This window comes from Megalops cyprinoides, chromosome 5 (assembly GCF_013368585.1).
Source record: "Megalops cyprinoides isolate fMegCyp1 chromosome 5, fMegCyp1.pri, whole genome shotgun sequence".
NCBI classification, from domain to species: domain Eukaryota; kingdom Metazoa; phylum Chordata; class Actinopteri; order Elopiformes; family Megalopidae; genus Megalops; species Megalops cyprinoides.
Genome location: NC_050587.1, coordinates 24,233,117 through 24,377,295, shown reverse-complemented (window position 1 = coordinate 24,377,295; position 144,179 = coordinate 24,233,117). Strand labels below are relative to the sequence as shown.

Below are 144,179 nucleotides of genomic sequence, written 5' to 3'. Positions count from 1 at the left end.
CATGACAACAACATTCCAAAAAGAGCCACATATCAAGTGTCAAAACTACCACATATAGCTACCACCAAAAATAACATAAGGAGAACAAGAGATCTCACTAGGGTAAGGGAAATGAGGTACAGTCTGAAGGGGTGGATCCTTGATCTGTGACGGACATTGTCAGTTTTGATCACAATAAGAAGCTTATTTCACCACATGGGGGCCAAGATGAACAGACATGGATGACCTGGATGCGAGGGGGAGGGAGGGTTGTAGGTTTGTGTCTGAAGTTTTGGTTGGTAAAAGGCAGTACCAGTGTTTCCCGTGTTGTGGCGCTAACTACCTTATGAATGCCCTGTCTTTGACCTCTCCCCTTCATGCATATTCATAACGTGACAGCAAATCAGACCACTTGTAGTTTCAACTGCGGAAGTGCTAGACTTTCCAAAGTTAAAGACGTGAATTTGAATTTGAATTTTAAGTAAATAGAGTACCTGTTGTCATAATAAATTTACCTGAGCACTATCAGCTTTGTCCAAATGAAAGGTGTTCCTATCACTCAAAAACCCAGATCGAATGACACCCAGGGAATTGTAGGGTTGGGTGTCAGGAAATCAGTCAGTACCTTTGCACTTTGACCATTCGACAAAATAGTCACTGAGGCACACATTTAAAGGTACTGAGTCTGTCTGTACAGAATGCAACATTTCAGTTCAAATCCGACCTTACAAGTTCCAATCTCCATGTTCAAATGTTAAATTGTAATGTGGGGGTGAAGTATTTATGATTTTTCACGTTATGTCCTTATGATACACCTTTGTGCTATAGCAGTTTAAAAAAATGATTGCTCCTGATCCATGGATTTCACATTGGATCTAATACAAGCCATGTATTTCTTTACAAGCGCAGATTTTTCCTTTTTTTTTAATTAAAAAAAAACTTGTTTGGCATTGCTGATGAAATACCATTCAATTGGTTTCAATATTTTTAAAAAGTGAACTCAAAGTGTGTGTTGAAGGTGTTCCCAAATATGTTCAGCAGTACTGAGACACATGTGGAGGTTTCACAGGAAGAAAAAAACAAAAGCACTCAATTTACTTTAAACAAAGCTTTCTTTGAACCAGCAGTAGGCCTCCATTAACACACCATAAAGGATGTTGATTAAGGAGCTGTTTTCTTATTTCAGGGAGAAAAATCCCTGCCAAAACTCATTTCATTCCTTATTTTCCCTGTAATTGTATACATAGGACGAACCAAACGTTAACACATGTGCACATTCATACAAAGAACGTCCTCCAGTCATCCATTACCACCTCATAAACTGAGATATTATAACTGACTAGAGATGTGCACAGCAAAATGAGCAAATGGAACACAGCAGGAAATGCCTTCTTTTCCTCTTCAAGAATCTGTCTAATAAAGTATTCTCTCTACAAGGCCTTATGAAACTGTAAATATATGTCAAAATATATTGAAATATGTCCAAAATATACTCATTTTGCAATACATTTAATAACTGATATAGATTTTGTAACACATGGCATGTTTTTTTCAGTACAAATGCTGTGGTTCCTTCTGCACAAGATAAAACTATACTATTATTGTTGTTATTATTCGTTAGTCCAGCAGAGGACCGAGGAGTGTGAGATGACAGCAACACATAGGGCACGTAAGCTCTTACAGTAATTGTCTCTGATTGGGGGCCAAGACATTGAGCCGTCCAAATTTCACTGATTGCCGCAAGCTCTGATCCATGGTGAAAGGGCGATCGGAGGGACAGAGTTATAGTGCGTATCGTCCGTGACACAAATTTTTGTAATACGTGTTGGGCGGTGGTTTTCTGCCTTCAATCTAGACGGCTGACTCCCCGGAGCGATATCCACCTCGAAGCCTCGTAGGAACTCGTATGCGTCGCGAGCAAATGTATTGTGAAATCTGTGCCTGTGGAGATACAATACACCAGCTTCATAATGCGCCGGAGGGGACGTTATTTTGAAGCCTCTCTGAGGGAATGATGGGAGCTGTGGATGACTGCGGATTGGTGCTTGGCTTTTCCCGGTCATCCTCCACATTCAGCCAGTGGGGATCTCAGTCAAACCTGACAGAACGGAACAGATCAGAACAAAACCAAAAAGAAAAAAATAACTGTCATATTTCATTTTAACAGCTCAGGCAAAAGTAGGTATAAAACCAAAGAGGTGTCCTAATAAAATATCTTATGCTTAGATATAGAAAGACATTGTTATTCTTTATAATCTTCTCTCGAGAGGGCAGAATCCCCATAAACATTACTATGTAATCATCAGAGGAAGTCAAATCCATTAATTCCATTAATGGAGGGTAACCTATGTGGCTTAAAAAAAATTTATGGTGAAGAATTGAAAACATATACATTTTTAAGAGCTGATGTAAAATCCAACATGTCATCCACCCACCCACTTGGACTGGCACATTTCCTGGGGCAATTTGATTGATTACTGACAGCCATATAGTTTAAAAACAATGTTTTAATGACATTTGTAGAGCCATCTTCTTTCTAAATCTGTACAAAATCCAACGTAGTGGCTGTACAATGTAGCCTAACAATACAGCATTTTCTGTGAGTGTGCATACCATGGGTTCTTTACAAGCCCACGTTTTGTGAGCTTTTGATGATCCTTTAGTCTTTTATAGTCTTTTATGCAAAAGTGCCAAAAAAGTAACAGAAGGATGCCTACACACCTTCCATTGCTCAGCCCTTCAATAATAATGAATTTGCTAAACACTCCATAACAAGTACCTCTTTGGGAGCTTGGTGTGTTGGCTATCAGCCAACAGTTCTGCGATTCGTTTTCTTCTAGGTCTGGTTCTCTGTAGGGGTCCAAAGACGGGGCGGTATGAGGTTTTCGGTGATGGTTTCCACGTGTCCGTCAGCCAAGTGCTCTAATATAGACGTCAGGATTCCAGCACCACCCACACCCGACCCAAAGGAGGCGACAGTGGGCTGAGGATTCTTTTTTCTTTTTTAATGTGCATAGTAAGATCAAATAGCTTGTTCATAGGTTACCACATTACAGCACTGGGGAGTTTTGATGTAGTTTTCATATGGATGTGTGTTCTGCTGCTGGAGATTTTCAGCGCTCTGTGTGTGTGGCATGTTCAAGTGATGAAAGCTGCCTCAACTACTGCCTGTGTCCTTCATCATTAGAATGCAGATTTTCCCAGACAAAGACATTTTACTGGCTGTTTGATAAGTGTGTGCACCAATCAGAACAGAAAGTACATACTGATTCTTTCAATCAAGAATCAAGAATTATTTCTTCTCGACACCTCTTTTTAGTCCACAGTTTGTGATACTGCTGAGATTAGTTCACAGATCATCCGATCAAATCATTCTGTTCACAAATGTGATCAGTCTCTGGGTTGAGACACAAGTGCAAGAGTGCTCTGTGTGAATTTGACAATTAGTAGATTCTGATTTACTGTTACAGATTAACTACAGATAATAATTACCATCATCAGATTGTTATACATATTACCATGTGTGTTGTTTCAGGGGTGTGTATATTGTCATTTGCTGTGTACTTGTAAGTTTGAAATACTGTACATTAAGCACAAACTGTTAGCAGCTATGATTTTTTTTTGTTTTATCATCACTTGTTTGCATATTTCCTGGTTCATCCTCACACTTTGACCTTGTTATTAAACATGACATGCTTTGTTCTTTTATTCCTGTCACTTTTTAAATGAATGCCATTCTTTCTGCTAAAATTTGTGTCTGACAATAAATATCCTGAGTGAATACAGATTGCAAAAAAAAGAAATTACAGTACAACTTAAGTGTCTCTTGATTTTCCCAATGTTATTTAAACAGAGTTTTAGAACGCATTCCACAGAACTCCTTAATCTGATTCAGATGGGCTGGCTGACTTGGCTACCATGTGAAAATTGAACACATATTGGCTCCACTTACAGCGCAACACTGCAGGCGAAAGGAAGACTTCATCACTGGGTGCTTGGGCCAGGTGCCAGCCCCAATAAAACCCCTCTCTGGGAAAGCAAGCTCGATTTTTATCTGTTGCTGCTGCCAGTGAAAGGTTTCCGTTTCAGTTACGTAACAGTTGAGGCCTGACTTCCTGTAAAATAAGAATGGAAGAATGGCATCCCTGTCAAGGGAGAGGAAGTGGGTGGGGCTGCCTGGTGTTGTCCTGGTAACTGTGAGAGCAGTTTGGGTCATCAGTGAGGGAATCTGAAGCATTCTGGGAAGGCAAATCCTCCCTAGAAAGGTTCAAAGGATAATCAATCAATCAATCAATCAATCAATCAATAAATCAAACAATCAGTCGATTAAATGTATTTGCTTTAGTCAATTTTAATGCATCATATGTTTTCCAGAGGGAACTCAAAATAAAAAAACAGGAAAAGCAGAAAGCCCAGCTCCAGCTGGGAAAAAACTGGGAAATGATTACCTGGCCCCAGAAATAATCAGAAGCTTTTCAATGACTGTCCGCTGGTTTTCTGATTATAGCAGAGAATAAGTCAGGTGGCTGGAGGGATGCCATCAGTGACCTATATCAGGTATGGGGAGGATTGTGCTGGTCTGTCTGTCATGTAATACAAGGTAAATGCTCTAGTTGGCGACCTCTTAGCAGCTGTCAGCCAGGCTGCTCCCTGTGCTCCTGGTGTCCCTTTCCACAGATTATATACAAGAACATGGAGCTTGAGGCAGATGGTTTTGGCATGCCCAATAAACCAACTGGACTTAGCTAGACTTCTCTCACTTTGGGGATGGCCCTGCCATGCATTTACCCAACGCCCTGCTGGCCCAGCTGCCTGTGTCACATGACTTACCCACATCCGTATCCTCTGGCATGGCCCACCCAAACAGTGACGTTTTTAGGAGGCTGGATTTGTCACCAGAGGGATTCGTTTGAAACCCAGGTGGGATGCTGCAGATGTACTCTTCAATGAGGTATTTAATTCCAATGGTTTCAGTAAATATCCAGCTGCATAAATTCAACTCCTAGGGGGAAAGTGTAGAGAAGGGATGAGAACAAGATGAGAGACTTTTCCATGAAGGGAATTCTAGTAACCAGTGGCAATAGTGCGAAGAAATTTGGCAGGAGTCTAGTGTGTGATGACAGATTGAAAGTATAGCGGTGCAGTTTTTGTTACTACTAAATAGGCTATAACCAGAGTTTTCAGTTTTATATGAGCACTAGCAGGAAGCCAGTATACAGAGATGAGGACAGGCGTGACACAGCAGTATCTTAGTTGGTTGTAGACCAGTCAAGCAGCTGCATTTTGAGTCACCTGGAGAGGTCTGATGACCCCAAACAGAGAAGACTTGCATTAGTCTAGTGTGGAGATTACCATGACTTGAGCCAAGAGCTGTGCTGAGCTGGTAGTATGACATGGGCTAAACACACAGACACAAGCACAATCTCCTCCACAATTTCCTGCGGTCTCCATTTTGAGCTGCATTGTCTGACATGCTGTGAGCAAAATCAAGTGAAATAGCTGCTAAATCCACCTCTCAACCCACCAACAATAAAAAAAGACAGATGAAAAAAACACATTTGGAATGAAATGTTGCATGAATTCACTCCGTCTGTGCCCTCCCTAACCCCAACCCCCCCTCCCCCAACCACCACCAAAAAGAGATGGCTGATCATTTTCGCGTGATTGGCCGAGCTCAGCGTGTGTCAAGGCAGGCACTGAAGTGTCACCTCAAAACAAAGGCCGGCCCGAGATGGTAAGCTAAGCGAATCGGGGCTAATCAGGGCGCCCTTTTTTTACCCTTCCAAAAGCATTATGTCCCTCTCCATTCAGCCTGAAAGACTGGGGGAAAAGGGTTCATTCTGCCATTCAACCTTTACATTTGTCACAATTAGTCCCTTTCCGCTCAGCCTTGTGGTCTCTGTTGTTGTCATTGTTGTGCTTTTTTTTTAAATGTCCCTTGTGAAAATGTCTAAATATAGTCAACATCTGAGTGATTGACTGTGTGATCAGTCGGGGCATATCTATGACATGCCCTAACACCTAAGAAGGAAAAAACAAAGAAGCAGAGAACATTAAAACTGTGTGGGATTTTTATACTAGTGGATGGGACTGGTTTGCATAGGGATTGTCTGAAAATTCTCCTGACGAATCTTCATTTGGAACTTCAGTAAGTTAAGGATCATAGATTGAATACTCTTCCGTGTGTGTGTGTGTGTGTGTGTGTGTGTGTGCTTGATACAAAAAAATTGGGACACAGGAGGCTGTTTGACAGATTTTTATGTTTAAAAAGAACTGAAGGTTTAAATACATCAAATAGGGCAACTGTACAACAACAATAAGAGCTCAGGGGTGAAAACAATGACAGCATCCTCAACCATGAGGTTCCACAAATCCTGGAAACAGCATTCTGTTGGCCACCATCTTCATTGCCTGATTTTGACCTATTTGGTTAAAGACCCCTGACTTACTATACAAAGAAATCATTTCCTCACGTGTTCAATTTCTAAAAATAAAAAGGCAAATAATAGAAACAGCAAAAATGAACATGTGACTGCTTTAGATCGTTTTATAGTATTTAATTCAATGATGCCATGTTTTGTTCTCATGTTTTATTTATTTTATCATTTGCTGGAGCCGTGGTAGAGTCTGTGGAGTCACTCTCTCAAGGCATTCTCCCTCTGTATCAAGCACTGGAGGCTCACAGCATCGATGCACACTAGACCCTGCTGCACTGAGGTAAATACTTTCATCAGTTGTATGTGGTTGTGCAAGAGAGTGTGAGCGGGTGTATGTGTGTGAGAGAGGAAAGGGAGAGTGAGTGAGTGTATGTGCATGTGTGTGTGTGTGCGAGAGAAAGTGTGTATCTGAATGTGTGTGTGTGTGTGTGTGTGTGTGTGTGAGATAGAGAGAGAGAGAGAGAGAGAGAGAAAGAGTATTTCTAGAGAATGATGTTTTCTGTGGAAAAAGGGGAAATATACATAATGCAGCTGTGCAAGTCTAGCATTTCCAGCATGAGACTACATTTCTTCAACAGAAATCACTCTCTAAATATGGTGGGTTACTGTTTCCATGTCCCAAACCAAAGCAACACTGCAGCAGCACTAATCTGTATTCATTCAGGTATCTGTGTCATTGAGGTATCTTCATGTATGTGCAGGAATGCTATCATATAGGAAATCAGGTTTGAAAACAGGTATTAAAGGCAGCATAAAAATAGGTTCAGTGTCATTATTTTCATATTAACAGTTGTTGTGCTACAAGTGTAAAAGGTCTGATGCAGAAATCTACACATTGTCTATTTTGTATATTTTGTGCAGTCAGTAATAGCAAGCTGAGTACACAGAGATGAAAAGGTATTTATCTGATTCAGTCCTCACATTTACAAACATAAAAGCAGTTTTCCTCATTATCAGCATTAAGTGTCTGGAGCTTAAAATCTGTTAAACGTCCTCACGGTAAAGTCAATAAGAATTTGAAAAGGGGCCAGGACAGAGTTTGGTCCTTTGGAAAGTCAATGACCCTCAACGAATCCTCCGTAAGTCCGATCAGACGTTTTCTGCAGGATTTCTTTGCTCACAGAGCCAACCACTGAAACTAATGTGCATGGTAGATTGCAGTTGCAGCAGAGCTTTGTTCTGTGCTGGCTCTGCATGTGCCTCAGTTCTGCATTCTGTGTCGGCTTTGTGATCTATGTCAGTCCTACGTTCTCCACAGGTGCGTGCATGTTCCGTATTGCAAACTAGGCTCTCTGTTCTGCGTGAGGGCAGCGCTTATTGTGGGTAGTTGTTTCCTTGGGTGTCTGCAGTTCTGGAGTGCCAGATAGCTCTTATGCAACTGAAACAGGCGGCTTTGGACCCAAGACGGGCCCCTCGTAAACATCAGTCTGCCAGTCACTGCAGGGATTTTCTGTCTTAGGGAATCGACAGGGGGGGGCACAGTATTACCCCTCAACACCCCCTCTCTGCATACACACATATGCATGCAACATGTACGTACACACATACAAACACAAACACACGCATACTGAACACACAAGCATACACACACACACACACACACACACACACGCACATTATTCAGCCCATAGGAAATTTTCCACAATGTTCCACTGACCTGTAGCGGCAAGAGTGAGGGCTAACATTTGTGTAGTAGTGGACCCTGTGAGTAGTGTTTGAATGTTCATCTGAATGCTCACTGCAGTGCATTTTGACGCACTGATTTCTCATCTTTCCATGTTGATTTAATGTTCATTGAAGGCGCTGAGGATGAATGGCAGCAACGGCAGATTTTGTTCCATTCATTTCCAGATACTCCTGTTTGTCATGTGAGGGAGCTCTGTGTATCTGGGCAGTGAGCTGTGTTGGAAGCCCACTCACATGGTCGTGGTGTGAAGGGGAAAGGAAGCAGCACACGCAGAGAAACCTGGCCCCCAAACACATGGATAAACCGCTAGGACATTTTGAATTTACACACATATGTGGGAAGCACTGGCAGACTGCTCCATTGTGTGTATGTCAGTAGAGATTTTTTTCTTTTTCTGTACCTTGTATATTACCTTTATTTTGAATATGGTAAACAGATGTTTATGCTCCTATGTCATATCTTAATCATGTGAAAACACTCCTGAATAAGGTGGGGATTCTTGGTTACAATGTGAATAAGGCACCTAGCAGTCCTCCGCCTGACATTACCATCATATTTGCATTGTTAAGTTTCTCTTTTTATTCCAACTTTTCAGAAAATCATTCTCATCATCACCATTATCATTGTCATCATCTTCTTCTTCTTCATCATCATCATAGTCATCACCTTTCTTCCTGGTAGATTCACTGTGCTTTGTACACACAAACGCTGGTTTGGAATTATAATCCATGACTGGGTAGGGTCTGGCCATACCAGCCTGTAAACATGGCGAAAACAACAACAACAAGAAAAAACACCCTTCAGTTTTTCAAAAAGTAAGAGCTCTGATTGGCTTACTTCCCCCTCAGATGGACTAAACCTAAAGTCAGTCTGAAACAAGGCTTACTTTAAATCTAAAAATAAGCCTGAAGGAGTCAACCTAAGAGGGAAAAATTCATCTTTTTAAAATCTCTGTCTTTATTTAAATTGAATTGCCTTCTTTTGGTTTAAAATCCAAAGGAATCAAGGTTTGGGGGTATGGGGTGTCAAAACAGGCTGGTGAGGGTGGCCTCGGGGGGGCTCCTGGAATCGTGGCTGTCCAGCCCCCCTGAGGTCAGCACGGAGGTCACGGTGGGGTTGGTGAGGTCTGTGAGGGTAGGGGTTGCCGAGGGGCTCATGGAGGTGTTGGAGATGTCTGAGGGCGGACCGGAGGGCGACCCCCCCTGCAGTGTGGATCCGTCCGACGCCTTGTCCACCCCCGTGTTCTCCTGACGTAGTAGGTTCCGTCGAAATTTGGCCCGGGCGTTCTGGAACCAGACCTGTGAAAACCAATTCAATAGGACATTGTTCCAACCAGAGGAATGTGAAAGGAGAAAGTTTGTGCGTTCACACGTTCACACACACACACACACACACCCTCTCCCCTGCAAGCACACCCACACATACATGCACATACATTATTACATTATATTTGCATAGGAGACACACTTATACAGATCAATTTACATTGCTTACAATTTTATGTTCCATCCATCCACCTAAGTGAAATACCTGGCTGCTTTGCTTTCTGTTTGTGTTCTCTTAGATCTTTACAGAATTTCTGCACAGAAACCCATTTCTTTTTTTCTTTCCCCACAATGATTTGCTGCCAGAACCATTTGTCTGCAAATGATCTGCTATGTTGTGCATTCCCATTTTCCACTCTAAACAGCTGCCATTCTAAACTGGAGTCACTTTCATCTTACATGAAATCTTAACAGCACCATGGTAGATGACAACAGACAATACTGTCACTCATTATAGAGATATCATCATCATCATCCCTTCTTTTTTATCATATAAAAATGTATACATTCATAGAAAAATTTTAAAATCTCTGTTTACATATTTGTACCAGTCTATCAAAATAATTAAGTTAAATGTGTGCACACTTGTGCATCAAATGAGATATTAAATCGGAACCTGCACATTTTTCTGGCACAGTAATAAAGTTATAATAAAGAAATGCAAGTAAGATATCTGTAAATACTGTTGGATCAACAAAACTATGCTGGTTTAGATCTGATAAATATTTATCTAGCGTATGTTTTTGTTTGACTATGAGACGCTACCACACAATGGGAATTGCCTTTTTCTTTTTTTTCATTATGCATCATGTAGTATTCATTGTTGATTAGTCACTTTGACGTGTTTATCAGTTTGAAAATGAGCAGCACCATTGCAATAATGTAGGAAAGGCCAAAATAACCATGATTGCTGGTGTTATAATAATGAAAGTAGCACAACAATATTTTTTGTTAACTTTGACTCATTTTAAATGCAATTGTTTCTTTTTTCAAACACAGTTTGGCAAGGTCATTGAAAACTAACATATTTATTCATTAGACAAAGTTATGGGCAAGAGAATCTAGGCCTTATTACTGCCATACAAGACAGGCACATGGATCAGAGAGCCAGGCTGACAAGCTGTTGTAGGACCCATGAGGTGCTCTCACCTGCAGCACTCGTTTGGTCAGGCCTGTTTTCTGGGCCAGCTGCTTCAGGTCCTTGGCATCGGGGTTGTGGTTGATGGCGAAGTAGGACTTCATGGTCCTCAGCTGATGGTGTTTGAAGGAGGTCCTCATGCGCTTGGACTTCTGGCTGGATCCATAGTGGGAGTCCCGCTCTGGGAGGTCCCTGTCATTCTCATTACAGGTGAGCCCTGGGGGTTGGGGATTATTGGTCAGAACAAAGACAAAGAACTACTACAGTATGGTAAACCTACGGTTTGGTTCCTAATTAGTATATTGCATCCTAATTTGCAGAGCAGACACCTGTATCATGGACAATGGGCACAGTTCACATTTTACCTATAGTTTATTTATACATCAGATATCTAGCCGGATAACTATATTTTTACAGGTTCCCACCCCTGGAATTGACCCTACAACATTCAGGGAGAAAGTCTATCTCTTCTGCCACTGTTTTTCACTGTGGCTCCCAGCTTTAAGTCATTCATCTTCAGTGACCCAACAATACAGCCTCTAGTTTTATAGGGGCAGATGAGGTTCTTTGCTTGAGTGTCAAACCCGAGATTCAAACTTATGGCCCTTAGTCATGAATCTCTGCAATGTAAAACATATCTCAAATGTTCTCAAAGAAGCTTAGCAATTAAAATTGGTTGCTTGTCCAAAATTTCAGTACAGGCAGTAAGCATCCCTCCTGATTGTACGTTGCATATCCCTTTAAATAGAAATAGACTTTCAAAAGTCCATATTTTGAATTTAGTTGAAATAAATAGATTGTATACTGTTTAAGGGCTTTAATGTAGTTTCAGTTTTATAATTTTCAGCTTGTGGGGGTTCAATGTCATGTCATTTCTGTTTTATTTCAGGATGAACATTTCATGTTAAGGTAATGGAAAAACAACACTATTTTCAATTTGTTGTTGGAAATTGGGACCAAAAGCTCTCTGCACTGTAACTGAATTAGCCACATATGTCATCACAATTGGCTTCCAGCTTTCAAACTCGAAAACTTACAGAAAACATTGAAAGCTGGACTATATAATTCCCCAAAATACTTAAATTTCAGCAGACACAGTTCACTCTCTGCAGTGGTGAGATGGTACTGAAAGCATAAGTACTGTCACCATGTTAATTTTTGACTTATTTCCCAGCTGGAAACCAGCGCTGCTCACATTCAAATAGTTTAAAACTCTCAACACGTCTACCAACTCTTTTACACATGGACATATTAACCAGAAGGCCTTGGGAGCTCATATGTGGAATTTTGAGATACAGAAGATGTCACTGTCAATAACTCTGTGTCTGAAGACCAGTCAACGCACTTCAAGTCAACCCGCTCGTGTGGACTCTGTAGCAGTTGCTGGTTCCTGTTTTCCACCACCCCGTGGCTAAAAGGACGTTTGACTGTAACTTTTAAGGTCTCCTGACAGCCAACTGATGTCAAGGGTAGTCCAATATGCCTGGAAGCAGTCTACACAACAGGTTAAATTCAGCATCCGAGGGGGAGGTTGAAATTTCGTATGGCAATCTTCCTGTTAATATTTGTGATAGTAAAACTACCCTGTTAGAAGTAGAAGGAGCAGCAACACTAGTAGTCGTAGCAGTTGTTGTTTCATAAGGGCTTCGACAACAGTAGTTATAACCGCTGTCATAATTCGTTTCTGGACATTTACATTCTGTAATTTGACTTAAAGTAGGCTCATTTGCAGGACAATATGTGCTACGCTCTGGGCACAGTCTAATGAATAAATTAAAAGGAATAAAAAAAACAGCTGTGCGCATTCTAATTTTGCTGGTTACAGAAATGAGGACAAACTGGCAGACTCACACAAACACGATCCTGACTACAGTTTCTTGGCAGCAGCGAAAGTGTTGCTGGAGGCATAACAGCTCTGAAAAATATTTTCTGTGACAACGGCAAATATCACTGATTCAGAATATACAGAATAACACGTTCAATAATTACCCTTAAACGTCCATAACACTAAAACACAGAACAAATGTTTTTCAAGCTTGTCTACTCGCAACGAAACGTACGAACGGGGGACCATAAACACAAATGTGAAATGTGAAAGGAGCACGGCGATTCTATGATCTCATTGTCAAAACGCGACATAGAGTCACTAAATAGGCCTATTGTCCACTTCATAAAGGTCACTTCTGTTAATATTTATTGTAATAAACTGTTTACATAGCAGTTGGGCAAAAGAAAGCATTACGTGTATTACAATAGAAACAAATATCACTTACTTTTGTAACTATAATTTTGTGTTACTGTTATCCGATTATACGATTTATATAGGCCGAAGTGCGATTCATGTTTACTAGGAGGTATTTCCCAATAAATGTGTCAAGTCAACACGTGCCCACAGAGGGCAGCACAGTTCTAAAAGAACGTAGAGTGCAAATGCAACTTCTTACGCCAAAAGAAAGCGAAAAATTGAGCGGAGCAGTTACAACGGACTAACCAAAGACGACTGAACATGTCTAAAGCCGCTGTCTGTCGCGTGTCAGTACAGCAGAGTGTAATAATAATAATAATAATAATAATAATAATAATCATAATAATAACTGATCTAAGATCTTTCATATCTATCGCGATTACAGCTCTGAGTTTACACTCGGGTACAACAAAGGGACCTGTCTCTGGCCGACTAATTAAAGGACTGAAAATTCTATTTTATTGTCACATGCGGTTTATCTGAGACGTTCATTTCTTTGAGTATTTCATTATTATTGTTATTAGTAAGAGTGGTTGTAGTAGGTATTTATACCAAATGTAATAATAATATACGTGTAACTGTACCCAGACTCTGTGAGTCAGACGAAAGTGAAAGGGAGAAGTTGAGAGCTGCCCTTTGCAATTCGTGCCCTCGCATTCCATTCTGTTATATAAAAAGATAAAACTTTCATAACTGGGGGAGGTCATCCTTCGGAAATCTCTCACGAGAACATTTCATTCAGGATTTCGTACAGGTGCGCCCATGTTCCATAAGCTTTCCGACATTGATTTACTGACCTCAAATTACATCGAGCAAGTATTCAACAAGTATGTCTGGGGTGGGGAAGAGGATCCCCCCTCCCACAAAAAAACCGCCTCGCTCTCTCTCGCTTTCCCTCTGGTTAAATCTTTTTGAAGCTCCGGCCTCCCTCTGAGCTGTTTTCCACTTGTCTGCCTCCATCGTCGTCTCGAGCTTTCTGCCTTGACCCTCTGTTCCAGCTGAGTCCTGTTCGGCCAGGGAGGGGTCCAAACTGGGCCATAACGGGGCAGGGGAAGGGGACCGGAGTGTGTTCGACATTATCGCAGGTCTTCAGTACGTTAACTATGATGAGAAACGCATACACGCATACCAGTCCATTCACTAAACAATGCGAGGCAAAACATTAGTATCTTGGGCTATTATCTAATAGTACAGCACGTGTCCTCTGCAACTTTGCGCATGCCTTTCACGTTTTTAAAATGACCAAACTTTTACAACCACTGTCATTATTATCATTAGCAGTAGCAGGAGTGTTTTTTTTATTTTGATTATGAACACTACAACTACTAATGATAACAGTATTAGAATTCAGTTGCATGGAATTGGGAAACTGTGAAGCAGGAAAATGAACTAAAATGAAAAAAAAAATAAAATTACTTGAGGATTATCAGACGATCACTCGGTCAGTTCAGTAGGGTTCTATTAATTCATCTCTTAACCTCCTATCGCTTACAGTCGATGAATTGGTGCAGTCTATTTTAGTCTCCAATGCTGTGGATAATATATGAAGAACTGCAAACATCGTTCGAAAGAATATCGACGATTTACAAAGGCACTGTCCAATGGTTAGCTAATGTTTTTGTGTAAATAGTAGCCTATTCTTACTGTGTGGCACCTGTTATACTACCATTAAATTGTTTCTTCAAATGAGATAATTGATATAAAGATTTTTGTACGATGTGTCAACTATTAATACATTTCCAATAAAAATTAAACTCAATTCACCTTTGAATGCAGTACATACACAGTGCAAATCAGTGGGGAATTATTCGTTGGTGTATTTCATGGCATAATAATGCTATAATAATAATAATGCTATACTTGCTGTATGCACTTTTGTAAGTCGCTTTGGATAAAAGCGTCTGCTAAATAAATAAATGTAAATGTAAATGTAATACATGACCGCGGAAGAGAAAAGATCCTGGACCAGGTGTGCGTTTCCATAAAATAGGCTACAAGACGTTTTGGCATTTTTAGTACCAAATTAGAAATACTTTTCACATTTGGATATATGTTGAAAATGTGGCTTTAATTGAATCAGTCTGTGGCAGTGCGATTGGAACAAATCTGCACTCATCAGTGCATGCTCCGTGATGACGTAAAGATGAAAGTTTCACTCCAAGCTTCACTAGCACGCGCCTTGCTTAACTTTTGCCGTCTCTATTACGGTGACGTTGCACTTAATTAGACCTTAATTAATGCCTTCCAAAACATCTAAATTATTGTTGTGATAAATAATAAGATACACAAATAATGTAACAAAATATCCATTCATTACAGTTAATTACAATTCATTATACTAGCATTGCAGTGAATTATTATGACACATTTGTATCATAACATCCTAACTGAAGTTAAAAAAAAGGCCACGCTTATTCCAATCTGTGCAAAATCTCAAAGATAATGAAGAAAGTGCCTGCCATTTTAACAAAACAATCAATTATCATTGGAGTTGTAGTTTTATAATTTTGGCTTTATACCGTTGTATGTTCTAATATTTGAATCTATTCAATTTTTACCTGAAAGCTGGTGTGGTAAAACTGTTTTTTCAGTCTCATATTTCACCACACCATACAGTCATGATTTCTTGTTCTGCTGAGTTTCTGTTCACAGAATAAGGGTTTCTCAGCTGTTAACTCCCACGTGGGCGTTCCCATCTGCCCTTGTTACAGACGGTGTGTGATGACGAGACACATGGACGGAATTCAATACTCCTTCTTTACGGCTTGGCCTTAGCTTTGAATGACACATGGAAGAGAGTGTTGCTTTTACCTTCTTAGACGACATCGCATCTTGTCCAAGGAGCATGCTTTAAATATACCATTCAGACTTAAGGCCAAAAAGCAGTATAATAAGAGTCCTTCTCCACCCTTCTCCATTTAGAAGACCTCCCGCAATATCCTTGCCCCCGTAGAACATAAAGACAACTCGTGTTTCCTACCTGCGTTGTAAGCTGCCAGGTCTGCTCCTGGTCCAGGACTTTTTCTCTTCCGCGGTCTGCCCTTCTGCACAGTGCTCGCGCCGTTGTAGTAGCCCAGCCCGAGCGCATTAGCCGTTCCTGCACCAAGTCCTCCGCCTTTGTTGGGCGCTATATCCGTGTGGTTGTAATGTGCTTGGTATTCCCCCTGTATTAGCGTTTCAAAGTGTACCCGGCAGTACACCAGACTGTCTTTCATGCCGAAGTGGTCTCCCGTCGTCAGCATTTTGCTGCAGGTGGTGCAGGTGAAACAGTTCAGGTGATACACCAAATCCCTGGCGCGCATCACCATTTCCGACGCTGAAATACCAAGGTGGCACCGGGCACATCTCTGCACGGAGAATCGCCTGTGTGGGGAGAGAGCTGCGTCTCAGTGCACTCAGTTCAAGCGGTCAAGATTTCAGCAATAGCATCCATGAAAAGCGTGCATCTCGAACAAGAAGTTGGACAGGGATAAGTAAATTTTAGCATCACAGCTATTCTGTGTAATCGTAGTAATTATGAGTATAACGCTTTATGGAAACAAGTAGTCGGGTAAGAAGCTAATACCAGATTACCACTGAGTTCATGCATAGTAACTTTTTAATTTTTATACATATATATTTTTTTGTATCCTGTGGCACAAAAAGGAGATGCATCATGAATTATATATAATAGTTTTCACATTTTAGTGAAGCATGTAGATTAAACAGCCTACTTAAAGCGTGTTTCCTTTTTCTACCACTTTCCTTTTTCTGCCTATTATTCTGCATTATTTCTATTTGTTTTGTTAGCGCTAAAGATGTCCGATGTGTTACCTGTAATAGTCTTCCTTGCAATAAATGCTGCCATCTTTACTAAAGCAGGTGAGCTCGGACTCCAGGTTGAGTTTACACTCGCTGCACTTCAGACAGCGCATGTGCCACTGTTTGTCCACTGCGAGCAGGTAGTAGCGGTCGGAGATCTTTCCCCCGCAGCCGGCGCACAGAGCCACACGGTCGCCACTAATGGCGGTCGCGTTCTGTAAAGCAAAATAATGCACTGTGACACACTCCTGAAACAAGAATGTCCTGCGCAATAATTATGCCGATATCTAGTTTGTTTTTTAAAGCATTATTGTATCATTCATGGCATTGTTCTTACATAGGTCGACATAACCTGATATAAATCGGGTTATATATCAATGAAATCTCTTTATTACACTACGAAATGAAAACAGGAAACAAAATACTTTTGAATCAACAATATTTTTTTATTTTCCCAAAGCAGAGCGTTCATTATTAAAAAAAAAAAACATGCTGGACCATGATTTTATTTGTATAACAACAAAAAACAGAACTTTAAAAAAGTTTTGTATTTAAAATAGGCTCAAATCTATTTTATGCAACGAAGCTATTTACTGCAGCCTCGTCTAAAGACTAACATATAAAATGTTTTGACCTCATCATTCTGTGAGTTCAAATGGGCCAACAGGAGAAAACAAATGAAATATAAAATAACCATCTTAAACGCAAAATAGCACAAACCGAAAAGCAGCAGGTTTTAAATGAAATCAAGACGGTTTGATTGCACCCATAAAATGAACGAACGGGGCATAACTGTAGAGAGGGCTCCGTTAACTAAAAACAATGTTAAGGTCAAGAAGTTTTAGAAGTTCTGAAAATTATGATGGAGAAAAATATGTGGTATTTAATGTTCCATATCCAAAATCCACACGTTTGTGTATTAACGAACTCAAGTAGTAGTAAAGTAGACTTAATGCCCATAATGGCATTTGGCTTGCATTTAAACTATAAAAAGGCAGAATAAACTGTTCGCCATAGTTGACAAACCGCACCAACTGCCCAATTATTTCAGAAACGAGTCCAAACACAAGTAATGGCGGAGGTCAAGGTCAGTTTTTTTTTTAATCTTCCACGTCCTCTGGCCCACAATAGCAATAGTTAAACCGTGTGCTGACAGAAAGTGAATAAAACGGGAATTCTAATTACTTTGATATGATTAGTATTGATCGTGATATGGTAAACAGCCGTTAGTCACATTTAGCAGATCGATAGGTATGGCATTTGGTGGACTTAAAATTAAACTTTTTTTGCATAAAATAAACGACAAAAATTGAAATGCAGGCCTGAATGCCGTAATCGAACACTTGGTCAATTTGATAAATTCTTCAATAAATAATTTACGCTTTTTCAGCAAAATACCATGCAACACAACGACTATGACCTATAAATAATGAGGTTACCAGTTTTTATTTAACTGAACGTAATCTAAGTTAATTCAAATTTATTATCGATTAAATAACGATTTCATATGGCTACTAAAACCTATGCGAAAATTTAGCAGTTAGTTAAGTGGCACAGATAGCTTTTAAAATTGACTTTTCATTAATTGCAGCCAATTTACATTTTCTGTTTTAGAACTGGATTACAGTGCATCTGATTATTTGTAGATAAATTATTTTCAGAATTCAAAAATGATTGCAACACGCATCCATGAAATATAGGCTACACCTCTTGTGCAATCGTCTCCCAAGTGTTTCATGTATTTTTTCAGTATTTGGGAAGAAGTTGTGTATGTGTAGTCTTGCTACGAAATTATCATGAATAATTATGTAAACGTACCCCACATGTAGGATGATGTTTAACTCAAATAAATCCTTGCAGCTATGTGTTGATACCTGAAATATTGTGTCTTCATCAGACCAATTCAGTTCATGACTGAAATAAGTACAACAAAAGTATTTCAACGATGACAATTTAATGTATTAAGCCGTTTTTTTTCCGAAACCTTTCCATAACAGAGTAAAATTGGAGTGTGCACAGAACTCCCACGCGCCAGCAGGAAACGTCGCCTCGCTCATGCCTACCGTGTCGGTTTCACCCATGTCTATGGTCGAGCTGATTGCCGCCGAATCTCCCTTTCCTCTCCGGTCCATTTCATCAATGATCCCCTGCATCTCGCCTCCGGGGAGGCTGTGGAAAAGCATCGCTGCCGCTGAGAAGTGGAAATTGCACGTTTTTTCTTCAGATCTGAAACCCAAAGATGCAACTTCCATGAGACGCAAACCTAGCCCATGCATCGGAGTAAAACGTCTTCCTTCCGCGGCACTCCAGAAAGGGATAAAACAACAACAGAGGAAAATATAAGATGGAGAAACACTTATTTTATCTTGCAACTTGCTTCATTTGATAAAAAAATAAAATGAAATAGGCACGACCAATCACAAACATTATGTGAAATAATATTCGTGTTTTATTGTATTCCAAAGGTAATTATATATGCACCCACTCCACGCGGGGTTCAAGTTTCTCTGTCCCCTTGTTAACAAGAAAAATAATATCGAAATGTGCGCACAAGAATTCCTGGAGAGAACACACACGTAACAGAAACTTATGGTCCAGGTGGGGAATTCTGCTACTGTTTCCTCAAAGATCTTCTGTATTGAGGATCTATCCAGAGCCCAATTGTGATTTTTTTAGAAATAAAAAAGTAAACGCTGATCAGCGAATACTGAGCCACTTTAATACCTTCTAAAACACATTGTTTATACCTGCAGCAAATGTTGGTGGTCTTTACTGAAATATTCCCATGAACGGCGGAACGGAGGAATTCAATAAAACAGGTTCTTAGCTCTGAGTTGGCGTTTGCATCTCTTTGTGCCGTCTCTTCTTGACAATCAGCTTGTCACCGCAGGCCGAAAAATGCCACAGTAAACTTATTGTAAACGGAAAGTCTGTTGATGTTGTTTCAAGGCTATATAGCTATATGGCCCAACACTATTTCTGAGAAGAAGAAAAAATATTGAAGGTTGAAAACATATACATTATATCTCTAAATGTCGGTTGTCTTGCTTTCAACTCTCAAGGAGCTGTTATTGTTTAACGAAGTTTTTTCCCCTTCGGTCAACAGAGCTGCTTGTGATTAATTGAGTAGGAGGACCTGTGTATACGTTGATTGTATAATCCCTGTCAAGACTCCACTCGCTGCCTCCCAGTTCTATTCCCAGTCCTCGGTCTCTGTACCCCGGCTACACTCCGCGCCTTTTCTACGGGGAGCACGACGTCACGCGTCCATCAACCCCTTTCATTGGGTGTCCGGCGTCACCATTCTTGTTATAGTAAAGTGCATTGAGGCGTCAGATTTAAAGCCGAAGTCGGGCTTTGCTTCAAGACCGTTTTTTTCGGTCATCATACTTTCCTCACTGAGGGTTAATTGTGTTTTGTGCTTCGCCTCGCCTTGTAGTCCTGTATCCATATCATGGCCCCCTCGAAAAAAATGTAAACCCATAAAGATAATCATTGTGATGATTATTGCTGGAAGAAGCGGCATTAATATCAGTCTAGTATACTGTCGTTATACTGTCGTTGGAGATGTCTATTGGCTTAAAGTGTTTTTTACAGCTACAATACTTTTGAATTTATAAAAGAAACAAGCTTGTGATACTACTTCTGAGTTGCAGATATCCATCAAAAATAATAAACAACAGTTGGAGAAAACCTTTTTATAATGTTGGCTGGGTCATGTGTTGCGGCAGCAATACTGTACAACGTAGTCATAGCAACTGTGCTGTGGCAACGATGGATGTCAGCTCATGTCAACAAACAATGTCAGGATATTAGAATATTGGGCCATAGCAGCAATAATCTCAATATACAGTAACAGCATAGTATTACGCTGACAAAGTGAGAGTTGTTGCAATATCTGGTCTGCGTTTGCTTGTTTTAAATTTCAGGTTTTTTTCTGGTGGAGGTAGTAGGCGTTTGGGATGAGGCACAAGTTTATCTGCAAAGAAATGAGAAACGATGACAGGCGATCCACTGACGTCATGGGCGTTGTAGTGCTTGAAACGCGTTATATCTGATGGGTAGTTGTAGCTGTGGCTCCGGGTCCTTTGGGATATAGAGGGAAAATGACGGAGGTCGCACACGGGACAGTCTGTACCCAAATATGCATATCTATTACTTTGTGTTAACAAACCGTGTCAGACTTTACCCTCACCATACATGAAGAGAGTAGAGGATAGTTGTATACACGACACTTCTTAGAGTTGACAGGAGAAAGCAGAAGCAGTCACTTTGTCGCCATTTGCAACGTTTTTAATACCAACACTGTCCACTTACCCGGACAGGCGCTGTAGCGGGAGTGCTCATACATATGCAAATAAGAAATCACGTTTCTTAAAGGCACATCCCCAAAAGTGTACTGTTAAGCGGTAAAGTTAAGTGTATGGACATGTTCCTAATTCTGCGGTATTGCAACCAATCAAGGTCATCCCTTGCGTAAAAACGCAGTAACCCGGAAATCGATAGTGATACAACTGCGGATATCTGAAGTATTTTCATCAGTCTTTCTAAATGCTCCTTGGAATTGGCCTTTAAGCAGCGAGAAGACAGTTGTTCTAAGATCCTTCAATGATCCTTTCACGAATAGCTAGATGGCTGGCTGGCCATCAATGAACAAATAATATGAAATTTAGCACCACTTTACAGGACATAATGTATACTTTATTATGTACACATTACTCTTTTCATGAATGGGCTACCGTTCAACGATGTACTTGCTCATTACCTATCTAGTTAGCTAATTAACGTTGGCGCTTGTATGTACGTCGCATTTCTTCTGCAACCTAGTATTTCTTATCTAGCCAGTTATGTTTCTGCCTCATAAAAAGGCAATTTGTCTCGTAACTTTTTACTCGCGTTAGCTAGTTAGCTAGGGTGGGGTGAATGTCGTCTGAAGAGTAAAACCTGAAATTTTGATCATCAATAAACAAAAACCAAAATAAATATTGCAAGCTAAATAAAAGTCTCATTACTTTCTAACTTCTGCTTATATTTATAGACTCAGACTTTGAAAAGTTCCTTCGTAGTAAGCAAGGTAAACTGCACCATACGAGAAAAGGCCATCGAAGTCAGAGGATTATGGGACCATGGTACTTTGATGCTGGACATTATTTCGTTCTTTACTCCAAGAATGTTTCAAATCCGCACGCAGTCGGTGAAGGATGTAATCATTTGCGTGTCCTGTTACGGCTGTCGAGAGCAAGGTAGAGGAGACAGAAGAGATGCTGACATATTCCCGCTGTCCCGAAAACACTCACAGAGCCCGGCAGGAACCACATGGTAACTTTTTTTCCGTTCACATTTGCATCTGTCTGCTGTCTCCTAATGTAATAAAAAAGTGCAAGTGTGAACGGAGTGGCGTGTAATATAGACTTTGAAAGATGAGACTATGCTAAATGAAAATATCGCTAAATATAAATATAGTAATGGAATTCGGAAAAGAATGGGCTTGTCGAAAAAAACAAAAGTGAGATTGAACATTAATTACTTTTAAAAATACTTATTAAAGACATTCTATGTATCCTACAGGCAGAAAGTTATTGCATTATTTTTTTATAACTTCACATAAACAACTGAGCTATTATATGTTGTTGGTGATGACAACGAAGTCGTCGCCGATCATTATTAGGCTAGTAGTAGTAGCATAGCGGTAATGTAATTATAAACAACAATAAACTCAGCTGTTCGCAGGAGGCGATTATGTTATGACTGTATATCCACAAATCTGGAATATCACTCAGTGCCATCCATTTCCACACAGGACATGTTAAAATGTAAACATGTAAACACAGACCACGACAGGTGAACAAATCGCGGGTCTTCAGTTAGTTCGCTCACCTTTCTGCAACATCCCCAAGGGTACCGTCTGTCTGTACCCAACACGTGGATCCGACGCACAAAGCGACACCAGCCCCAGTCCAATACCGGCGACTCAACTCCAACAAAAGAAGACAGAACCAGCCACCGTCGACATTGGCAGTGCATAGAATACCTAATTAATCCGTGTAATTAGCACCCACTGTACATAACATTAAACGCATTTACGCCTTATTTCTATGAATCTGTCCCAATAGCTGTTTGGCCGTACTAGTGGACAAGCTTATATTCGTAATATATGGATAGAGACAGAGCCCATGAGTTATAATGAATCATTTTAATGCATTAGTCTGAATTCGGTGGGTGTTACTCTATATGTAATACTATTTACATTCTGTTGTTTGGATTAAAATGTCACGCATAATTGAATAGCTAAAGCTCCTTGGTGAATTATCTGATTGTTTTGGAGGAAAATATGTCATCTCTGTCTTGTGGGAATAGAAAGCAGGGGGCTTGTTGTCTCAAAAATGTAAAATTATGATAATTTGTGTTTTGTCTGTAAGTAGTTTCACTCTTTTTATTTCATTTTGCAATAACAATATTTCGGTAAATTGCATTGATTTGATTACTGGTGGTTTGGGATACACGTCTCTGTGTATCAAAGCAGCAAACAGGCAACCAGTTAGCTCGTGGTATTCTTTTTTCTGTTTTATCTCATTGAATTTCCTGTCCTTGCGCCTGTGCTCATTTTCTCCTTAGTCGTGGATAGCCATGGATGGTTGTGCACAAAATTATTCAAATATCCCCGTGATATCAACGTGACCAAACTTGTCTGTGATGTACATAAATGAACACTTACACTGTACATGACAGAGCCAGAAATAGGCCTTTTACAATTTTTATTTTTATGATTGTTAGTTATAAAACAGTCCGATTAAGAAGAGAAGCAAAATCGGGTTTTCCCTGAATCATGGAAGAGAGTTTCGCAGTGGAGCATTTTTTTTTTTCTTCAGAATGTCTTTTTCTCTTCCAACTTCTTTCAGCTCGTTAACTATTGTGTCCAGTACAGCTCCGGTCCGCATTGCCAGCCCTCCCTCTTAAAAAGGCCTTAATTAGCTCTCTGATCTCACTAGGAAGTAGGGTATTAACTTCACGACTACTTACAATCAACCTCAATCTCAGGGAGATTTTCCTTTTGAAAAACAAAGAAAGATGAAAACTGCCATATCGAATCTTTAAAATTAAGTAGCTTACATATTGAAAACAAATAGAGTATCTTGTTCTAATTTACCTGATATTCTGTTTTGATTTGCTGACAATCTGTGCATGAAAGATGAGTGCCTCCATTAATTTCTAAAATTATCATTAAGTCGAGGTAAAACGCAATAATTCGCAAAATAACTCGTTAGAGTGCACAAACTTCAGCATTTATTTTTTGAAACGAACGAATACGTTGCCAAATGCGATTTAAAATGTATTTATTTTAATCCCCATTCCCCCCCCCCCCCCCCCCCCCCCCCCCCCCCACCACCCACCCCCCAGCTCTTTCTCTCTCTCTCTCTCTCTCTCACACACACACACACACACACACACACACACGCACGCGCGCGCACACACACATTTAGGCCGGATTTGTACATTTAATATATATGACTTTTATCCCATATTTCACACAGAATATACTTTTCCCCATAGCAACTCCAAAATTAAAAATCAGAGACAACTTAATTTTAAAGGTAATATGAGGGGTCGACCAAACAAAATAATTATAATGTGAATACATAGATGAAATCAATTAATTTGCTAAAGACTCAAGCATTTACCCAAAAGAGCATTTATCCATTAATTATGAAACCCTGTGATTCTAATATAGTCTGACTGGGTATCATTCGCGCACTGCGAATTATTACAATAGAATAAATTGTATTTCAATAACTCTGGCTAACATAATTAGCAGATAGATATAATATATGGTCACAGATTGACCACACTTTGGAAAGTTCCCAACACAGAAGTACCGTTCAGATCCAACAATATATGATTAAGTCATATACTACTTTAACTACTAATATTGCTGCTGCTGCTACTGCCACCACCACTAATCATAATAATAAATTTGCTTTCCAGACGCTCTTATCCAGAGCGACTTATTAGTAAACATTACTATTACATTATACCGTATAGTTTACACTGAATTCATTATATAAATAATAGTTTAGCACATAGCTCTGTAGCATATTCAATGACAACAGAGTGCGGTACAGATAAGACACGCCATACATCAAAAACAGAAAGAGGTCTGCTAAGACCCTGAAACGGGATGCAAATGAAATCCCGTGTAATGCCATTAATTGAATAAATGCATATTTATTATCTGCGTCCTACGTCTGGAATATTGTTGGCTTATGCATTAAACATCGCGTTGTCAGGCACGTCTGCAGGCGTTTATGAATTATGATATTGGGAGGATTTGTAGAGAGGTATTAATCGCACGTGTGGATTCTACACCCCCAAATACATTCGCTGTTGTCCCTGGTTACAACACCTGTGGAAAAGCGGGACTTCACCTCTGCGTGTCGTGCGCTAGCCTTAGGGATATCCTCTGCAGTGAAGTAGGCCTGTTTTAGAAAAAATAGGCCTATATGGTGTTTTTACGTCTTCCCGCCACAACAATTTGAAAACTTCCTTTTTAATCATGGCAGGAGTTATCCAGTGTTGACAAAGCATTTAGAGCATCAACAATAGATCAGCCCACCCTGCATTCCCTCTGTTTTTATCATATCATATCGTTATCCCCGTTATCTCTTCAGCCCAGCGAAACCGCAATCTAAGAGCTTAAAACGGGCTCTGATCCACCTTCGCTATGGTAGCCAATAGGTAACGGTGGTGCATCGGGAAAACGCACTTCTTTCCGGATTGTCAGATTCTCCCCCAGCGACAATTCTATAATGCCTTGATCAAATCGTTACACATCGTTTCGTTTGGATCCTGAGATGCGGGTTTTGCACTTCTTGCAAGTCGACCGCTAACCTCTGATTTGAGCAGAAAAGGGAAGAGAAGGTCTTGTTGCTAGTATGAAAAAGTGAAGCATTGGTACAGCAACGTATAGACATGATTCAAATCTATGTGTCAGGGTCAGAACAGCCTATGATAAACACGGGCAAGAGTACATCTAAAAAATGTCCCCTATGGGCTATAGTAATATGTAAATCAGAATCTTCATGTGTTCAGCTCTAGGCCTACTGTCCACAGTGTGCTGAATGAACAATGAAATGAAACCATGACCTCAGAGTCAAGTGTGAATCGACACCAAAAGCTGCACTTTGATGGACCCAAGCTGCTTTTTAACTAATAGTGGGTATCACTGCGTGTGACTCTACCCCTGCTCAAATCTCCTGTTTCGATTCTAGAGCTAGTTGTTCGTATAGGCTACGTACAATTAGGCTAAAAAAAACAAGAACATCCAATCCAAGAACATGGCGTGTCCTTCTCTTTGGAATGTCTCTGACGCTGAAAATGAATAGATTAATAGTTTCACAACCTCATTCAACACATGGGCCCACATTCCCTACACGTGCATGCAGATGGTGTGTGTCTCTGTGTTTATGTGTGCCTGTGTGGTGGTGGGAGGTGGGGGGTTCTGTTGGTGCAAAGACACTGGCATTTCATAAAATAGCTGGGTATGGCTGAGCAGAACACACTAGAGTCATCATAATACCTTCACAAGGTATGAGAGTCAGGTGACAGAGACAGAGACAGAGACAGAGACAGAGAAGGTGATGACACTAAACGAATAAACATAACCGCTGACACAACACCAGCTATGGTGAAGGCACATGCAAAATGACACATATCAGCATCTAAGCCAGTAAATTTTCTTCCAGACGTATGTAGGGTGCATTACAGAGTTTTTATGAATTCCATATTCATTAATACAGCACGATGTTTCGCCGGGGCAAAACAAGTATCTTTCTCAAGTCTCACAGCTGTATGCTGGACTTGAAACTCGAACTTTGTGGATGAAACCTGAAACCTCAGTTCCATAACAACATCGTAACCTTTTATGCCCCTGCTGGCAAATACACCCATCCAATTTAAAACAAATAGCTCTAATCGATCTATTCATCTTTTTTCAGCCGACACGGATTGGAAAATGACTAATTTAGCATCCGAAGCCCCTATGTAGCCTAATGTTTTCCTTTTAATTGCTGTTCCAGGTAAACGAATTCAGGAAATTTAACCAGCTGGCCTTAGGGTTTTAAGGTATGTCATCCACTCCCCAATCGATCATCATTTGGAAGCATGACCATTATAAAAAGCCACAGCGACTGAATTTAAACCCGTAAAGGTAGATCGTTACTCAGTTTGATGTGTTAAGTTGCATTTCTCTTTCTCTCTCTCCTCTGCTAGCCAATATATTTGACTATCGGAAAATTACATTTCCTATCGGAAAGTTTATTATTATTATTATTATTATTAGTAGTAGTAGTAGTATTAGTAGTATTAGTAGAAGTAGTAGTAGTAGCAGTAATATTGTTGTTGTTATCATCATTATCATCATTATTACTATTATTATTATCTTCTCAGATAAAAACCAAATTGCCTGATGGAAATACACAATGGTAATGATTAAACCTGTAATGATGCTATATCATTTTGAAACGCCGAGAAACTAAAAGACCTTCACGGACGCAATCTTTTCAAATAATGGCTTCTTTGTAGTCGACGGAGTGTTGTTTGATATATAGCAGTACTGAAATATTTTCTCTGACAACGATAAATATTGTGATTAATGAGCTGTTCTAAAACCCCTGGGGGTTGTTCAGCGTCTTGCTGCAGCTCTCGGGTGCTCGTTTTTGACACATTACCCTAATATTTCTCTAAATATCAAATGTATCAAACCGCGCTTATTTGCACATGCATCGCAAGTTTCCAGCGAAGTTCATAAAAAATAAATTGCATGTGAACAATAAAATCATTAAATCGTCATCGAGGTAAGTGTAACTAATCTGTTTTGACTAGAGGCAAATTTAACATCAGTAATGAGTCTGCCGTTAGAAAATGACTCATTATAGCACTAATTTAAATGGGATCTGAGTGAAAAATAATATTTGGAGCGATCCGTTAGTCGGACGGAGGACGAAATTGTTTCAGTACTATTTTTTCGGTAATGCTTGTTTAGGCATATCTATCTATCTATCTATCTATCTATCTATCTATCTATCTATCTATCTATCTATCTATCTGTCTGTCTGTCTGTCTGTCTGTATGTCTGTCTATTCATTCATTAATTCATGCCACACTGTGATTAATCCGAATTTTGAGTAAAGATTTTTTTTTCCAAAAACCTATTTTATTATAATACAGTGTTTAAATTTCAGTTACCGGTAAATGTTTGCTGATGAGTACGAACAGTATAATATAATACTTACTGAAAGTCCTTGCTCAACATGGCAACTATAGTAATATTGAAAAAGCAAGCTGAATTCTACACTTGAAATAAACAACGCGCAAAGTGCAATATGTGCACGGCTACACCAAATCGATAAAGTGAGCATGTGATAGTTTCTAAAACTTTTTATTAATCTCATGTAAAGTGGAATCGTTTGGCTTGCCCCATCTGTTTTGGCAAATTACACAATGGTTAACATGTCAGAAACAAAAGGATGGTTTAAATTCCAGTCCATAATGTTTATCTGTTAACATAATAAAGAGTTTCGCTTTTTTATTTCCGTGCAAATCATACACATCAGTATAAACGTGTGTATATGTGTAAAGCTGGCACAGCCGAGTTGACACAGTTCAATCGGATGGGTGTGTGTGTGTGTGGGTGTGTAGGGGGTGTCAACTTTGACATCATTGGACACGTGAAAATCATCTGAAGATAAATAGCGGTTCCATCACTGAAATTATAAACTGCGATAACGACAAATTATCATTATCATTCTTTCATATATAAATCTTAGTTTCCCATTAATCATCTGGATTTATGATATTTATTGCTTTTTCTATGACTCTGCCGAGTTGCATTGTAGAATACACTAATCATCTGTCATGGGCAGAAGACTGTCAGCGCTTAACTGAATCATGCGCCCCTGACACGGTGCCGCGAAGTGCTTTGTGGTGACTGTAGTTATCAGTGCACGAGATCTTCATGTGCTGTGAATGTGCGTTTACAAGGTTAAACTCCAATTCCCACAGTTCACAGTGGTGCTTCTATGATTTCCTCATGGTGACCATGGAGTTTCCTTGGACCGTCTGACGGGGTAACAGGAAAAATAACGCCAGAACCACCGGTTCACAGCACATCTAAAAATATCAGAACCGGGTGTTGTCGAAACAGAAAATGGGTTCTCGGATCAAGTAAGGGCCATTAATTCTTGACTTTTCCTTCCCTCACAAGAGCATGCTGTTCCTGGGAGTTTCAGGAGAGAGTGTAACCGCAAGGCCAGGACTTGTTGCGACCAGTGATGGGACTTGTTAACTGAACGAGTGATAAGTGTTAACTGAACAGATTTTCTAGAAAACGGATGGCAAGAAGCAGTTGTCGTTCGTAACCAGATCTTTTAAATACCTGCACTAGTTGGTTATTTCAGGGGTCCTTGTCTTGGATCGTTAGTACTGAACCTGTTTAAATGTCAAAACTAAAAGATCTGCCTTCTAAACATGGTCCCAATCTGTGGCGGCAGTGTGACATCACTGTTTTTTATTCTAAGTTGTGTACAACTTAATTGCTGTGTGATCTTGTCTGTTTAAAGCTCCGTTTGTGAGCAAGGAAGCACCACAACGACAAAAATTTCATCTTCACCTTCCTGACTGACATGACAGGGAAACAATGTCGCCACTATCGTCGTTACATCTATTCTCCCTGTCTGAACGCATCGCGAGCCAGAATACTGGTGTTTAAGCTAAATGTTAGTTGCCAAAACCAAGAGGTTCCACAACAGCATCTTTGATGCTTGTAGAGGCTACAGTGTGAGAGAGAGGTGCTATATTCCAGTATCTGAAAATAGCAAAACAAAGTAACTGCACACAGCGGGACCTCAACGATGAGCGGATAGTCTCTCTTCGCTCGACTTCCATTGCAACGGATTGCAAAGAATGGGGTTGTAGTTTATCAGTCTTCGAAATTGTACTGAAGTTTCGTTATCGCTTCTATTCGCTCTTTCGTCAGAAAACCGCGCAATTACCCTCACCACATAAAATGTCACAATATTGAAGATTGTCCCAAACGATTTCCATATTATATTGAGTCGTAAGTATTAGCTTTATTGCCACTATAAATAAAAAATGTAATATCGACTATTTCACTGCGGTCAGAGTTCAGGGTACAATTACTGTGTCTTTGACTGTAAAAGTTAAAGGTTCCCAGCACTGTGGAGTGAAACTATGCTTTCAAAGTGAAAACTGATAGCCTTGGTAGTCTGGAGTGTAATTTTCCCCCCTGTGAGACTGACTGAATGCTTTTTCCCCTCATTTTTAAAAATCTCAGTATAATATCAGCATCACTGACTCAATACTGTGGCGATCCTGTGAAACTTTTCATACCTGTACCCTTTGGCTTTAAGGAGCATTTTCTATTCTGCTTCAGTTCTGAGGCTTGTAGCACTGCTGTCACAAAGACAGTGAAGAACCCCTGATCTCTGCATACAGTGACTTTAGTCTGTAGGATTTCTAAAAGATATGTCAAATCCACACACTGTCACAAATAGGGCAATCCCTGCTCCAGCAGAATGAGGGCTGTGTCTGTGCAGACTGGATCAAAGGAGTAGTGCCAACATGTGTCTCTCATTGACAGAATACAGACCACTGAAATAAGACTGATCACTGCGTTCCTGGTCTGTCGAACACTATAACATTGGTCTTGGCCCAAGACCATAAGGACACCCGAGTAATGGGAGCCTATAGATGGCATGATGTGTGTGTGTGTTTAGGTGTATGCATGAATTCTTTGTGAAACCAAGCCAGCCAATAGCTAATTATCCAGATTCACACATTCCTTTTACTGATGTTCACATTTTGAGGGAGGTTGTCAAAATGCAAAGCAATTCTGTTAATTCAAAAGGGTATTATGCAGAAATTGCACATAGACCCAACCCCCTGAAAAGATTGTGAAGAAATTGTGTGAATTATTAATACTAAAAACAGGGCATCACAGCAACTGCAAAGAGCACCTATGTTCAACTCAGTTTTACCCTGCCAAACTCACACTTGTAAAAACAACTGCAATACAAACAGCTGCTCAATTAAGAGAAAAGGGAAAGAAATAAATCAGGGGAAATCGACCCCATGAGCACCAATTCTGAAGAGTCTTAAAAAGACATTTAACAGCCAGTTATGTTCGCTAAACGGTTTGGGCTCTAGTATAAATAAAGAAACCTCCTGGCTTATACGGAGTCCTAGACCTTTTTGAGACTTCATCACTGGAGATACATGCCAGAATAGTCAATAAATCAGTCTAAATGTACTTGTTCTAGCCAGTTGTGGAAAAGCCAGAAATTATTCTGTGGCCCAAGGAAAAGGCCAGTAAGAAGCAGTCCAAGGAAACAGTGGGAGAGAAATCAAACTGAGGGATGGAAACATGAAGGCTAGCAAATGAAAATAACTAACAGCTCACTGTTGACCCCAAAGGCTGTTAGGTGGCCAGAGGGGTGGCTTTCAGAGGGTTTCCAGCAGTAACCTGGGGCTGGGACATCATGGGTTCTTCAGTCCAACCTAGGCCTTGTAGAGATTCATGTAGATGTGGGTGTATTCATGCATGCAGGGTGAGGCTGTATGAGGACACAAGGTGAATGCCACTGATTGTAACCTCTTAGTAGCTGTAGGCAAGGCTTCAAGTGGACTTGTTGGTTGCATGCTTTAAGGAAGAGAGAGAAGAGAAAGAGAAGGAGAAGAGTTGAGCTAAAGATGAGAGACAGTGAAGTATGTAACGGGGCAATGTGACACTTAGTAACCTCAGCAAGTAGAAATGAGAGGCAGGATGGATAGGATGCTTGGCTTTAGCCAGTAATGCTGTTTCTAATCAGCTAATGCTGCCTAAATCTGAGAAAAAGGTCAAACTACTTAGGTCTGTGTGGAGATTGGGGAGCTACAAACTGGCAGAGAACATACTATGCCTTTATTTTATTGAACTCTATCCTGAACATGTTTTTGCATGGCGTTTTCAATAGGGATCTTCCATAAGCAGTGGAATGCTTTTCATTTGATTTTCATTTTTTTTATTTTACCTAAGGGGGGTAGCTGTACTTGTCAGGACATTATTTTTGTACTATTGACAAAAAGTTGGTGTCTACCTGCATTATCTTAGGTTAAGTTATGGTGTTTTTAAACTGCATTAAGATGCAGCTCCAGGCAGAATTTTATAAAGGGATTAACTGCTGATGGGTTATCCTCACTTTAAATGGTAAGTTTATTAATTGCAAAAAAATATGTCAAAAGTAGAATCAGGATTGTTGTCAGTTTAAAGATAAGTTCTCTGTCTTTTTGATTTGGATTGGTTCTGACAGATTTTCTATGTACTGAATAGTTAGTTTGGTGTACATTATGTAGAAGACTCTGTTTCTGTCTTTGTTGAAGAAACAACTTAAGTTGATTTGCTGTCTTCTTTTGAATATTCATGAAAGCGTTGTGACCAAAGACAGAACCTTCACAACCAGCTCTGCTAGGCTTCAATATCATCCCGAGCCTCCTAGATACAGAAGTAGGGAGGATGGAAAGAGCTGATTATCTTTTCAGTAAATAGAATATCTGTAGCAGTGAGTTAAAGACATGGATCTGTCAGGGACAGTGATTTTTTTGGGGTCTGTTGTTTTGCGAAACTTAAAGGATGCAGGAGCGGGCGGGAGTGGGTCAAAAAGACACAGGAGCAGGGGTGGCATAAATCATTAAGGGAGCAGGAGTGTAGACAGCCCTGTGCAGGACTCTAGTGCAGCACACTTCACTTAAGAAAATGCCAGAAAATAATTACTTGATGGTAGATATAAAAACTAATTAAGACTCAGTCTATACAAACCCATGGGAAAACCTCCCCATAAATAAGCAAATCAATTTTGCACTGTGTGTTCTTATGAAGGGTGTGCACCATTGATGGATGATTGATGCCAGTGATTAACACAGTAGTAACTGAGACCCCCTGCTCCTCCCCATGGTAAACTGTCCTGACCTCTGACCTCTGACCTCTGGTGTGTCTTTCAGGGAGAGCCCAGAGTCGACCTTTGAGGTGTATGTGGAAGTCACACAGCCAGGGACGGCAGGTGCAGGTAGGTGATTCATCCGGTGTGTTACTGAACAGTACTGATGCTGAGACATAGAATGAATATCCCTCCATTTTTACCTGTTGCCAAAGCAGCCCCACATGTATTTATAAGAATGATATTTATGAAAATATGTGTAGAGAAATTTACATAAAACCATGCAAGAAAATAATATTAAAAACCCTGGGAACCTCTGTGTAGAGAAGGAGACTTTTAGAGAGACTGGTGACGTTTCACTCTGAGCAGTTGTCGATGCTGAATAAGCATGGTGTAAGAGAGTCATTTCTGCTGTCACAAGAGGAAGCTCCCTTTACAATATCTGATTACTGACAGCTGCACCGATGTCATTCTCAGAAGGGTGTGGAAGCTGCAGCAGTTAACTCTTGAATAACCATAACCAGGGATACCAACTGAAAGGGCTCACAAAGCCATTTGTAACAAATATTAAATCACCTTAGGATAAAAAGGATGGGAAATCTGCTTCCTGAATTGTTGGTTATTATAAGGTTTAACTGTTAAAATAAAAAAAAAACTCCTTCATCCAAACACAATCAGTCTTTTAGCTTGATGGTAACGTTTTAAAGTCCTTCATTTTAATATCAGAATTATGAGGACATTGTACAGCAGATACTGAAACCTGCATGTAGCAGCACTGGCTGCTTCCATCTGATAACATTGCCTTTGCCTTGTGATCCAGTGTTTCAGATGAGCTCTGAAGGCTTTCCAGCCTTCAACACTTTCAAACAATTGAATCAACTATTTCTCCATGCAGTGTAATTTCACCATTTCTGTTATGTAATAACAAGTATCATTATTGAATTTTAAAATTAAAATGTGTGCCCTAAAACCTGTGGAAGAGTATGACTTCATGAACATCATTAACCTCAGACTGGGGTGTTCTGGATTCATTATGACTGACTGCTTCACTGCTTTGAACCAGTCTCAGTGTTCTTTCGATTGGTTCTTAGGAGTCAGTGATTGGCAGCATATTGTTGCATTTCTCATGGCTTGGTTTTAAAATAACTATATTCCATGTAACTACTAAAACGCGCGTTGAAGTTACTGCAGCATTTGTATTTTAACTGGTTAAAGTAGAGGTTAACAAGTTACCACGTCAATCCCAAATACTAAATATACTTATGTCAATATATTTAAGTGCTTACTTATATTTAAGTAAGTTTACCCCAGGGTATCAGAAACTGTGGCCATGTGGGTTCATGTGCTTTGTGTATTATGCTTCATTGTGCTTTTGTAGAAAAAAAACAGTGTCTATCTATGCTCTGTCATAGGCATCCTATTGCAATTCCTGTCATTACCGTGAGGGACATGCTGACTCGGTGCACCGCTGTCTAATACGTTTACGGACCCACGAATAGCTGAGTGAGAACTTGTGAGAGAAACAGAGAACTAGTTTTCAGGAGCCCTAATTAGGGTCTCTTTATGGTATTGTTCAGTTTCAAGCCAGAAAATGATTTATTCTGGGGTGTCTGTAATGATGTGAAATATGTAATTGTTGGATGACCTCTTATGTTCCTGTGTGAGAGGACATCGGCTCTGCATGATATTTCCATGGCTCAGTCATAATGTGGTCATTTTATGAATTGATTCATAGGCAGCGTTTCACAGTTTTCTCACGTAACGTGTTGGTATCTGGGTCTCGTTATGTGTTCTCATTATTACAGTGAATGACTTCCGTGACCTTTACTGTTATTCTCAGTGCAAGTGCCTTTCAATTATTAATGGACGGAACCTTAAACATTTAAAAGTTGGAAGATGATGTGCATCGTAGTAATATTGCAAACTGTGTGCTTTAATGCATTGTTTTTCCTTTTTATGAGTAAGTTGTACAGTAATGGTATGGTCACAACTGAAGAAAACCTGATGATTTTACTTTTCATTTTGAGAAAAATGTTGCTGAAGTCAAATTTCTGTATTTTAAAAGCCAAATGTTCAAAACCAGAAAATGTGTGAGACTACTTCATTTGGAACAGCTTGCATAATCAGCTATGACTTTTCAGTTCATACATATCAATTTGTTTTTGTGGATTAATTCAAACAAGACCCGTCACTGCAAGGCTCTGACTCCAGTATGTTGTGTTTGGAACATGCCAGACACTTGCTGTCCTTCTTTGTGTTATCGAACAACCTGTCCATCAAGACTGTCTGTTCTCTCTGCTTCTGTTCTAGTGCTGTTTGGAGGGAATTTTTTCTAGTTTATTTACTGATTTTTTTTCCATTTCTCCTTTTCTTCCTTTGTGTAAGAGCAATGGCACTCTGTTGATCGCTGTAGTCTTTGTGATCTTGAACCTTTAACCCCCTGGGGAGTGCTGACTGTCAGGTAGAGATACCTTGCTGAAAGTAGGAAAAAGCTCTTGATAAATTGTGTTTCATTTTCCTAAAGCATGCCACAGAGGCTTGGGCTAACTGATGCATGTGTGCACTGTGTGTGTTGTAGTAATAGGGTAGTGCCAGTGCATTTTAATTATGGGTACTACTGTGGCTTATTATTAAAACTGCTTGTGCACGTCAAGGGGCTGCAGTGTTTCAAGTCCTACACCTTCATGTAAATGTGCATGTTTTCAGCACAAGGTCAACAGGCAGTTCTCAGTAGCCTGTGCTGTGCTAGCATCCACAGTCAGTACAGTTTGGCCGTGTGATCAGACTGATTGACAGCTTCACTAGCCCGGGTGCAGCACAGCTCTACATCATACAGCAGCGTATTCTGAATGCTTAAAGCTTGTTTCTTTTCCTAGCGTTGCTCAATGAATATGCCTAGGCCACCCTGCAGTGGAGTCACTCTGTAGGAACACTCCTGCCTGGCGACCTTCCCTGTGGCCCCAGATTACACCAGCCTTGTTCTGTTTGCACTCGGCCTCCTTCAGCCACTTGACAAGGGCACTTATTTGCTCTTGATCGTTTTATTTGGCAGAGAGAGAGAGAATGGGAGGGAGATGGGGTGAGTGGGAGGGAGGGAGATGGGGTGAGAGGGAGGGAGGGAGGGAGGGGGAGAGAGAGAGAGGGAGAGAGGGAAAGAGATGGGGTAAGAGAAACAGAAAAGAGAGGGATATTGAGAGGCGAGAGTGAGAGAGAGCAGAGAGATTGAGCAAGAAAAGGGAGAGGGGAAGAGAGTACATGTGAATGTTTCCATGGAAGCGTAGACTTGGTAATATTTCCCAATTTCTGAACAAGAAATCCAGTTTAACTTGTTTTGTTTGTTTAGCACCCTGCTCCGCTCCCCCAGCCTAAAATTTTTCTCCATGTACATGCAGTTCCCTGTGGCCTGGCTTCATTTGCTGTGGAAAGAAGGGCCAGGGAGGTTCAGGTCTCAGTGGTGAAGGGGCAGACCTTTGCGGCAGTAAGGCTGCTTGAACCTCTGCCCCAATTTTTCCAGCCACCCCTGTCCCTCTTTCTGTACCAGATGACCACAATATGGGCATTGTCTTCCCTGAATGATTGTGGCCACTCTAGCTGCGTAACGAGCTTCTGTCAGCCTTTGGCTGTAGAGCGCTGCTTTTCTGTAGAATGAAAGGGGCTCTAATCCATGTACATACAGGCCTCTGACGGCCGCAGGGGAGGGGTCCTCGAATTAGCCTTTAACCCGCACAAACAAGAACTATGAAAGTTTCAGAATTAGTTTACAAAGGGGTCCTCCCTCAAACAGGCAGGCTGTCCTTTGTGTGCCCGTTTGTAAGAGCCTCAGCAACAGATGCCAAGCTGTACGTTAAGGAGTCGTGCGGGATTAGTGGGCGCAGCACTTTATTACTGAGCTCAGGAGGGAAAAGAAGAATGAAAGAACAAAAGAGAGAAGGAAGTAAAAAGTTTCAGGCTTTTGGTGTTTTATTTTTTTAGAATTTCCAGTGTGACATGCAGTATTGCAGGGTAAATGCCTGAGCTGAGACCCATTTCTGCAGTTCTGTGGTGTTTTTTCTCTTCCTCACTTGCACTTATGTAATACTGTGCATATTAATATGTGGTCACAGCAACACCTGGCATAAAGTGTTATTTACTTGCGTGGCTGAGTAATTTGTGATTTCAGTTAGGCTTTCCCCTGTCTCAGACACTCTGTCCCCTGTGTCAGTTGCTTTTGAACAGTTCCTCAGCTCTCCACTTTGCTGTGGTTGTGCAGGAACTGGCATCTCATCGATACCTAACCAATAGCGGGTGATTACCTGGTGCTAATTGACTGTTCAAAGCTTATTAAACGTTGATGTCCATCATTATCTCACCCAAAAAAGACGTTCGGTACCATTCAGCTAATGTGAGCGTTATGTGTTTGCCCAGTCTTGGGCAAACACATAGTGGGTGGAGCTTCAGTCCACTTTTGCAGTTGGTGAGTTTCGCCCAGTCCGGTGCTGTCCGTCCCCTGACCCTGCCGTGCCCCTTACATAAGGCCCCTCTGAGGCTGGCAGTGGTGTCAGAGCTGCTGTTGGGCCTCAGTGGAAGGAACCCGCTCTCCCCCTTCTGCCTCCCATCGGCTGCTTCCTGTCCTCACCCTCTCCACCTCTCTGTTGCCTGTGGCCTGTATCCACACACTGCTAATAGTGTGCGTGTGTGTGTGTGTGTGTGTGTGTGTGTGTGTGTATTTGTGTGCGCGTGTGTGTGTGTGTGTGTGTGTGTGTACGCGTGCACAAGAATGCACATATTTTACATCTTGGGATATGAATAGCATTCTTTGATGTGCAATATTTCTGCTCGACCTGTGTCGCACACTGACCTTCCTGAATTTATTTTCAGTATTTTATGCCAGCTCTCAGCGAGTTAGATAACACTCCTGTCATTCTGCTAAATACACGCTTCAGATCCTGTCTGCTGCTGCTAATAGGATCATGTACCCTTTTCTGAAACATGGACAGTCAAACACAGATTTACTCATGTCTTGTTTGGTTTTTTTGTTTTTTTGAGGAATGTTTGAGGGATGGATTTTCTCAGTGGAAGCTGCAGATGTGATCTCATGAATATTTCTTTTCTTGATCTCCTTTTGGCACTGGCCATTTTTTGTGCTCCTGTGTTTGTTCTCGCTGTAGTCCTGCTGGACCCAGTTAAATCAGGGGTGTGCGTGGAGAGCGTGCGCTAGCGTGTTTTGATCAGCGTATCCATGTGACTTTTCTCTTTCATGTGCCTGTGTGAGAGTGAAGTCCCCGGCGCTGAGTTTCTTCCTTTAATTACAGTAGCGCTGCTCAGGGGTCTCTCTCTCTCTCTCTCTTCAGTGTGGACCCTCCTCTGTCAGCCCCTCCCTGGTTCAGGCAGCGTCCCCATTAGCTGTGGCCCAACGCTTCAGCACTGTGCAGTCTTACACAGCGCAATTATACAGAGGGAGATCAAAAAGACATGAAAGCCCTGGTTTTGCGGGGTATTTACTGGAAATGCAGATTATTATTGATGGCTGCCTGTTTGGAAATTATTATTTTTGGCTCAAGGTCATCGTTCAGTCTGCATGGGTGTCTGTTTTCATTTCATCTACTCACCCCCCCCACTCACAAACGTCCCTCCCAAGTCTTTTCATCCAGTCTTCAAGAGTCTTTTGGCACGGTGGAGAGACTTTCTTAACCAGAACAGGTTGCTCTTCCAAAAGTCAGCATAAAAATGAAGTCCCTGTGGTTTCTGGGCCAACGCAGCCCTCAGTGTCCCCCATCACATTCGTCGGTGTCCCCTTTCAGTCTTCAAACTTCTGTCAGAGGGACGTTCAGTGGAACTGTGGGGGCATGACGGTCGCCTACACGATATTCGCCTGAACAGGCCAGTGTGGTTACACCCACAGATGCACAGGTGCCACATGTGTGCCTCTCCTAAAAGCAATAGTATAAACTTTTTCCACTAAAAAACTGAGAAAGATGAACACAGAGGGGGAAAATGACATATTGCCATCACTGACCACAGCAAATAATTATGGACCTTCGCTGCTGTGTAGCCAGAACCAAGCTGGCCCATTACATCCGTTTTTCACTGTAGAGCCGGAACCACGCTGGCTCATTATTCCATTTCTCCACCTCCTGTTATTGGACATGTTATTTGTCCTGCCACAATTTCCCTCCATTACCCTGGCTGATTGAGAGGAACACCACAATTACATCCATTACATAAGTTTAGGTCAGGGGCAGTATCAACTGAAACATGTCCATGTGGCATGCAGTTTTGAGGCTTTAATTGTTGTTTTAGAAAAAAGGCTAAATAAAACAGAGGTATAAGATTAAGGATGCCTTTTTTCTGTTTTGGCAAAAAATTCTTTGTCACTCATAAATACAGTGACTGTCTCCACATGACTTCTGGTCTGCCCAGTAAACCCAGTCCACACATACTGTATGTAATGAGTAAAAGAGATCATTTTTTATTAGAACAGTGTAAACTGGGTGGTGGAGCGAGTGGTAGTGGTTGGGGAGCGGGGCCTGGATATAGCCCGTGTTTGGTGTTTGTCTTCTCCCGCTGGGCCGAGTGAAAGACGAGCGGTCCCCCAGGGCCAAAGCTTCTGCGGTCGGTCCCAGAGCAGAAGGAGTGCGCGACTTTGGGGTCCCCCAGCTGCTGTGCCTCCTCCTCGCGTGGACCTGTTACCTGGCAACTGTCACGGTGCGGAGTGGGGGTGAGGTTCGCCGCGGGGCCGAACAAGGATTCCAGGGTTATGTTGCTGCCCCCCCCCCCACCCCCCGCCACTCTGAGTGGGGGAAAGGAAGCACTTGTCAAGTGCAGGATGTTTTCCTGCCGTCTCTAACGTAAAGAGCCATTATTTGTTTTGGTTCAGCCAGTATACTGTTTCAGTGAACAAACATGAAAATTAAGGAGGGTTGTTTTGTGAGTATTGTTATCCAAGTTAGGGATATTCCCTATCCTGTTTATTTTTTCATAAAGAATTGTAAAGATATAAATATATTTTGAGACTTAATGTCTTTGTCACTCTTCAGCTTGATATGTTGGTACTCTTAATGTATGCGTTATTGTTTTTGAAAGCCCTGTGGTCCCTCAGAAAGCTTATATTGAAGTCAGTGGTAAGTTAATAATATCTCAGCTGTAGCTTTGACTTCACTTTCCTGTTGCCCTTGTGTCAGGGTTGCTTAAGTCACAATGGATATGCTGAATGAAGTTTAATTCATTTACCTTTGATGTCTATTCTACTCTTCAAGTCCTCAAAAAACAAGTATAAATGCAAGCTGGTAGTGCTGGGGGGTCTCCCTCCCCCACCTCCTCCTTCTTAATCCCATCTGGCAGCAGTCTTTCAAGGGATATGCTCCCCCCCCACCTCGTTAGCTTCAGCTTCCTGTCCCTGACGATGAGAGAGCAGGACTAGGTGTGCTTCTCAGCTAGTTCACAGAAAAAGGCCATGTGAGTTTATAGGTGTATGTGTGTGCTTGTCTGTCATTCTGTCTGTTCTGGCACTGGTGTGTGTGTGAGAGAGAAAGACAGAGAGAGACAGAGAGAGGTGGGCACCCGTGCGGTCCCCCACAGCATGTCCCTGTACTGTCAGCAGAGGAGGCTGCAGGGCAGTGAGGCTGGGTTCACTCAGCAGAGAGAGTTATGGGGGACAGAGACATAGGGCTTGCTTTAAACCCCATGAAATTGAGCAATGAGATTATGTGGTTTACAGCTCATTTCACAGCACTGCTTTCTGGCCTTTTATGGTGCCTTTGTATTTACTTGTGTGTGATTGTGTGTGCATATCCATCTGTGTGTGTGTGTGTGTGTGTGTGTGTGTGTGTGTGTGTGTGTGTGTGTGTGCGAGCACTCCCACAGAAATATCTTTTTTATGAACCAGTGGCCTAACGCAGAACATGTGTCTGTGTGCTGACAGCTGTATTTCAAGGCAGACGTAAAGTGGGGACAATATTGTGCGCTGAGAAAATTAAATGCTTCCATGGCTGTCAATTCCCCAGTTGCTCTGGTAATGACTTTCTGCAGCTAGCACTGAGAGCACACCCATGGTAGGTGGTTTAAGAAGTGAACACTGGGAAAATATTTGATGATTTTTTTTTTGTTGTTGCTTTCCAGAATTAGCCCTCAACTTGTTCCCAGACTGGAACCCTTGCTCCTGCTGGCCGCATGGTATTAGCCTTACATGTTACATATACGGTGCACATGCACGTGAGATGCCTGATACACATGTGACTGATGCCTCTGGTAAGCAAGCCAGCAGACAGCCCAATTGCTGCCTATCTGCTGCACAGCTGCCTGCTGTAACTGCGCAGATATGCGCATGAGTGTGTCAGCAAGGACATTCCTGCCAGGCAGCCGCAGTGTCACAAAGTGCTTTGCAGCTGCCATGGCAACGAAACAAGCGGCATACGGAACATAATCACTCAGGCCAGAGAGTAAATGGTCACCTCATCATTAGCAATTAAGCATGCGAGGAATTTACAGACTGTTTTATTAATTTAATTTGATTTGTCTATAATTGCTGTAGCATCGACATAATGTGATTAAGGAAGTAAATTAGTGAAGAGTGAAAGAGGGGGACAGACAGACAAAACAAAAAAACAGGTCTGATCCGCATCAGTCTGGTTCACAATCCAAGTGTGAATGCAAAATTTTCCTGCACCTGCACCAAATTTTTCACCAGGTGGTCTAGGGAGAGTAAGCTAGTTTTGGTATAAGTTAGAGATCTAATGCTTTAATGGCTGAAACAAGCCATCTGCTTATGAATGACATGGGGTCTCTAGCTTTGATTGCGCCGGTTGATGTTTCTCAGTTTACATGGACAGCTGAGAAATACAGCTGGGTTAGGGAAAAAAAGCTTTCCTGTCTGTAACAGTCTACTATGGGAAGTAGCCAGAATCATGAGCCATAATTTTGTCAATTTTATGGTAATTTTGTGTCGGTATCTTTAATGAACATCTTTCTTACGGTATCATAAGTGCCATTAGTCACACAGATTGCACCAGAGGGTGCTAAGATTAAAAAAAAAACATTATTACAGTGGCACAGTATTGTAGGCGATGGAGAGGTGGCCCTGGGTAGCTGCATGATATAAGCGGATATGCGCAGACAGTGTGGTGCGAACGTGACTAAACCAAAGTGACAGCGTTTGGTAGTGAGAGTGGGGTGATATGGTCACGGAGACCTCTGAGTTTCTGCCTCATCTCTCCTGCCCACGTCACTGTAATGTGCCTTTTTTCCTCCCCTGTTAAGAGTGCTGGAGGGCCTGCTTGGAAGCTCACGCTGGAATTTCCATCACCTGAGAGAAATATGATCGTCCTTAATTAATTTCTTTTTCTTTGTATGTATAGTTTTATATCGGTATCAATTCGTTCACTGTAGATAGATAGAAATGACAGACAGACAGACTCAGAATATATAGATATTTGAGTTGTGGCTCCTCGCCACTGCAACGACATTACCAATACAGTGATGGTAAGTGGTGTAAGTTTAGAAACCTTTGTGATTTCTGCAGTGCAGGCAATGTACTGAGTCAGTGGCCTTGAGCTAACTGGAGCATTAGCCCGTTTATATTTCTGTCCCCCCCCCCCCCCCCCCCACCCCTGAGGAGGGTACAGTGGTGTGCCGCTGCCTCGGCCGTTCCCCTTCCCGCTTTGGCCTAATGAACAGAACAGCCTCAGCTGCCCCTCGGATCCCCCGCCAGTGTCCCCATAGTCCTCTGATCAAATATTAATGCTCTGAACTCTGCTCTCCTGCTAATCCAAAGCCAATTAATATTATCTGTCAATTATTTACAGTTCCCGAGGTGCGGCGGCAGTTCCCCGAGGGCTACACGGACCAGGTTTGGAATGCATAATTATCTCCCCCTTCTCCTTCTCCCACCACGGCCTTCCCCCCTCACCCTCTTCCCTTTTTTATTATACTTTCAAACTTCCTGTTTGATCTCTGTGAGGTCTTTGTGAGGTTTTGTGTGTGTGTGTGTGTGTGTGTGTGTGTGTGTGTGTGTGTGTGTGTGTGTGTGTGTGTGTGTGTGTATACATGTATGTGTGTGCATGTGTGGGGCCAGTGACTGTTTGGCTCTGAAAGGGCCCATTGCATGAGTGTAGTGTTTGTGCAACTTACTGACTCGTGGTGGTATGACACTAATCCCTTATCTATCAAACACTAACAAAATCCATGTCAGTTCCACTGACAGATGGAAAAACTCATATATATCCTTAACATTGCTTGGCAGCTTTGATTACGTAGATGAGATATTGACAATGTTTATTTTTTCACCTTTGAGTTAGCAGATTGTCCTGCTGAGATCAAAATTCATTTTTTTTTTCCAGTAGTTTGCAGGAGTGTGTGTGGAGGGGAGCTGCTGCCTGGCCTGTGTTCATCGGTCGGTGTTTGAGAGTTGTAAGAGACCTTGTATTTGCCTCCAGGTGTTATGCAGCGTGTTCGGTTTCTCTGTTCCTCTCCCACGCATGCACACTTTATCTAGAAAAAAGCCTTCCTCTGTTGAGTGGTACAGGGACCAGAGGCAGGCGCACTTCCGTAGAGTCACCTCTCTCCGTTTCCTTCAGAGTGATGGAGTGTGGGGAGGAGAGGAGGAAGGGGAGGGGGAGCTAGTGTTTGAATCCGTATTCCCTCTTATTTGAAACGCTCCTCAAACCAGACTGGGACTTAGTAATCATTTTGTTTGTGTGTTGTTCTCTTTTTCTCTCCCTTCTCTCTCTCTCTCGCTCTCTCTCTCCCTCCCTCTTGCAGAGTTGTTTGATGTGGAAGGAAAGCATTTGTGGACATCTGAGTCTGGGGAGGCCTTTGTTCCTTACAGTAAAGAATCTGTCTCAAATTATTTTGTCTGTGTGGCTTTAGGAACAGGGGTAGGGTAGGGTGAGGGAAAGGAGGGGGGTTTGGGGTTGAGGGGATGAGGGGGGAAAAAGTATGTGTATATGTGGGTTCAGACTGGCTATCTGGGAGGTGGTAATAAATGCCGCTGCTTTGGCTTCTCCTGTAGCCACAAAAGCCAGGCCCTCCTTTATAGATGACAGAGTTGGGAGAAAAGGGGCAGAAAAGGAATAGAAGACACTTAGAGTGAAACGAAGAGTATCCTGACGATCACCTGCCCCTTCCCATAATTCTCTCTGCTTTACTTTTCATTAGTTTTTGTCTTTGCCTACAGGTCAATCAATATGAATTACTTTTACATTTTACTAGTTTTTGGAGTGAGCCATTTGAAGCAGAGGAGTGTTTTGTCAGGCGGAAGTAGAGCCATATTAGTGGGAACACACAGACATATACAGAGGGAAAGTGACACACGCAAATATTTGGCATAAAAGAGAGAGGAGAAACGACTGAGTCTCATTATCTCCCCTCGTCCTCTCGACGTCTGCGTGAGGGATGTGATCTGATATGCAGATGAGCCGTTTGATTCAAAGCGATGGCATAACGAGCTGGATCTCTGCGCTTTCCACCTGCCACAAGCTCGTAATTAAAACAAAGCTCGTCTCGCTCGCCCACGGTGGTCTACCTCTCTCTCTCTGTCTCTCTCTCTCTCCAGTCACCGCCGCCCTCTTTGACCCGCAACCAGGCTACAGTCGCACTGACACTCTGAATCACTTAAATTAGGCAGCTGCTGCATATTTCTGTGGCAGGATTAATGTGACGAGGTGCTGGGGTTTTTTTTGTAATGCGCAAATCAGATTTTTTTGAAGTTGCGATCCTTTGATGTGGCTGCGCCGAGCATTATTTTAACTTCCCGGCAAAAAAGGCTGAGTTTAGTCGTTAATGAGGGGATATTCAAATCGGTGACCTCTGAGAAACAGAGAGAGAGAAAGAGACAGAGAATTTAAAAAAAGGAATGGAAGACAGGGGGTTTTGATTTTTCACACACAGACAGAGGGACATCCTCTTTTTTAAGTTGGCACGCTTTAATGGTCTGACTGGACGTGGGATGCAGTGTTCTTCCCAGCTGCGCGAGTTTGTTGTTCGGAGCCTTTGATAGGCTCAGACAGCAGTGCTCTCTGTAGTCTGCTGTGTCATGTGACACCACCGCGCATCACGTGACTCCCTCTTGATTGCAGCCCCTGGCAGCTGTGTAGCATTGAGAGATGCCTCTCACCTGGAAGGGCAGGGAGTTTTTTTTTTTTGTTTTCTGAGGGGACGGTCTAATTGGAGGGCAGATCTTTTTGTTAACAACTATGCTGCGGTGAAGCAATTGGTTTTTGGCACCAGAAACAGGACTGTTACAGCTACAACACGCACAGATATGTAGTTGAATCTCTTACATATTGTTAATAATAATGTTTATTAAACTATCTCTGGTTAAGAAATGACTGCTCGAGTGGGAAACAGCTACAGCAACCCTTCATAACTGTAGCAGCAAACTCAATACAGCACAGGTAAATGTCACTACTGCATACATGGAGTGGCTGCAGGTGTGTTGTTCAAAAGGCGGACCACCGTTACAAAGCATTAAAACTGGCAAGGAAGAACAGCTGCCTGTACATCTGCTGTTATGACTGTGCAGTTCGTTAAGGGAGACAGAAGGCATATACAAGGGGGGGAGGAGAGGAGGAGAGAGAGAAAAAGAGACACAGTGAGATCTCGTACATCATATATAATTTGTATGGAAAGTTCAGATACATTGTATCATACATTTCACATTTGTAATCCTGCTTTGGCAACACTTTGCACTGTGACATCTTGGCAATAAAATAAAATTTTAGTTTTGGGCAGACAGAGGCATTGATAGAAAGTGAAACAGAAGATGAAAGGGTTTATTCAGTGCCCCTGAACCACTCCAAGGTTAGTGTGTCAGCTACATCATTCTGCTTTGGACTCATTGTCTGGATTCAACCAACATTGTCATTAACCATGACAGAAATAAATGCGGGTGTTTCTTGCATTTAATGAAATTGCTCTTCTTCACACAAAACAGTACGGTGATTTCAGGAAAGGAGAAATTGGAACGAACAAAGCTGTGTTTACTTTGAGGGAAAGTGATACTTGCTTTTAATTGTGTGTCAGAATTATGGACAATTGTTGGTTTAACCCTGTTCCTAGTTTATAGAGATTATGGAGAACTGTCTATGGAAAACTGTCAGTTGTACTATGACACAGCCTTGCATGAAGCAGAAGGGGCATCATTTTGCATTATGAGTTCCAATGCTCAATGCAGTGGCTATGGCTCCATAATCAGAGCCATGGGGAACACCTGATGGACACATCTGCATTATAGGTGTATGGTTTGCAGAGTCACAGCTCTGATTTTCAAACAAGCAGGAAAAGACTTGATCCAGAAACAGTAAAATTCCAGTTTATCCTCGCTGACATCAATGAATAAAATATCTGTGGCCTCTACTGGGGCCGGCTGGTGGACAGTGAATTATTCACTGACTTCCCAATGTGTTGTCATCCCCTGGCTTCTTCATGTGGTGAAAGATTTAAGGAGATTGGAGGGTTAATGCCCTCTCTTGCTGGCTGTGTCAGTGGTCAGGGGTCAGCTGCTTTAATTGAAAATTTGAACCTTTCCTCAAAGGCACAGGGCTATGAGAGAATCATTGATGTGTTGCTGTCTGGAACACTGTGCTGTAGTCTGCACTGTAAGGTGTGGTATTCAAGGGAGATATTTAATGGGTGTTTGCCAGTTTTGTCATGACCGTTTACTCTAAGCTTTGTTTTATGATATGAACAAAAGATGGTCAGCGCTCAGCTGGTTCCGTAGGATTTATTACTTGTATTTTGATTTATTACAGGAGAGTACAGTTACATTTCGTCAACAGTGCTGTCAACAGTGCAGCGCTAAGCTTCTTCTGCATTAAATCTCCTCTGGCTCCAGTTGCAGTAGCACTAGGTTTACATACAAGGCCTTGATTCTGCCCCCCGCCACTGGTTCATCTGAATAAGCCTGACTGATCCCAGCTGTCTGGGGGACCCTATGTCAAAACAAGCCGCAGGGCCTACAGTAGCACAACCACAGCTGGGAGCTGAGAGAGGAGCTGGGAAAGAAAGAAAGATAGAGGGAGAGTGGGAGGGGAGGTGCCTGCTCAAAGCAGAACAGCATGGAGCCCTATCCCAGCCGGGTGGCTTGTAGGGTCGGAGATTATCCTAATTTCTGTGGTGTGAAACAGCTGATGTACGAGGACACCTCTTGGACAGGATGCCAGTCTATCATAGGCCTGCCACCCATAATTAGACATCCAAAATGCCAAGTACTACGGCTGTACTGTGTTATCCTCTGCAGAATTCACACATATGTGTGTTTAAGGTATATTATTGTTGCCATGTAAATACCATTCAGTTTCCTTAAACTCTGAGCAAGCAGCAGAGAGACAGCGGGTGCCGTTTTTAACAGTCTCTGATTGGTCGATCTGGGTTTTAGGGCTTGGCTGGGGACCGAACCGACAACCTTGATGGGGTCAGGTTGGATACACTCCACACAGGCCCACTGAACCGATCCAAAGGTGGAGTCTGTATACTGCCTCTCCACCCTTCGGTGGGAGGTACATGCGTCCTATAACCCACAGTGACCAGGTGGATCTAAGGGCGACTTCGTGGAGCAGAAATAAAAATGACACTGCACCCAACTGGAGGAGAAGGTCGGAAGGTGGCCCTTTGCCGGTCTGGTGTTGGTGTTTAGCGCCATTTCCCTCAAAATGAATCCACCTCTGCATATTCATGTCCCAGCACCTCAAGGTTAAATTTGATTAGATTTTCACGGCAGATGTTCTTATCCATAGCTACTTACATGGATTGCGTTGTTATGTTATAAATTTGTACAACAGGATCTTTACGGAGGCAAGGAAAGATCAGCAGTGTCCCATGTGGGTATTAACCAGCAACCTTTGGTTATGAGGCCTGCCTCTTATTGCTGTGACACTATACCTTACACTGCTGCACCTCAGATAGTGTGTCTTGTGTGTGTGTGTGTGTGTGTGTGTGTGTGTGTGTGTGTGTGTGTGTGTGTGTGTGTGTGTGTGTGTGTGTGTGTGTGTGTTTGTATGCGTATGTGGTATAGATATTTTTGTGCATATGTGTGTGTTTGTCTGTATGCGGTATGCTTGTGTGTGTCCACTTCAACAGCTTGAGTTGGGATTGGTTCTTATTCTCTTTTTGTATCTTGTTTGGTTGTTTCCTCTATTGGACTCTGGATGACAGCAGTCCATTACAGAAGAACAAATGTCATGTTTACACTGAAACTGGGTCATCTGTATGACTCACTTCTATGTATTGTTTTTTTGTTGGCTTCTTTCATATTTTTTTCCCTTTTTTCCTTATTTTCCTCTTTTGTCCCTGAGATTTGCTTTTAAGCACATGAAATAGCATACATTTGTTGTTTTTCTGCAGTAATAGAGGATGCTTAACTCGTAGCAACCACTCATTGAAATAAATGAGACCTCTGGCTCTGTTATTACCAATAATGAGGTCTTAATGTGGTGTTTGCTTGCTGCCTAATAACCAAGTATCAATATTGTGGGCCTCGCTTTTATTAAAGCTTTTCATCACTTTGCAGGCACTAATTTAAAGGCTTTCAGATGAATATGTGAAACGTACTTTGTGGGGGAGGGGCTTTCAGCTCATTAAGATGAGCATGTTTCCTGTGTGGCCACTACAGCTGTCACTGCCTTCCCAGAGTTCCCTTTGACTGGGGCATCATTTATAGTCATTAAAATGATGAGCATTGGGGTAATTCCAATGAAATAAAATGTTCCTTCCTGGAGAAAGAGCAGGGGCTAACATATGTCTGGTACAGGAGGGTGTTATGAGGTGCACATTAGGGGGAAAATGATGGAGGGAGAGTTTCGACACCATCCACCTCCTAAAGTGTCTCTACACTTTATTTTTGTTGAAAATAGAAAAAGGACTTCGGACCGGTGTCAGTAGAGCCAAGTCAGGGTTCCTTGACTTGCGAGGCTGGGAGAAGTCAGTGAGCCTTGCGTGTCCCCTTTGAGAGCAGAGCATTCTGGTCCGGGCCAGAATATGATGTAGCTGAGTTGAGCTGAGGGGCTGGGTCAGGCGTGTTTAATGGAGGACGGATCAGGGGTCTGGGTGTGAGGCATCTGGACAGGACGTGGTGCAGCCCATGGAGGTGACACTGGAGGGTCAGAGCCTGCCCTGAGTTTCAGCGGAAAGGGGGTTGTAGAGTGCTTCACAGCTCTGCAGTTAAAGGGCCGGTTTTGCCGCAGGGGGCAATAAAGCAAGGCATATTACAGCTCTCTGACCTGTCCTGTGGGACAAGGGGAGGGCTGGTGTACACGCCTCCTCCCTTTTTCAAAATGTGCTTCCTGTCCCAGTGGCTTCCATTCGTGCGCCTCCATGATGATGGACGATCGTCGCTCTTGGATCGTCTTTATGAATCGTGATGCATGGGCTCGTTAAAGCAAATGGCCTGGTTGTTTCGGGAAAGGAACCCCTTTGAGCTTCGTTTGAGGTGTGAAACTCTTGGTGAAGGCCATGCTTCAGGCAGGGGTAGTGGGTATTGAGTATTAAGATTATATAGAATAGTTTCACAGAGCCAGATTTGGGAGTAGTCACCATTAGTCTTAAAAGATGTTGGTTTGTGTACATTATTAAATTGTTAGTGTGGTTAATATATACACTAAATTTGAGTTTTTTTTTATTAGTCAAATTAGTTAAATCAGTGGATAGATACACTGCTGTGGAAAATGGTTTCATTTCTGGGTCCTTCATATTCGTATTAGTAAGGCCATTTAGGCCAAATCTGTTCATTTACTCATGTAGGATTGTGTGTATTTATGGATGTGTTTTGCATGTACAAGTGTGTGTGAATGCATGCGTGTTACTTTGTGAGTGTGTGTGTGTGTGTGTGTGTATTTGCATGTGTGGGTGTCTATTTGCATGTATGTGTTGTGTGTGTGTGAGAGAGAGAGAGTATGTGTTTGCATGTGTGTGTGTATGTGTGTATGCGAGCATGTGACCGTATATCTGTGTATATGTGTATTTGTGCTCTCTCTTTCTCTGTTTTGGCCCTCTTGCATGTGACTGTGTGAGTAACTGTACTGAAAATTTCTGAATGCATGGTCAATGTTTGTCACTTTGATTCATCACCACATCTCAGGCCACCCACCCCACTCAAAGCCTGCTTTTCTACAGGACATCATTGCAAGGATTGGCTGTATGTCAGTACAGAATGCACAGCAGAGGGGAGAGACAGATGCTGATTGGTGGGTTCTGGGTTAGGGTTCCTGTAACTCACTCTCCAAATTGGAAGTGACTCAACATTGACTGGAATCACACGAGAAATTAAAATAACCAACCTCCCCCCCTTATATTAGTCACAGGCCCTTACACTCACTGACACACAGCAAGTCTGTACAGCTCTGGCCTTGGTTTCTCTTGGCCTATTGCTCATTAGTGCTGTTTCGTATTTGCTTGGCATATGTCCCCTTACAGGGCAACATATATTGCTTATATTTTAACATGTCACACATTGACATACAATAGATGAATATATGATGAAGCACTTCAGGTTAGCTGCCTAGCTCAACTCAGTGTCCTGGGATTAAAATGTTCAAACCTGTAGTTCACTATTCCCATCCATGTTACTGAAGCCTAGACAATATTAACTTTTGTCCATAGTTTTGACAAATGGATAACTGAATGTGCTCATTTTTTCCTCACAGACATAGTGTGGGAAGTGTTGAGAAATCACCAGAATAAATAAACAACAACTTTTGCTTGCATTGATAAACAGGCAGCTTACATTGAATTGTCAGAGTCAGAGTTCAGGAGAAGGCGTCATCTGAGTTCATGCCTCTCTAACACAGCAATATAGGATGGATCTCTGCTGTTGCTTGCTCTAATTTATCCCCTTTTGTGCCATGGTAAGGTAAAAGACATGAAAACCCATTTCATTGTGCAGAAAGGGCAGTCCACCAGGAAAAGGGATGTGGATGTAACGTTGTCAGATGGTTGCCTGGGCTCTGGCTGTGCGAGCCCTTGGTGGCACCTGTTTACAGACGAAGTGCGCACTCCCCGCAGCATCGGGGGTGTGAGGTGTGGGGGCGTGCCCAGTGCCTCCGAGCTGCTGCCATCTGTTTCTGTGGCAACCGGTGACAAAGCTTCCACCCGAGAAGATCCCGCTGGACTCCAGACAAACCTGCTACCTGCTCCAGCGAGCTGGCCCCTGGGGAATCGCACGGGAGTCTGATATCCCAGAGTTCACATTTCTCTGTGGCAAATGTTGCGTCACTGCCCTTCTCGGTCGGTCGTCTCCCCGCTTCCCCCACCCCAAGCTGGTTTCCCGCTCACTCCCAGCTCCATCCAGCTCTTTGATTTGTGGGTACCCCCCCCCCCCCCCCAACACCACTCCCAAACCCTAATCCCTCAGCCCCGCAGCTCCAGGGTAACAGCTGAGACAGAGGCAGCGACACCCAGCCGGCACCGCCCTGCCTCCTCCCCCCTGTATCCCCAGGGCAGCTGGGGATCTCTCTGTAGTGCCCATATGGTCAGGATGCATCCCTGAGGACCTGTTAACACTGGGGACCCCCCCCCTTCACCCCAAACCATCCCCCAACTCCCCCCGTCCTGTCCCCCTCCACCGACACCTTTTTCTCTACTCACTCTCTCACCTCTCTGTCTGCTCCGCCCTCCTCTGTGTCCCTTTTCCCCAGCCAGGCCACGCCCTGTTATGCGGTGTGGAGCAGTTTATGCATTGATTTACTGGTCCCTGTAGGTGTGTGAAGGATCCCCCCCTCTCTCTTCTCTCTCTCTACAGGAAACCCTTCGGGCGGTCTCCAGGTTCTGTTTCCCCTTCTGCACTGACAGGTAGGTTCTCAGCTCTGGCTTTACGAGGCTCCTGGCTCTTTCATTGTGATTTACCACCCCCAGCCAGGGGGGGTCAGAGCTGCCCTGGCCATGTCCTGATGCCTTGCTCGTAAAGTGTGCCTAATCTTATCCACAACATGAATTCGTTCCAGTAACAAGTAATATATCTGGACAAGTAACAAGTATTATGCTCCAGATGTAATCCAGTTGGTTTATGGCCAGTTCTGGGCAATTACTTTTGCCTGTTTCTTTTTTTTTAACTATACAGTTATGCAAAATCATGCACAGAAGCAAAAACACTAGGTCGGTACACTAGATAATTAAATTTTTTTAGGTATAAAACACCAACAGCAGATGCAAGAGAATATCTTCTCACCTTACCTATGTAAATATAGCAATATTCTAATATTGACATATTAAAGGTTGATGTATTGATATTATTGTAATTAAAATTAACATAATAATGGTGGGTGCTCATATAGAGCTCAGAAACTGAATGCTAGCGCCCTCTGCAGACGACACACAAGTATCTCGCCTCCTGTTTTTTTTTACAGGCTGATTATTATTAAGTAATAGCATACCAGTGGTATTAATACAAAAATTGATAAAATGAAGACTTTACAATGAAGGCATTCAGAGATGATGGGTTTATCCTTCTGCTCACCCTTGGGTGGTGTGTGGGGGGGCTGGGTGGAGCGGGGATGCTCATCAGTCAATGACTTCAGTAAATGTTCGGCTGTCCAGTGTGAATGGATGGAGAGAGAGGGAAGAAATCTTCAGTACATCAAAGGGGAAAACAAATTTGCAGTTTAATGAAACATAATTTGAATTCATAAGTACGAGACTAACTGAGCTTTCCAACATTTTCAATCTCTCTTCTTCACAGTGTAATAATAATAGTAATACTAATAATAATAAAAAAATAATTACAATCATAATAATAATCCCTCCATCTCTCAGGTTGTCGGTCAGTCACGTGGGGCAGAATTTCACCTTTGTTTTGACGGACATCGAGAGCAAGCAGAGATTCGGGTTCTGCCGTCTGACATCAGGAGCTCGCAGCTGCTTCTGCATCCTTAGGTAAGGTCTGTGTGTGTGTGTGTGTGTGTGTGTGTGTGTGTGTGTGTGTGTGTGTGTGTATCCAATGCATTGTGGTCTTATAACAGTATTGAACTGAGTGAACTGAGATATACTCGATTAATGGAACAAAAAAGCATACACTCTATTGTGTTGGCATGCTGGAAAGGTCTTTTGGCCAGGAAACTGGCTGATTTCGTGGTATGTGAATCCCTGGGGTCTGTACAGGTGTGTTCTGATTGGAGACCCTCAGTAAGGGGTGTGGTCCTGTGAAAAGCCCCTCCTCCCAGGTGTTGCTGCATCAAAAGCATGGGGCAGCTGTTGGAAGGTGAATTATTCATGTTTACGAGCAGCATACAAGCTGTTTGGGCACCAGGGATGAAGCTCATGTGTACAAGCAAACATGCTCGGACCAGCGGACCTCGGGGTCAGTGACAAAATCGTCGCTGGGAGGGGGATTTAGGGGTAAGGGAGGGTTTAGGACAGGGATATCTGCCCAAATGGGGTGGAGGCATAGGCTGAGAGGAGTGGCATAGCATGAAGGAACCACGAGATCCACCACAGGGTTGGCATCTTATAATGTCACCAAATCGTCCCTGTGACCATTTTGTGATTTCATCAGAAGAAAGTCACCTGTGGTCATGTGATTGCTGTGCACACGCTCAATATCCTTTTAGCAATCAGGGCAAAGTGCAGTGTCTGTGTTTTGAGCAACTTGGACATGGGCTGACCCACCCTTTTGCAGTACATACTGTTGTCCTGTGCAAAAAGATATAATAAAATAACAAATGAAAATGCCAGTGTTCTTCAGTGAAGTCACACAAGTAAGTTAAACGTGTTGCGTGCTCTGCCCTGGTAGAATCTGGCTGTAATAACACCCTGAAGGCAAAGGTCATTGGTGTTCAGTCATCCTCAAAGTTGTTTTGTAAAGTCTTTCTTTTTCATATGTGTCCAAGGATGGAGGTCAGAGCTCTGTTTTAACCAGTACAATCCAGTATTTTACTCTGGGTGTCTGAGTGAGGCCAGGAGCTGTCTTCTCTCTCTCTCTCTCTCTCTCTCTCTCTCTCTTTCTCTTTTTCTCTCTCTCTTTCTCCCCCTCCCTTTTTGCTGAGGGTGTGAGTGGAGGTTTGGGTGTAATTGAGCGGAAACGTGGATGGATCAGAAATTTCTGGAGGGATTAGAGGAGAGCTCTGAGGTGGCGCTCCATGCAGCCTATGCTGGAGCAAGGGGAGGGGGGGTGTCTGCTGGGAATGAATGTAGTTAGCGTGACCTCTGACCCCTCCAGGGCTGCTGACATGGAAGGCGGCCAAGAAGCGCTCACAGAGGGCCTTTTGTTAATCTCATTGGTGGCTCCCTGTGAACTCCAGGCGGTGGAAAACGGCAGCTGAAATCCGTGGAATGCAGGGCGCTATTTTGAAATTTCCCATGCCTTGGAAAGAGGGGCAGCCCTGAAGCAGTGATGAGCTTGTCCATTTATGTCTATGGGCTCTGCCAGCAGGGGGAGCTCTCCCGTGCAGAGGGGACAGTAAGAGCCCTTTTTGGGGGTATGCGTTTCTGTCTGTGGGCCAGCAAGAGTGGCAGCACCTGCCTGTTACACCAGCACTCCAAGTGGGAACCTAGGGCCATTCCTGTGCATCTAGCCCTTTTCTAGATACACATATGGTCAAACACATACATATGTGCACATGCACAAAAACACATAAATGTAAACACACACACATGCACACACCACAAATACAGAGAGATAAACACACCTACACACACATGGATATATGTGTATACGTACTCCAACATACACATGCACTCACCTCTGGGCCCTGTGTTTAAGAGAAAAGTGATAACTTTATATATTATTATGTTTGTGCTCATAACCTTTGCTAGCAGTCTGCGTTGTTAACCTAAGTGACATTGTGGAACAAACCGAAGAGAGTTTTCATTTCATTGTTGGCCTTCCATTGCATTCCAAGTTCTCCATTACAGAATTCAGACTGCAGTACCCGACACTGCATGGAGATGATTCAGTTTTTCATTAAAAAAAAAATAATAACTTTGTTTGGGTTACTGAGATTTTCCAAGATGCTACTCATTTGCAAGAGCTCTTATGTGACAAAATGCAGCTTGTTTCCAAGCTGTCATGAGAATATCAGCATGAGAATATTAGCATTTTTTTATTGTTCCTCTGTGTAACACACTCAGTTCAGTTTCTGGACTCCAATTGGCTTCATTTAGCATTTTCTCCGCTACAGGCATTTACAATGGCCAGTTCACACAGAGCCTGCAGTATTTATAATGGAGCACTGTTTAATGGCAGCAGGGTCCTCCAAGAGTGAAATCTCTTGACATTTAATATGTGTTTATGACGGATATTGCTATGTTTTAAGGCTAAGCTTACACAGCGGGGATATGTGCTGAAGCCATTCAGGTGAAACGCTTCATGAGTACCGCAGCAGTAACACGGCCAGGAATAGAACAACATTACTACACCTTTCTGCTGCCCCTGCACACAGCGCGCGCACACACACACACACACATACTCATACACACTCACACCCTCTCTGCCAGACACACATGAACACACACAAACACTCTCACACACCCATACACTCAGGCATGCACACACACTCGCACGCTCACACGCACACAATTGTATACCCACGGCCCTTCTCCTCGACATGTATTGTTTATCAAGTGTAGTGGTTCGACCTTGTGTAAATCTCCATTCGGAACGCTCAGAGAGTTAGCCCCTGTGTCAGCGCTGTCGAGTTTGGCTCCTGATTATGCGAGGCCTTTGAATTAGCGAGTCGCTCTTTCGGCCTCCCGCACGCGTTCGCGGCGACCGGGTCGCGGGACCCAGTCATTGATCCTGACATTTATGCCCCGGCACATTTTACTTTTTAATGAGAGAGTTCTGAGAGCACCCTCGCCCTCCCCAGGGGAATCGGCGAGCAGTAATTGGAAAAACTCTGCTGAGCCGCGTCGGAAATCAACATCCGGTTCGCACCAGATTAAACCGACGGTCTCTGCGAGCGTCTGCAGCCTGCGGAGTCATCTCTGCTTTGTAAAAAAAGGAAAACATTTTGGTGGCGCTCTGAAGCAAAAAAAAGGCCAAAGGGGTAATGACACGGTGAACATTTGGTAACGTTGCAATGTTAGGTTGCAGTCACACTACCTTAACTTCCCCCAGAATGTGTGGATCCTTGCACAGTAACACAGAGCAAAGAAACAGTTACAGTGAAATTCACTGGTATCACAGCTGTTAGTTACTACAGTTAAAAAGTGCTACCAACATTTCTCAAAAGTTCAACTTCTGCAATGAGGAAAATGGCTTTTAATGTTTGTTGATGTTTTACAGTGAACTTCTGATATTGAAGGGGTGAAATCTGATTGCGTAGCACAGTAAAGGAGCAGGTGAAGCAAAGTCGTCCTTTTTAGCACACACCGTAAAGCTGTGAATGTCCCCCAGTCCATCCTTCCAGCTGGGGTTAGCACGGAAGCCCTACATGGCGGGTGTCATAGTCAATTTCCGCACAGATCTGTCCAAGCGTTTGCAAGTGGACCTGGCTTAATCAGTTCCCTGCGTCCTGTGTTGAAAATGTGTTTTCTTTTTTTGTGGGGAAGTATGTCGGAACAATAAACTTGAGACAGAGCAGACAAAGGCATCTGGAAGCACTAGTGTGGCAGTGGTTTCTTTAACTTCTAGCCAGTTACAAACCCTGTGTGCACATTTATATTCTACCTATTACTCCTGTTTTAATGCCTTCTGGCTGTCATCTGGGATGTCATAACGAGCTGCGTTTCTAATTCGGAAATCTCTGCTCCTTTTATGATGTCACTGCTGTCGTTGCAGGGGTGACGTCTGTGCTGTCGTTGACAGGGTTGGGTACATTAAGTGCAAAGCACACAGGAATTGTGTGAATAAACTGCAAATTTGGCATATAAGCAGTTACACTTTTGTTACTTTTGAGTGTGGGTTCTGGTCTCACTCATCAAGTGGCCAAATATTATCAGCTCTGTGTGTGTGTGTGTGTGTGTGTGTGTGTGTGTGTGTGTGTGTGTGTGCGTGTGTGTGTGTGTGTGCGTGTGTGTGTGCGTGTTCGTGTGTGTGCATGCATGTCTGCATGTGTGTATGTATGTGTGTCTGTATGAGCACTTCTTGGTAGGCAAGTTAGCTGTACCCAGGTCAGTGCACAGTGCTGCTTCCGGTGGACTTACCTGAGCCAGGACAGCATGTGTGCACTTTTCACTCACTGCCAGCAGCCTGCTGTTGATTCCCACTGTGCAGTGTGATACGTTGTGATTGGGTGGCAAGGATGCACAGTCCCCCGTCCTGTTGCATGACAGCCTGTTAAAATACAGTATTACTTCCTCCTGACCCTGATGACCCCAGCGTTACTGTCCTGTACCAGTGCACCAAACAGCGTTACTGTCCTGTACCAGTGCACCAAACAGCGTTACTGTCCTGTACCAGTGCACCAAACAGCGTTACTTTCCTGTACCAGTGCACCAAACTGCGTTACTGTCCTGTACCAATGCACCAAACAGCATTACTGTCCTGTACCAGTGCACCAAACAGTGCCACTGCACCAAAGAGTTTTACTGTCCTTTCTCGGCCCCCTTTGGCTTTTGACCCTGGCGTGTGCTTTGGAATGGCTGCTCCATCAGCTTTAAATCGAAGTTGCCTCTGAGCTCAGAGCCCCCCCCCCCCCCCCCCGCCACCCCAACGCCTGCTTTCCCTTCCTTTGTTTAACCTTTGACCCTTGAGAACGGCAGTTAATCAGAAGTTCTGTGGCGAGCGGCGCAGGAAGGGGAAGTGTCGGCTTGCAAATGAAACAAGTGCATGTCACAAACCATAAATCCACAGGCCGGCGGACCGGCGGGGCCGCATGTGGCGCTGATCAACGGGGTGTGAAGTTTTAAAGCCGGGGCCCGACACCGGCCGTCGGAGGGCTGCTGGGAGGACACGAGCGCTCATACCAATCCCAGCTGTCTGCGGGCGGCGACTCTCATGGGGCTTTAATGGGTTAAAACATGGAGAAATAATGAGAAAAGACAACACAAACACATTTTATATCCGCGGTATTCTTCAGCTGTGACATGCGCCCACTGATGTCCCGCCAGCAGTGCTGTGTGGCAGGCGGGGAAATGGTGAACGTCGTATAGTGTTGAAATGAGTGATTGATATTCATCTTGGAGCTGCTGTTGGAGTGAATCGAGCGCAACGATGTGGAGAAAGATGTGCGTTGGACGTTGGATGGAGCTGAACAGGCTTTGACACAAAGGACAAAGGGGCGATGTTGCCTGGAGCGATTGGTGGTTTTTTTTTTGACCGATACACACATGCTGCTGTCTGCCAACGGCAGCCCCTTTTTTGAAGTGTCTGGACAAATGACCAACACATGTTTCAGATTAAATTAGTCAATTAACTTTCAATTCCACTTTGCTTTTACTCCCTGCTGTGGCTTTTATTTATTTATATCTTTCCCCATTGAATTTTGCAAAACAGATGTTTTTCACATTTGAACAAAGAAATGCCTTGATGGTTGAAATAAGGGTTGAGGGCTGAAGACACCAGATATGGCATATAAACATTTCACAATAATTTCATTTATCTGTAACACAAATCATCTGGTCATTGAAATGATTTGTGTACTTTATATTCAGATTTTATGGTGCAGTTTTTATGTGTAAACTGTGCAGACAGGAGGGGTGGAGCTCTGGTTCAATACTGGTTGAATAGAGCATAACACAGCTGCAAAAACAGTACCTTGACAACAGCATTGCGATTCTGTTGTTCATTTTGCCTAGAGGACACCATATGTAGGATGACTTGCACAGTTTGCCTTTCAGTTTGCACATGTGAACCTGTTGGCCCATTTTTGATTTCTTCACTTGATATTTTCACTTCATCCTCTGGGTTTTAGGTGACTTCTCATCCCTGGCGTCGTGTATGACATGGCTTCTCACAGCGCAGGCTGAGTGTTGAGGGCGACGGCAGGGACTTCACTGTTTTCTCATTTGTCTACAGCTTTCTCCGTTTGCTCGGTCTCGTGTCAGTGATTCTGGAGCCTCAGTTCTGTTTCTCCTTGGGGACTTTCAGAGTTAAACCCATACATTTGGCATAATCCCTGAAATGGAACGCAATCCCAAAACCAGGTAAAAACCCGGTAAAAAGTCACCCATCCATAAACTCTAAAGTATAAAATCTATGTCACTTGAGGCTTTGATGCAAGACATGGTAATCCTGTCGACTGGTTTATTTACCCCACTTCCTTATTTTCGCAGGACACAGACAGGGAAGGGCCGGTCTCCCGTAAACAGCAGTAGCACAGAGAGGAAAGTGGGATTACATTTATCTGGTCCTGTAGGCTTATGCTCAATCCTCTCTGATTGTTTGCGTCCTCTGGCCTCGGTGAGAGCTCACCAGCCGTGGCATCCGCAGCCCGTGCCTCGCAGCGCGGTGCGCTAATGAGTGCGTGTGCTAAGCCCGAGGCATTCACGCCTGAACGCAGGCTGCGGTTAATGAAGGAGGCAGCTGCAATCAGCCAGTCAGCTGGCTCAGGTCTCTTGTTATGCAAATGAAGCTGCTTCCCTGGGAACACCTCTAGAAGCGCCCCATGCTTAAACCCCCTTGTCTCAGTAACGAGGGGGATGCTGCACCTCGCCACCAGGCAGATTCCTCCTCACCCTCCACGCTCTGAATCTGGGGCCACCGGGGCTTTTGCCGAAAACGTTTTAATTAGTCTGAAGGCATTAGTGTTGGCAGCACCAGGGCGAGCAGTGACCGCAGTCACCAGGTGGAGACTGTCCCTCCCTCGCTTCCTGGGCTTGGCTGTTTCAGCATCTCTCTTTCTCTCTCTCCTTTCTCTCCGTCTTCTTTGCTCCCCCCCCCCTCTTCACTGCCTCTCTCTATCTGGATCTGCCCTGGAGGTCAGAAGAGGAGTCTCTGTGGGCTGTGGTGGCACCACTCTGTATTCTGCCTGTGCAAGCTTACTGAAGGACACTCGTGCAGTGAATTCTCATTGAGCTGCTGCAGCGACCCCATGCCCCTGTGGTCAGATCACCGTAAGGGATCTGCTGTGACGTGCTGCTGTTAAACAAGTTTGTCTTTGTTTCTCGAGTGGCTCAGTTAGTTAAGGCACTTATTCCAAGCGCAAGAGTTCTGTTATTGCAGGTCGTAATCAGTCATTGTAGGTCGTTTGCCAGCATTTAACAGGAGTCTGCATTGGAGTAACATGTTTGGCTCTTTTCCATTGGAGTAGTGGGTTGTATCAGCCAGGGTCCCCTCATCCTGCTGCCATGGTATTCTCTAACACCTTGTCAGCTACCTGCAGTCCAATACATGCTCCCCCCAGGTGCACTGTGAAACATGACAGTTGGCTGTATGCGTGTGTATCAGAGAATTGTATTTGTTGCATTTTAGCAGACATATGGGGGTGTTGCAGTGAGGCAAAGTTAACGTAATACCATTTGCGATTTCAAAAGGGAGAAAAACGGGACAAGCATATAAAGGACAAGTTTGTCTTTGGCTGCCATTGAGGCACCATGGGGAAACTAGCTAAGTCATACTGGCCTAGAATGCTTTTGTGGACGTATTAGGTTACCAATTTATCGATTAACTTATGATCAACCATTGCTTGGACTGTAACAGTTTATCAAGACTATTGATTCATCAGTTTGGATTCTGACAAGTCTCAGTATGTGTGAATAATTACGTCAATGCAGTTTTAATGTAGATTGACCTTGCCTGGATTCGATTTTGGCGTACCTTTTTTGCCTTCTTTACAAAGACATAGTCATATGGCTGCCTCTTTCAATAAGATGGTCATAATGGCACATAATGACAGTATAATTAAACTGTGACTATTGTTTAACCATGATTTAAGATGGTTTCAGAAGGTTTTGTGTACTGATTGCTTTCCTTTTTTGTCTTGATTCACAAAGAAACGTTGAATCACAACAGATGTCCTTGTCTATATCCTATAATAATTCAGAGTATTGCTATACTTATTGTCTCTTATGCCAAAGGTTTAGCTCCCTGGTCTGCCTCGTTGTTTCCTGTAAATTACCTTGTGCTCTTCCTTTTCTTCAGCTATCTCCCTTGGTTCGAAGTCTTCTACAAACTGCTGAATGTACTGGTGGAATATGCCATCAAAGGCCAGGTCAGTGTGTGTCTGGTGTGGTACCACCCTCACATCACATCTTAACATATAAAATCCCAAATTTAAGGATGTAAATTTAAAAAATATCCCATAGCAAAATGTATTAGTTGCTTAAATGTATGCATCTTGATAGTTAGTAGAGTTAATCATATGAAATGTTTAGTTAACTGCAAAGATAAAAGCATGAGATGTATAATATATAGGAATATTTTTAAAGCATGTTTTAATGAAAGAGGGAATAATTCATGTATTTTGTCATGTATGGCTAATAGTTTTAGATGTATTCAACTACATTCCCTGTATGGTAATTGGCGTTTTAACCATATATGAAGATACTGTAAATCACTCCATAAGCCAGTGTTGTTTTGCCATTTTTTTCAACAGTAAAACAATGTGTTTGATTTATTGTATTGATTAGGGTTAATTAAATTATTCTCAATACATATTCAATTACCTTCCCTGTGAACAGGAATGGAGACAGCTCTGTGAGCTCTAGTTTAAAACTGAAGGAGTGCCTCAAGGCTAAATGCTTGGTCTCATTTTGTGCTGTAAAACTGCTAATGGTCTCTGAGGCCTAGTGAAAATCGCAGTGCAAGCTGTTTTTATTCCAGTCATGTTTATAATGATGACATACCATGATGGACTCTAGACAGAACTTCAATGCAATTAGACAATTGTAGACATTATACGTTCATCCCAGGAATATGTACCTAATCAAAATGCCTTTGCTGGTAACATCAGTTCACAGAGTCATTTACAGGAATGGATTAGTTCTGTCATATAAGGCTTCAGTCCTTTGAAGCATTCCTTATTGCCCCTGGATTAATCTTTAGTTCAGTAATTAGGCATCTTAGATGTACAGGTCTGGTTCTGAATCCCTGCTCAACACAGTATTTTGACTGCGATAGATTTAATTAATAAGCATTCCTCTGTAGTGTGTGCATTCGGAAGTCTCACAAAAAAGTACTCCTGATGAGTGTGTGTGTGTGTTGCAGGACAACCAGAAAAAGGAGCTGTTGGAGACACTGTATGCACTCCCCATTCCTGACCCTGGTGTACCAGTTCATCTTAGTGTGGTGAGACTGACTGCCCTCCTCTTTCCTCCCCTCTGTACTTCCATCTTTCCATTTCTCTCTCTCTCCATCCCTCCGTCTCATCTCTGTCCACCCCAGCTCTCCATCTTGCCATTTTTCCCTCTTCACCTCTCGCTCCTTCGCTCTCTCCCCCCTGCTATGGGAAGATTTCAGTCCTTACAAAATATCAGAATTATTTTCATAAAATTCACCAATATGTAAAGCCAGGTGATGCCCCCCCCGCCCCTTGTGAGTATGGGTCACTGTGCTCCCTTCACCCCCGTCAGCCTATCCTGATGCTTGCAGACAGGTGGCAGTTTGGGCTTCCTGCCCGGTCAACGTTGGGTTCACTGCCCAACCTTCCACTGCCACCCTGCAGTGCATCATGGGGGTAGCAGCGAGACTGTCCGACCCCCGGGGGTTAACCTGCCTGCTGGGCCTTTGAGGTGCATGGTGGGATATTTTGGGCTGTCTCGTGCCGTTGGTTTGAGGGAATGCTGCTTGCCTGGCTGTCTGACGCGGGCTGGTTTCCAGGGGCAGTAGAGCGAGCAAAGAGTGTCTGAAACATTCAGGAGAGACAGCGCTCTCTGAGCAGGCTCAGTGGAGGCTCCAGGGCGGGGGGACGTGGCCATCAACCAATCACAGGGCAGCACTGAGGATGCGATTTCTTACTAGGAGCCATTCCCCATATCTCTGTCAGGTCATCTATCTCCCTACCAGTACCTTTCTCGTTTCCACTACCTGTCCTTCCCCAGCTGTGGACTGTAGTGTGGTGTAGCTGTGAATGAATTAATGAACTTGTTTGGCAGAAAATGATAATATACATCATATAATAGTATAATAATGTGTGTGCAGCTGTAAGGTGTTCCTTTTCCATGTTTCTCTTTCCTTCGACTCATGTCTGCTCCTACTTTAATAGTTTATATGAAATACAGTCTGTCCTGTGGCAATTACTTTGTCACAAGCACCATATCAGCTCAGATTTAGCTGATTGATTTGTTGATTACATTTTTTAAGAAGTTTGAACAGATTTGTGACAAGACAGGAAAATGAGTTTTAATACTGTATATTCTCTCTCTCTCTCTGCCTCTTTAGCACTCTCACTTCACTGTGCCTAACATCAGGGAACTCCCCAGCATTCCTGAAAATGTGAGTCCCTTTTACTTTTTTTCCCTTCATAGTTGACATTAGTTTTTAAAACTTGTCAGTCATGCAACAAATAATGATGGGCTTGTGCAGTGAGTGGTTATCAGTGACGCCTCAGCTCATTGTTACCAACAGCACAGGAGAAAAAACTGACACTGCATAAATGCAGATATAATTATGAGTATGAATATGTATATAGACACATTGACACTAATAACCCCATGAAGCACAGCACCTGGGGAGGTCGACTGAATCTCCAAGCTTGTGGCACTGCAAAAACTCAAAGCGTTCATCAGACCGCTGAGCACCAAGTGTTCCCTCTATGGTTACCCTCCCTGCCTTTTAGGTGTACGTCTTTATAAAGACAGGGAGAACTCTCAGAGGTTGGCTTTCATATTTGTGATGCACCAAGGGGGAGATGTAACAAGTCAACTGAAACAACAGTTACATCTGAATTATAGCTCGCTTCACCCTCTAACTCCCCATGTCTGTGCCTCTGGGGCTGTGGAAGATACCCTTGTCTGTCTGGCCAGGAGAGTGAGTTTTTAGAGATTCCTTTTATGCTGGAAGTGCAAGCATTCACACAGAGCTGCTTTTCACTTTTTGGTATTGACCGCATCTTGCAAGTGTAAAGAAAAGCAAAATGCACAGTGCTTTAGGCTGAAGAATTGATTTTACTTACTCTACAGCTGAATGACATTTGTTCAGTGTTTTACATCAGAAAATGACACGTCATGCTCTGTGTGTGTGTGTGTGTGTGTGTATGTATGTATCTGTCTGTCTGTCTGCCAGTCTATCCGTCTGTCTGTATGTATGTATGTGTGTGTGTGTGTGTGTGTTTGCGTGCACACGAATGTCAGTGTGCTTGAGTCTTTGCATGTGTGTCAACAGGGCCTTTACAGACTCCTCCCACACATGAACTTAACACACAGGCGCACATAGCCATGCAAACACATGTGGGATCCCAGTAGCCTCACATGTCTCTGAATGTGGGAAGTGTGAATTTAACCCCACCGAGGTCCCCTCTGCTTTCTTTTAAAGCAGTCACTGCTCATGCACATCACCAGCTGTATCCACAGCCTTCAGCACTAACCTCCCTCCCATGTCTGTGTGTCTTTGTTTCTTTGCAGAGAAACCTAACAGAGTATTTTGTAGCGGTAGATGTCAATAACATTCTCCATCTGTACGCTAGTATGCTTTTTGAGCGTCGCATCCTCGTCTGCTGTAGCAAACTCAGCACTGTAAGTAGAACCTTTCCCTCCCTCCCTACCTCACTCCTATCATGTGACACAGGTCAGCCCTCTTTCATTACCACAGACCTCAGAGTGGGGATATCAGGCATCACATGTGTGTGTATGTTCCTCTGGTTTTAAAATGTCAAGTTAAAAAATAATCATTTTATCAGCCTTACAATTTTAAATCCCTTTTCTCTTTGAAGATTTTGTCTGAAACCAGCGTAGCTGAAATAGTTTCATGTAGTCTGTCGATACGTTGGTATGAATTCATTAGTGTTGGCATATTGCAGGGTGAGGGTTCATGAACTCCACAATGGATGCTGTTATCTGCTGCCAATCGCAGACATTCAAAACACTGCTCTCCAAGGCAAAACGCAGTCATTAGCTCAAAGCAGAGAGTCACTGATACTCCATTTTGGTATATGGAAGGACAATCATATGATGGCTATTAATTTTGCACACTCCCTTCTGTCTTTCTTTAGTTTTCTCCTCAGTTAGTTGGCTAAGCTGGCATGGGTCAGCACATCAAAAAAGAGGTACAGGAAACTGATTTTACCTGCTGACTTTACCAGTGCTAGTTTCTACCTTGAATCGTGGGTTAGCCCCTTTTCCTGAGAAAGAGGAGAATATTCCTCTCAGCATTTGGTTTAGTCCTAGAGTTCCTGTCTGGTTTCGTGTTGGACAGGTGTGCCTATTTGTTTGGTGCGGGAGGCACTCACAGAAGGAGAGGTATTCCCCTGGGCGCTGCTGGCACATGGGAGACAGGTTTGTTGAAGGATGGGGGAATGTCCCCATCATGGATCCGACGGCATGTCGCTCTCCCCAGATGAAAAGCATCGCTCTCTCAAATCTCCCATGGCTAGACAGCTTGACTGACTGGGGAGAGAGAGCATCTGGATTCATAAAGGAAATAAGCACTCTGCAAACAGGCAAGGATCTGAACCGAGGCTTATTCTGCTAATTCTGCTGCACTTCAGAGAGGAGTGCTTTTCAGAAGGCATTGCTGAGCTGCTGTCGCATCTACCTGATTGAAGTGTCTGAATTTCGTCACTGGTGGAGGATTTGTTTGATACATTGTTTTTTTTTATCCTTTCGACATAAAGAAGGGGACAACCTGGTTGACGAAGATTCAGGGTGGTTTTGCGTTCCTTCCACTCCTTGACAATAGATTTCACAGAGCTTCATGGGACACTCAAAGCTCTGGAAATCTTTTTGAATTCCTCCAACTTCGATCTGTCCACAAGTCCTTCCCTGAGTTTTTGGGAAAGCTCCTTCATATTTGCTTATATGGAATGCCCGATGGTGGGACCTCACACAGACAGGTTTATTTAGAGCTGTGTGTGCTGTCTAAACTTTTAACCACTTCAGTTACACACAGATAGATAAAATCCAACAGATTGTGTGAATTCTGAAGGCAGTTGGCTGCGCCACAGCTTATTTAGGAGAGTTTTTGCTAAAGGGGTGAATACTTCTCCAATGAAGATTTTTGAGTTTTGTTTTTAATTTATTTTTATTCTTCCTTCTTTTTAGGATGTTGAAAGTATAGAGCAGGTTGCGTAAATCAGAAGAAAAAAATTTATCAAGGTTTCAGACAGTAACAACAAAATGGGGTAAAAGTCCGGGGGGGGTGAATACTTTCTCCAGCCACTGTATATACATTCATAGACCTACCTGCACGTGCACTGCTCTCTCACTGTCGTGTGTTGCTGCCCCCCCATGCCCCCCCCCATGGCAACAGCTCCTTGCCGCCACATCTCATGGGGTACAGCTCAGCCGAGGGATGGTGGGTGCCGCTAATCGAGCCCAGGTCTCACTCTATGCGTGTCGTTTCCACACTGTTCCTCAAGGTGCTAACAGGGCTCTGCCCCCCCCCCCCCCCCACATCCTCCATTGCGAACTCACTCCACCCCTGCGGAGTCCTCACCTGCAGCAAGGAAGTTGCTTGGGTGCCGCTAGTGAACGGAAGCCAAGCCCAGCGTGTTCACCACTCCCGGAAAACTAGTCTGGAGACGTGTTATGCGTATTATTGTGAATCTCTGAACATTAATTATGAAGTTATAGAAAGACGGGTGGTGCAGTGTTGATGTGAAACTTGAATTTGAGAAGTGTAAATTATGTGCCTTTGTGTGATAATTATAATTGGTAACAACGGCTTTAATATTTGCAAGGGGGGGGTGATTGTCCTGCTTTTGCCAATCACACTGCACCCTGCGCAGCAGAAAATAGCGCGTATTTATGTGCTTATGATAACGTGTGAAAGCCGTCTGAATATTCATGAAGGTGTGAGGCTCAGGGCAAACTGCCTGCGAAGCAGTACCCTGAGATGCCCCACCGAGTGAGAATTTGATCAGATAGCAGCCCCCCGACTCAGAGATCGCATTGAGTTTGGTACCTCGTTACGTGGCTGCCTGTGAAAATAGTCTTCTCCAACCTATCAAAAATTCACCAAAGCAGCCTGCATGATACGTCCCTCTCTAGATGTAGAATTGGAAATGATCTGCTAGAGAGGTTTGATGTTTTGTGTGTGACAGAAGTGTGTGTGTGTGTGTGTGTGTGTGTGTGACTGTCTTGCAGTTAACCGCCTGCGTGCATGGCTCGGCTGCCATGTTGTATCCCATGTATTGGCAGCATGTTTACATTCCTGTCCTCCCTCAGCACCTCATTGACTACTGCTGGTGAGTACCCTACACTGTTTCCGTTGTGATTGGACAGCCTCTGTTAAATTTCCACTGTGAGAGTTCAGTGTCTTACAGTCTCCACTGTGACTGGACAGGACCTGTTCTGCCCACACTGTGATCGGACAGTCTCTACTCTGTCACCACCATAAGTGATGTGTCAGCTGTTTTCACTTGACAGTGTCAATTCAATATCGATTGTAAGCAGACAGCGTCCTTTCAGTGCTGAACGCTAAAATAAATGTGTTCTTTTGGCTTAGATGATCTAGGATCACTTTGCTCAGTCCTAATCATATTTATCATCAATGTTATTATTATTATTTAGCTGCTCAGCTGACACCTGCAACCTGCCTGTCTCATGCCAAGTACCCTAACCATGTGTCCCATGCACCCGTCTGCCCTACGTAGTGGCCGTGATCTATGCAGACGCCATCTTTTCTGTGCTCTGGTTTGTCATGTAACTGGGCAAATAATGCAGAAGCATCCCAAAAGAGCCAGCCAAAGATTTTCATTGTGATTTCGCTTCCTGCTTAATTGTGTCTGAGCCGCGTGTCTCCCCACGCAGCGATCTTTCACGATGTCACGGCCTAACTCCGGAGAAACTGAGGGGCTGTCGCTTAAGATAAATAGCAGCTCTCCAAATCTCTGCGCTGGTATTTTTAGCCTCGCCAGTATTCACATACATTAACTCCAGAATGAGAGAGTGAGCGCACTTGATGTATCTTTTTTGAAAAACAGAACCAAAAATTATTATTATTTTTATTCATTTACTTAGCACACACCTTGCACAGGTGATGCAAGCAGCCTATGGGTTGCATTCTTTGCCGTGTGGATATTTAGACAATGAAAAGAACAGATGAATAAGGGGAATGTGTGAAGCGATGCATTTGACCCCATCTCGCTCTCCACCTTTAACCCTTCATGCCTGAGGTAGGCAGGGGTGTGGTCAGGGCTGGGGCCCGGAAGCCTAAGGAGTCTTGAGCTTTAAATGTGAAGGAGGTTCACATATACAGGCAGAAACACACACAGACATGTGGTTATACACACACCCAAATACATATACAAATACTGATACACACACACGCAATACACATACACATACACATACATACACAATCCCACATACATATGTCTACATGCATACACACGGTCACACAAATACACTCACACAAGCCCACTCCATTCATACACATACATATGACAACACAGTCTGAAATGTATTACTGTGGGGTTCTTGTTCCAGTTCAGTGGTGGAGCCCGCTGGCTTCATTTCCCTGTCAGCAGGTGTCTTCTCCAAGCGTAATGGGCTTTGCATGTGTAATTAACACCCAGCCCAGAGCCGTCAGGCCACTTCGCTAGGTCTCCCTGCTCTGCAAGCGCTACATGACAGCTCTGATTGGCTGCCTCCTGGCTGCACCACTGGGATTGCAAGTGTCCGCTGGAGTGTGTTCCAAACCCGCTGGTCATAGAGGAGATCATTATTATTGTTTTTATTATTATTATTATTATTAGTAGTAGTAGTAGTACCTGTAACAGGATCGATAGGAACAGGCACAGGACAGCCAGAGATGCAGAGAGAGGGAACCGCTCTTATGATGAGAAGAAGGTGAGGGAAGTGAAATTCCTCTTTGTAGATTGCAATTTCCACACATGCACTAATTTAAGTATTGGTAGAAAAGAGTAGAGAAAATGAATTCACCAAGGCTGACATGACCTTTTATGTGAGCGATATTCACGCGCTGTGATTTTATGAATGAATGAATGACTTTGCCAGGTTTTCTGCGGGGTTTCCATTGCACAATATTTTACAAGGCGCCAGCAGCTATTTGCATGTGTTTACATAAAGTAGCATGCAATATGTTCCAGGTCTACATTTTTGTCCAAACAGCAGATTTTGTCTCCCAGCAGCATGATGGAACCAGTGTTAATTAAGGCTTTTCAAGGCAAGGGGGAGGGGCCATAGACCTAATTATTGCATCCCTTCTCCCCTAGGCCTTAATCAGTCATACAGTGTTGTCTGCCAGGAAAAGGTTAAATACAGCATCATGGTACAGTTGGCCAGGTGGGTTGTGAAAGGGGATGAATGCACACAGTAATTCATGTGCTACTGTGAGTCTACAGAATACTGTGAAAAACAGTCAGCACTGCTTTCCGTATGATGAGATTCCATATGCGAGGCCGAGCGTGGATCAGCCTAGCTTCAGTTTGAGTTCATTATCCCCATGCTACTGTGAGAACACTGCCAGTAAATAATTGGACAGATAAAATTTAAGGCACCCAGAGATGTTTGATCAATTATTTATTTTTCCTCTATCAGTTTAGGAAGCCTTTGATCTGTTTTTGTTCTGTACATATCTGCTATTTTAATTGAATGTCACGCCGGCTGCAGGAGACCAAAGAGGGAGATGCCTAATTAAGTGCTTCAGAGTTAGCTGGTTGTTGCACAAACCAGTGGGACTGGTTCTCTCTTCTCAAAGCATTACACTAATCCCCACAGCTTCATAGTATCTCTGAGTCTCACCCGGACTTTCTCACCTTCATATACTGATCTGGGATCAGCTGTTGTGGGGCCAGTGTCATAGCAGGTCTGATGGTGATGTGGAAGTTTGCTCCATGTCCTGAAGTTTGATCCAAGGCCACCGGTTTCTTCCAAGCATAAAGTTCGCACTGTTTGTATTGCTGCACCGGTACAATGTGCCTCTTGCCTGCAGAAATCCGATTGGCCCATCCTATTGAACAAATTGGTCATGTGATCACAGTGAACATGTTCACCGATGTAACACTCCTCAGTAATGTTTGTAAACTCTCATGGTGATTATATGTCTAAATCTGTTTTTCTTGTTGAGCGTGTGTGTATGTGTGTGTGTGTGCGCGCACATGCAAGTGGGTCCACACGTATCTCTGTTTATGGGTACTGATGTAACCCTGCTCTAACTTGTATACATCTGTGGTCGTCTGTTGCAGTGCCCCTATGCCTTACCTTATTGGAGTGCATTCCAGCTTAATGGAAGTAAGTCCCTTCTCATTTGAATGGGTGACCCCTTAAGCTTGTTACTGTCCTTGTTAATGACTGAGGAGTATACACACTGAAGTTAATTGTGACACAAACCCTACTGCCATGCAGACACCAGAGTTACAGTGATGCATAAAAAGGTAAAATTGGAGGTTTTGTATCTGCTTTGCATTGTACTGTTAAAAATTGTAAAAAGGATATGAACACACAAGCAACCCTTACGACAAACACTTTGTCATGTCAGACCTTAAGCACAAGGAGAACAATTGATCATTTGGCACCTATACATACGTACTTGTGTGTTAATAACTGTACATTATCACTTGAAACAACTTCCCCTTTCTGTGCAGAGGGTAAAAAGTGTGGCGCTGGAGGACGTGGTGATCCTCAACGTGGATACCAACACCCTGGAGACACCATACGATGACCTCCAGAATCTTCCCAATGACACGGTGAGTCTAAACCGCCACCTCCCCCAGGACATGCACACGCACATACACACTTTGAGCCCGCCAGCTACGCTGCACCATTTTACAGTTCACTAAAGGATGCGGTGGACACACCCAGAGCATGGGCCCCAGGCAGGTGCATGTTCTGGGGAGCCAGGTGAAGTGTGAACAGGTGTGCTACCAGCACCAGAGATGCAGCAGTTTCCTCTTTATTCCTAACTGTTTTGCGGGGAGTCCTTTCTGTCTCGTGTATTTCAAAAGGCGGGTTGCCAGGTGCAGCACAGTCCTGCACTGGTGGTGAGGCTTGACTCCTGTAAAGGCCCGCCCCCGCCACCTGCTCCTGAAGTGGCCTCTCGATCCGCAGATCAAAGGCCCTGAACGCACGGGGGTGGGGGGGGGGGGGGGGGGGGTGGGGGTTTTACAGACACCAGCTCCAGCGCTGTGCTTCTCGGAAGCGTTCCCTTTCCCGAATATGGCATTTCCATGTGTTTGTCCTTTGTGTTTATTCTCCGCTTTCAGTAAATGTATTCATGATGTGCAACTGAGAAGCCGCCTGCGATGGTAATTTGCACCAGGCAGCAAAGAAAACCAGACAACAGGGGGTGCGGGTTGGTGGTGGGGGGATCTGCATATTACCACAAGATGGCTCTAATGGCACTACGTTTTGATCAGAAAGTGCGGCACCATCACCACAAACAGTGGATGGAGCTATTGTGTTTTGTCCGTGATTCACAGACCTGAGCCGATTGTAGTATTTTGCAGTAGGGATAAAACTCCATCAATTCAAGGAGACATCGATTCGCAACATGTTAGCCCCGCCCATTATGGGGTTCACAAAGCCTCCATCTTCCTTGTTTTTCATCACAGCCCAAAAAAACCTCTGAAACAGTTCAAGTGCAGTTTTACAGGAGGGCTTTTACTGGCCACATGGTGCAACTAACAGGATTGTGGGTCGCACTGGTCTTTGTCAACATTCAGGTGTCAAGCTCCTTTTTATTTGACATGGCGGTAATGAAAACAGGCATCTCTGGATCACTGTGGAACATCAGAGGCCTCTTTGCCCTATAAAACCTTTCCGTCTCTCTGCTCAGGAATTCCATAAATCTTTAAGAGACTTCCTTCCTCTCATTATTATCGGCTCTCAGTTTGTCATTCTTTGTAATGTCCGTAATGCTGGATTTACTGGTTTCAGTGTATCTCTTTTTTTGTTGTCTTTCATCCCTTCCATCGCTGGAGTGCGCATCTGCTCTGTGAGGCGGGAAGTTGTCTCGCAGCCAGAGTGAGCGTCAGGGCAGATGCAGCCGCTGCTCTTACAGGCCGGGATTTGACAGGAGCGCTAGAGGAGGATGTGAGGGTGTAGACTATAAATCAGACCCCTTACACCCTGAGGCTCTCTCTAGCAGTTCCTTTCAGGTTTCACAAGAGGGGATGTCCACTCAGTACACTGACCCGATTCTAGTAAAACCTGGAGTGGCTCAAATAGCTATGCATTGGGAGTGTTATTTCTATCTCTGGAACACCAACAGTAAAAAATGTACATGATAAAAAAAAGGTAATAAAAGTAGTAACAAGTAATACAACATCTCGAAAAAGAAAATGCTGTATGACACAGGGTCTCAATTAAAGTAATTACTGGAACAAAAAACTCAAACCGTTTTGCATTTGGAGTGGTTTTTTCGACCCTGCAGCACCAACAATAAAGAAATGTAAATGATAACAAACGCATTGATGAAAACGAATAAAAATAAAAATAATGGTATGATAAACAGGTGACATTTATGTCTCGCTGAAGGTTATTGTTAAAAAATTGTGCTTTAAAGCGTGTCTCCACAGACAGCAGCATTGTTTACCTGATCTCTGGGGGCAGCCATCAAACGCATGGGAGTGAAGTAACTGAGCTGCCTCCTGTTTTACTTGCATGTAAATGAGAATAACTGTGCATCCAGTACACTAATGTGCACCTGCCCTGTGAACTGTGGGAGTCGGTGCGTCTTTCTTTGATCATGAAAGAAAAATGAAACTGATGTGAGAATCAGGGGCGAGCGTTTTTATCCGTGCAGCGGTTTCACCACAGCGGAGTAGGCCTGTGGAAGATGCCCCGTTTACAGGGTGGGTGTTTTTCTTGGGTCTGAGGTTAGCTTTGAACATATTTCGCTAACAGCGCATGACGCACTGTAGTGCCTAAAAGTTGACACGGGAGAAAAACGCAAACGACAGAGGGCCAACAGTGAAAAAAAGCAGAGGGTTAGATCTGCCTCTCTCTGTGTGAAGAGAAAAATTAATTTCAGCAGGAGTATTCGGGTGGAAGAAAGCCATTGTTTACAGCGTGTTTCACATTCTTGTGTTAACAGAGGATCGGGAGCAGGGGTGTGGTGCGATTTTGGCTGATGTGCTCTTAGCAAGAGGTGCCGCATCTGTCAGGATTACTGCAGGCAGTGAGAGAGAGACAGAGAAGAGTGGTGCAGGAGAGAGAGACACAAGAGTTGGGTAAAGAGAGACGGAGAGAGAAGGACAAGGGAGAAAGATGGTGAGAGTAAGTACTGCCAGTTAGCATGCTTCCCAAATTTACATGACAGGTGAGGCAATTTGGGAAATCCTGGCATTAGAGGAAGCAGAGACGACAGAGCTGTCGGTGCAGCATTCTAACAGCCAGTCACAAAATGAGGGACAGAGAGAAATGCACACATCTGACGGAGGGCTAATGGTGATTTATTGTGGACAATATTTTGAGAACGGGGAATGTTGTTAATATTTTTCCGTAATTTATTTCCATTTTTGTTCAATTCACTACCTGCAATGAAGAAAATATCAAGTTTTTATATATGTCAAGTTTTCAGTTTTTCAGTTGCCAAAAAACATCTGCATAGTAAGTGTTCAATACAGTAGTTGGAAGCATCAAGCAAGTTACCCAGTCCAGTGACATGATAATGCTAAATAATGTGATGAATAACAGCTATGCAGATTTTGTGTCTGTTATGGTTATAGACATACTAGTATGCAGATATTATTTTATCAGCAGGAAGCAGAAGATGTTTTTTGTAATCTTGCCCCCATGAAAAAACAGTAGAAGAGCCCTTCTGTAGAATGGCATGCCAGGCTCCGTAATGCCCGTGGGGTGAGGGTGGTGACCTTAATGTGCTGTGCAAGACGCACGTCAGTGTTGTTATGCTTGTTAGAACAGAAGACTTGTCCTGATGGAACATGTGAATTACGTGTCCTCCCCAGGTGTCGTCCCTGAAGAGCCGGCTGAAGAAGGTGTCCACGGCAACAGGTGACGGTGTGGCTCGGGCCTTCCTGAAAGCGCAGGCCGCCCTCTTCGGGAGCTACAGGAATGCCCTGCGGATCGAACCGGTGAGAGTGGCCAGGGGGATAGCAAGGAAGAGGGTGACATTGAGCTGCTCACTAATAATACACGTTATCTTAAGGTCCTAGGGCACATTTAATTAATATTACACTGCTTGTGAGCATGAGCTAAGTGGCACTTAAACAGTTAACAAACAGATAGGGAGTGCAATATGAACAAGCTGTGTGATTGCCATTTTGATTGTTAGTATAGCAAAGTAGTATAGTATCCCCAGCAAGTGGGTTCTCTTTGTTTAATTTTTTATATACTTATTTAAATACATTGCATTTTAACTTTGAAGGGGACCATTTTTAAAACAGTTTCAAATTATTTAAAACTCTTAAATAGGAAGGTTATTACTTATTTCCAGTCTGCCTAGTTTTAAAAAAAAATTTGATGAGCAAAACCATTTTTGTCATTATAAATAAGCCCCTAAAGTAAAGTGCTGTCCATTATTAATCACTTTAGCAGACGCTATCCTCCAGACCAATACCTGACGTATTTACATATTATGCATTTATACAGCTGGATAATTACTGAAACAAATCAGGTAGAGTCTTGCACAATAGGATGATGGCAGTGGACCTCCCAGTATTGGAACCTGCACCCTTCTGGTTTAAAGGGCAGTTTCTGAACAGCACACCACACTGCTGCTCTAGCATAGAGGCATGTGAGGCTATGTGTCCAGTAGCATATAAGGAAAAAAGAGAAATGCCTTGTGGTTTCCTTATTGTGACATCATAGCAGCAGTCAGGTATGTAACACATATGATAACCGTCTTGTGGGGGTTCAAAGGGTGCAGTTAATATGCTGTTTGCATCATATTGCAGTCCAAGTGTTAGGGAAATTCTGTGAGGTATTCAGAGATTCCAGCATGTGTTGTCAGAGGCAGATCCTTACTATGTCTGACCCGGCAGGTCTGTTTTGAACCCTATTTACATATTTTGAACAGGATGTTATGAATAAAACAAATGAAGATGTCAGTCACAGTGTGGTGCATGCTGGGAAGGCAGAGGTGGATGTGTTTTTATGACAGCATTTAAGACGAAGATCTGATTGACCCCGCTGTGGGGGTCAGATGAAGGCACTGTGTGGAGCATAGGCAAAACAAGGACACAACAGTGCAAGGTACATGCCCAAATAAAGCCACAGCTTGTCTCTTACTGCGGTCACACCCACAATCTGTCACCCAGGCAAAATCAGTCCTTTGCTTTGTTCGGTCTGGAAAAACAAGGCGTCTTGCATCATGAATGGAACCTTTCTTTCCTGTTGAAACTTCAAGGTCATTCTTTTAAATATGTCCATCCTTTATCGTGTTCAACCGGAACTGTTTTTATGTACTCTTGTTTGTTTAGGATATTTTATATGTTATAAAACCACACACTATGGTCTGAATTTCTTGAAATTAAAGATCTTCTATGCTGCCTTTTCATGTTCTCTTTGCTCATACAGCACTCTCGTTAATATGAGCAGTCCCTGCTCCGCCACCATCACGACAACAGTCCAGCTAAATCCCTTTTGTCCACCTCACACTTTCTCCTTCCCTCTCCGTCTCTCTTCATCCCTCTCTTCACCCCCACCAGAGGATTCTCTCCTCCTTTTACTCTTCTGCCTTTCTCCTTTCTTTCCCTCCCCCTCTCTCACTCACTGTCTCTCCTTCTGTCCCTTTTCTTTTTATGTGCACTTCCTCTCTCTCCCACATTAATCTCTGTTGCTCTTTCACTCCCCTTTTCTCTGTCTCTCTTTCCTACTTTCCTCCCTCTCCCTCTCTTTCTCTCCACTTTCTCTCTTCCCCACTCCCCCAGTCCTCCTCTCTGTAGAGACCTGTACAGGATTATACCACTCCACATTTGGGGGGGGGGGGTGTTTCGGAGTCTGTACTGCCCAGTTCTTGTGATCATTAAGTCTGAAAGCTGCCGACCCAATTAGTTTGACCCAGATGGAGTTTGAAATGTGGCATTGTGGGGGATAGGGCTGCATCTCTGGCCTCTCAGTCACGCCTGAGCACACACAGCGCTGTCCCGAAAGATATCCGCATGCGCAAAGACACACACACGTCAAATGTGCAGCAGAACATAAGACACACTCATCGCATAAGCACAGCGTTCATCTGTGAGTCCACAGCTGTGGCAGCATGTATTTACCTGTGTAACATGCTTATGTTTGCGTACTCCCTCAGTGTCTGAGTGTGTGTGTGTGTGTGTGTGTGTGTGTGTGTGTGTGTGTGTGTGTACAACTTTGTACAAGCGTGATATGACACAGGTGGCCAGTGGAAGTGATGTGAGTGGATTTATGGCTTAATCCATCATTGAAATATGATACCTACTCTTGACTACATTTCATGCATGTAAGATCTTGGGTTTCAGTTTCATGCCAGTGCAGACCTTTTGACATATGAGTCTGTACTGTCAGTGATGCATAGGTGAGGCTGTTCTGTTAGACACTGGCAGTTGTGTTAGCATTGTTTGTGACAGACAAATGGGGTTGCAACAGTACCGGTGAGTATGTAGTGTTAGAGACATACAGGTGAATGTCACGAGTCATGTCTGCCTCATGGAGAGCTCCATCTTCCTGTTATTTGCTCTGTAACGAGTCCACATCCATACCCACGTCCATTGGTAATAATTGGCCCTCAGAAGCTACAACATTAAGGAATTCATGGGCTCTGATGGGCTCTGCATTCAGAGTGATCCTCATATCACTACATAGCACCGCCTCTCCATGTAGCCCTGTTGTAAATGTGCATCCCGCACGTTTGAGACGATTGCGTCCCGTTAGCATGATTCAAGCAGACAGCGCTAAGCTGCTGTCAGCCCAGAGCTCTGACAGCTAATTACAAGAATAAGGCTCGTGCACTGATAGCTAACAACGAGGCAGGAAGCAGGAGAGGAGTACATTCTGTCAGAGCGACACTGGGCCCGTATATACAGTGTAATGCTTGGGGTAAACCAAAACATGCGTAAAGTCATTTAGGGTGTGTACGTGGCTGCTTTCATATTTGCCTGACAAAAAGACTTGTTTTTTAAGTGATGGTATTTCTGGAGATATAAAAATGTCCCCCTGTCAGCGTGGGTTGCTGAAATGTTTCTTAAACGTTTGAGTCACACAGTTATGGGGTACTGCATCCTATCTGTCTGCACTCATATCTCTGTCCGTCTTTTGATAACGAGCGTTACAGCCAGATTTTTAAGTTGTGGGCTTTCATGTCAATGGTTTTCCCTGCCTTGCGAAGAACATCAAACAGGTGAGGGTGACTGCTGGTGAAAGCAGCAGTGCTCTGTAACATGGAATCAGCGCAGCACATTTATACCATTGAATTAGCGGACTTTCTGCACTGCATGATCTTTTGCTCTGACTTGCATGTGGTGCTTGTTCTTGTTCTCAAATAAAAGAAAAGGATGAATGCACTTATTGAGAGGCTGTTTAAACCCCAGACAATCTGTGTGCCCTGCTGTTAGTACTAGCTGTTCTTGAAACATCACAAGTGAGCACATTTCTGCAAGTATTTGTTAATACTGGTCACCTACTGAGTTAGATCTGTTTTGTTACCCCAGCAATTTTCTGAGCTGACTGCCTTATTTTGGGTCAAATACAATACAAACAGGTTTACACTGGAACATTCCAGTTGGAATGTTCCATTAGAGAGCAAACATATTTTTGTTATGTAATGCTGAAACACCGATATAAATATACAAAATTCATGATATGTTTTCGCATATTTACCTGTGTGGCATTGCAGGGACAGTGTGTCCATATTTTGCCCACAGATCTTGGGGTCAGTGAACTACAGACCACTGTGTGCCCTTAATGGTAGGGCTGCTTGAGGAGGGTTTGAGGTGCAGGTAGACCTGTTAGATCTCCCAATTTCCCTGTGCCAGATGCACTAACCTGATGCAGTTTCCTGGGGGCTGATGTGCCTGTAAATGGCTGCCTCTAAAGATACCATAATGTACTGTGACCTCAGAGGCCATCTGGAGGTATAGCACCCCCTATTGGTACTCTCACATGTAGACATCTCCCTGCTCGCCATTTCAGAAATGAAAATGAGGTGAAACCGTGGACTCTTTATTACTTACTACATATTTCTTGGGAACAAGTTAGTCAAATTAGTATTCTTGTTACATTGGATAATGCAGAAAAAAATAAATGCAGAACTGGTACGTTTGTGGATCAGATCATTGGGGTCTGACAAATGGGCTTCCCTGCTGTCCTTCTTCTGATATATCACTGCCACCTACAGTTCATGAGTGGTAGTAATTTTTACTCGCCACTCCAGAATGAATGGCATGGATGGAAATTACAGTAAATATTCTTTTTCCTGTCCTGCACTCTACTTATAAGATATATTTATGTAAGAGTCAGTAACATATAGTCATCAGTATCACTGGAACAGAATCATTCCTGTACTAACACTTTTTAAAAGCTCACCTGTAAAACTCAAGCAACCCACTTACAAAGATCAGTTGGGGTTCATTTACAACATGTAATATGTTACCTAGTGGTACATAATTAATGATAAAGATGATCAGATGATCAGAAATGAATACAGTGTAACTCTTATGATAATTACAAAAAGTGCTTTGATGCCAGTTGATGCAGCAGGAATAAGAAAGATATTTCTTTGTGCAGATTAAACAAGAAGTCTTCTTGAGTCTTATAATAGCATCAAAACCAGTGAAAGAAATGCAGCAAAGAAAATGGACATTCCACAGCCCACAGTGTCTCAGTCCTGATGAAGAAGTGAGGATGTGTTTGTTAGGTGTCCTGTTACACGGTGTGTTTGTGAGCCAGTGGGGAGCATCAGGAGTCCAGTCAGCTGTTGTTGTTCTGAGCTGGAGATTACACGTCTTAATCATGAGCTCGGAGCAGCAGCAGGTGATGGCAGCCTCAAACCTCCGGACACCTAATTATCCTCATTAACGAGCGCTCCTGATCTCCACAGAGAGGCCGCCTCACTGGGCCTGCGAGTAAATATACCTCACGCAGGTACGCCCACTCCTACCTGCAATTACCACACTGCACCTGCACTCCGCGGTTACATCTGCACACACATACACACACACAGCAGAAAAACCTGTGGCGCATACATACAAAGGCGCACACAAACATTTTTTAATGCGTATGCTCCTGATCACGTACATCGGAAACGCTGGTTTGTGCATTTTGAGTAAGTGAAATGCAGAAGTGTTGTCACTTCCTCCTGGCACAGGAAGTTGTCACACAGAGAGGGCGGAGGGCAGCAGGGAGTGTCTCGTGATGGTGATGTTCTCCAGGCTAGGTTTGAACCCCCCTAGTCTATAGCCTTAGCAGATAGTCAAGCAGCATAAATGCAATCTGAAGCGGCATTGGAAATTGGTCTTGTAATCCTAGGATGTTCCAGGTCCCAGATGGGAAGTTATCATTGTATACTTGATCACTATACATCAGTTGAATTAAAATGGTGAATTCAGTACATATGCAGCTGAAATAAAATATCAATATTTGTAAAATAAAAGCCTTTTTAACTATTTTTTCAACATTTCAATGTGTTAATAAAAGACCAGACCTGCAAGCCTCACTTGGAGGTGTTTCAGATACAGTGATTAATAACACCCTTTTTCTTCCTGCCACATCTCAGGGGGAGCCAATCACGTTCAGCGAGGAGGCCTTCCTGTCACACCGCTCCACCACCATGAGGACCTTTCTGCAGAATGCCATGCATCTACAACTCTTCAAGCAGGTACACGCGCAGACTCACACGCACACGCACAAACACATCCACCAGCCTGTGTGTCCCGTTCAGCTGAATTGTTCTTCAGCACAGAGTTAGCTGAGTTTATACTGTGGTCCATGAAAATGAAGTCAGTGGTAATGAAATCCGTTTACTCATCCGTATATTGTATTTTTTGTTGTATCTCCTTTTGACTGTTATGTTTCCCCCCTTGAAGTTTATAGATGGGCGTTTGGATCTTCTAAACTCCGGGGAAGGTTTCAGTGATGTCTTTGAAGAGGAGATCAACTTGTACGCTGGTGAGAGATACCTTAAACACATTCACCTTCAAACACCGGTCATTCAGTGGAATAAGCACCTGGTTTAGACACCTGGTTACAAACTGTCCCTCCACACCCGTCAAACTATCTTTTTATGTCTTCTACCTCATCAGGCAGTGACAAGAACTACCACCAATGGCTCTCCACAGTGAAGGTTAGTACAGACTGACTGGAAGTACATCACATTACACTATTGTTAGTACAGACTGACTGGAAGTACATCACATTACATTATTGGCATTTACCAGATGCCCTTACCAAGAGCAACTTACATCAGTTACAATGTTATCCATTTATACAGATGGATATTTACTGAGGCAATCTGGCTATAAGTACCTTGCCCAAGGGTACAACAGCAGTTCCTCAGCGGGGAATCAAACTGGCAACCTTTTGGCCACGAGTCCTGCTGTGTAACCACTATGCTACACTGCCGCCCCTAGTAGGAAGTAGACTCTACAGTGAAGGCTAGCTAAGGTCCAGACAAGAAGTAAATGTTGTCCAGTGAAAGTCAGCACATATAGTGAATGTTACATATTGTGAATATTAATGTAGACAAACCAAGACCCCAGTCCTGCTGGTATCACAAATGAAGGTTGTTTGGATACCCATAAGTGTTGGCCAGTTGAAGCTGCTCTGAAGTCACTGAACTGGCCATGTTTCTAACAGAAAGGCAGTGGAGCCTTATTCAACACGGTCAAAACAAAGGCGAACCCAGCAATGAGGACTGTCTACAAGTTTGTAAGTGCTGTTTGTTTTCATTTTAGCATGTAATTTATGTATTTAAGAGAGTATTGTTCTCAGAGTTTTCACAATCAACTAGTAAATTTATCAGACATTGGTAAGACACCCTGGTTAAAGTAGTCTGCTAAATTACATAGTAATAATAACACTTATTTATAATTTTAAAATAAATTATATAGCACAAAACCAATAAAATTTCACAAGAATAAACATCCTTACTGCAGTGGAGTGTAATCTCACTTATAATAGTGAATATTGAGTTTTAGGTCTGTATATTGATGAGAATGTAATGATATTAGCTCTTTCATGGTTATTCTTCACATGCAGCCACAACCAGAGTTTCTGAAGCCAAGTAAAAATCATGCATTGGATTTAAGAAAGAATTATGGGCTTTTCAGTGGGTTGTCATCTCCTGAGCTGTAGGGTTTTCTTTTCAGTTAAAAAGAAATAGTCTGCCACATACTTTTGTCCATAAACAAACACTACAACACCATCACCATCTGTCATTTGTATGATAATGAAATAATGAAAATGTCCAACACATTTTTATAGCTGTAAATATATAGGTGTGTTTTATTCTGCTTTACTATTTAAAATAAAAAAAACCCTCTGTCATAAAAATACCATAAAGCAATTGCATTTTGATGCCGTTTGACAGTGTTTTGATGTGCAACTCTGCATTCTTGAGGGACACGAGAAAGCACAGTGTAGCCTAATTAAACCGATTATTTAATTTTCAGTTAAGAGTTGCCTTGGCAGGATGAGTGATAGTTTTCCCAAAGAGTTTACATTTAAGCAGCTCTTGTTCCACAGGGCCAGACTTTTCTCATATTTTATCAAGGTGGACATTTTGTGTATGTGTGTGTGTTCTTCCATGTACAAACCCAGTTACACACTTACCGTTGTTTTTTAAAATACTATCCTATAAGCTATTGTGCATTTTAACTACTGTACAGTGAACTACTGTTTGTTTTAAATGCTATACTATAAATAATTGTATATTTTAAATGTAATTTAAAGGAGCAGTGTGTTGGCATTTCACTGGTCTTGAATGGACTGTTTGTACCGCTTATTAACATTCATTTCCTGTACAACCATTTTGGCTGTAACACAGTATGACTCCTTTCGGCGGTTTTGTCTGGTGACCACGGGAAGATCTTCTGTTTGTCATAGCAATGGAAACATGAATGCCCCATTTGTTTCTCCCATAGGCAAGAGACCATGCCAAGATGGGGATCAAGGAAGTGAAGAGTCGGTTGAAACAAAAGGTACTTTGATGTTTTCTGTGTCACTTAAGGCGAGGTGGATTGAATTTGGGTGAGGATCAGACTGTCCCTCAAACTGTCCAGCAGGTGGCAGTGTTCTGTGTTCACTCTGTCATGTTGTAAGAAGGCATTGACTTATTGTGAGGCATTAGTTGAAACAATAAGAAATGACGTGAAAAGAAAATAAAAGAGAAGAAAATCAAAGGAAAAGAAATAACCTGACAGCAAACTAGGACACAGAGAATTCCCCAAAACATATAGTTTACACTGAAAATTAAGTCCTGATCTCTCTGTCCCAGTCTTTCTACCTCCCCTTCTTTCTCTCTCACCTTCTTTCTTTGTCCTTCTCTTTTTCTTTGTCTTGCTTTCTTTCTTTCTCCCTCTTCTCTCCGCACACACACACACACACACACACACACACACACACACACACAAAACTTGTGAACATGTGGCTTCATCTCATGTCTTGGGATTAGAGAGGACTCTCTCTGTGTAACATGTCTCTCTCACGCCCCCCTGGTGGTGGGCCCCTTCTGACTGGCTGTCTTTTCTTCCCTGTCTGTCACTGTTGCCTTGTGTTTTGCTCCAAACATGGTTCTGCTCAGTCCTCTATGTTCCGCAGCTCTTTCTCCCAGCCCCTCACCCTCCACCAAGCCACACCCTTGCCATGCAACTCTCCTTTTCCCTCCAATCAGGAGCTTCCGGAGAACGGCTACCCGCCAGTGACGGCAGACAGCCAGCAGCAGGCCGAAAGGTCGCCTTCCATGAACAGGAAAGACGTCCAACAATGGGATGAGCGTCGGCCAATCACAGTGCACTATGGGCAGGTGGGTTGGAATTTTCGAAGTTTATCAGTCCCCCTCACTGTGCAGGACAGGGGATTCTAGTAAATTTACAAATAAGTATTTTTCTCTTTTTTTTGGTATAATACCTGTCTAAAACCCCCTTCATGCCTCTGTACCGCTGGCCAGTGTGGGATCAGTAGGCCTTGCTGACACCCTTGCGGTGACAGCTTCAGCTTGGCTCTTCACAATCATCATTATTATCATCATCGTCATCATCACCACTCAGCCTGGACCAGATGTTACGGCACACACAAACACACACATGATATTGTATGCCGTTTGTGGTTGTGAGTGTTTGACCTGGTCATGTTGTGGTTGCCCTGCAGGCACGTCCTCCTCGACCACAGGCGATGAAGAGGACCCAGAGTAACGTGGCCCTGGAAAGCAGCAACCCTGAGCAGTAAGACCATCTCTCTCCCATCCCTACACCGCTCTATCAGTCTATCAGTCCATCTGATTGAGAGAGAGAGAACCGCAGCCCTGAGCAGTAAAACCTCCATTCTCTCATGCTGTTTGTTCCTTCATGTCTCTATCCATCCATCTGGGCTCATCCACTCTGAGACAGAGTATCACAGCCAGGGTGGTGTGTAAGCATGTAAATAATCAACATTTATGCAGGAGTCTACTCTGCCAGGCCTGGCACTGAAGAGACTGCCTGTGCATAATTAACAAAAAATATTGTGTTTACCATGTAAAGCTAAAATAGGTTCATGTAAGGCACACTGCTATTTTGTAATTACCGTACGTGGTGGTAGTCGTCTTGAGTTGTGTCTAACTCATTTTATGGCAGATTCTCTTTTTCCAGCATGACCAACATGCCATCCATTCCTTCAACACCATATTACTGGTACAGTAACACTAATTTACCCAGGACTAGAAACTTGGATTAGAATTCATTGAACACTACATCTTTCTGCCTCCCTAAGTTATATTTTAAGCGCAGTTAACTCATGATTGATAAGCTATGGGAGATCTATGGCAGTAATCCATTTGACATATAGCCCCTTACAATGACCAGCTTTTCTGATGTAACGCATGCAGATATTTACAGCCCCCTTGTGGACTGTATTGTGTACTGCTGTAGTCATGGAGCTGTGGCCAATAGATGTTTGGATGACAAGGTAGAGGCCTGACAATTAACAGATGTAATTAACAAAAATGGCTGTAGATACTCACATCAGAGCAAATTCTGAAAGCACAAATGAATTAATTACCACAACTTTCATTAAAGTCACATTCATTTAAGGGCATATTTATGTCATCATAAAACCATTGATAAATACCTTGCTACCTGTCAATTAAGTGTGGCAGCCATTTTAAATTAACGTCAGGTTCTAACACTGGTATTTACTGTGGAAATCAATTCCTGATAAAGCTAGTGAAACAACAACAAAAGTGGAAAAATCTTATTACCTAGTTACAGTCCACTTGCCATCAGTTTGTTAACTATTTTAAATAAGAAGTCATACTCAGTAAGTGGTAAAGCATTTTTTAAACATTTTAACAGCATAAACAGGACCATAAAATAATGCGATTAATAAAAGCCATCAGTCTGATAAAGTGTATGTAATTCATGTGAGATATGTAGATTTTATAGGAAGCATGGACAATAAAAAACACTGTCATGTCACTAAATGTAGTTTGATTACTAGTTTGATTCCCAGATCTACAAAGATCTGCATACTGTTTTACACATTTCTGAAACAGATCTGAACATATCACCGTGCATATTCTGAAAATAATTAACTCAAAAGGCTTCAGAGAGGAAATTTTCAGTCAGTCTTTCAAATTTTAGCATGGTGTCACTGCTCAGAACCGTCTCCCTGACGTGTGTGTGTCTCAGTTCTGACAACTGCTCTGAAAAGCCTCTAATCACCATGACGTACCTTACCTATTAATGTCTCCCAGAGAGAGGGTACAGCATGCAGAAACTGACACCTTCTATAGGTGTAGCATGCAAAAACTGACACCTCCTATAAATGTTAAAGTCACTCCTCCGTCTTCTTTTCTCCCCTGTCTTCAGCCTCTCGTTGTGTGCCCCAATGCCCTCCATATCAGTGTCCCAGGGTGTCATTTAGGAGTGAAAATTCAGAATTTGCTGACAGTTTTCCCTGCCTTGTTGTGAAGCCCCGCCAATTTTCTTTGAGATTTGAGATGAGGCCCAAATCTCACCCCTCAAACATGGCGAGGTGCAGTCGTGACCCATCGCCATGCACCCTGCTATGGTGCACATTGTTCTTTCCCTCTGCCTCACCCAGGGCGGAGCGCGGGGATCTCAGGACAGGGGGTCCTGTATTGTGCGCACACATATTTTACTGCAGTATAATTCTCCTTTGGTATCAAGCCCTCTGTATTATACAAACGTTGACATACAGTTTGATTCTATGACTTATCTCTCTCTCCCCCTATCTATTTTTCTCCTGCCTCCTTCCCTCTCTCGCTCCTTCTCTCTTGTTCCCTCCCTTTGCCCCTTTCTCTCCCTCCCTTTCCAACTTCCTCTCTCCTCCTCTCTCCCTCCCTCCCTCTCTCTCTAGCTTTGGCTGGCCCATGCGCCCCTACACTGTCTTCCTGTCCGAGGACTCCTCTGGAGACGAGTTTCAGACTGAAGAGGACTCTGTCCCTGGCTTCCCTGAGAGCTTTCTTTACTCTGTTCCCTTTGAATGGTCTCTCCTCTACGATCCATTCCACTGTGCTCGCTAGCTTCTGTCTGTCGTGCTACACGCTGGGTGACCTGTCACAATCATTGCCATGAGCTTCTGTGAATTCTGATTGGCCGAGTAATTCTTTATGCTAGGATAGATATTGTCTTACAGGGATCTGATTGGTGCCCCATGTAAGGAAATAATCACAGTTTGCCAGATGTGAGTTTTATAGCACCAGTACTGTTAGTGAGCTGTTAGTGGCGTAAAGATTCTGTGCCTTGTGCTGTATGGCTATTTTACTGTGCTCTTTGAAACTTGTAATGGTGTTGAGTGTGTCTTGGTGCATGCACCTCTGTGTCTGTGTGTGTGTATGTGTGTATGTGTGTGGATGTATGGGTAAGTGTGTTAGTGAGCATATGTGTCTGTATTGTGTGAATGTAACTGCTTGTTGTTTTGTATATCAGGCCACGGCCTTACAGGGCCCTAAAAGAGGTGGGATTTTCAGAGGAGGAGGAACCCCAGGAAAGTCAGGAGGCAGAGATTGTACAGGGTCAAAAGGCACCCCCCAGCCCCAGGACAGAGAGGGTCCCACAGGTTGACCTCCTGAGCGATATCTTTGGCAGCCTGGAGGTAGAGCCAGTCAGCAGTTCCGTTAGCCTGACGAAGAGCCTAGATGACCTCCGGCCACAGGAGGGCGCTGAGGAGCAGCTGGCTGAATTCGGCCTCCAGGTCAGCACTCTGTCTATCACTCTCCTATCCATCTCTCTTCAGAAGGCACCCAAGGTATCATTCAGAAACACTGTAATTGCTATAGTTTTTTCAGTTTAGTTAGCATATGAAAGTAATTTCCCTGAAACAGTTTTGATGCTTGATAAGTAAAAATTACGCCCAGGGACAGCATGTGGGTGGTCATTCCAAATACTATATTACAGTATTTATTTACTTAACACTTGCCCTTGATCAACTTAAAAGTCGTATTTAATCCTGTTGTGCAGTTGTAAATTTACTATAGCAGGTGAGATGAAGTGTCTCACTCAGGGCTGCCACAGCACTGCTTCACAGACCAAGGCAAGTTTCCTAAGCACTGCACCGCACTACTGCTGCCAGCACATGGCCTGTGCAGTGCTGCTTGGAATGTCCAACCAGGCTCTTTCCCTGGGTTTGAACTCCCCTGGGGTCGGTAGCCTATGTCCGGGAGGTGCTCTCTGTGATGAAGGTGTGTGTGTTTGTGTCCGCAGTGTGTGGATGACAGCATGGCTGATGGCACGCATACTCTGCCCAGCCTCAAGCACGCCAACTCTCCCAGCAAGCTGTGGGGCCTGGGGCTGGACGACATGGCCCTGCCCAGCACACCCGTACAGGGCAGCATCACCGTCCCACGCCCTCAGGGACGCAAGACCCCCGAGCCGGGCACCGTCCTGGCCCCCCCCGCGTCCACGTCACGATCTGCCAGGATTGCATCAACACAGGACGTGGGGGTCACTGCAGCGCAGCAGGAGTTCCTACAGGCCCTGAACACTCCCCTGCCATCACAGAAGGCGGGTGCTGATATCCTGAAGCCCGTCAGTTCCAGCGAGGAGAACGTGGACTTGCTCAGCCTGTTGGACCCACTCTGCAGCTCAGCGGACCCAGGGATCACGCCCCTCCCCGCTGCCCCTTCTCTGCCCGTCCCCCCACAGCCCCTGCACCCCCAGACCCCGCCCACGTTTCCCGACGCGTCCCTGAACCCCTTTGTCCAGACCCTGCGCTACACCTCATCTGGACCCCCCCGCAGACACTACGCCCCTGCTGCGGGAAACCCCTTCAGCTCCGCCTTTGGACTTCCTACTGGGCGCTTTCATCCCCCATCCTTCGCCGTTTCCACCCCGCCTACAGTGTACGGGCTGCCCGCGTCTGCAGGGAGGGGCCTGTCACTGCAGACCCCTAGCCTGACCCCCGCCACCACTACCCCCACCGGCCTTACCCACACCCCCCAGGCTTTATCGAAGCCCCGCCAGGGTGGCGAGGACAGAGCACCACAGCAGGCTCCGGACCCTTTTGCAGACCTGCTGTCCCTGAGCAACCCAGCTGCACCCCCGAAGAAGCAAGCGGAGGACTTGCGGCAGCAGTGGGAGACTTTTGACTAACTCTCACGCGCTGGCGGCCTCCCTCCACACAGAGAAGTGGTGCTGGGTCAGCGGTCAAGCTGCTTTGACCCTTTCACAGGGAATGGGAGTTCACTCTGTAACACCTCTGGGGTCAGAGTCAGTGGGGTGTCATTCCAACACTCACCAGGAGGGGGCGCCAGTTGCCTCCACCAGCAGCTCGTCTGAACAGAGCTTGGTTTCTCCAGTGGAGAGCTCATTAGTAGAACAGCTAACCAACTGCCTCCTCTATGAGCATTTATGCCCCTGCAGGTTTTGGCACGGAGCACACTGATCAATTGCTCTCTATGATCCCTCAGTCCTCATTAGGGCTCTGCAGAAGCAGAGAATTTATTGTTCGTGTGATTTTTCTTAATAGCTCCAACATAGCGTCCATTCTTCCGTTATCTGTCTGGTCAACAATGTTACAGGGTAGAACCGAACAAACAGTTGTTTCATCTCTGTCAGACGAACTTTCGGAATGCTCTCGCTGAAGCAAGTGACCTTTGGATGCACGTGTTGCAGAGGGCTCACAGCGTGCGTCATCATTATGCAAACGCCCTGCGCTTTCAGGTGTACGCAAGGCTTCCTCTCTCACCACTGCATTGCTAGCAATTTTCCCAACTCCTGTGACGCAAGCGTTTCTTGCGAACTTCATTTTGATGCCAAAATGTAAAAAAAAGTAATAATACAAACCTGTTATTTCTTTTAATCATGTACGCTGTTTGAAATTCTAGAATTTTCAGTGTTTTGCAGATTTAGGTTTTACTGGTGTACTGGAGGGAGAGCAGGGGAAACTCCTATTCTTTGCAATAACAGCTAGAGTATTCTTACTTACCATAATGAGTAACAACCTAAAATGTTTCATTGGATAGACAGCCTCTCCTGTAGCCCAACTTCCCATTACTGCACCGGCACACTGCTTTTGTGCTTGGTCCACAGGGAGGACTATCTGCTGCTGGCCCAGCGTCACCACTTCAACAGACATGTTATTTATGTTGATAACGCCAACATCAGTTATAATTACAGATGCCCTCTCCCTCCTGAAGGTGTCCAATGAAATGTGAATTTAAATATTTTTTTGTACCATGAAGCACTTTGGAGTTATTTTTGATATTTGCCTTGTTTTTTTTTTTTGTTTGTTTTCAGTCAGATCAGCATGTCATTAAAGTGCACAGTTCTGTTATCGATGCCAGTTATCACTTGTCTGTTTTCAGCTCATTATTACACATAATTTCCTTTGTATCACTCCTGTTATACACAAGTGTCCTCTGTGTGACTCCTGTTTGGATTGGACTGTAATGGGCTTGTCTTACTGATTTTCTTCTCACTGATTTCCTTGGGGGTTTGAGTTTGTGTTTGTTGCCGCTTTTTCCTTGTGATATCTGCTGTATCTTTCCCACAGTTCTGTCTCTCCTCATCCCGTTATCCCATTGTATGCACACTAAGGCTGCCAGGGTGATATTGCTTGTCCTCTGTCACCTCTCCTTTTCCTGCAAGGGGACCAGAATAATTGTGCTGTTAGACAATACATAGGGGTGTAACTCAGACCAGACTAATTGCTCTATGCTATTTATGGAGGCGCAATTAACCAACCAGAATAATTGCAGTTTCTCACAGAATTTTGACAGAAACACAAATTGTACTTTCAACAATGGAGACGCCCTGCGTGTCATCCATGAACAGTACACAGTGACCAGTGACCTCAATATTTTTCCGAATTTTGACCTCCTTCCAGGTCTATGTGGAGTTAATGGTTTTAATACATAAGAATAAATCACACTGAAAAGTGTAACAATGTCGCTTTTTTCATTTTAGTGTTTTTTTGTGTCTCTCAAATCCGCGTAAATGAATGTGCTTGTTTTAAACTGCTGTACCTTTTCCAGTCATACAAATGAGAACAGTCCAGTGAAGACATACAGCTTGCTCTGTGGTCATCTAGAAGAGTAATCAAAATGTTTACTGTTGAATAATTATTTACCTGTTTTCTGAAATCTTACACTCTGTTGAAACATCTCACTATGCTTCTAATGCTGTCCTAAGACCTGCTTGAATGAAGTTTTTTACAGTCACAGCAATGCGTGTGATTATCACTTACACTGTGCTTTTGTATCCCTGACTGTATGAACCAATTAAATACATTGTTCTCCAAGGCAAAAGATGATGATTGGCTCAGATCATTGAGTCACCGATAACACATGACACCTCCAACCATAGCGGGGTACCTGAAGCCTCATGCTCCCATGAGTAATGAAACAGCAGGGACTCAGCAGTGCCCCCATGAGGTCATAGTCATCTAACTTCTAGTTTAATTCCATTTAAACTAGACTATCTTAACATGCAACTCTGCACATTTAGGAAGGTAGATAACTCCATTTCATAAGAAGACTCTGCTACTGCTTGCTCATGGTCAGCATGTCTGTGCTGTCTGTGTACGTAATGGGAAATACTCAATATTAGATCAGTAAGACAAATATACAACTGGTACACACTCCATTCCACCTTTTGATGGTTTTACTGTAAATGGCAAGCCTTGCATTTTACTACATTTGTGATATCCAACACTTTCATACATTTATCATGATATGAATCCTCCTCCATTTCAAACAGGAAATAAACATCGCTTTGCGTTACCACTAGTTCTTGCAATCTGAAATGGAGTCAATATTTGACATTTTAACCGTGTTTTCCTTCCTAGAAATAATACAAGCCTAAACAGTGCAGCATTGGCATGTTCGGTGGGTATTATTTAAAGCCTTCCAAATTTCCATCCAGTTTAAACGTCCAGCGCCAGGAGTTTAACATCACAGTGTGCTTTTTAGGGAAGCTAAAACAGGAAAGAAACAAGTATAATAATTTCACAACATTTAAGAACAAGAGTTAGGACAAAAACACCTTTTCGGTCACTAAATATTAAAACAAACGAACACATACAGTAGATATTTCACACAGTTATGTACAGTTTTTGGACACCTTTTTTTTTATGTTGGGTGGCAAGTGATGTCAACGTAGGTGTCCCTCTGCAGTAGCCACCGAAACGGGAGAACAGGAGCTGAGGTAGATGGGACCGCTGGTCAGGTGATTATGAAATCATGGGAAAAATGATTTTTTTTTAAATGTCTTACAATCACAGATGCTACTATACAGCTAATCTACTTGCGCTTACAACTAAATTTCAGCAATAATGCTTTGTTCACAGTTGAACACAGTTCTGTGCAGCCTAAGTGTCACAGCAGCCACCTGCACCTACTGACCAATGCTGAACGGTTATGAGTTACGTAGCAGTGTCTGTGATCATAGGACATGAATACATTTCCTCTACACTGTACACCCCCTTTTCGCTTTATTGTATCTAATCACCCAAAAATGGGCCACAAATATTCAGAGTCCGTATTCATAACCCCCTATTAGACATAATTGAGTATGTGACATGTGACATGTGTTGTCAAGTACTGAGTATATACGGACTGTATTGTAATACACAGTCAACTCCTGGTAATTGCATGTGCACAGCACCATTGTAACATTATGCATTAAACCAGTGTTTGCACTTAAAAGGGGTACATAAATCCAGATGAACTAATCCAGGACCACATGTATTCTATGCAGTAAAATGAAGTAAAAGCCATTATCCAATATGCAACAGGGGTTGGGCAAATTATTATATTTACTTAATTTGGTATATATTACCAAATACTTGTGTCTCTTGTAAATGGCAGGAGGAGAGAGGGCAGAATTTGTAGCCTTCAAATTGCAGACTGTGTGCCAGGTAGCCAGTCATCTGGAGATGCTAGGTTTCTTCAGACCTGATAAGTATAACTTGTGCCACAATGCTTGTCAGGCCCATCTTTGTGGCATCTCTGTTTGCTGAATTCTACTTGTGTAGTTTTGTCCAGCCTCATTTCCAATGTAAATCGTCAGCTTGATTGTCATTTAGAGAGTGTGATAAAGTCCACAAAGAGCCGTCAAAGAGAGCCTCTGTCATTTTGATCCAAGAGAATTGTATCCCCTGCCTCATCAAGCCGTTTACATTGGTCTGAGGGGATTTATTTTAGCCCTGCATTCATTCATAAAAATATAAATATTTACATATAGCATTCAGCAGTAGCCTGAGAGAAAACCAAGCATGGTAGCTCCCTTTTCCTACTTTGCATACTGTTTCTATTTTTTTCTCTCAAGTTTTCACTGTCACAGCTTAACACAAACTAACTCATTAAGTACATTAAAAAAACATACTGTACATAATTACAAATGGAAGCAGAAACAGTAGTTAAAAGCCAGACAAGAGTGAGACAGACAGACAGAGAGATTGGAGAGGCTTGTCAGAGAGCCTACAGACGCTCTGTCTCTGATGTGGTTTAAAAGCTGTACCCTGCAGGAGTCGAGATGGGTATAACTCCATGGCAGCCAGCTGTGGTACCCTCGCCCCGTACACCCAGGCCTTAGCCTGGGTGGAATCTCAGCTTGGAGGGCCTCTCACCAGGTAAGGCCTCTTTGACAGATGGAGGAACGATTCAGTCTGAGCGGCGTTCACCTTGCCGCTGTGCACCGTGGTCCCATCTCCAGGGGCCCGCGGCAAGTCTCCAAGGCAAAAAAAGACGGCCCCACACCCTCTACCGAAGTCAGGCTGTGGCCCTTCCCTCAGACGGATGTCCTTCATGTCCAGGTTTGAGAGGGAGATCTCTCCTGCCAGCTGTTAACCATGTCAGTCCGGAGTGCCAGACGGCAGTCGCAGCACTGTTGCCACTGTTTTTGCTGTTGTTTTCACCAGACCTCAGTGGAGGCAACTTAATTTGTCACTGCTAGATTTTTACAGCATGATGCATAGCATGCCGTGACATCATTACATCACACCATCATTACAGACAACGTGACTTTGCATTTGCCACTTCACGTTACACCCAGAAGACAGTGATGCACTGGTGTGGGGGCAGGGCCTACACACACCAAAAAAAGAAAACATCCACACCATTTTTAGCTGCACAAAGTTTTCAAACGGACCTTGAAAAGTTGAGAAGTCCTTAGATTTACCAGCGTTCATTTTCAGAAACGAAGAGAAAAAAGGAAAAAAGCGTCACTATGAGAGTCCGAAAAGTCACTAACTTGGCAAACAGTGGCCCACGGTGCTTCCTGGGGCCCGTCTTCCTGCCGGGCCTCGGCTGCGCAGCTCAGGCAGTCGGCTGCGCGGCCTCTCAGATGAGCCGCTCCTCGGGCGGCACTTTGAGCATGCTGTCCATCTCCAGCCGCGCCCCCGCCACCTCCTGCTGGCTCGGGCTGTAGGTGCCCTCCGACTGCCGCTTCTTCCGCGCGGTCATCACCATGACGCTCAGGCCGATGACGACCAGCAGGAGGAAGCAGCAGCCCAGGGGGATGGCCACCATCAGCCAGGAGACCCCGTCTCTCTGCTGCTGCTTCTGTGAAGGGGGACAAGAGAGGGGGAGATATGCAGTTAGCGCCACCACATTCATTTCGCGCCTGCCATCTGACCGTGGTTGGATAATCAATTCATGCTGTCAGCGAATTCATGCTATCTGTCATTTCGCACCACCCATTAATTCATTTTACCTGTCAATTCAGGCCCGTTTTACCTGTTAATTTGTGCTACCAGAGGAACATACTTACATAGAATAATGTATGCTTGGCTGGAGTCAGCTGACAACACCAGCAACAAGGTCTTTCTAAGAAACTGTCCTGTGTGTTATGGTTTTCACTACATGATCATATTTATATAAATTGTTCATTTAGATTACTTTCAGTAGTATTTTTACTTGGCAGCAGTAATTGATGAGGCAGCCAAAAACAATGTATAACATCCTGTCACATGGTTTTTGCATTGGCAACTCTAATCTCACTAGAAACCCAAGGGTGGCATAGGGCCAAGTGTCCTTTTAGTTTTAAAAGCAGTGATAAGCCAGTTACTCAGGTATTAGAGGATAATAAAAATTTTTTGTCAACCAAAAATTAATTTCATTTTTTTTCTCATACTGGCTCCTTATCCTTAATTTTAAACACCTTCATCAAATAACATAAATTGCATCTTCAGGGAGGGAGAGCAAAGAATGTAGAGAGGGAACATGTGAGAGGAAAGAAGAGAGGAAAGATGAGAGGAGCTAGAAGGAGAGAGGGAGGAGAGAGGGATCAGGAGAATATGACTCACGCTGGTCTCGCAGTTTGGGCCGAAGAAGCCAGGTGCACACAGACACAAGAACTTGTTGAACCGATCCAGACAGGTACCCCCATTCTGGCAGGGGTTAGACTCACACTCGTCTGCTTCTGCCTCACACCTGGAAGGCATACACACACCACATGTGTGAGTTAATTATTCTTATAAGAGATGGAAAAAATTGGCCTCCTCCTTCCACTGAACAGAGCAAACTACTGCAATTGGTGGAGTGATAATTGTCGTAGTCATCATAGGTAATAGTCATAATCACAGAGATGCCACTTCCTGGTCAGGGCCCAGGTCAAATACATGAAACTTTGGTTAGTGTTATCACAGTGGAGCAATTACTGCTCAGTAGCCCATAATTCTGAGGAGACAAGCGCATGTTCTGTCATCATCCCTATCTTTTCACAAAGTGTCAGTTACTACACATGGGAGAGCTTTGCCTAGCTTAGCATTGAAATTTAAAGTATTTTTTATTCTCTAATGACAATTGACCATTGTTATTTGGGGTTGGTGATAAAGCAGACAGCTCCATCGATAGTTAAATGATGCAACGTTGGCAGAACAAAAATCACGTCACACACAATATTGACAAAAGCAGTCCTTTCAACACGTAACAGGTCATTCTAAATTTCAGTAGTTTGACCTCCTGGAGTGTTTTCAGCAAATGTTTATATTGGGCTTTGATTCTGTCTCGTTGTATTTCATCTATTTTCTACTGCATTTGTTCGCCGTTTTGCCGGCTGGTGAAAAAACACCTCTGCATCTTTAGACAACACTGTTACATCAATGACCAAACCTTCACATTTTCGACCTAGGTTGGGCTCCCAGAGCAAGGTCACATAACAGAGTGGTTGTGTGCCTGCCTCTCACCTGTCCCCTCCATAACCTGGTGTGCAGGTGCAGTTGGCCCCCCAGGGCCCATCATTGCAGACGCCATAAACACACTGTACATCCTCCTCACACGTCAGGGGTGGATATTGCCACCTGGTGGAGAGAAACGGAATGACGTTTTCGACACTATTGTGATTAACCAGACTTCTTACAGCTTTAACAGGCCACCTTAACCGCCTGATTTATCTTTTTTAGAAATAATCTTTCACATTTCCCCTGTGTGTCTGACGTAATGGTGAAAGTCCTGACTGAACAAAAGTTCTCGCTCAAGGGAGTCTGTATCAACATTTAATTCTTTTAATTCGGCTGGAGGTTGTAAATTGTCCCACCATTCTGAGCTGTCCTTGATTCTTCTTACATTGGGAACATGAGCAAATCACAGTCACATTCCTTATTTTACTTCAAAAGAAACCTCACCCTCCCATTGCTACCAAAAATCGCTTTGATGTGTCAAAATAAATGCAATTTTTACATCTATTCATTCACTCATTTACCCTAAGCAACCAAACTTTCAGTTGTTCGGCAAAGTTATGCCAAAATTTGTTTTCATTTCTAATGTAAATACAATTCATTCATTCATTCATACATTCATGCCTCCATTCATTTATTTGTGCATCCATTCATTAATTAGTTCATTCATCCATTTACTCATTCATTTGTGCACTGAGCCCCCAGGGGAGCAGCGAGAGTCCACTCACTGGCAGAGGGGTCCGGAGAAGTCCGGAGGACAGAGGCAGGTGTAGCTGTTCACTCCATCTATGCAGGTACCCCCGTTCTCACAGGCGTGGTCCTGGCACTCGTCCAGATTGATGTGGCACCGTTTGCCCGCGTAACCGGGGAAGCAGTCACAGAGGTAGCCGGCCAGGAGGTCAGTGCAGGCGCCGTGGATACAGGGGCTGGAGGCGCAGTCGTCTATGTCGTCCTGGCAGTACTGGCCCTCCCACCCCGGGGCACAGGAGCAGCCGAACTGGTTAAAGAGGTCCTGGCAGGTCCCGTCGTTCAGGCAGGGCTGGGACAGGCAGACGGGAGCGCCGATGCACCCCATCCGAAGCCTCTTCCCCGCCTCCCTGACGAAGCGGGCCTGCTGGGGCGGGTTGCGGTCGTCCACGAACGGCAGGTAGACCTCGCCCACCCGCACCGTCCCCAGGCAGCCCACGAAGTCCTCCGCCAGCCACAGTGGCGCCTCGCGCAGGAAGTCGGGGCTCGCCAGGGCGTCGGCGCTGCGGCCCTCGCCCCACCCGTCCACGGTGATGAGCCAGCGGGAGGCCGCCTGCCGGGGGTCCTCCATGGAGACCCGCACGCGGTGCCACTTGCCGTCGGCGACGGGCCGCCGGCTGGAGAAGGCCAGCGCCTCCACGCTGTTGGCGTCGCGCATCCTCACCAGCAGGGAGGAGTTGAGCAGCCCCACGCTGAAGAGCTCCCCCGCCCGGGACGCTCGCAGCAGGAGCCCGTCCGCCGCCCGCGTCCGCAGCTCCATGTAGATGCTGGTCACCGAGGTGACCAGGGAACCGCTGGCGCTGTACCGCAGGGCGTTGTTCTCAAACGTGGCTTCTGCGATGCCTGAGGGGGGGGGAACAAAGACACAGCGGTGTGACCAGGACTAGGAAGGCAAATTTGAGTTGGAACTTTTGCACACTTGGACTTGTTACACCTGTGAATGAGTATACAGAAGGTGATGAGGTCAGGACTCACACTCGTATCCATCAGGCAGGTCCACGCAGCTGCTGCCCATGACACATGGGTTGCTGACGCACCACACGCGTGTCTCGCACACCTTCCCCGTGAAGAAAGTGGGACACGAGCATGAAAAGTCGTTCCAGGTCACCGCGCACTCCCCTCCATTCTGACACGGCTCCCCCTGCAGGCCAAAGACACGTCAGAACAAAGCTAACTCTCATATCCATGTTCTCAATCTGAGGACAGCCTCAATCCAAATTCAGACTGACTGAATCTAAATTTTCACCAATTAGCAATTTATGCCAGTGATACAAATGAAGACTATTAAAAAGTCACTTATCTACGCTAGTTTCCTATAAATACACAAAGACTGTAGGGTGGAGAGGTTTCTGATTTTTTTCCCTCACATCTTAGTCATTACTTCTGTTTCAGCAAATAATTCTGCTGCAGTATCAGCTGAGTTTTTTAAAAATGCAAATTTGTTTAATGCTAAAATATCCCCAGAATATCTGCGTCTTGCTTGTGATTGGACAAAGAATGGCCAGGCTCCGCCCTACAGTAAGAGGAGACCAGTCCTACCCGGCATGTGTCATCACTGACACAGCCCGGATCCACGTTGACGACGTTGCTGGGGCGGTAGCTGTCCTCGGCGCTGGCGTCCACGTCCAGTCTGACCCGGTCCACGCGCACGTCCTGGAGGCACCCCTTGAAGTGGCCGCCCCAGGCCTGGACGTCGCTGCCCCTCGGGAGCCCGCCCCTCGGGAGGCCGCCCACGTACGCCACGTCCCCCGCCTCCACGCCCACCTCGGGCACCGCCCCCAGCGGGTAGCGCACGCCGCCGTGCATGACTGCGACACTTCCACGCCGGAGCTCCACCTCCACCAGCTGCCACTCCCCCGTGGCGACGAAGACGGGAGCCGTGGCGGGGGGCGCGGCAGGGGCGCTGGCCAGGACCCTGCCCATCTGCAGGAACACACTGAAGTACGGCGCCCTCTTCCTCCGCAGCTGAAGCAGCAGCCCGTCCGGCTTCAGCGAGCGCATAAAGAACGAGATGCTGAAGTTGGAGCCGTGGCTGTCTGTGATGGCATAGGAGGCGTAGCTCGAGGTATCCTCGTGGCTGAATGTCCACGTAGGGTATTCTAGGAAGAGAATAAGATAAGAAGAATAAGAAGCAATAGGTTTTGGAAGCAATAGGTTTTTTGCATTTTGGAAGCAACAGGTTTTTTGATTTGCTGTCTCACGGTGAACACTCTCGAAGGAGTGTGTTATACAACAGTACATACATAGCTACCACAGAAACACAGTGAGCACCAGAACCTCCAAGGCAAGATGCATGGAAGACAGAAGGGAGACACCAGCTGAATATCTGGTCATAATATAAAATATCTTTGCCTCCACAGCAGGCTGTAAGAATATCCTTACCATCAGCACAGCTGTCGCCATGGAAAGGACGGTGGCAGTCGCATCGGAAGCTGGTCCACAGGTCGACGCAGAGCCCATGGGAGGAGCAGGGGTCTGTGTGGCACCATTCTGTCTTAGTGCAGCCCAGCTCCAGGTCCTGGGCCTGGTCAGATGGGATGTTCTGCGGCAGAACGGGCCTGGAGTCGATCAGTAGATCTTCTATACAGCCAATGAATCCGGTTCTAGTCATAGTTATGTCCAGGTAGTCTTCTGGGACCCCACCCACAAATACGCGGGTAAGGGCATCTGGCGGGGGGTGAAAGGGAGCCCCCTTCCGGCGCCCGTCCTCCACCCGGCAGCCTTCACTGTCACACCCTGTCCCCTTCAGAACCAGCACGAGCTTCTCCCCCGCAGCCACGCCCACCTCACGCCAGCCGCCGTCGTTGACCGGGCCTGTGAACCGGGCCTCCAGGGCCACATCGCCCGAGACGGCCCTGGCATGGAGGCCGCCGCCCACGATCTCCAGGGACAGGAAGCTGCGGTCGTGGCCCCGGTGGAACAGGAGCATGTTGGGCAGGGTGGTGCGGAACCGCATGCTCACGCTGGGCACTCGGGGATCCACCTCCCTGCGGCTCCGGTCGGCATGTGGCACCTCAATGACGACGAAGCCGGGGGTGGAGAAGGAGAAGGTGGTGGGCGTGGCGCAGACCTCGTCGTAGAACCCCGGCGGGCACAGGCAGGTGTGCCCGTGCTGGCCGCCCTCATCCACCCAGGCCCGGCAGGTGGCGGCGTTTTCGCAGGCGTGGCCCACGCAGCCTGTCAGCTGCACGTCGCAGTGACGCCCCCCCCAGGGCAGGGCGCCGGGTGCGGCCTCTGGGCAGAGGCAGGTGTAGCTGGCCACACCGTCCTCACACACACCCCCGTTATGGCAGGGCTGGCTCTCACACTCATCAATGTTCACCTCACAGTCCACACCTGTGGAGACAGCACACCACATTTAAATAACTCTCCCAGAGCAACCTCAGTCTGTGAAAATGTCTTCTTTGTCAAGGGACACAAAACCCTGTAGAAAAGTCCATAACAGTGAGCTGAAAAGAGGACAGAGATGTTCAGAAGCAGAGGCTCTCCTGGGGACCTGTGTTTTTCAACCATGTTGTCTGAGACACACAATCTGCGTTGGCTTTTGACCCAAATGACCTCTAAATTCGTGTGGATTAACACTGATCTGGATTTGACATTTCCCTACTGTAAGCCCCTTGTGAGACTTCTGGAGGAGCTCTGCATACAGCGGCTAAAGAGTTAAACCCTCGCAGGAGAGAGAGAGAGAGACACCCTCACCTGAAAACCTAGGTAGACATGTTTAGACATAGGTAGATGCCCTCACCTGTGAATTCAGACGGACATGATTAGGCATCAATACATGCCCTCACCTGAGAGCCTGGGCATGCATAAGCAAGCAGAGACATGCCCTCACCTGTGAACCCCAGCAGACACGAGCAGGTGTAGCCGTTGATCTTGTCCTCACACCCTCCCCCATTCTGACAGGGCGAGGACTCACACTCATCAATCTCCACTGAGCAGGTCTCTCCTGTCAGGGGGGGACAACAGTTAATTACAATGGATTTAAAGGACCGCAAAGCCTATTCTCTCCAGAGAAAGTGTTTAGTTGGACATAGCCAATCATCAGTCAGCTCTGTAACAGCAATCTATGTAATGCATGCCTCATACGTCCAATCAAAGATGTACCCTGTGTATGATTTTCAGATGTTTTCAAGTACATAATATTATTTTACATAACACAACTATATACTATACGGACAATTTTACGATCACCTTAAAGTGTAAAAAAAATCAAATTTCTTGAAATGTTTCCTTGTTGTGATGAGTCAAAAGCAAGAGAGATTGTACATGTGCAGGTCTCTGTGTATATACACTCAGGCCCTCACTGCCTTATGAGAGATCACTAACAATTGCTAACATCAATAATGATTCATGCTAAATTTCTTAATTGTTTTTTTATTAATTTGGTGATTTTTGAATTACATTCTACAGGAGTTCTAGGGTGTCAGTAGACTTCTACTGATTTCTCACCATCTAGGCCTTAGGTGGCTCACAACAGACTCACTTGCGTATTAAGACTAAGACTGGCACAGGTAAGCACAGGCTCACCTGTGTACCCAGGTTGGCACTGGCACAGGTAAGCACAGACTCACCTGTGTACCCAGGTTGGCAGCGGCACAGGTAAGCACAGACTCACCTGTGTACCCAGGTTGGCAGCGGCACAGGTAAGCACAGACTCACCTGTGTACCCAGGTTGGCAGCGGCACAGGTATCCAGCTGCGTAGGCATAGAACTCCCAGTCCCGCTTTGGCATCTCGCCGTAGTGCTTCTTGTCCGAGCGCTGGATGCACTGACCTCCATTCTCACAAGGTTCGTCCACACACTCATCGATATCCACCTCACAGAACTCGCCCTCATACCCTGCGGCACACACACACACACACAAAGGCAGCTATTACAACCCTGCAGCACGCGCGCGCACACACACACACACACACACACACACACACACACAAAGGCAGCTATTACAAGCCTGCAGCGCGCGCGCACACACACACACACACACACACACACACACAAAGGCAGCTATTACAACCCTGCAGCGCGCGCGCACACACACACACACACACACACACACACACACACACACACACACACACATGCATACACACACACACATAAGCACAAACTGTAGTCACAGCTCCACAGGGCAAACATACACACACTGTTGTCACAACCCCTCAGGAAACACACACATACACGCAAAGGCAGCTATTACAACCCTGCATCACACACATATACACACACACACACACACACACTGTAGTCACAACCCCACAGGACACACACGCAATGTTGACCGCTCTGAGGCTCTACAGTAACACATGGGGGAGGTCAGAGACAGGGGAGAGACAGATGAGAAACAGGGAACAGGGGACGAGCCAGGGACGAGTGCAGACAGCTGTAAGTACCAGGCCAGCAGACGCAGGTGTACAGTTTCACACCCTCCAGGCAGGTGGCACCGTTCTGGCAGGGATTGGACGCGCACTCTGGGATGTCCTCCTCACAGCGCTCTCCCATGTACCCGGTGTCACCACAGTCACATGAGAAACTGGGGGGGGGAGGGATTTAAATGGAGCTATTTCAATCCGCAGCTTCCTCACATAAGCACTGACTGCATTTAAACTGCTCTGTGTGCAGAATGAAAGAGGTGGACTTCTGGGGTTTTAAGACCATTTTTACATTTTTACCAAGTTCTATGAAGATTGACAAAAAACATCCAATTTAACCTCACAGTTTTCTGTTCAGATATAATATAGTTATTTCTTCATAATTGTTTCTGATTGGGAATTCCTTTATTTGTCATGTGACATAAAATTAATTGATACCTTGATGCAATGCCATTGATTTAAAATGAACTATCACTTTCCAATAGCCTCAGGAAGATGCCAGAAGAGTGACATCTATTGGTGAAGTATGGTAAATACAACAACATGAATATACCAATGAAGAGATCGAGTCCAACCACAAAGCAGTTTGATCTTAACTTCGTGCAATGTGTAAACTTCACAGAACATATGCATAGCGCTGGTAATGTAGAGTGCAAATCTTTTTAATTGGTTATTTTTCCTCAGGATTACATGGATATTATGACAGCATGATATTGCTGCTTGCACACAACTGAACAATACCCAGGTCTCTAATATAAGAAGTCATAACAGCAATTTCTTTTCCTGAAACATCTCAGTATCACAGGAGTCTTGGCAGAGATTTGTATGGTTCCTTACCTGTTCACCAGGTCAGTACAGTTGCCGTTGTTGAGACAGGGCATGCTGGCACATTCATCAATGTTGATCTCACAGTCCAGGCCCTCAAACCCTGGGACACACTCACAGTTGTACAGTCCCAGCAGGTCCTGACAGGTAGCCCCATTCTGACAGGGGTTGGATGCACACTCATCAATCTCCGTCTCACAGTTCACACCTTCACAGACAAAAGAGAGAGAGAGAAAAACTAAATACACGGAGAGATGGACTCACTGTTCATCCTTCACAAAGAGAGAGAGAAGTACAGTCAATGGATGGTGTGATGGAACCACTGTTCCCTCGTTATGAAGAGATGTTGACACTGTTTTCTGCTTCACAGAGGAACAGAAAGAAAAAATAGTGCAGAAAAAAAATGGAAACAACAAATATCCATCACAGAAACTCCATGTTCTCTCTCTCTACGTTCTCTCTTAAGTTGTTTGATAATATTCTTACCTTTAAATAAGAATTAAATAAGATGACAGTAAGGTTTGAGCCAAAGGTTTTAGGTTTGGCACAGAATGACCTTAAAAGAACCAACAGCTTTGTCCTGACTGTGCACTTCATCACTCCCAAACAGCCTTATCTGTGAACTTGTCAAGTGGAGACTGGAAGACAGTCTGTTTAATGTTGACTGTTTGAGTTATCAGTAGATACCCGTCTCCATATAGTTTGACAGCCTCTCTCTGCATCCAGGGGCTCTTATCTTTCAAGTTTCTGCTCATGTCCCTTTAACTAGCATTCCAAGGGGCCCCAGCCCAGTCACAGTTAGATCCAACGCATCTCAGGTACTTTCTGTTTATATTTCAGGCCTCATTTTGAAAAAAGAAGTGATGAATAACATTGAAAGAAAACTGAAAGAAAATTGGAAATTGGCTAGCAACACTGAGAAAAGACATAATGTAAAGAATAACCGAGGCCATTGCAAGGTGTTTGTGTGGCACACCAAACAGTTTCCCTCATTTGGATCGTGCTTCTCAACAACAACAATTAGCATGTTTTTAATTGTTTCAGTGGATACTTTCACCGTCATTCCTTTAGGTAGTGGCTGGAGTCTGACAGTCCTGTGTGGTACTTCAGACATGGCTAATGAAAAATGCTTGTGGTACCACACAATTCAGCTTGCAACAGATAACGAGCCACTCCAAATACCAGCCCCTACCAGTAGAAGGGGGATGCCAAGAAGTGATTAGATGTTTTTGTCTCACCCTGAAAAAATAGCTGCGCTGGTCAATGTGAACCAAGTGGTGTGCAGTCATTAAAAGCAAATAAAATGCTAAAGAAAAACAAATGTATCAACAACGGTCATGAACTATTTAAAGCATGGGAAAGGGTAAATGGCTTCGTCCAAGGATATCGTAGTATTGATATCTATCTAGTGAGATACATGATGTAGCCTCTATACCACACACTCACGTTTTCTCTCATTTGCATGAAAATGAGACATGAAGGAGAATTAATTTACATCCAATGTGCAAAAACCATGAGAACACTTATGGCTACAAGCTGACAACAAGTGGGATTTTAATTTAATATGGAATCCTTTTATCTGCTGACTGAGGCTTTGGTTGACAGAATTCATTATCAATTCTACTAAAAAAAAAATAATGAATATGTCATAATCTAAAAATCAATTTGGCATTATTGATATAATGGCAAATATATTCATTTAATACATTATACATACAAATACATTTCATCTATGTAAGCAAGTATTCATTTGTTTACTTGAAGTGCATTCATTATTGTTTATGTTTTTAATTTTTTTGGTCATTATTTTAACATTGTTTTTGTGAGGACTCTGCTTTCCCCTCCTGAAATCAGACCTTTGACCTTTTTTAATTTCACTGGGACACAATAATGGCTTAAGCACGAAACTCTGAAAGAGGTGAAAAAAGACATTTTACTTAAAATACTATCCATTTATACAGAAGGATATTTACTGAAGTAATTTAGACAGGTTTCTTAAGGGTGCAACAGCAGTTTCCCATGTAGGATTAAACCATGGTTCCCTGTCCACGACACCTGGAACCAGTAGATGCTGATTCCGAAATTCTTGCTGCATTCAGCCAAACAATTTGATTTAGGATTCAAACCTGCAACCTATTGGTCACGAGTCTGGCTCTCTGAACACTAACCCACAAATGGCTGATATGTGAATTTGGCACAAGCTTTTTCCAGGTCGAAAGTGCAATTGGACCTAGTTACTGGACCTGTGACCCCCCCGGTTACGTGCTATGCCGCTCCACGTACCCGCGAACCCCAGCAGGCACTCGCAGGCGTAGCGGTCCTTCCCGTTGATGCAGGTGGCGTTGTTCTCGCAGGGCCGGGAGGCGCACTCGTTGATGTCGATCTCGCAGTGGTAGCCCTGGAAGCCGGGCACGCAGAAGCAGCGGTACTGGTTGACGCCATCCATGCAGAGGGCGCCGTTCTTGCAGGGGCGCGACAGGCACTCGTCCACGTCCTCCTCGCAGCGCTCCCCCCGGAAGCCCGGGGAGCACTCGCACCCGTAGCCGTCGGCCCGGGCCACGCAGCTGCCGTTGTTGAGGCACGGCTCCACGCTGCAGTCGCGGACGGGGGTCTTGCAGTCCGCCCCGCCATAGCCGCGCGGACAGAGACAGAAGTAGCCGGCGACGCTGTCCACACACTCCCGCTCCCCGGAGCAGGGGTCGCTCTCACACTCGTTGATGTCCACCGTGCAGTTGGGCCCGGAGAAGCCCTTGGGGCAGGCGCAGGTGTACTCCTCCGTGCCAGGTATGCTGGTGCAGTTGGGGCAGGCGGCGAAAACGCAGCCGTCGTACAGCTGCTCGCAGTCCTTCCCCATGTACATCACCGTCTCCCTGGGACACAGGCACACGTAGTCGTCCATAGTGTCCACGCAGGTGGCTCCGTTCTGGCATGGCCCGGACAGACACTTTTCAGAGGACTCAGAGCAGAATATCCCTGTAACAGAAATCAGAAATGCGTCTGTTATGCAAGCGTCTGTTATGAGTACTAGCAAGCATGCGGACTTGAACACATATCACACCAAAGTGTCATGAATACCACATGGCATGGGCAGCATGTAAAATTAACGTGACATAATTTACATTTACATTATTGTCATTTAGCAGACGCTCTTATCCAGAGCAGCTTACATAGATTACCACTTTACGTATTATCCATTTATACAGCTGAAAATTTACTGAGGCAATTTTGGATTAAATACCCTGCTCAAGGGTACAACGGTAGTGCTCCTGCAGGACACTGAACCGACAACCTTTTGGTTACAGCCCTACTCATAAGCATAGTAAATCTATGATGGATGAAGATGTCATAACCTGGAGCTGATTGATAGAGCGGTATTCAGCCTCATGTTGACGCAGAAGTGCCTTGAGAAAGTTTTGTTTCTTGTTGCTTATTAAAGTCTTCTTTCCCCTCAGCTTACAAGAGAGGTAATGGGCCAGATAGACAAGTAGGCTTAAAAAAGTCTATGGAGAAGAATGTCACTGAACTGTTTTGTTGGGAACATTCAGAAGAAATTACCACCTACTTCAGTTTATCCACAGGGGCATAAAAATGTCATAGGAAATCTTTGTGAATAGACCACACATACTGTATAGACTCCTGGCACTTCTATTTCAGGCGTGACTGTGGTCACATAAACTCCAGCTCGTACCCCAAACGAGTGGGAAAAGGGGCTAAAGAATGCATTCATTGTCAGGTCAGACCTGCCAGATTTCTCCACTTCAATTCTCACGCATCAGCTGCTGAGAGGAAAGGTCCTGGCGGCCCTCGAGGTTTAATCGCTGGTCTCCATGCTGGAATTCCTGTGCTCAAATCCCCGCTGAGTCCACCTCGCATAATCAGTGCCTATGCACTTGTTAAACACAAGGTTTAACACTCATGAACAAGCAGTTAACTACAGGGATGAGCATCAGCTCAAGGCTTAAACACTCAAGTTAAACCAAGAGCAGCGGACCACCTTCCATCTCGCTGGTAAACAGGAGAACTCCACAGATATGAGAGTATCTCTAAAACACTGTTTTGTGCAGCAAAGGCACTCTTAAAATAGTAATATGAATAAAAAACTGATTTGTTTATGCAAAAACATTTTATGTCAGAGGTGATTTACGAATCTCACCAAAATCCTCTTATTTACGTATTAATGTATTTATTTATTGATGTATTTACTCATCTAACCTTGACACATACAAAAAAAGAATAGATATGAAGAAGAAACATTGAGGGTGTCCTATTGAAAGCTGGAACAAAAGACCAATGTTACACCTTAATCAACAAAGTGGCAAGGTATGCCAAACAGTTAAGGCACAATTTTGGTAAAAAGATAAAAAATATCACTTTACTAATGAGCTTAATCCCCTCCAGTTCCCTGCAGTTTAACATCACCTCACATCCAGCTTTGAGACTCAAACTCCACTCTACAGACTTCACTCCCTGGGAAATGTTACTCATTTGACTGCATGTGCCTGTGATTTAGTCTGCTCTGGCTGTCAAAGAAGATGTTTTGACACACCCTCTCAGCTTCATTAGAGGCAGTTATTAATTCAAACAAAATAAATCTAATTGCTTCATCTCAATTCAAACACAAAATAGACATTGCATAAATCTACACATACATAAATATGATGGCTCTAAAATAATTTGACTTTTTTTCACCATTGTGCTATGAACTACAATAGTCAAGTGAAATGTAAAATGATACATATTTTCTTACTGACACAGCACAAGCATGTCATACATATTGGTTTCCTGAGCAACAAAGTGTAACTGTCACAGAATTGTACTTAAGCAAAGCAAATGTACCTGGACTATAGCACAACAAACAAATGTAATTAAACTACAGCACAACACACTCATGTAACTAAAGTGAAGAGCATTAAACAAATGTAACTAAACTAGCAAATCAAACAGATATAACTGAAGTGTAGCCCAACAAACATGAGAATGTCACTGTGATCGTTTATGCGACCAAAGCTACTAACAAAAGGTTGCAGTGGTGGGGCTGTGTCTGACTCTTCATACAGTGGCTGTTGTTCGCTGTACAGAGAATTCCTGAGTGGATGTAGCTAAACGGTTTGAGGGGGATTTTTTTTTACCCATCCATTATCTCCCTGAATCAACCAATCATGTGACTTGGTGCGGAGTCATTCAGCATTCCACAGGCCGGTACACCCCACCCCACCACCCTCTCACAACCCCCCTCTGCCCAAACGTCCTGCACTTTGATCAGTGCCCTGTTCAAAATTTCTCAGTCAGGCAGAAGATATTAATGATGACGAGTGAAAAGAGAGAGGGGGAGAGAGGAATGCAGAGCCATCGGTCCAGCGGGACGGGAACCCTGCGCCCAATAGGCAAGCAGTTGGCAGTTAACTCCTCTGTTCCTCCTTTTTACGGTCCCAACCAACAGATGGCTCAGAGCCGTAAGCCCTTAACACTGCTGACCTGCCACTATCACCTGACCAGAGTTAAGAAAGTCAATGAAAGCGCGTATTAACGTAAAGGTCTTGGTCCGGGCTTTCACCACGGCTTGTGGAAACTGTTTCCCTGACCACGTGTGCCATCTTAATGCATGACACAAAGGGCCTCACCTTCTCACTTTTGACAATGGACAGAAGGCCACTGTAACAAGAAAACCCACAATGCATGTGTCACACTCGCAATGTAAACACACACACACACACACACACACACACACAACCAAATATAAGTTGCAGCTATTTATCAGCACACAGCATATAAATCCCTATGTTGATATGTTCCATTCAGGGCCAGTCAACACGATACAGTTCCGAAAGCCATTTCAAAAAGCGCCTGTAAAAGTTTTATGGTCTTTCACTGAGCTCCACTGTAGTTATTTGACAGATGCTCTTGTCCAAAGTGACTTACATTCGCACATGTAGCAATTAGTAGTAATTACAAGGACTAGGATACAGAACACAGTGTCACATCAGTGATAACACACTTAGCTGAAAAGTGGTGTTGTGTGATAGCCATGCAACAAAGGTCCTTATAGGCATATACAAAGTTCTTTCAGATCTTAAAGAACATTCTACCCTCTTGTGAGAACGGGTGCATAAGAATATAAATCTGTTTTCATCAGTCTGACAGAACAGTAGGGGGGCGCAGGCTGAGCTGACACAGAGGCCTACAAAAGCAGACACTTTAGGCCGCAAAAAAGACAATGATGACTGCTGCATTTGTTTTCAGCCCACCATTCAGCATGTCACCCTGCGGGTCTTTGAAGTGACTTCCCAGGACCCTTCCTGAAGCCTCTATTGTGTGTCACCAGACCACTGTACCCCACACTGCCCCCATCCCACCCCAAACCCCATCATCGGACACATTGCTCTCAGGGAGCAGAGCTGAGGGCCAAGTAAACATGTGACACAGCCCACTGTGGTGAGGTTACCATGACAGCTCAAAAAGCTGAGATAAGGTAAGACTGATACCCCCCCCCTCCTCCGACCTCTGAACTTTACCCCCTCCCTGTCAGAGTGAAGAATCTCTTGGTGATGAGGTGGTGGTGGAGGTGGAGGTGGGGGGGTCAGAGCAAAGCCACTCACATCACACTGCATCACCGTAGTACTCCCTTTGTCATTGTCACCAGATGGCCAAATAGCTTATCTTACAACTTACAATTGCGTACCTCCCACAACCTTTATATGACTGGATTTTAACTGGTACAACCGAGGTTAAGCACCTCAATCAAGGGTACAAACCCCACCACCCGCAATGCCCACCTGCACCACGACTGTGATAAATCCAAGATTTAACCCATGACACTCCGTGACACAAGGGCTCTGACCACCACACCACATGGTGCATCGCTCCAACTGATGTTTGTTCCCGTGGAATGCAAGCTGCATGACAACAAAATCAAGTGACAACTCATATGAGGACATAGATTTCATAAGCAACAGAACTTACAAAAAGGAATGCTAAATTATTATTTTATTGGTACGTGGAAGTGGCTGGTATTATAATTAAGCTTTCTGTCCTACGTTAATCCCCAGTGTGAGTTCAGGGGCTCAAATGCCATTCTGTCATTAATGCCAGTGGCAATGCAGAGCTGTTCAAAGAAACATGTTGCCCAGGTTTTTTCTGTGTGCAGTTTTAAATAACATCAAAAATTATGACCACAGACATTAAACAGAGTACAAAAGTTAGGTGCACCTACGCATAAACCTTGACAAATTTCAGCTTTTAAGTGCAGCTTTGGAAGTTTCACGCACAACTTATGCCGGTATGTTCTTTCAGGCAGTGTGAACAAAGTCTATAGAGGATGTGATGCCATCACAATGGGCACAATGTAGAAGTAAATAGTGCAGAACGGTGCTGGGACTCTTCAGTCAGATTCCTTCCTTTTCATAGCCAGCCAGTGTATAGAAGGCCCGCATTAACCTGCACAAACTAAGAGGCTTTATAAGGGGTAACAATAACAGAGTGCATTTACATGGCACCTTTCAAAGATCTCAAAGCACTTTACAATGGAGGGGGACAGGGTCGATTCACCTCAGCCACCACCAATGTGTAGTACCCACTTCTAATCTGCTTGCGATATGACACACAAAACTGTTTCAAAAAATATTAACAAAAAATATTTTTACTTAGTTATACACATACCTTTTTTGGTGTCAGCATTTTGTTCTTGAAAAATTAAATTGCATTTAGCTCAGGTTTTTAGGTTAGAAAGGTTTCCATTCACACACTCATACCTCCTTAGAAATTTGATTATCTACTCATTATCAACATGTGGACAGTAGTGATGATCAATCACTTTTCTCTGCTGATTAGTGAAAGTTATACTCTGCCTACACAGAGCACAGAAATCTATGGAGCCTCCCATTCAGTGGGCTCAATATTGATATAGAATATCTAGATTCGCTACACCACTATACTCAATGAAGGATCCTGAACATATATACACACCAGAGACAGAGTCTAGATGTACAGTACCTTCTATCACAGTTAAACAACATTTGAAACTGAACAGTTTTTCAGAAGGGCTGTTCTGGTAATTCTGTAGCTATGGCATCTGTGCTTTATCAGCACCCTTCCATGGAGCAATATGTCTAGCAGCAGTTCCCTGGCTCCAAAATACACCATCTGGATGAACTATGCAGAAGTCATAAAGCAAGCCAGTTACAGTCCACTTCAAGACACCAACCATGCAGAACACCAAGAGCAATACCACCAACACTGCTCAATCTCAGCTCTGTCCCAAGGACGTACTGGAGCACACTCCACACCTGTGTGGCGAGTGCAGAACCCCCACCTCTCCCTGTTATCGTGACTCTTCACAGCTGCGTTACAGGATTCTGAGCTCCGGGGGCTCTCCCTGCTCGATCTTCCCATCCCACTAAGCTCCTGACGCCTCGATCCACCCGAGGATTAAAGACCAGCAGGCTAACTGTCCCGCAAAAAAATACGAAATGTGCTTTGCCTCAGATGCTCCAGCAGAAATCAGTGCCCGTCCGTATGCAAAGGAGCCCCGCAGTGGTAGTGCAGCAGGTGGTGTGGGGACAGGGGACTGGTTAGAGTGTGAAAATCTGGACCCCTGGGAGGGCACCAGTTCCAGTGCCAGGTGGGATGTTGGCTGTACCCTTGACCAAGCTGCTTAACCTCAGCTACTCCGCTGCATACTCACTTACGCATTAGAGCTGATGAGCGCTGAAACCACATCCATTGACAGTACAGTTCTAGAGGTCTGCAAGTTCAACAGAAGCACAAAAAACACACATATACACATATACACACATACCGAAAACACACACACAACACACACACACAAACAAACAGATATCAGTAGGCACAGAAAGACTCAAGCACGCTCCAGGTTTAAGTGGTTTCTGAAGCACTGAGACAGGTGGCTTTCACACTCCTCTGATCTCCTCTCTGTGGCTTCTGCCTTGGGCCTGCATTTGAACAGCAGGATTCTATAGCAATGAATAGAAATATAGAGTAGCAATATAGAAACTATAGCAATGATTTTGCATCATTACAGTTGCTGTAATTAGGCTGGCTATTTGTTTTTGTAGCAATAGGCATGAAAAGTTTATCTATGTTTTACATGGTGTCTAACACCCTTCATGATCCCTTAACAACACTGTCCCTGTCTGCCTGTGAAATGTGTCCAGATTCTAAGATGTGCAATATCCTTGTTTACTCCTATTAAGGGAGAACTGTGATAGAATGGATTCTCTTGCTGCATGAATTTGTCTGCCAAAGACCACCACCACTCTGGCGTTCGAAGAATGCCTGTTTTGTTAGAGCGCTCCAAAGCTTGGATCAGATGCCAAGTCCAGCCATTAATCCGTCCGCCTCAACTGTCAGCTCCAGGACCTGCCATTAACATCTGACAGGCCAATCGGCTTTCATGTGCAGAGAGCTTTATTAGTTTTCTTAAACCTCATCGTCGTCTCCAAGCCCACGATCAATATCTCTCATCACGTGAGTAATTCTGGTCCCCCGAACAGGTTCATGCTTGAGGAATGAGTTGCCCATAAGTCCTGGGTTAGGACCAGATTCCCCAACCACACTGCAAACCCCCTGCAAATCTGGTCCCAGATCCACGCTTTCAGGCAACTTCTGCCTGGAGCCCAACCCATGGCTGTGGACAGTAAATGCTTGTTCCCTCTCTGTTTGCAGGTTTGCATTTGTAAAGCAGATGGTTATTTGTTTACTTATTATTTTGATCCTTTTCTTCCGAATAAATATGCAGCCTGCTTTCAAAGTGTTGCTCTAAGAGGCTAAAAAAATGACTATATATGCATACAGCTAATCAGACAAACTAATTGAGAAACAAAACAGCCAACACACAAGTAGCTAACTAGCAACATCCTCGGTGGGTAAGGCAAACTAACATTGAGATTTACCTGGGAACTAGCTGTCTGTACATTCAAAAATTTAAGTGTATGTCTATGTATGCCAGAAACACATAAGCTGGCCATAGCCTGTAACCGCTTACCTGGATGTGTTCCACCTACAAGCAAGTACCACAAGCAATGTAAAGATTTCACAGTGTTTGCTTTACAGTTAGAATGGCGTATGTATTAAAGTAATGGTTTTCAGAAAGGTCCACCACATGATCGGACAGGTCGTTAACTACATTTTGTTTCAAATGCATGTATTTTCATGAGCTTTTAACCACAAGCGTTAAAGCACCATATGATGTCACACCAATCAGTTTTAATTGAGTAGTAAGTATTTTCACTCATGTCATGCAAAGTTATGTAGTATTTCACACATTTAATATCATTATGCTCCGGTCCCCAGGTGACTGTCTGTGATAGTGAAGCAATTTTAACAAAATTTAACATTGGTCTGTATGGAGAAAACAAACAGTGCTAATTTTGTAAATAGCCATCTCTCATCTCATGAAAAGGTGTTGTTCCCCAAGGAAATTAACCAGGGAAAGCATCTGTATGGACATAACATGCATTATAAATTTGCCTTGTGATGGCCTTTTATTTGTGAGTGTGCTTGGTTGGTCTATGTAAGTATTTTCACTGGGGTTTCAATGGGGTGCAACACTTATTCTGGTAAACTTAAATCAGTATCAATCTATAATTAGATATACAAGTTATATTGACTTTGAGGAGTAAATTACTAATCATTTTTTCAGGCACCAGGTGAACCTTATGAAATTTTGCATCTCCCCTTTGTGCTATAAATCAGGAAGCATGTTGAGTTCATCTTCAGAGCCTGTTGCCTGTTCGTAATGGCCAACAATGAGACCTGCCCCCGAAGCTGCCAGTCTGTTTCAGACACTCCACTCGGATGGGGGGCTGGGGGAAAATTGGGTCAAAGCAGAAAATCTCCTTCCAACTCCACCCCACCCCCCCAAAAAAATTAAGCACTGTTTAACCAAGCTATACCTCTCCAAACATGGGAGGGGAGGGGTCATAGCTGGTGTGGCAGTACTTTCAAAACCGTGAATGACTATGATACTGCTTGAATAAAATAAACAATAAAAAACTGTCTCAATCAGTAAGTCTGAATATTACTGTTACACACAGTCTCTAGTAACTTCACAATTATTCCTACATACTGTGCATCTTGACGTAACAGAAATCAGTGAAAAAACTGACCATTTATTTCTAGAGAGTGAAAATTGCTTCCACCCCAATTTTTGATTTTGTTCCTCAGTACTGTTTCATTTTAGGTTTTTCCGTTGTCACTCCTTTGGTACAGAGTGTATAGACTCATTTTAATTTTGCCCTTTTTTAAACTCAGAAAAGAATTAAAACCAGCCTGAGTACCGCTTTGTATCAGACGTCTGTGATTGCGGATAAGAGCCTGATGATTTTGTTGTTCTCTCAAGATTATGTAGATCTGCGAAGTAACAAAACAGGGTCAGAATCATTTTTTTTTTTTTGCATGTACCTTTCTGCAAGGTTTATGGAGGAATGAATGAAAAGATACACACATGCACATCCAGGTTCTGCAAATCTGACCGTGCAACCTGTTGCTCTTGCAGCTAAGGCTGGATTACAACTCTTCCATGAACAACTGCCAGCCAGCGCCGCTTGTCCTTCTCAATTGGCTTATTCCCAGACACACTGAGTCCTGCAAACTCCAACAAACGCTGCATTACCACGAAACGGTCCTCCACCACCCCTCAGATCTGCCCATAGTAAACACAAACAGCCACTGCTTTAGCACAAACAATAGCAAAAAAAGAAAAAGGAGGGTAGAGATTTTGAGTGCCTTACCCCACTTAAACATCATCATGGTAAGCAACAATGTTCTGTAGTAGTTTGAGTGGACTCTCCTAAACTCCATGGCAAACCAACGACCTGAGACTTCCAGAAAGAAAGAAAAAAATCTTCACTTCAAAAGGTGCCCCCTTGGCATCCCAAGACAGCCCTGCTCCTATTTGTTTGCTGTGGGCATGCTAGAGGCGCTCCATGTTTTGCCACTAATGTGAGCAACATTAGCTTCTGTGGACAGAGAGCTTGGTCCAGCCAAAGCAGGGTAATCGCCCAGTGGGAGAGGGAGGGAAAACCTGGACTGGAGCCCTGACATGGACTCTCCCCCTGAGTGTTTAAAGACGTTTAGGTGACCTTACTCTGAGGGCATTTTCCTGAGGGGTAGATACAAACAACACATGCCACACGATATTTCCAAGAGCAGACTGTGTTTTATCATTATTCTGTTGCTCCTCTAGGACAGTACAGTACATGTCTTCATAAAAGGAAATCAGGATCAAATAAATACAGTAAGGTAAAATCATGATGACACTCTGCCGACATCATAGTTTATGAACTGAACCCAACAAACGTCATCATTCACAGAATGGAATAGACAATAACAGCTATATTGTCCATAGTGGCAGACACAGTGTCCTCATCCATTGTAATATGTTGAATCTGATATCGTTAATTCAAAAAAAATCTTTTACACAAATTTAGCACGTTTCACATCATTTGAAAAATTGCCCTATACAATATTGTACAACAAATGCAATGCATATCTGATATGCTTTGTATTGTATTGTTTTTCATAGAAATACATATGATAGTGGTGGCGACTGAAAAAAAAGTATGATATACCTTGTGAATATATTCATGCATTTTAGATGTTAAAAGTAAGCTTTTATTATTAGGGGGAATCCATATCATTGGGCGGGAAAGTCCAGTTCAGGTTTTGAATTTTGTGCACTGGACCTATCAAAGGCTGCGTGGGTCCTTTGTGAACACGGGAGTTTATCTCCTCGCGGTGCAACATCTACCGGGGCCCCTGAGCCGCATCACAGCTGCGCTGCTGCTAAACCCCGCCCTCTCAGATTGTCGTAGCCTACTTTAATTATACACTTGGCACGATCGCGTTGTGTGAGCGCTACATAGAGACATGACAGACATCCGCCAATCTCCTCCAGACAGCGAGGATAAGCTTCGACTCTAGCTGCCTACTAGACAGCTCAATAATCACTTCTGCTTCAGCAGAAAAGAGTCTTTAAATATAGACAAGGGATGTAGGGTAAACCACCACCCCCATCATCTATATTTATTTGCCTAGCAGACACTCTGACCTGAACGACAGGTTAAAAAATGTATGTTTCATATATCGTCTTTACACTATTACACGGACGGGTTTATTTCAGATTAACCATTTTATTCGAGAGTACAACAATGGTGCCCCGCCAGCATTTAATGTAGAGAGCTTCTTTTTGAACAAAGGGTGCCATGATAAAGATATGGTAAGTTTGTTGATGCTCACGCAGAAAAACACCAATTGGGAACGATTTTCACTCGAAACCCTTTATGAAAACGCAATATAGTTCGATATTCGGTACAAGTTTAAAAAGAATATATAGCTCATATCTGTCAATGTACATGATGTGTTAAAATATATCAATTATAGTTATTTTCATACAGGCGTCTGCATACATATATTGGAATATACTACATAAAATGTGAATTTTGGGTACTCTATCCCTGGATATATGCGTGCCATTTTAATCTAATTAAATGAATGCTGTGGGATGCCTTTAATCGGAATTAAAGTCTTTTTCTTGGACACAGGGACATACAATGCGTGGACAAACAAAAAGCCATTACTGAATTTGTCTCCTGAGTGTTACTGTCAAATGTTTTAGTCCTTGTCCTTGAAAAGAATCCAAGTATCGGAAATAGCTATGTAACACTGACAGCATGTAGTATGCTGCCAAAACCTATATGTAAGCAGGAGCAGGGTGATTTACCGCAGGGATTTGTGCTTAGTCTTTCCAAGGAAGAGTTTAGAGACTCAAAGTGGGATCACTTTAACTCCAAGCAACAGCAATTAATCTCACTTTTCCAGAAGAGCAAAACGGCATTTTCAGTTTTTTCATAATATAGATGAAACGCAACAAGTAACACGTTCGTTACCAAAAGTGTTACACCACTCTTAATCGGAAATGTGACGTACAATCATATCACAAAAATATGCTACTGTGCATCCGTTCAAATCCATACAGATCAGCAGTCTTCTCTTCATCGAAATCCTTCTCTACTAATCCATCCAGGACAGGGATGTTAATACCTCTTTATATAGCCTATCCAATTAAATATATTGTGATTTTGCTGGGGTCGCCAGTGGGCTGCGTAAGAATCCCCTCGGTTACCACAACGAGAAAATGCTGCAGCAATCGCGCTAACTGGAGGTCAATGTAGCGTTGCGATGTAAAACTCTTGAATGGTAAACTGTAGTAAGTTAAATTAAGTATCCAGATTAGTGTTTCCACATACACAAAGCCGTTTGTCCCGGTGCTATAATCATATAAGACAAAGGGATTGAGAATGATGCAGAATCAGCTTCAGGCGAGAATCCCTGCAAAGAACAATATACCACAGAGGGCAAACAGGCACAGTCACTTACTTTGAGCGAGTATGGCCTCAGATAGGCAGCAGCACGCCTTCTATGTAAGCGAAAAAAAACTTACTCTGATCCACGACAGGTAGCCTACGTCATAGTTTTTTCCAAGTCGCTAGACCAATTTACATTTAGCGCAAACTCGGATAAGGCTTTTACCTGAATACACATAGTTAAGTGTTTATACCAGGACAAGCAGCAATAATCTCTACATGTCTATTAACGTTATTAAGCGTCTGTAGAGAATAAATGCGATACAGGTATACGTTTTCATGCAAATATGTAAGTGTCAGCTGCTTTTTGACGTTATATGGTTGCCTGTGTAAATCCTTCATCCCCGTTCCTTTTCTGAGTGTCGTGAAAGCCCATCACTGTTTATTTTGGTTAAAAATTAGAATTTCCGTGTGTGTCAACTGTCCATATTTAGTGCAAAGCCACCAGCTACTTAAAGATTGGTCACGGATTGTCTTACAGCCAGTTATGCTGTTTAGTGTCTCGTCTACGCACTATATGCCAATCCAACAAATGAGCAAACGTGTACTGCTTAAATCCACGAAAAAGAAGCACATGCCCACTGAAGCACACCCAATTGCTTATTTGAGCTGTTTATTATTTATCATAAATCGCAGAGGGGCACGGTCCCAGAAAAGACTGAGATTGCAGGCCTTTTACAGGGTCATCAGCAGCACATGTTATACAATAGGCCACAAAGCCAGGATTTGCCTTGGTGATTTTTACTACATCAGCAAAAGATGAAGACTTTGCAGGACCCCAGCAGTTAACAACCGTGTGACATACAGTACACAGGTGTCACTGGGCAATGCCACTGTGAAACCAATAGCGACTGAGTCCGTGAGGCTCTGTGCTTGTGAGATCCTGCTACAGTACATAGAACCAGTGTCAACCACCTTTTTAGCCAAAGATTTCAAGCGTTTACGAGGTCAGTTACAAAACATCTTGAGTCATTTGTCTCTTAGCCACAGTCAATGTTGCCCCAACACATTTCAAAACATGTTTAATTATGAGGTATTATGCGCTGATGTTACTAAAACCTATTGCATATTATGCGAGTGCCACCCTGCCACACTTTCATATCACGTCATGTAGTATTACTTTACCACTGGAACTGATAATAATCAGCTACTGTCTCCAGGTAATGACCTGTTGCACTGCTTTATGAACCAGATTACAGCATTGTAACCAATATTCTGTAGGCACGAGGTTCACGTTGAAACATAGGCTGAGGAAGTGGTACAGGTGAAAGCTTTCACAGACACCAGTAGTCACATGTTACAGCAAATGTAACAGAGGCACATCCGCTTTGGGCTTGGAACAGAAATCCACACAACACACTGAACAGAAATCCACACAACACACTATAGGCTTACCGAGCTAAAGAACCCAAGCCCTTCCTGCAATGCTACGGGGTGGCGTTACTTTCTCTAAAGGGCGCTCGCACTCGCTGAAGCTTCTGAGCCTCGCTACAAACGGAGGTGCACACAATTTCAGCTGCTACTAAGATCACAGAGGGAAATATCTGTGCTGTTGTGATGGGCTGCACGAAAATCTACAGCTGTATCATCACTATCGCTCCATATGGCCACTTAATGAGATTAATTACAATGTAATAAGGAGGCAGGCTGGCACGCTCCCAAGAACCACCCCTGATATGAACAGCAAGGTGGAAGTGGAAGGGGACTTAATGACTTGCGTCAGACTGGAGATCTGACTCACGTATTTATCAAATGTAGTTTCCGGCTTGCGTACCGAGCAAAACACAAACATGCAGGAGACACAGCCCAGCAGCTAAGCAGCATCATTTCAGCACAGAAACCAAGAACTCAACTTCACAATAACGAGATTCCCAAAGAATGCCGCCATCTTAACAGTGTAGCGGCACAAATATTTAACCAAAACCTGTCAGTGTCTCTACACTGTAAAGAACTCAAGTGAAAATGGATCAATTCCATGTCAGATTTTTTTTAACATACTTTACACAAAGCAGACCACCATTTTCAATTTTTGGACCAGGTGTTCAGCTGTTTTGTTTCACATTTGTCTACAGCACAATTTCACCTTTTTGCATGCAGGTAAAAATAACACGGCAATTACTGAGGAGTAGAAAGACTGGAGCCTTTCTAAAGAGTTTATTAGTGTACTACACTCACAGACATGGCAATACACCAAAACTGCACCACGGCGCTATAACATGATTTAAAAAATGATTCCTTATAAAAGGTAACAAAAAATAACTAAAAAGCTGGGGTATTTCACAAAAAAAACAGCAGAACGAAGCACCTCTGGATTCAGCATGGAGCTAGGAGATGGCAGTAGCAGCCATGTTTATATCTGTGCATAATCATTTTCAACCTTTTGCATTCTTACCACTGGAAGGTGCTTGCTGCACGTGAGTAAGGGGTCAAAAGTTAAAGGTAAGCCCCACAAGGATGAAAGCAGGCTGCCAACATCTCTGAAGTTGTGGAACTGTTACTTTCCCAACAGATCTAAAGACACAAAAGTCAGAACCTGACAAATGATCTTAGAGCATACTCCAGGCATGTTGAGATTCCCTGTGTTTAATCCTTGCCACATGGATAGAAGAAACACAAGATGGAAGAATACATATTAAGAGGTAAGTGATGGTTTCAGTCATACACCTGGCGGTGCTTCTAGTCAAAAGGACGGGAGGGTTCCATGGATCATTCTGATACCAGCACCCACACCCTTACATCTTCCATCCAACCAGAGTCTGCCTCATGCTCTCCCACATCCAATCAAAACACTCGATCGAATTCTGTCTGGCTGGTGGTGGCCGGATTTCTGTTCTGATTGGCTGGCTGCTGGGGCATGTGTCCCCTCCGTCGGGGCGGGGCCAGGTACTCGAACATGGACGTGTTGTGGGTGGAGAGCATGTTTTTGAGGTCAGAGGGCATGGGGTCCGACCAGAAGAAGTCATGGTTGAGGGCATCATCACTGTCTATGCGCTGGGCGGGGTCAAGGACCAGGAGCTTATCGATCAGGTCCAAGGCGTAGGGGTCCTTCACATAGGCCTTTAGCCTGTCCTTCACCTTACGCTTCTGACCTTTGGGCAATTCCATTTTCTGATACAGCTCATACTTCTTGTCCACACCTGGCCACACCTGACAAAAAAAAGAGAGCGAAATAGGAGTTGGTGGATGACCAGCAGACACATCATGAAGCAAGGTGGGGAGACCTGCTAAGTGAATTAGACTGTGCGAAAAACAGGTATGACTTCTCTGATGAGGGACAATCTGTCCTAGGATTTCTCCCCACTGCATGTCCCAGATATGATTAAAGTGTGTGTGTAGACAATGCTTTAAAATCTCCATCGATCTGACAGAAGTACCTGTGTTGTCACTGCTGGGTTCTGTGCTACGTTTACGGCTGCAACTCACACAGAATCTTGCTCAAAGTGTTAATGCACACCAAAGAACCTTTTTTGCAGATTAAAACATAAATAATGACTTTAATGTCATCTAAATAATAACAAATACTGACTGAAGGCAAAAAGCCCAAAATATCAAGACTTGTAATTTCTATGCATTTTTTTAAAAACCTACTATTGAAAAAATTATGACTTGGTCACTATTTTTTTTTTATTAATTTACTACCTTATTAACACTGACTTCAACAAAGACTTTCAAATGAATTCTAACACCATAAAATGAAGCTTTTTCAAAAGAACACTTTATGAAGTGAACGCTCAGAAGTTATGGACCTTGTGGCGTTTGTAGTATGTGAGGTGAGTGGGTGTGGCCAGTGGCCAGGGGGAGCCGTCAGGGGGCAGCACCCTACCTCTGCAGTGATGGAGCCACACAGCTGGCTGATGAGGGTGAGCTGGTGCTGCTCCGTGTTGCCCTGCATGATGGGGCTGCGCGTCCACATCTCCGCCATGATGCACCCCGCGCCCCACAGGTCGATGGGGGGGCCGTAGTCCCTCTCGCCTGTGGAAAACCACACATTGCATGAGACTCCCAGGTCTGGGTATTCTCTCCCATACCACGGGTACTTGCTATATGTGTCAGACCTGCCTCATTCTGCTAGCTGGGCACACACATCTGGTAACAACTCTGCAATCAACTTAAGGAAGTACACACACATACCAGGCAGTAACACTGCCTGTTGCCCACTCTTCCCTTATGTAATAAGAAACATCTACGGTGCACTGACTGGATGAGTGGCTCAACTGCAGCTTTTGACTGCTCAGCTTTTGTGAATAGTGTATCAGTTTGGACCATGACTGGTATCAGGTCTGACACTTGGCTGGTAAATAAGGATAAAGTCAGCTTTTTCCACTTGATCTAGTACAAAGTGACAAGAGCAAATGCATTACAGCCTGGAAAAAAAATCTGTCCTGTCTCTGTATTTCACTTTTTCCTTCGTTATGGAACCCTCCTCTGGAATCATGCTCGTCTCACTGCGACAACCTCTGCACTCCTCCAGAGAGGTGAAGCGAGGTAAATGCAACCATCCAGAACACTCACATGCAGCCAGCAGCTGTTTTTCACTGTACCAGTCACACAGTGCACCACTGTGTTCTTAACCACAAGGGAATGAGGTGGCTCTCTCCTCACTCGTGAGGATAATGCGCTCATGTGAAAATGCAGCAACCCCATAAGCATAAGTGTTAATGCTGCTCATAACCAAAGTCTTTTCCTCAGTCTATAATTTCCCCTAGTTTTTATCTTTGGTATCTGAGATCATCCTTTCAACAGCAGCTACCTTTATTTGCAGGCTCTGCCACACCTTTCAATTGGACAGTAGGAAAAGGAAGAGAGTCTACTCAAGCAGTCCTAAAGGAAGCAGGTAGAACCCAAGAAATGCCACATTTTAAAGGCCTATAACTGTCTGCTGTCTCCTAATGTCCTGTTCCATGTTCAATGGTTAGAAGAGTACTACCACATACAAATACTCCCATCTTTGCAGTATGACAAATTCACTTCACTTCATTCATCTTAAATCACAGTGATAACAGGTCAGGCCACTTAGAGCTGCTTACCTAACAGTAGCTCGGGTGGTCGATACCAAAGTGTGACGACGCGGTTGGTGTAGCGGTTCCCCTGGCTGTTCTTGGCCAGGCTGAACGCTCGTGCCAAACCAAAATCTGCCAACTTGAGAACACCATCTCTCGTGATGAGTACGTTTGCAGCCTTCATGTCACGGTGCAGAATCTGAGGGGTGAGGAAGTACCATGAAAATATGAATGATGTATGATCACAATGTAACTGTGTTGTTCATCAGTAGCTCTAATAATATTCCTTTCAACTGAGAATACACATCTTTGTGGCTCTCTCTCTCTCACACAGACACACACACACACACAAACACAAACAAACAAAAAACCTGTAAAGAAAGTAATGGAAAACACCTTAGGTGGGAAACTGCTTATTTCAGCCAAAACATCTACATGCAGAGCTAGTGTTAATAAGCACATTTCTGGAGTGTTTTTCCTGTCTGTGTGACGCTATGGGCATCTCACCTTGTTTCTATGGATGTAGTATAGTCCATTCAGCAACATCTGCATGACCTTCTTGATCTCAGCCAAGGTGAACTTGACGTTGGCGTTGCTGAGCAACCCAGCCAGGTCGTGCTCACAGAAATCAAACACCAGGTAAATGCTGCCCTTGTAGCGATTAAACTGGGTGGCTGAAGTTGAAGAAAGATGCAGCACACACAAAAGTACACTCAGCACTCAACTGTAGTAAAAAGATATTTAACTCTGCAAACTCCACTTGCAAGGATCCCACCGAAATCATTAGAATACTTTACGCAACCATATTCTGGAATTGAATACCAGTCACCAAGAACTTGTGGCAGTGGGCTCATTGAGCAAGGCAGCAAAGTTGCCAATTTGTTACCAAAATCAGCACACCGACTGTGCCCACCTCAGAAGCAAACAACATCAAGCTAACGAGTTGACAGGTACTGCACACATTTCACACTTCACATTCCACTCATAAAACAAAACAGCAGCCAAAATATTTAGCCACACCAGCTGAAAGCGAGCGTGCAAAGTCAGAGGTAGCTCACCTTTAGTCCTACAGATCTCAATAAGGTTTACAACATTTTCATGTTTCAGCAGTTGCAGAATCTTGATCTCTCTCAGAGCTGTGATAGGGAACTGGCACAAAGGGGGAAACATTAGCCAAGGCTATTAACATGGCTCACGTTTCACCTGCAGTTTGGTGTGGGAATGTCATGTGTCAAAACAAATAACTACTACTAGTACTACTACTAGTACTAATAATAATAATTTAGCAGGCATCCCTGCCAAGGAAAGCTCATACACATAGAATTCATTTTCAATTCAATACACAAGTGTATGAACAACATTTGAACCTTTAATGCATAACTACAGGTTCATATTTTGCGCCATGAAAATAGAAAACGAAATAATAGCACTGTGGACTCATGAATTCGTTTCTTACCCCTTCCTTTTCATTCTCCATAAGCACTTTCTTCAAAGCCACCTTCTTCCCCGTCTGCCGGTGTTTAGCCTTAAACACCTCCCTGAATGTCATAATACAACAGCAAACGGAGAGACGTTAGGAAATACTCTTTTCGCCAGCCTCTACAAGCTAGGTAGAACACTTACCTATTCCTAAATGTGAATGTCTGCCAGGCTACCCAAGAAGCCATCAACAATAGGTTCAATGCGTCGATTATATTCTTATATTGCTGCGCATATTATCTAAGAAACTGTGCAACCGTTTGACATTCAGCAGCCGACACAATACATTTATTAGCTAATTAGTACATTACTGTGACAGCAAGGTAGTAATGTTTAGAAGACAGTTGGATCGCTCTATCAATAGCTAGCTAGCTAACTTCAGTTGCCATGTAGCGAAGCTAAACCATGCTGTAATACAGTGGTTCCGCACACATTTCTTTCAGTCAGCGACATTAAATCAAACATAACAGTTATTTATTCTAAAAGCGACTCACCCAAAGGTGCCCTGGCCAATCTTTGCAAGTTTTTCATATTTGGAAAACTCGTCGCAGAAAGGAAACTCGACTCCATCGTAATATTTGGACATGATGGCAGCCTCACGGTCGGGCCTAAAATGAAAGGAACCACGTTAGCGACATCAGAGAATACGGGATTTTACCATTTGTAACCCCTAGGTTAGTCATCGCAGATGTTATATTCATACATTCTCTCGCGGAGAAATAAACCATCACAGTTTTAAGCTCAATAAAATCCCTCAAGTAACATTATATACGAAAATATTCGCACTTTTCAGCACCGCCGGAGCTTCCGCTCTTGTCTCGCTGCATCCCTGTTTGTTTGGCGGATTTTCACTTCCTACTCCTTCATGGGAACTGTAGTTCTTAATGATACCCATGCGCAAACGCGTTCAACGAGTGAACCGAGAGAGCGTTTCCCGAACGCAAAAAGTCCACCATGCTTTCATTGACCTAAACCCTTGTTTCACAGATTTTGGCTGTGCTCGTGGGAGGTATGTGAGAGCGTATGTTTTAAGACGTCATTGCATTGGATGATATAAAATTGATTTTGGGTGACAGTCATTACCTTCATGCGTTTATCGATGAATAAATGAAGGAATCAATCAATACTGATTTAAGTAACTGATTTAACTTGACCTTTGCAGTGCCATCACAGAGCAGCACGAAACACAGAAATCCGTGAAGGGCTAGCCGGCTTTGTCCATTTTTAAAAATGCACTTAAAGTGCATTTTTAAAGTGCACAATCTAAAATGACGTATTTAACGTTACAGGATTATATCAGAGTGTGAAGGGTCGCCAACCTGCGGCCCTTCAAAGCTTAATATGTGGGCTCTTATGACAGGATGAAGGACAAAAAGTGCTATTATGGATTGGATTAACATTTTAAACTATTATTACATAATGCACACACTTGAGGGCGCTGTTGACGAAGGAGTTTTGAGTCAAACTCGTAAAACTCGATCTGCTGTTTTTTCTTTTTCTTTTTTTTGGCTGCAGTCACCTCCCACTGTAAAGTCAAGCGTGAAAAAATAGATTTTGAAGGCTTAGGAATAATTCGACGAATAATAAAAAATACATAGTTAGTATAATAAATTAATCGAGTGTTACATTTTGATTGTGGTCCTTTGATAATAACATTGATGAATTCTAGCTCCTTCTTTGGCTCACATTGGTTATACCTAGTATAGGTACACCTCTCCACATTCATGTACACCTTTGCACTCTGACAGCTTGACCAAACATTCCTACATACTACTGTTTTTTCTTTTTTTTTTCTGTTAGTTTGGCTTTCTGTCACTGAAATGCTCCATTAATTCCATTTCTGGTTTCATATTTACTTTCATGTTACATTTCTTCAATGTACTGTCAAATAAGGTTTGATTGATACAGTCATCAAAATATCATACAATAACTTAATATATTCAGGCTCTCTGCCATTCATATAATTTGGTGTAAGATTTGGTGTGTTTTTATTGCTTTATTTACCTACTTCTTGTAGCACTAATATGTCTATCTCCTATGCTCACATGACAGCCATGTTGTAATATGGATACACGGAATGTCGTTGCATGTCATTACATAAGTCATACTTTGTCTGTACGATGGCGCAACAGGCAATCTTGTACAGACGGTATGTCCAAAATTGAGCAGCCTCCCCGCCCCTAACCTCTACCCAATCCAGGGACCGTTTCACCCCTGTGCTTTTTAAAATACACTTGCATGGAACTGAGCAAGGTTCTGCTCTTGACTTACAAATTTTTTGATTGATCTGGTCCTTTTGTATATGCCTAACCTTGTGTGCAAGTACATCTTTGCCCTCTGGTCAGATGATTGCAGCAGTCTTTTCAGATCAAACTTTGCTGCTGGGTAGACAGGAATTTCATTTCTGTCACACCTTGCCTATGGAACTAGCTTCCCTAAAATATCAGATTAATGAAACCAGCACCTTTGTAAAGCATCCTAAATGTGTTCTGTAGGCAAAAAAGTGCACATTCACTGATCTTCATACTATCTGCAATGACTAATGTCATGCTGTCCCTGTTCCAGATATGGTGTTGCTTTCTGATTTTCTTACTGGAATAATATTAGATAAATAAAATGCTCCCGAAATAAATATAACTACTATCCATTAATATTTTTGAAACATATTTTTGAGAAATATTAACAAGTGCATGGCTTCCCACAGTCACTTTTGTCAGGCAAAAATGGTAAGTTCCTGTCTGTTTTTGCAACAAGAGCTTCAGCATTTGAACCTGGCTCCTATTTCCCTGACAAAATTGCCATTATAATTGTCAAAACAAATTTGTGGAAAGGGTTGACTAATCACCAGTGACTTTTTGAAAGAGCACAGGAAGTCATTTTGCATTTGCGATTCTTCCTACCATAAAATCTGGCACACTGTGCCTTTATTATTGTTTTAATTGGAAGGGAAATAGGACACAAAATTTGTGAGGCTTCACTTTATCTGGAACTTTATCTGTCTGAAATATTCAGATTCAGTTTTACTTTCTCCCTTTCCTAACACAAAGATTAGAAAAGATAAGAAAAATTACATGCCTACCTAGCCATATCAGAGGAACTGAGGATCTGAGGGTTAAGCAAACCAAGCAAATGGGAAGAAAATATGTGTCATGGAATATACCTGAAAATCAAGTTGGGATTTGAAAAGTGGTGACTTTTCCCCCAATAATTCTGTAAAATAACCGCTAATTAAATCAACTGCCATTCCTTATATAAATTCATCTCAGAAGTAATCGTTACAAAAACCAGTATTTTTTTTCAAAACCAGTTCCAGTTCAGTGTAAACTGAAAATGACAGTTGAGCTGATATTTCAAATTCCAAAAGTAACCAATTTCAGGATTTAAATATTCAGAAAACACTTACAGGATATTCAATTACAAAACAATACCTTTTAATTTTATAATGCTATAGTTAATAGTTAATGTAGTTGGAAAATGATAAATAAGATATAAACTACGTGAATGAGCTACCTAACAAGCTGGCTTTTGTCACATCAAATTGTCAAATACGACAATACAGGTATTAAGTTAAATATTGTACAGGAATTGCTTAGCCATATGGCATCTTGTAACCTGCAATGGCATTGATCCTCTCCTTTCACTTGAATCTGAAGAGGTAGGATACAGCAGACATTAAACAGCACATTTCTGGAGCGAGATATATTTGACTGCAATGACAATTTTCTGCCACTGAAAACAAGCATTTACATTTTAAGAATCATAAGCATAACTACAATATTACCAGGGACAACTAATATACATATATATATATATATATATATATATTTTTTTTTTTAATTAAAGTCACCCAAGCATTTTTAACAGTTTTATATAGTGTCCTGTTGTGTTCTACAGAAGGGCTTATACGTGCTGTTGTGTTGTGTGATGTGAGGCTGTGCAGGAGGAAAGAAGACATAAGTATGGCACTATTGGTCACTATGTGCTTCTACGGCTTCAACACGTCCCATAAAAAAAAAAAAAAAAAAACATCAACGTTATACAACAAATCGTATGATGATGAATACTTAAGTATGAATCAACCACTTCGCTGGAGAAGAACCACAGTTAGCTAAATTAATTAGCTTTCTCTCAGTATAAGTATATACATGTACACGCACTTAATTTCTGCACTTGCCACAGGACTGGCAAAAGTGCATCAAATCCCTTTCTGAATAAAACAGTATGGGTGACATTTTCCAGAACAATTACATTAACATATTACATAAATACAGATGTCACTTATCTAGAATTGTTCATTACTGATGATTTTGGACTGGGGCTGTTTTCCAAAAAAGGTTAGGCAGCACCTGGAAAAATCTGGATTTCTAGTATTTCACATGGGAGTTAAATCACATTTGAAGAAGGGCAGCTTAAGGCTGGCTTTTGATTGGTGCTTCAAGAGCATGAACACAAGCCACTGACTTCAAAAGCATTAGCATAAGTATCACCCCTCTCCCACTAAGTCAATGAGCAGAGTGAATGTTTGTCCAGCTTAAAATAGCAATAGTGCTAATACTTGAGATTAAGAAAAGAAACAGATGGATCAAAAAATATGTATTGGCCAAAATCATAGTAAACAATTTCATAGTTACATTTTCCAACAATGACACTTTTCATTTGTGATTGTAAACTTGTGGAAAGAAAGAAAAGAAAGAAAAAATAAAGTTTAAATTCCAGACACTTCCAAACTTATTTAAAGGAAATCACCATATTTGTTTCCCATGTGGTTCTCAAGTCTGTAGAAGACTTACAATTTTTCCAACCGAATGGAATTATTCCAGTATCTGCCAAGTGGCACATTGGTGAGTGAATTTAGTGTCAGGAGGAAAAGTTAGCACTGAGTGGAAAACTGCTATGTATCAGCAATGTACTAATTCATTCTGAAGGTGGATCATATCAGTCACTGCTTATGTGGTATCTGCTTTTTACAGGTGCATTTGTGAACCAAATGACCAAGGATCTTGTACAACAGCTCACTGTTTTAGGACTAGCATGGTAACAGCAGGCTAGAAACAGTTTCATTACCAAAAAATAACCCTGAACAATTCCCCAAATTACAATGAATATTCAGCATACCTTTTCATTAGAATTACATTAAATATTGTCAACTTTTCTGTGAACTACCCATTCAGTTCATGTTACAATACAACTGAGCCAAGACAGAAGCTGTGAAATCAAGGATACACCTGAAAAGCAGGGAAACAGCAAATCACCTGCAACATTCTTCAATGTTTCCCAGAATTCACTGCTTCTGATGGGAGTATAACAGATGCACTGTTGATAGACTGACTTTCTGGGTGACTACAAGTGCTTAATTGTAAGAACACAAAGTGTCCAGGTCATAAATTAATATAAAATCCATACCATTTTTTTCCTCATAATTTACATAATTTAATTTATAGTTAACATGGAGATTACTACCATATTAAGACTGACTGTGAATGGCTGTATTCATAATCTATGACACAGAATGAGAGATTCTGTGGCCACACAGAATGGGATATTTTACTGACATTGCAAACTTGCTGACAAGTCACACTTGCATATTCCCAACACTTTATACCACTGAAATGTAAATTATGTAAACGAATGCTTAACATGTTATTTATCTGTAATCTAGATCAACCCAGTTTGTTGGAAATTCCTGACATGCTGTTAGTAAAAGTGACAGAAAAAAAATCAAAAGCAAACCTTGCTTTGTGACTTAAATTATCCTCTGAACCCCAGCTCCCATTATCTCTCATTCATTTTCATCTCAGCTACGAGGGCTTAAGGAATTCAAGTTAGTCACACTTATGTTCATCTCGGGAAGTCCTGAACTCAATTTATGTCAGCATAAAAAAGAACCATGCCTGTCAAATTAGGATGACTACAGTCCCCAGCGTTTTATGTAAACAGTCTTCGTTTCAAGTATCAGTTCGAGATCATGAAGAGTATGTGTGTTTGGGTACATGGTAAGGCGTTGGGGTGAGAGCGAGCATGAACCGCTGGTTGGCAACTGGCCCGTTGGGTATAGACTGCAGAATTCAGAGATGACCATGACCATGACCATAACCATTCATAAGTTTGGCAAACTTAAACCCTGATTGGTTCCCTTGACAGGAACATAGGAGCTAGCCTCTCCTGAGAGGACAAACCACACAACATAACTGTGCAGCTTCAATGAAGCAGCAGTCCCACTGGCCCATTAAGAAGCAGAGGAGGGGTCCAAGTGTTTCAAAACCCCACCCACCAGATGCAGGCTTCCTGTGACAAGGACATGGATTCTGCTGGCTTCCCTCAGAGGCTGTGCCTTCTCACCGACAGCGGGCTGAACGGGAATGATGTTTTCGCCTGTGACCTTGAGGATGGGGTCTCTTCCTTGACTGATCCACTGGAGGGCGCTCAAGATGCAGGGGAAGACCATGGTGTCTGTCCTCCTCTGTTCGGTTACCAGGGGGAGGCTGCCCGGGATAAGCAGCTCTGGCCCCAGCCTGGCCTCCTCGCCACTCAGAACCCTCCAGCTCCTCTGGTTGTCCAGGCAGCGGGTCAGCATGTTCTCTACCGTTACGTTATAGTTCTGCTGGTCTACTGAGAGGAAACAATACAATGATACAGTGAGGTTAGAACAGGCACACTGCGTGCGCACGCACACACATTTTTTCAGAGAACACATTTGCACACACAACTGAACACACACACAAACAGAAACATGCACACAAAGAAATAAAAATATATAAAATAATAATATATAATATAAAAAATACAGACGATATTGTCTAGAACAAAAGCATATGCCTATTAACATCTAAGGATATACAACTGAAAAGATAATAAAATGGCAAATACCTCATGGCTGCCACATCAATCTGTTACTACACTATCTAAATCTTGATGTGTCATGAAAATCAACAGTTGTCTTATTTTCTACCCACATCCACTCATCTTTATCTCAGCCTGCGCATATAAACGTTTATTTCAGGGTACACCCAGTTCACAATTAGCCTTACAAAACACACAAGGCTACTTCCTTCAATTCAAGGTGAGCAAACATCTCATTTTCAAATCCACTCCAATGGAAATGTCAACCTGTCAATGTGCATGCAAACTGTGTGGAGTCTGTGTCGAGGGGAATTTTAGTGCATCAAGTCACAGCACAGGCAGTGTATAGCAGACATGAAGGACCTCAGCTGTATAGCAAGCCTAGCATGGCAACCTTCTAGAAAAGAGATGGCTGAGGATGCAGCAGTGCTCTAAACGGGACGGGGATCTGCTTACCTGCATTGCTAGATGGCAGCACTTCAGTGATGTTGGGGCAGAAAACGGCAAAGTCAAAATGGCATGGCTGAAGAGAAAAAAAAAACAAAAATACATGACTGTCATACACTTGCGCGTCAGAAACAACTGCTACAAGCAATGAAACAGGCCGCCGCTATTGCAAGGAAAATCACATTTGAAGAAGGGCAGCTTAAGGCTGGTCGTACTGGGTCACAGCATCTGGAGGCTCTGCAGTCTCTTGTTCCGTGCAAGCATCCACCTGACGCAACTAAACATTTTCATGACTCAGTTTAGTTTCTCTGTCCCAGCTGTGGTGTAAAGAGAAGTGGAAAACCTGGACCATAGCCACCTGAACTGGAGCCAAGAGGACCTGCTCTGACAGTAACCGGTCCCTCCCATTTACTACTACTTCTGACCAGAACAATAGCAAGAAAAGGCAAATTCCCCAGCACGTTCACCCTCATTACTGCCTCCCGAAGGCTGTGATCAGTCCTGCGGTCTGGCACACTTACCACCAGGAGTTTGAGCATGGCTGCACAGTCGCGCTCCCCTGTGGCGTTGAACAGCAGCACCCTGACCGCCGGTCCCCTGAGGCACAGGAGAGAAAAATGCGTACAGTGAGCGCCCCCTGGTGGACAGCCGGGTGGGAGCTCCCAGGGACTGCGCAGGTAGCCACTCACCCAGCAGTCCTCTCTTGCTGGGCGGCGGCTTCGGTGAACCAGTGCACGCATGCCAGCATGCTGCGGGTGGTGTGGGCTCCGTCCAGGAAGTAGGTGACCGGGTCATGTCGCAGGGTCTGGGTGCGGCCCGGCCACTCTGTGTACTCCAGCCCTGGGCAGCAGAGCGAGGAGAGGGACAGCCAAACATGAGACCGGGCCAAGACATTTCCAATAACGTTACCACTGTAGAGTCTGGAGCAGGAGGACTCCTAGAGTTCCTAACCCAAAGCGGTTCTTTTCAAAAGTCTGAGTTTCATCTGGCAAATATAATCTCACAAGCATATCCCTTTAAAAGGGAAAACTTAATTTTCTGTGAAAATTAACCAACAACCTTACACATCTCTTTTGTTTCTAAAGATAATGTAAAACCGTAAAAATGCAGACCTCACTGTACTTAATTACATTGGATGAAATAAAAAGTGTGATATCAGGCTATGACAACAGACAGACGCTGTTCTGTGAGACACCCGCAGAGGTGACTGACCTTTCAGCATAATGGGGCTGGGCTGAAAGGGCGGGGCCAGGGGGACTCCGGTGTTCTCCTCCACAGGAGAGGGGAGGGGCTCATCTGGAGGAGGGAAACCAGTTGTATGAGACTGTGTGCATACTGTGCACACACCCATGTAGGGTACACACACACACACACACACACACACACACACACACACACACTTGCTGGTGTACATACTGGGCAGGCAGCGGCGCTTTAGCCAGGTCTGGCTAAGCTGCAGGGCGAGGGAGGCGTTAGAGTGCTGGTGCTGACCCGCCAGACCCAGCCGCAGTGGCCCGTTCACAGCCTGGTACTCCTCCAGCTCCGGACACACCCGGAGGGGACACTGAGGGAGGGGAACCATCCACCAATCAAACACTGTCACAAAGAGCTCTTTTCAAAGTGAATAAAGCACAGTACTCCTTCAGCTCTGAACACACATGGGACACTGAGGGCAGGGATCAATCAATTAATAAACTGACCAATCAATCGATCAGCCAACAAATCTACCATGTTAATCAGATAACCAAATTTAATTTTATAGCACTAAGAATGCTTTTTAACATAAAACAATGCATTGCTTTACACAACATGAAGATGATCCACAAGGGCAGTGATGGAAAGACATCAAAGACAAACAGTCATATGTAAGAAGTGTGAGAAAGCAGGTGCATTTCAGATGGCTAACAGGTTTCGGATAGTGATCACATGCAACAGGAAAGTGGCCCATCTGTAGAGATCTCTCTCACACGTGCGCGCACGCACACACACACACACAGCAGTTAAAAAGCAGCTCTCCTCAGTCTCACTGAAGACAGGGTTGCAGATGTGCACATACACACATGCCTCACTCACCCCGATCTCCTCAGCTCTCTCCTGTAACACAGTCATGGGGCCCTCTGGCTGCTTCACTGTAAAAGCTGGAACTCCAGGCTGTCCACAGAGATAGCCTTACATAAACACACAGTCCTACATACAAACACACACTGTCCAATACACCCACACTGCACTCCACATACACACACACACACACACACACAGACAAATGCCTTTATATGGCTATAATGTGTTTTTGTACCTATTAAGCTCAGAGCATGTGAGCTTGTAAGCTCAGGTGTGTAACTTTACCAAGCTGTGCACTAACTCAAACACAGGCAAGCCATCACACAAGTACACACTTAACTGGATACACTTCTGCACCCTTAGCTTTGTAGGTGTCTCGGAGTAAGACTGTCTGCCAAGGACCTAAATGTAAAAGTAACATAGCTATTCTCCTCTCACCTTAAAGATGCCTCCTTTCTGCCAGGCTATTTTCTCAATGGTGTCTCCCAATATGCTGGTGTGATCTATGCCCAGAGAGGAGATGCCGCAGACCCATGGTTTTCTGTCAGGTAGAGAGAGAGAGACATCCCATGTGAGGGGGGCCGGGGGGGCGAAACAGCTTTAGTAATGCTGACAATATGATGAGGCATTCAGAAGCCAGCAGTGCAGCCAGATTAGTGACAGTGAAGCGGTTACTAAAGCTTTGGCATTGGGCCAAGGGGCACTGTGCAGGGCAGTGGAAAAGGACAGCGGGGGGGGGGGACAATTTCTGAGGGCAGAACGGAAAAACACAGGAGACCTGTTGATGTGTAACTAAATCTTACAACCGCCTTCAAACATGTCCAATCTAAATGCAAGGTTCCCACCCACTTCAGACTTATACTGTCCATGAGCTCTCAGTGCCTTTAGGGTCAATGTACAGCGCAAATTCTTTTGAAAACAGTCCACCTGGTACTGTTTGGGGAAATGTATTCTGAGATAGGTTACGGTCACAGCAGATTGTGTCTTATCTGACATTTGCTCTCTCTCGTCAATGAATACTCCAGGTTACTTTCAAAGCAGATTGTGTCTTATCCAATACTTGGCAATGAACACTCTGACTTTGGGCAGCGAGCTTAATGAACATGGCAGGAAAACGGCTAATCTGTTAGCAATATCAGCACACCAACAGCAAGACTCTCACTGTTAATAAGGAGATGCATTTTCCTCACTGTAAGAAATATCACTAAACATTTGAGCGGATCAAAGTAAATTTCCATGACTCCCCAAAGGCAATGGGATATCAGGCCATTTCTCAAGACTTCTATGCCTCTGGATTTACAACAAAGAGAACCCTGTAAATGTCAGATAAGATTATTGTCCAATGCAACATTCTTTCCCCTTCATATCCGTTTCCACGGCTCTGTGGGACAACAGCTGCACAGCTTTTTATGTGTGCATTTCTTTACAGTTAGTCACACAGGCAGAAACAGCACTCTCACCTGATTATGTTTGTGCAGTCATAGGCACCTCCTATGCCAACTTCAATGACTGCCAAATCAACCTGCATTAAAAAAGGAAAAGCAATTACAAACCAGGTGAACTTTTAAACTGGCGGTTTGCCATCCATTTTATCTCAAGAATGAATGCTGATCAGCTGTCCTGGATGGCCAGGCACATGGTGCTGGTTGCCAAGTACCGTGGAGTACAGTGAGCTGATATGTGGACAGTGTGACGGTGGGGCTCTCAGATGCCATTTATACACTCTTTCCTTTACAGTTTTGAAACTGACACCCCGACAGGAGGATCATGGCTGACTCAGCTGGTCAGCCCTGATCAAGTATGACAGGAATGTAGAGGCATATCAAAAAAACAAAGATGAACAGCTGTTGCGTGGCATAGTAAGGGAAGATCTACACAAACACCACACTACTGCCACTGCATATCGCGCTCCTAATCTACCAGCCTACCATGCACTAGGACTGTCACAATCCTGGTCCTGAACACAAGCCTTAAAATTACAGAGTGTGTGCGTGTGTGTGCACACAAGTGTGGATGTCACTGTGTCCTTGTGGGTATATGTGTATGACTCAACATCTGAGCATGTGTGTGTGGGTCTTAATCTGTGAGCACACTTGTGGGTCTGTGTCAAGCCTCTGTATGTGTATGGGTGTCTCTGTGTGCGTTTGACTGTGGAGAGCTAGGGGTTGGGGGGAGGCACCCACCTTCTCCTGCAGGAAGACGTGAAAGGCCAGGATGGTGAGGAAGCGGAAGTAGGCCGGCATGGTGCCACCGTGCGCGTCCTGGAGGATCATGGGAGTTGAGACAAGGAATGCAATTACAGTCGGGACCCCAAGAGGACTGTTCAATAATATACAACATGTTCGTGCACTGGAAAAAAACACATACTGCTACACTCAAGGACTTAAGGAAGAGAGCATCCATTCATATGGAGCCCTGTTAAGTGGAAAAGCACGCCATCACATGACAGCTGAGAGGGATTACATTGTTAACACGTGAGCTTCCACATTTCCCCTTATTAAGGAAGTACGTGCATCGCTGTCTGTCTGGCGTACACCAGAGTTTGAAAAGGAGGAGAGAGCACCCACTAAAGCACACAGGATAACATTTTCATTCAGCTAAAAAAAACAGTGTTGAATAAAAGGGTGCTCCTGATAATCATTTACAATTCTGCAGTGTTTTATATATTAACCATTTTAACAGCAGAAAATTTCAAGTGTGAGAGTTCCCTGCTGAGGATTTGAACCTGTAACCTGTTGGTGATTGTTTCAATTCCATAACAGACACCAGATGCCCTTCAGTTCAGGGAAGACACTCATTTCTGCGTCACCTTTAGTCACAACCAACTTAACCTGTGTTACATATGGTACAAAACACAAGCATGCAACATCAATGCCCTGCCTTCCAAACAATGGAACAGGAGAAGCCTACCTTTGTCTCATCCAGGCGACTGTAGACCTGCCAGAAGTACTTTGTGAAGAGCTCCTTGCTGATTGGCCGCCCATCGATTCGGATTCTCTCTCTGACTTGTACCAAATGTGGTGAACTGCAAGCAAAATAATAACCTCAATTCCTCAAGCATATACATGTTGTGTGTTAAAACTGTACTGCATGCAACTGGGAGTATTGACTTACACTGTAGTTACAGATTGTACTACATTTCATATATATTACTACAGACTGCTACATTTTATTGCCATCATACACCTTTGAAAAGTAATTAATTTCAGTGGACAGTTCAGAGTCTAAATTTAATTGCCAACTGCACTTGTGGTTTCAGTTTCCGTGTCTCAGCTACACATGAAGCTGTTGAACAGCTGTAGTATTTAAGGGGTATGATTATGTTATAGCCACGGACTCAGTCGCACTAAGTCTCAGTGGGTTCCGTGACCACCGCCTGGGTGACATGAAGACCCTGGACACCATTTAATCTGAATGAAGACCCTGTGGATTGCATATTTGAAGAAGCCTATCAAGGGAGGCCCTGCTACTTCGCCTAAGCATAATGTACTGTTGTGTTACATACGCCTTCTCCTTATCGGTCTGCTTTACCATCTGCAACAGAGGGCACGGCCCCTGACACCAAACCCCATTTAATCTGACCAACCACAGCAGCCTCCAAGCAGGTATTTCACTCTTGCAGGAGGCCTACAGAGTCCCCAGCCTTCTGGCCCTGACAGTGGCACAGGGTTACTCATTGCTTCAAACTGCACCTAGGCTCCCCTACCTAGATGTTACAGTGCTAAAATCTTACCTTCTAAGGTACATTACTATAGGATACTCTTGCACTGTGACATTAGCTTTTGAAATTTCTGAGTACTCTAGGTCTACATTCAGCGTGAAAGTAGTTATTATAGCACTGTGTGATGTACTGACACATGTTCATATGTCGTCTGATATACATACTGCTGTTGGTGTGGCCTTACACACCCTAATGTTCCTTTCCTTTAAGTCCCTCTGGATAAAAGTCGAATGACTTTATGTGATATAACTCCAGTGAAGCCTCTAGTATTAGGAGGGTCTTATCACAGAATGAAAAAGGCTCCAGGCAATCAGGTTGGGCTGGAACGGCTGGAATGTGTTTTCACACACTAAATTCCTCAGGAGTAGAACTGCATACTGCCCAATTTTGCAGGCAAATTTGATCTGAAGCAGGGAATGGTTGATTGTAAATATGTGTCAGAAACCATTAGGAAAGAACATTAACAGCATCCATCAGCTCAGTCCTAAGGAATTGGAAACCATTATCTAATGGATATGCTTGTGGGAATCTAATTTTGTCCAATATTTAAGGCTTATCCAGGCTTCATTTCAGTCAAACGATACCATCCTGTGTAACCTCCCACAGTGAAATCCTGCACACTATCTTGACATTTAAGTACTATAGTGTGTACATTGGACTGCAAACAAAACAGTATTGCTAACACAGCAAATTCACTGGACAGCACATACTCAGGAACAACTAATAAATAGCCTTTTCAGTCACAACATAAACTATCAGTTTTACCATGCAATTAAAGTCAGCCTTTTACAACCCAAACACACTACAACAAGTCATTTGAACACTGATCATTTCAGTTAGTCATTATTCAAGCACAAAGCCAGGAAAGCAAAGTCCTCTTGTGTATGGACTCCGCCTCAGACAACTGTACACACATATCTGAACTCCTCACAACCTAAACCGCAGAGTCACTCATTCACTTCAAACGCGTTTGTCTTTTTACCTCCTAAAAATTTACCTGTAAAATCCTGTGCGAAATCCGTAATTCCTGAGAATGTGCTCTGTGAACGCACACGTTGATCCCTGCAAAAAGTCCAAAAAGGTAAATGTAATTACATTCAGGTCTTTTTATTTAATTGCTAACAACAACAACAACAACCGTATTAGTCATAAAGCACCACTAGTACTACTATTTACAATAATAATGATTACAAATACTGAAATTCCAACTGCTGTTACATAACAGTATGGGAGCTTTTGACCGGAATGGCTTTGCCGAAACTTTGCTTTGATGCAGGCCCAGAGGTCATCCTTGTCAGCTAATGTTTTGTAATAGAATGCCTTAGATAAATGACACATGCTCCTAAAAGAATCAATGGCAGCACTTGTGACATGCAATCCACTCACCTTGCCCTTTGTCCCCGTCACATGGATGATGTTGAGATGGTCAAGCTCCTCTACCTGTGGGGCAAGCACACGCTCTGTGAGACCTGGGGGCAGCTGGAGATACCCGTGAGGCAGTGGACAGACCCTCACATTATCAGAAACACCTGACAGAAGCACACACCTGGAGGGGGCAGCCAGACTTTAGAAAGCTCTGGCAGGCTTGAGGGAAACAAGACTTTACAGAGATCTTGTCTGTTCATTAAAATTACAAAGCCTTGGACCTTCCTCCATCTTTACTGTTTCTTCAAAATATAATGCTCAGGAGTAAGGAAAGGAAAACTCACTGAATATTAAAGCACATACATAACGGGTACGTTTTATGTCTGGGTGCGCATATGCATGAACATCGCATAAACATTATATCACATATACAAGTGAGTACTGTATATGCTACATACCATACGCAAATAACAGACTTACAAATTAACATGTAAATGTAGTATTTAATTGGTGCCACTCTGGCGTTCCAGTAACAACCCCAACCTGGAAATGGCTGCGACCCACACACACGACTGTGGCACAGGACGCCGCTGTGAGACGGACAGCGGACAGCGCTTACCGTCAGGCCCGAGCGCTGCAGGAAGCCCTTCATGGCCTGCAGCTGCAGTTCAGGGTTCCCGCGCTCCCTCCGCACCTGATCCAAGGCACTGGCATTGGTCTGCAACGTGTTGAGCGTGCACACGGCGTCCTGCGGAGGCGCACATTCCGAGACACACACACACACACACACAAATCAGTCTCATAGAAGGCCTCGCATACGGTCAGACCAACCACCAGGTTACAACCTGCAATGCATTCAACGTACAAATTGTCTCTTAGATGTAGCTGGCCCCACACAGTTCACCTTCACTCACCTTCACACTATGCATTGGCAGACTACTGCTTCCACGGTCACCTTCACAGAATGCCAACCAAAGGGTCATTCTAGCATGCGACCACGCTCAGACTACCATGAAAGGGGCAGACTGTCAAACCACACCTCACTTTACATGCCTACATTATCAGTGCTTTCACACATGCTTATCTTACATATCACACGTATGTGTGTATAGGTGTTATAGAAGATAACAAAAGGAGTAAAAATTCCAACACGAGTTCAAAGCCTTTGACACTGAGGTCATCTGCCTCCACACTGCTGCACTTTGCCTTAGGAAGATTTAATCACTGCTTTGTTTTTTTAAGAGTTCCTGCTGGATCTGTTCATTTACTCATCCTACCTGGCGAAAGTAATTAAACTTACGTGAGCCAAATTATTTTATGTTTTAAAGGCTAAGGACATTGACCTCGCCATGGCACTGTAGCGTATGTGCCAGCAGCTCCCTAGGCTACACTCCAAAAGTATGAACTTGAGTTATATTACTATTGTCACTTGGTATAAGGTAGGGTTGTATACAGCAACTGAATGTTCAAACAAGTTTTGTTTAGTTTGGTTAAGGAGGTTTCTCAAATAAAAGAAAGGCGTGCACTGTCCGGCGCACTGTGCTACTGAAGCACCAGTAATTATGTCGAAAACGTCCTACAACAGCCTGCACGCAACAAAATGACAGTTAACCGGCCAAGTTTAAACACACGTGCTCCTTCGGCCCTGCAGCTAGCAAGCTAGCTAGTATTATGCTCCTAAGGCATAAATTACTTAAATAATCAATGCTACAGTAACTACTATTACTTCCTTTTTTGTAAGGTTCATATATGTTAAGATGTTTGGATAAAATTTCCCAAAGCTATTCACTTCACAAAAACTGTGAAATTAAACCCATCTATGCGCTGTGATATGTGAACACAATAATTTGCTAGCAAGTTCACGTTGCCTTTCCCAAGGCTTGCAAATACTAAATGTAAAGATGGGAATGAATAGGCAGATAACTAGTTTGTTAAAGAAAATTAATTTGCCAGCGTTAGCCAGTGGGCTACCCATGTGTAACTAGCTAAATTCCAGCTAACCTGATGTTCTATGATCAAACTGATGCTCAATACTAAAAATTAAATTAGCTAGCTAGCTACCAAGTTGTCCTAAAAATTTCTATTAATATTATTAAAAACTAATACTAAACTACATTTATTCACCAACTAATTAGACAACGCATTAATTAATTACTGCCAGCTAACAAGTAGCTACATTTTTATTTAGTGACTAGTTGGTAAGATAACACCATTAACCGGGCACCATATAGCTAGTTATCGTTACGTCACCTCAAAACAGCGTGCTGCGTGCTAACCAACTGGCTTCGCAATATTCCTTCTAACCATGTTCAAACCACGAATCTAGCAAAAAAGCTGATGTAACACGATTTACTGATTACAGTGAACCACTGAGCAAGACCGACCACCAGGTTACAAGCTAGCTAGCAGACAACCACCTGCAATGCATTCGGAGCACAAACTGCTAACAAACTAAATTTGTCGAAACGGCGTCTTTGATAGCTAACAAGCTATACTGGGCGCTAAAGAGTTTGACAGCGAGTTAGCTAGGTAAACTGCGATTAATTTATTATATCAGCTGGTAGCTAACTTACTCCGCTAGCTTTCTGGCTGGCTGGGGTATCGGGACTGTCGCAGATTGTCATCTTTTTTTTACCTATGCCGCCCTACCTGGTAATCCATTGTTGGGAGTCGGGCAGCTTTAGTGCTTGAACTCCTCAGCGTGGTGAAGTTACTCCAGTTTTGGCGGTGGAGAAAGGCGGCGAGCAGATATCGCTCGAACACGCGCGGCGAGCGCACCATCATGGGCTACTCTGTATGCAGGAAGCCACCACCAAATTTGGGAGGCAGCCTTCCGTATAACGTGCTCCCTTATCGTGCGTGCGCCGGCGCTAGCATTGAGTTGAACTCCTGCCGCATCGAGGGTAATTAGCAACGGACTGAAGCCAGGGGGCCGCCATACTTTGAGGATCAGTTTGAAAACTACAGGGTCCGCATGTTGACTGTTTCTGTACCACTATAACTATTTCAAGATTATTGATTAAATTGTACATAAGTCTCAGCATAGTTTGTAGGAATAATACATAATTAAAGCGCACTAAAACCAGTGACGCGCCACATCGGCGCTTTCCGCATGTGCAGTGGGCTGCGTTGAGGCTTCAAAGCCGCTCAAAAATATTTTACCGCTTCCATACGTCTCTGACTTTGTGGCATTCGCGGCACATTACCGCCATCTAGTGTGTTGGAAAAGTGCCGCCGCGCAAACTTGAACTTCATGTCCAAGAAAAAAAAAACATGTAATCGAGGCAATTATCCTACGAAAGGACCCGACAAGGTGTCAGGCTTGGCCTTGTAGACTGACAGAACTCAACCTTCAACTCAGCTACAGAAAAAAAATGTATTTTCGGCACAGTGCTTGCCAAAGGCTCGATCATACTTGCCAAAGGTGAACTACTGAAACCAGTTTGGACAAGTTTTCAGCCTCACTCCATCCACACCCCCAGTGTAAATGACTGGAGTCACCTGATTTGGTATCTCCAATTATGTATCTTCTTTTCACATTCATCTTCTACCGCACCTCCAGAATTCCCTCAATATTTGGGGGTAATTACATTTACATTCATATTTTAATATTTCTCAATATTTAATTTGCACCTTGAGTAATCATAAATAGTTTAAACAAGCTAAACTTCTTATTTCTGTGTTTTGTAAAGGCTGTATTGTGTATTTATTTTGCTGCAGAGTGAATTTCCCAGCAGGGACGAAAACTGACTGATTGATTTATTGATTTCAGCTCAGTGTTAAAAGTTCGGTTGAGACAGAAGGGGGTCAAAATGGTGTTTTCCGTGGGAAACGGCGTGATCCGTTGCCATCCAGGACCTGAGTGATAGATAAATACATAAATTTTAAGATACATTTTATGTAGACTTTACAGCCATTTCTTTTAGCGTGGTCGAAGTAAATCTAGCTACAGAAATGGGCTATGTGATGTTTAACACGTCCTATCTCTTCAGATTCACATGAACAAAGATGTAAAGAAAATATGGCGAGCAGAATAACTGAGCAAAGAGAAAGGATTCACGCCATCGCTGATGGCATTAACTGATCAAGCAGCGTGTATGTCGCACCCAGATACAATTTCCCCATTGTATGGCTGTTAGTTAGGCTGCTAGTATTACACTTATGAATGCAGCTAGCACAAGTATTGAATCCAGTTCTTGAATCACTTAAGTGAAACAGTTCACATGCAGTCTATGTCTGTGTATGTTTCTGTGTATGTGCAGGAGCTCTGTAAGACTATGCAGATTAGGACAGAGCCTTAGTACGGTGATAAGTCTAAAGGTGAAGTGAGAGACTGGCTTCTTGCAGCAAAGGAAGACATTGATGAGATTCTAAAGGTAACCAGTAGAGGGCGACAGTGCATTATCTCAGGGAGTGGTGTTTAACTGACACTGTTGCATGCATACCAGGTGTACTATAGGAAAGTGAACTTATTATGTAATAATTCATCTATGTTATTATTTAAATCCTTCTTCCAGTCCTTCTCAGGTTAAAGAGGAGGAGAGAGAGAGACAGAGGGATTTGAAGAGAGTGAGGGAGGCAGGAGAAGGCCAATTCTGGAGGCAGAGGGGAAGATTTATTGATTTTAACTTCTTATTAGAAGCACTGGTAAAGGAATACTTGCTAAATTACACATTTGCTGAGTTAAGTGAGTGATGATTGTGTGTATGGTGTAAAGGGCCAGACTCCACACTGCTGCCTTGCAGGAAGGTTTGGATGATGCAACAGAAAGAGCTTCATTGTGAAGAAGATGCTGAAAATACAGAAAAATAACAGTACGTATTTCACGCAAACTGTAAGAATCTCACTTACATACAAAACTAACTGATCTTTATAAATAAAAACTTGTATCAGAGGAGCATGGAGCCGTGATATCACCATGATTTTCACTAATGTGATCATTATCATTTTCCTATTGTTGCATTGTATGGTGGGTGAGATTGTACGCATGATGTTTATGTTTAACTGAGATGAAGGTGCAATGGGTTCAGCACTGCAAAATCCTGTATGTAAAAGCACAGGAGCTGAAGGCCCTGAAATCCAGGGAAAGCAATCTATGGGCTGCTGATGTCAACACCCTCAACAGGCAGACTGACATGGAACAGCAATATATCAGACACTTAGAACTAATGTAACAGTACGACAAGTGACCAGCTGTTTCCCTTTAATCTTCCTCCACCTGATTTAGACTGAAATCAGTGACTGACTGCAGAGAGAGATATCATTGGAAGGTAGCCAAGAAGGGCACATAGGCTTGTGAATTACTACCACAGTCAAATTAAATTATGCACAGAGCATGAGCTGGGAGACTATCCAATACAAGGGTCATAACCTGACAGACTCTGCTGCTGACCTCTCTGCCTGTTGCAGATTTTCAGTCTGGAGGGGAGGCACTCATATTTGAGCAAGGAGGAGGAGACAGAGGAGAGGAAGACCCTGAGGGAGTAGGCGTCAGAGCTGACTGAGAACTTGGAGAAGCAGATGATCCCCCTTCTGCTGCTGACCTAGCAGCAGAAGGTTCTCAATAATGCAACCCTGTATCACCTAAGGCAAAACATGTTAGTCCACACAAATCCCCATCTGATAAAATTGCAACAGAAAACCTGCAAGCAGGTTTGTCATTTAAATGTGTGTGTGTGTGTGTGTGTGTGTGGATCCTTTTCCTGAATTGACTGAGGAGATCCATTCAGCAATGGATCCTATAAGTGCCAGAGGCCAGGCTGAATTTTAGTCTGACTGGGTCCCTCCTGATGTAACTAGCAGAGTTTACTTTCCAGAGGGAAACTAGGTATACCCCACATCCAGTCACAAGTTTATTGGGCTTGTAATTATTTTAGAGAGACATCCAGGAAAGTTCTATTCAGATTCATCTCTAAATGTGAGCTTTAATATATAACACTCAGAGTGAATGTTAATGTTGATTTACAATATTTCATTTATGTCCCTAATGGCTGTGTATTTTGTGCTTTAATTTGCTTTAATGCCACATTTAAAACCCAACACAAGTTAAGGTTTATGGCATAATCAGTCTTTTTGACGTCTCACTGCTGAAAACCTGTTTTTATCTTACAGTGGTAGCTCTCATTTTACATGATCTAATGAGACAAAAAGGTAAGCCGGAACTGTTCCCATTGTCATGTTGTCATGTTGAACCTTCCATGTTGGTTCCTTGTGATCTGGAAGGTTACCCAATCTTAACTAATCTTTGTGATCAGCATGATAATGGAAAACAATCTTGACACACTATATGGCCAGAAGTATGTAGACACCTGACCATCACACCTACCTGTATCTGAGCTTATTGGACATTCCATTCCAAAACCATTAGCATTAATATGGAGTTGCCCCCCCCCCCCCCCCCCCCCCCTTGCAGCTATGACAGCCTCCACTCTTCTGGGAAGGCTTTCCACAAGACTTTGGAGTGTGTCTGTGGGAATGTGTGCCCATTCAGCCAAAAGAGCATTTGTGAGGTCAGGCACTGATGTTGGATGAGAAGGCCTGGCTCACAATCAGTTTTCTAATTCATCCAAAAGGTGTTCAATGGGGTTGAGGTCAGGGGTCTGTGCAGGCCACTGGAGTTCCTCCACACCAAACTCGTCAAACCATGTCTTTATGGATGTTGCTTTGTGCACAGGGGCACAGTCATTCTGGAACAGGAAAGGGCCTTCCCCAAACTGTTACCACAAAGTTGGAAGCATACCATTGTTTAAAATGTCTTTGTATGCTGTAGCATTAATGTTACCCTTTACTGGAACTAAGGGGCCTAGCCCAAACTCTGAAAAATAGCCCCAGACCATTATCTCTCCTCCACCAAACTTTACGGTAGGCACTGTGCATTCCGGTAGGTAGCACTCTCCTGGCATCCACCAAACCCAGATTCGTTCATCAGACTGCCAGATAGTGAAGCGTGATGCATCACTCCAGAGAACGCGTTTCCACTGCTCCAGAGTCCAGAGGCGGCGTGCTTTGCACCACTCCAGCCATCTCCTGCATTGTGCATAATGATGTTGGACTTGTGTGCAGCTGCTCGGCCATGGAAACCCATTTCATGGAACTCCTGACACACAGTTCTTGTGCTGATGTTGCAGCCAGAGACAGTTTGGAACTCTCTAGTGTGTGATTCAACAGAGGATAGGTGGTTTTTACATGCTACGCGTTTCAGCACTCGGCGGCCCCGAGTGGTCTACCGCTTCGTGGCTGAGCTGGTGTTGCTCCTAGATGCTTCCACTTGACAATAATAGCACTTACAGTTGACCGGGGCAGATCTAGCAGGGCAGAAATTTTGTGAACTGACTTGTGGCAAAGATGGCATCCTATGACAGTGCCACATTTAAAGTCACTGTGCTCTCCAGTACAACCCATTCTACTTCCAAGGTTTGTCTATGGAGATTGCATGGCTATGTGCTTGATTTTATGCACCTGTTAACAATTGGTGTGGCTGAAACACCTGAACTCAATAATTAGGAAGGGTGTACACATACTTTTGGCCATATAGCGTATTTCAGCCAAAGGTTTCAGATGGAGTGAAGTATTGCTGCATTCTAAAGCTCCTTAATTTTTTTTTTCAGCTTTTCAGGATTTTCTGAGAAAAATAAAGACATAGTGTGGCTGTCTTTTTGACTACATTAAATTTACCGCTGCTGTAACGGACAGATGCAGACTGAATCGCAAGTGACTTTGAAACAGTTTCCTCAAAGCTGTG

At 43.6% G+C, this 144,179-nt stretch overlaps 5 protein-coding genes across 10 annotated transcripts; 1 reads left to right on the top strand and 4 right to left on the bottom strand.

Annotated features, from left to right (window-relative positions):
• Positions 1 to 9,121: 9,121 nt before the first annotated feature.
• On the bottom strand, positions 9,122 to 19,487 carry LOC118778145 (LIM/homeobox protein Lhx2-like). Of its 4 annotated transcripts, XM_036529529.1 has the most exons (6): positions 19,360 to 19,487; positions 18,676 to 18,838; positions 16,625 to 16,827; positions 15,792 to 16,174; positions 10,578 to 10,783; positions 9,122 to 9,401 (listed from the first exon to the last, which is right to left on the bottom strand). In XM_036529529.1, the coding sequence occupies exons 2-6, from the start codon at positions 18,793 to 18,795 to the stop codon at positions 9,129 to 9,131; spliced, it is 1,185 nt and encodes a 394-aa protein (XP_036385422.1). In that variant the 5' UTR covers positions 18,796 to 18,838; positions 19,360 to 19,487; the 3' UTR covers positions 9,122 to 9,128. The 4 variants fall into 4 exon arrangements, with proteins under 4 accessions (XP_036385422.1, XP_036385419.1, XP_036385420.1 ...); XM_036529526.1 differs by lacking the exon at positions 19,360 to 19,487 and having other exon boundaries at positions 18,676 to 18,888; XM_036529527.1 differs by lacking the exon at positions 19,360 to 19,487 and having other exon boundaries at positions 9,122 to 9,350; positions 18,676 to 18,864.
• Positions 19,488 to 28,694: 9,207 nt separating this feature from the next.
• LOC118777513 (DENN domain-containing protein 1A-like) lies at positions 28,695 to 89,319 on the top strand. Of its 2 annotated transcripts, XM_036528521.1 has the most exons (23): positions 28,695 to 28,831; positions 32,663 to 32,727; positions 42,378 to 42,421; positions 51,305 to 51,354; positions 52,315 to 52,434; positions 60,521 to 60,590; positions 61,586 to 61,666; positions 62,759 to 62,812; positions 63,940 to 64,050; positions 66,619 to 66,719; positions 69,684 to 69,729; positions 70,083 to 70,184; positions 73,407 to 73,532; positions 79,142 to 79,243; positions 79,452 to 79,533; positions 79,668 to 79,708; positions 80,221 to 80,292; positions 81,507 to 81,563; positions 82,256 to 82,387; positions 82,732 to 82,805; positions 84,940 to 85,068; positions 85,512 to 85,776; positions 86,286 to 89,319. In XM_036528521.1, the coding sequence occupies exons 1-23, from the start codon at positions 28,815 to 28,817 to the stop codon at positions 87,171 to 87,173; spliced, it is 2,829 nt and encodes a 942-aa protein (XP_036384414.1). In that variant the 5' UTR covers positions 28,695 to 28,814; the 3' UTR covers positions 87,174 to 89,319. The 2 variants fall into 2 exon arrangements, with proteins under 2 accessions (XP_036384414.1, XP_036384416.1); XM_036528523.1 differs by lacking the exon at positions 84,940 to 85,068.
• Positions 89,320 to 92,362: 3,043 nt separating this feature from the next.
• crb2a (crumbs cell polarity complex component 2a) lies at positions 92,363 to 112,961 on the bottom strand. The gene is made up of 13 exons (XM_036529869.1): positions 112,892 to 112,961; positions 103,428 to 104,117; positions 101,157 to 101,352; positions 100,341 to 100,480; positions 99,610 to 99,789; positions 98,783 to 98,896; positions 97,330 to 98,283; positions 96,487 to 97,046; positions 95,923 to 96,088; positions 94,929 to 95,790; positions 94,210 to 94,323; positions 93,328 to 93,454; positions 92,363 to 92,584 (listed from the first exon to the last, which is right to left on the bottom strand). The coding sequence occupies exons 1-13, from the start codon at positions 112,959 to 112,961 to the stop codon at positions 92,363 to 92,365; spliced, it is 4,395 nt and encodes a 1,464-aa protein (XP_036385762.1).
• A 4,829-nt stretch (positions 112,962 to 117,790) lies between these two features.
• cdk9 (cyclin-dependent kinase 9 (CDC2-related kinase)) lies at positions 117,791 to 122,847 on the bottom strand. Its single transcript, XM_036529551.1, has 8 exons — positions 122,791 to 122,847; positions 122,499 to 122,612; positions 121,982 to 122,063; positions 121,584 to 121,674; positions 121,033 to 121,199; positions 120,553 to 120,724; positions 119,349 to 119,497; positions 117,791 to 118,672 (listed from the first exon to the last, which is right to left on the bottom strand). Exons 1-8 carry the CDS (start codon positions 122,829 to 122,831, stop codon positions 118,307 to 118,309), a joined length of 1,182 nt encoding a protein of 393 aa, XP_036385444.1. The 5' UTR covers positions 122,832 to 122,847; the 3' UTR covers positions 117,791 to 118,306.
• Positions 122,848 to 126,757: 3,910 nt separating this feature from the next.
• fpgs (folylpolyglutamate synthase) lies at positions 126,758 to 139,238 on the bottom strand. Of its 2 annotated transcripts, none has more exons than XM_036529242.1 (15): positions 139,088 to 139,238; positions 137,058 to 137,186; positions 136,460 to 136,513; positions 136,071 to 136,135; positions 134,263 to 134,377; positions 133,536 to 133,613; positions 132,813 to 132,874; positions 131,791 to 131,893; positions 131,365 to 131,442; positions 130,708 to 130,855; positions 130,504 to 130,587; positions 129,981 to 130,131; positions 129,813 to 129,888; positions 129,301 to 129,367; positions 126,758 to 128,613 (listed from the first exon to the last, which is right to left on the bottom strand). In XM_036529242.1, exons 1-15 carry the CDS (start codon positions 139,220 to 139,222, stop codon positions 128,231 to 128,233), a joined length of 1,728 nt encoding a protein of 575 aa, XP_036385135.1. In that variant the 5' UTR covers positions 139,223 to 139,238; the 3' UTR covers positions 126,758 to 128,230. The 2 variants fall into 2 exon arrangements, with proteins under 2 accessions (XP_036385135.1, XP_036385136.1); XM_036529243.1 differs by having other exon boundaries at positions 126,758 to 128,610.
• Positions 139,239 to 144,179: the final 4,941 nt, after the last annotated feature.

Excerpts from the sequence above, each read along its gene's own strand:
- LOC118778145 (XM_036529526.1), bottom strand. The coding sequence starts at position 18,888 with ATGCATGGGCTAGGTTTGCGTCTCATGGAAGTTGCATCTTTGGGTTTC. Across the intron at positions 16,175-16,624 it reads TGCAAGGAAGACTATTACAG|GCGATTCTCCGTGCAGAGAT; the intron begins GTAACACATCGG and ends CTCCCCACACAG. Across the intron at positions 10,784-15,791 it reads CCTGGCAGCTTACAACGCAG|GGCTCACCTGTAATGAGAAT; the intron begins GTAGGAAACACG and ends CCCAACCCCCAG.
- LOC118777513 (XM_036528521.1), top strand. Across the intron at positions 52,435-60,520 it reads AGCTGCTTCTGCATCCTTAG|CTATCTCCCTTGGTTCGAAG; the intron begins GTAAGGTCTGTG and ends CCTTTTCTTCAG. Across the intron at positions 82,388-82,731 it reads TCACAGTGCACTATGGGCAG|GCACGTCCTCCTCGACCACA; the intron begins GTGGGTTGGAAT and ends GTTGCCCTGCAG.
- crb2a (XM_036529869.1), bottom strand. The coding sequence starts at position 112,961 with ATGGAGTTTAGGAGAGTCCACTCAAACTACTACAGAACATTGTTGCTT. Across the intron at positions 100,481-101,156 it reads TGTACTGACCTGGTGAACAG|TTTCTCATGTGACTGTGGTG; the intron begins GTAAGGAACCAT and ends TCCCCCCCCCAG. Across the intron at positions 97,047-97,329 it reads TGGCGACAGCTGTGCTGATG|AATACCCTACGTGGACATTC; the intron begins GTAAGGATATTC and ends TTCTCTTCCTAG.
- cdk9 (XM_036529551.1), bottom strand. The coding sequence starts at position 122,831 with ATGCAGCGAGACAAGAGCGGAAGCTCCGGCGGTGCTGAAAA. Across the intron at positions 122,613-122,790 it reads AGCTCCGGCGGTGCTGAAAA|GCCCGACCGTGAGGCTGCCA; the intron begins GTGCGAATATTT and ends CTTTCATTTTAG. Across the intron at positions 121,675-121,981 it reads TGGAGAATGAAAAGGAAGGG|TTCCCTATCACAGCTCTGAG; the intron begins GTAAGAAACGAA and ends CCTTTGTGCCAG.
- fpgs (XM_036529242.1), bottom strand. The coding sequence starts at position 139,222 with ATGATGGTGCGCTCGCCGCGCGTGTTCGAGCGATATCTGCTCGCCGCC. Across the intron at positions 136,136-136,459 it reads TGACGGGGACAAAGGGCAAG|GGATCAACGTGTGCGTTCAC; the intron begins GTGAGTGGATTG and ends GACTTTTTGCAG. Across the intron at positions 131,894-132,812 it reads GACTGCACAAACATAATCAG|AAAACCATGGGTCTGCGGCA; the intron begins GTGAGAGTGCTG and ends TCTACCTGACAG.